Source organism: Kogia breviceps, chromosome 18 (assembly GCF_026419965.1).
Source record: "Kogia breviceps isolate mKogBre1 chromosome 18, mKogBre1 haplotype 1, whole genome shotgun sequence".
NCBI classification, from domain to species: Eukaryota; Metazoa; Chordata; class Mammalia; order Artiodactyla; family Physeteridae; genus Kogia; species Kogia breviceps.
This window is the reverse complement of record NC_081327.1, coordinates 25,713,291-25,855,602: the sequence shown is the minus strand read 5'-3', so window position 1 is coordinate 25,855,602 and position 142,312 is coordinate 25,713,291. Positions and strand designations below refer to the sequence as shown.

The window sequence follows — 142,312 nt, the reverse complement described above, 5'->3', positions numbered from 1 at the left end:
CCCCAGTTATTCACATAGCTCCCCCCTCGCCTCCTTCAAGGCTTTGCTCGGTGGTCACCATCTCAGAGAGGCCCTCCCTGACTAAGCTATATAAAACCACAATACCCCCAGCCCAATACCTCATCCCTTTTGCCTGCTTTATTAGTCTCCGTAGCACTTCTTACCACCTGACATACCTTGTATTTACTTATTGGACTGCTGTCCAACTTCTTTCTAGAAAACCAACCCCATGAGGGCAGGGAATTTTGTGTGCTTTTTTTTTCATTGCTCTATCCCCAGTGTCTCATGCAGGGCACTGATCTAGATTGCATGAATGAATAAAAGAATGCATTTACTCTGCATGGTTCCAGGAGGCAGAAGTGGAGCCAAGGGGTGGAATCTGCAAAAGCCACATATTTTGACTAAATGAAGCCGGAGCTGCAGGACACGGAACAGCGCTTCATAAGGAGTGAGCTTCCCGTCACTGAGCGTATGCAACAGAGGAATCCTGCACTGGGTGGGAGGTCAGTAGGCTAGATGGGGTCCCTTCCTGCCTCAGATCTCAGAGTGCCAATTGGCTAAGGGGATCTGAGTAACCAACCAACTTAGGGGCAGAGCGATTGGGACAGGAGAGTAGAAGCAACTAGAACGTCACTCTGGTCTTCACCAAGGGGTCAGGAGACGGGTGACATGGCAGGCTTCTCCCCTCTATGGAGCAAGGACCCCGTGGCCAGGGAACAGCCCATGGGGAGATGGAGCGCACCATAGGGAGGAGACTAAGAACTCCGAAAGAGAGAGAGAAGCAAGAGCAAACTCAGAACCAAGGGTCCAGCTGCGGGAGGCCTCCCTGGAGGGGATGGAGGGAGGCTTTTGAGTTTGCTGCAAAGCAAGTAGGACCAGATGGCTGTTCCTCAACATTAGGAACGAAGGAGAGGATGAACAGCACAAAGGATGTGATGCCGGCAGGCCCTGGTGTGGGCGGGTCTGGGCAGGGTTCGGATGCAGAATGGGCAGGGGTCTCCACACCCACCACGGGGGAGGAGGAGGAGGTAGGAGACCCCCATGAGAGTTACAAGGCCACAGGCAGGGTTAGAGATCATCCAGGCACTCTCATTTATACCCACCCATCCACAAGCAAGGTGAAAATGGGGAAACTGAGGGAGAGAGGAGGGGACTGAACAGAGAGTAGCTCCCACTCAGACCTGAAGCCTGGCCTCCTCATTCCCAGGCCGGCCCGGTGCCTCGAAACTTCATCCTGCATGTTCTGCCCCCACAAACCCCTCGATCCCCAAATCACGGTCTCTCTCCAGACCTCAGAGGCTCCTGGGGCAGAAGTTCTGCCCACTCTCCCAAACCCCCTCATTGTCTGTAGTCACAGCCCACCAGGAGGCTCCCCAACCTCGAAACATCCCCCTTTCCTTCTAGACCCCAGGACTCCTGAAGGGGAAACCGAGGCAGCCCCATCCTAAGGCTGGCAACCTGGACCGCTTGGAAGTCAGGTGTCCCAGTCCCGGGAGCGGGACCCTCGGCACCTGCCGCCCCCGCGCGGGGCTCAGGACCACTCACCCCCGGCGCCCCGATTCCTCACCGCAGCTTGAGTCTTGACTCCCCGGCTCAGCTCCAGCCTGGGCTGCGCGGGCGCTCGGCCCCGGCCCCGCCCCCGACGTGCCCCGCCCCCACTGCCCACCCTCTGCCTGGCAGCCCCGCCCCTCCCGAGAGAGCCAGCCGACCGTGGGCGGCGGAGCACCGCAGGGCAGAGGCAGGCTGGACGGCCGGTGCCGCGTGACCCGGGCCAAGTATGTCATCCTTCCTGAGCCACCTTTCAACCAGAGTGAATCGAAGAGCCTCTCAGGACAAGTCCCCCATCCAAAACACACACACACACACACACACACACACACGCGCGCGCACACGCGCGCACACACACACACACACACACACACACACGAGGTATCCTGTGAATTGAAAAGCTAGGAAAGTTGTTGGGGTCAGTATTACCCGACTCACGCTTTGAGGGTCAGGAAGTTCATAGTCATCTAAAGCCTAACTATTGTGAAGTCCCAGGAAGGAGTTCTCTGGAGTGTGATGGTTCCCTGTCAGGTAACAATGGACAGGGCATTTAAACTTCCTCTTTCTACATTTTTCTTTCCATTCTTCTAAGTTGAGGCAAGCCATCTCAGTTTAGTACTAATAGGGCTTGAACACCTCTCTAACACTGCCTAGTCTACTTGGCTCTGTGACATTATCTAACTAGAATTCACCAGCACTGTTTTGTTTACATTAGATTTATTTTATTTTATGATTTCTTATTCCTGGTGATTGCTGGTTTTTCATTGAAGGTATTAATATAAACATTCTTTTTAAAACACTTGTAATTGGAGGCTTCCCTGGTGGCACAGTGGTTAAGAATCCACCTGCCAATACAGGGGACACGGGTTCGAGCCCTGGTCCAGAAAGATCCCACAGGCTACGGAGCAACCAAGCCCATGCGCCACAACTACTGAGCCCGCTTGCTGCAACTACCGAAGCCCATGTGCCTAGACCCCATGCTCCGCAACAAGAGAAGCCACCGCAATGATAAGCCTGCATACCGCAACGAAGAGTAGCCCCCACTCGCCACAACTAGAGAGAGCCTGCGTGTAGCAGCGAAGACGCAACACAGCCAAAAATAAATAAATTAAATAAAAATAAATTAAATTTTAAAAATTCGTACTTCGAAAATTTTAAGTGTAAAGTCCATTCCAAGGAAAAAAGCTGACATTGACGTAGTGCTTTACAGATACTAACTCATTTAATCCTACCTACAGGATATTGACTATCTTTACCCTAATTTGTAGAGGAAGAAACTGAGGCACAGAAAAGTTACTTTATCCAAGTCATGACAGCAGAGCCGAGATTTGCCCCCCAGATGTCTGACATCAAAGTGCATGCTCAAACCACTACCCCCACACTGCCTCCAGGTAAATACCTGCACTGCTGGTGCACATTTGGTTGAGGCTGGGAAATGCTGTGTTAGAAGCACTGAATCTAACCCCAGGAAAATCATTCCAGGTGGTGTACAGATCCGTCTACAAGGATGTTCACCACCATCTTATCTATAACAGCAAAAAGCTGGAAGCCTCCTGAATGCCCAGTAATAGCAGATTACTTAAGAAAAATAACAGAGCAACTGAACCTGGAAATCTTACCCGATTCATCTTCTCTTAAACTCCACACCCAACCTGGAAACAAATTTGTCAACCAGATCACTGTCATTGCTCACCTAGCAAGAGCACCCAGCCATTCCCCATGATTCTAACTAGTCTCTCTTCAACCTCACACTGAGCAGCAGTCTCCATGCTGGTCCCCTGCTCCAAGCAGCCCACCCACCCACCAGTGTCCAAACCCTTCTACAACCAGGCCCGAATGACGCACCAGTGTCCTTATAGCTCTTGGTCCTCCGACCTCTGTGCTTTGCTCACTCTGGGCCTCAGTGGGAGGCAACAGGTTGAATAGCATAGACTTTGGACTCCAGCGAACTTGGATTTGAGTCCCAGATCTCTATACCTTTGGGCCAGTTATTTAACCTTGGCCTCAGTTTCCCTAACAGCTAAGCGGTGCTGACAATTCACTTAGAGCTTGTCGTGAGGAGTACAAATATAGAACTTGGCACAGAGTAAGCCCTAAACTCTGTATAATATGAATGTTATTTATTGAGTACTTACTATATGCCAGGCACTGTACTCTCATCCATCACATGATTTTCTTTACGGAATAGGTACAATTCTTTGTCCCCACTCTTTTGAGATGAAGAGACAGGTTCCAAGAGGTAAATAATTTTCCTAAGATGACTCAGCTACAGGATGGTGGAGCTGTTAATCAAGCCCACATCTTTCTTTCATTCCTTTTGTTGGGACTTACCTATCCTTCAATGCCCACCTCCCTCCAGGTAGCTTTCCACTGTCCCCACAAACTCTCCAGTCCTCTGAGCTACCAAGGAGCAGCCTGCCTGTGCTCTTGTTTGCCCTCAGCCTAAATGCTGTTCTGTTTCAGCTCATGTGTCCATCCTGTTTTCTCACCACACTGTGAGTCCTTGAGGGCTTGAGACATCCCTTAGCTATTGCTGGACCTCCACGTCTGGCCCAGTGCCTGGCCCAAGTTTGTTGAGTGACTTATTAAAAGCGAGACAATGCATGAGGGAAAGGCACAGCAGAGAAGGCAGCTTTTTACTGAGCTGTCTCAAACCTGGGGAACCCAATGTACCTGGGGCCTTTGGACAGCCTCTGGTCTTACCCATCCCTATCTCAAGACCAGACCCACATTTTGTCCCTTCCCCCCACCTCCAGCCCTAACCAACTCCAAGCTCATCAGTGAATCAGGCGGGTTTTGCTGAAGATCGGACACCCAACAAATCCAGCTGCCCTGATGGGTGGGCCTCCTCTTCTGCAGACCCCTTACTGTATCTCCTCTCTTCTTCCCCTCCCCCATATGATTTCTAGAATCACCTTTGGTTTCTCAAACCCTTCCCTTCTAGCCCCAAGCTTACAAATTCCACTTCAGCAGAATAGAATATTCCACCAGCTGAACTTACTGTTTTTGAAAAACAGTTTCTCAATCCTCCATCATTAGTTCACTCACAGCCAGCTCACATCACCCTTCTTTTCAGATTAGAAAAGGGCGACCCCTTTACCTGAGGGAACACAGGAGCCAGCTTGGAAAAGCAGAGTGAGGGCTGGACTTCAGCCCCACTCCTGCCCACTTGAGGCTCTCTGGGCAGGGCACAAACCTTCAAACTACGTGCAATGGCCCTAAACTCCCATGCAAACTCATCAAAGCCTTTACCTAAGCAAACAGATCTCCCAGGAACACAAGATGTCTGTGTCCTGCTGATCATTAAAGTGAGATTTTCTCCACATTTTAGCCATGAATTCTTACACAGATCAGAAGGACTGATAGAGCTTGTGTGAGGCCCAGGAAGGGCTGAAGTGCCTCCCCAGCCCGCAGCATAGAGATAGAAACCCACGCCCCAGTCCCAGCCCCCCGCCCCGGCCCACCCGTCGCTCTGCTATGTCTCAGTATAACCACGTCGGTGCCCCACAGCGCACTCTGTCTGTGACCCTAATTTTAAAACCCTGCAATATTAAGAACTTTTGAGATTTTGTTAAAAGCTAACGTTTGTATACCCAGCTATGGAAAAACAAGATTGACATGACCGGGTCTTGCATCCCCTACTTACGAACAAACACCTCCCCAGTTTGGGTTTTCTTTGCCAGACACGTGGAGGCGCTCCTGTGATCAATCAATTCTTACTGAATTTCTCAAAAGTGGTGTTTCGGTGTTGGGAGCCCCAAGCTTGTCAGACATCCAGAGCAGCAGTGCGTGGTAGTTTACAGTACTGTTATCTGCCCAGTGTGGAATGCTTTGGTGCTGGGAGGATCCTTAACTTAATCTCATGTCGCAGTTAAGGAAACTGACATTCAGAGAGGGCAGTGGCCTGCCCAGGTCGCACAGTGAGTCAGGGCTGATCTGGAGTCACAGACCGATCTCCACTTCTCTGTGTTCGCCCACTCATTCATTCATTCCCACAATTACCGAGCACCCACTAGGTGGCAGGCGCTGCGGTGGGTACTGGGGACAGCACGCTGCCACAGACCAAGTCCGCGTGATCAAGGCATTCCAGACAGGCACTAAACAGGTAAACAAATAAGCAGAACAATGATAGTTCTTGATGGGGGGTCACGGAGGGCTGCACAAAGTAGAGACAATCGAGCTGCACCCTGAGGGTGAGAAAGAAAAGAGCCTGTCGTGGAAGGAACTGAGAGCAGGACATTGACGGCTGAAGGAATTGCAGGGGCAAAGGCTGTGAAGCACATTTGAGGAACAGAAAGCAGTCCGGATGGCCGCTGTGTGGTAAGCGATGCTGGGAGGGGTGCAAATGAGGTTAAGAAGGGGGCAACCAGCAGATTACGGAGGCCTCAGCTGGGGGGGGCTGGGTTTACTCGGAATGCGGAGGAGGCCAATGAAGGGTCCAAGCAGGGTGAATTCTAGGGAAGACACCTAGACTCTGACATGCCAGCACTTCCCTTCCTGAGTTCCCAAGGCCCCTTGGTGTCCCCTTTGGCTTCAGTAGTGCAGTGGGGGGATGCGCATCCCTGTCCCCCCCCCCGACCATGACAGCAGGGCGCTGCCTGTCCTTGTAGACATATAGAGGTCCTCTGCCTCCTCGAGCCCTGTCCTGCAGAGGAAAGCCAACACCCGGCAGGTGGCCAAATGTGGCCTCTCCTGGTTACTCTGGTCCAGCTAGGTCCTTCCTACGTAGGCCAGACACTCCTGCGTGTCTGGGGGTTTCCAAAAAGCATCTCCCACCCTGAGAAGAGGAAGCAGTGGCTTCTACACACTCTTCCCCATGGTTGCTGGTTGGGGGTGAGAGGCACACAGGGCTGCAGAGAAGGGCTCAGAGTCTACACTGACATCTCGCAGGTTCCAGGCGCAGGACAGGACTCAGAGAGGAGGAGAGACGGAGTTCCAGTCTCCCTCTATACAAAGCCTGCATCTCCACGCCACACCAGGTGTTCTATGGGGCAGTGCAAGGTGGAGGTGAATGAGATACGGCCCCTGCACCCCAGGGGCTCACCAGCTAGCAGGCCAGAGGCCCGCTACTGATGCCCCTTCCCCTGAGCTAAACGGACCCTGACATGTGTGGATACTCTTTTTATAACAGTGATGGCACTGCAAAGCAGTGGGATTGGATGACCATTTCAATAAATAAGGTCAGTAGGTGAACGTGTGGGGAAAAAACATGGACCTCCTACCTCACACCATACACAAAAATCTACTTACTCTAAGGGCATTCTACTGCCGCTAGTAAGAAAGGCAAACTAGAAAGGTTTGTAGAATAACAAGAATTGCCCGCCCTTGTACAGTGCTTACTAGATACCAGCATCGTCCTAAGTGCTTTGAGCATCTTAACTCATCTTAAGCCTCACAGTGGCCTGTGAAGTTGTTGCAGGAAGAACGATAAAGGAGTAATGTCCATGGTCTTATGGTCTGACACCAGCTATGAAAGAAAAGATTGATACAGTTGAATGCTTTAAAGTTGGCAACTTCTATTTATCAAAAGACCCCATTATAAGAGAGTATAAATGCAAACCATAGGATGGGAAAGATATTATTGAGAATATATTGATATTATTGAGGTGAGGACGCAGAACTTCTAGAGCCTTCATACACTGCTGGTGGGATTGCAAAATGACACACCACTCAGGAAAAGTGTTTGGCATGATTGAGTACAGCTGAAGCTAGTCATACTCTGAGACCCAGTAATTTCGCTTCAGATAAATATGTGCGTTGGATGAAAGTGGAAGAATATTCCCAGCAGCACTGATCACGATGGCCCAAACTAGCAACAACCCAAATGTGCCTCAATAGACCAAAAAAAAAAGATAAGTACTGATATATTCAAATAATGTAGCCATACAGCAGTAAAAATGAAAAAGCTTTAGCTACACACAAAAAAATTGATGAATCTTATTCACATAAATGCTGAATGAAAGAAGCAAAGCACCAAAGCATACAAACAGTACGTGTGGCTCAATTTATATAAAACACAAAAATGAATAAAATGAAACTGTTGTTTTGGGGTCTGTTAGTAAGGGATAAATTACAAAGAGAAGCAAGGAATTAATCGCCATCAAAATCAGGACTGGGGAGGAGAGGAATCATAGCTCTAGGGAGAGATACATGGTAGACTTCTTGGCGGGGGGCGGGGGGAGCTGGAGAGGTTCTATTTTTTGTCTTGTTCCAGCCTCCTGCAGTCCAGGCCACACAATATGGTTGGCTACAAATCACGCAACTGCCCAGAGGTTTGGCTTCCCTGGTACTTGGTGTCCGGCATGTGGGATGCAGCTTCCGCCAGAAAAAGGCACTCTGAGTCTACCCGCCCCCAATCCGGCCCTGGCTTTGCATCCCCCCAGCTCTCTGCTCCAAGCCTCAGTTTCCCCATCTGTCCTTAGAGCAGGACGGCCCCCATCATGCCTAGCTCACTAGGGTAGGATAATGAACATTAAAGAGCTTTGGGAACTAATGTCCGAAATGTCAGAGATTGTCAAGGACCCTGAGGGTCAGACAGGCTGATGTGGGAACTGAGATCCAGGCCCGCCCTGCCCTGCCAAGTCCTGCCCAGCGGGGCAGCCTCAGACTGTCTGTTAATTGAGTTCACTACCATCTTTCATCAGCCAATGGGCTGGGGCAACCAGGAGCGGGTCACACAGCTTATTTCCTGTTTTCATACCGGAAACTTAGCTAAGTGGCAGCGACTGGCCTGCTCGCCCAGAGCTTGGAACAGAGAGCTGAAGGGGGCCATGTGACATCCCTCCTGGACCCCTGGACACGCACAGGACCAGAGACCTCAGGTCAGTGTCTGATCGCAAGCTCAGTGGGCCTCTGCCCACCTGTGGCCTGAGCCCCCTCCTCCTGTAACCATCCCTCGGTACCTCTTGGGGGCAGGGTGGTAGGGAGAAGGGCTGGTGACAGAGATGCAGGACTCCCCTCAGCGCATTGGGGTAGAGCAGAGAGCAGCTCCTCGACCCTCCATCTCCTCAATTCCTTTTGAAGTGCCAGATGCTTCTCCAACCTCTCTTGAGCCTGGGGAATAATCCACCAAACCTGTGTTTCTCAAAAAGTGGTGCCAGGGAACGCCTGTATCAGCACAGCCCTCAGGACTGGTGCAAAATGCAGAATCCAGGGCTCACCCCGGGACCTGCTAGATGGGACTCTCTGATGTTGGGAGCAGGAAATCTGCCCTTCGGCACCTCCACCCCTACCCCCGCCCCTGAGGAAGTTCTGCTGCATGCTCACATTTGGCAGTGCGCCCATCCAGTGTCCAGGACCTTCTGTCTCCTAGGTTGGACCAGGGCGCTTTACTCTGCTGGAGTTTCACCCCTGATGGAATGTCCCCTCCTGCCCCCTCAGAGAGGTAGCATGGGCTCTGAAGGGGACCCTGTGTGCCCATCAGAAGAAGGCTGGACATGGCAGGCATCCCTTAGAGGAAGAAGTGATGCTCAGGGCACCGGGGAAGGAGGGAACAAGGGTGACAGCTCCCGGAGCTGGATGGTGGAGGGGCTGGGCAGCTGCTGTCCGCTGGGCCAAGGACAGGCCCCCAAGCCAGGAGTACCAACACTTGTCATATTTTGTTGTAAAGCCTAGACATCTTTGCTCTGTGGGGTGTAGAGATGGGAGGGAGGGGCCCACAGAACACCATGTACAGCCGTCCCCAAAGAGCTTTTGGAGTCACAGGATTGTTTCCCCATCTCACAGATGTGGAAACTGAGGACTAGAGACACCATAGAGGCACCGGTGACAACTTTCTCCCTGCCACTTTCCAGTTTCAGCCGATCCCATAAAAGAAAACCTAAGGGAGCTGGCTCTGGCTGCTGAATTTTAGATTTATTCTAAGCTCTGGGTTCATGCTCAGCTTTCCCAGGTCTTTGCTGGAATACCCAGCCAAGGCCATCATTCCTGGGGTCTCATGGGGTCTCTGGGCAAACAGTGCCCTGCTTCTGACCTGGCACCAGCTGCCTGATCAAGACAGCAGAGCCGGAAGGGCTGGGACCACTGAGGCCAATTCTACTCGCCATCACCCATTTTACAGATGAGCCAACTGAAGCAGGTGCATAGGAGTGCCCACAGGAATCACTGAGCCCCCAGGAGTCCTGGCTACCCAAAGTCCGTGGGAGAAGAGTGTGTGGACCACTTGCTATCTTGCCTGGGCACCTACCAGAATATAGGGAACCTGTTCCTAGCCATCCATCATTTAGGAGAGGGCTGGCGGCCACACCTCTCAGGTGGGAAAACCGAGGACTGGAGATATTAAATAACTTGCCTACAGACCCACAGCTGGGCAGGACGGAAGGCCTGACTCCTCAAGGGGAGAAAGCTATAGCGTTCTCAAGCGAGTGCAGCCCTGGTCCAGCCATGCCCTGCTCTGTGCCTCGGTTTCCCATCTGTATAGGATGAGGCTGGACAGAGGGTCTCTGAGAGCCCCCCCACTGGACACCAGCACAGAGCCCCCTGGAGAATGCTCCAGGGTTCCTTTCACCTGACCCAGCAAGAACACGTTAAGAAGGAGGTCAGGTCACTTGCACCCTTCTTATTTTGAATTTCTGTGCCTAAATGGCACCCCAGCTACTCGCTCCATCTGAGCTGATGTGGTTTTTTTTTTTTTTTTTTTTTTTTTTTTGCGGTATGCGGGCCTCTCACTGCCGTGGCCTCTCCCCCTGCGGAGCGCAGGCTCCGGACGCGCAGGCTCAGCGGCCACGGCTCACGGGCCCAGCCGCTCCGCGGCACGTGGGATCCTCCCGGACCAGGGCACGAACCCGCGTCTCCTGCATCGGCAGGCGGACTCCCAACCACCGCGCCACCAGGGAAGCCCTGAGCTGATGTTTTAATTGGCCCTTTCTCTAATTTGGCTCAGACATTTTAACTTGCATTCCAACTTACATCTTAATTCAGCCATTTATTTCTCACATATTTCCTAGAGCATCTATCACGGGTCAGGTACTCCTAAAAGGGACCAATACGGTATCTGGTACGTGCACAGCCCTGACCTGGCGCTTCTCACGGTGTACCTGACTTAACACTCACCCCAACCTCGTGAAGGTTATTGTGCCCCTTTTGTAGGAAACTGAGGCTCAGAGAAGTTAGATAACTTCCAGGCACCAGCTCATCTTGTTCACTTACCTGGGTCACAGACAGAGTTCTGCATAAAATGAACCCCAGGACTCCTACTACCCGCTGTCCCCCGAGTACCAGGGAGAGGATTCTGAAGTCAGACCAGCCTGCGTGTGTGCCCTGCCCACCAGTTACCAGCTCTCGATCCTGGGCAGCTCAAAGTCTCAGTTCTTTTACCATAAAAGGGAGACGAGAAACTCCTACCACGCACAGATTCAGATGAAGTGAGAGAGTGGGTGTCGCGTGCAGGGCGCGCAGGCTGCACCCCACAGGCATTTGGCTTTGCTGGTTGGTCACGCTCACCAGTCACGTGACCTCCGGCTAAACCTCAGTTTCCTTATCTGTTATTGGAGCCACGATAGATTCTCGTGGGTGTCAAATCAGATAGTGAGTGTGACGAGCCTGCGTGTGTATATGAAGTGGGTCTAACAAGTTGCTAGTAAATGTTTGCTTAAAGATAAAGAGAGAGAAGAGGGAAGGATGCGTACCAGCCTCCTTGCTTTGGACACCGAGGTTTTATTTACACATGTAATATGAAATGAAATATTGGTTTTTCTGGACAAGGCAGCAGCTTTCTCTCAAGTAATCGTTACGCTACTACCTTTGCTTAAAGTCACCTCATTTAAAAGTCAGAGCAAGTCGATAATATAAGGATCCTGACTGTGAGAGAAGGTTCTGCTCAGCCCTGGAGAGATCAGTCCGGCAAAGGGCCAGGCCCAGGTTCAGCATCTGGCAGTTGGGCGGATGGCTAGGTGGGCAGTGGAGGGCTCCGCAGTGGAGACTCTGAGCACCCCAGGAGCCACCAGGAACGCCAACACAAGTGGGCACTCACTGTTCTCTCTTGTTTTCCTGGCAGCCTTGGAGCATGGCAAGTCCCAAGCATGCCAGAAGCCCCGGATGGACAAGACCCATATCCCAGTGCATGGCAGGGGCCAAGCCGAAAGCATCAGCCCCTGGCCCAGACCTCCCACTTCCAGGACCTGAAGAGCACTTAGGTGGGCTTGAGGCTTGGGGCTTGGTCGGGGGGATAGAGGTTTGAAGACTTTTGAAATACAAATGTGCAGACTTCAGTGGATGCCACGAGAAACAGGGCAGCTCACTTAACTTGTGTGATCCCAAAGTAGACACTGAGACAGGGATTTGGTGCCAGTGGTTTATCCAGGAGACAATGCCAGGAGGTATGGCAGGGGAGTGGGAAACCGAGGAAAGGAAGGGCAGGAAACCAGTACGGGATGTCGATGAAAAGATTACCACTGTGAGCAACTGGGGCTCAGTCCCAACGGGGGTTGTCTGGGAGGCCGTATGGAGCACACCTTAGAGCTGTGCCATCCCAGTGGCGAGGCGGCCAGGCTGCTATCCCCTGCTCCCATCCTCCATTGGCAGAGGTATGCTCCACAACATGTTGCAATGGCCCAAGAAAGCCCTCGGGGGGGGGAGTCCCAGGTGCTTCCGATAGAAGCCAGTGGAATGTTCCAAAACAGTCAATGCCAGTGAGGGGGCACGGCCGGGCACTGACAGTGTCTGCTATAGCGCCAGCTCCTGGAGCAAATGTCTGCCATATGCATGCAGCCCTTCAAGATGTGCTGGCTGACCGCCTGCTCTGTTCCTGGCGCTACGCAGGCACTGGGGAAGCAGGAACAATCAAACACCGTGCTGGCCTTCAAGTTTAGTAAGGAAACGGCTCTGTAGAAAATAATGTAAGATGCCCTGGAAGAGGCACGGGGACAAGGTGGGAGGCTCTTATTCTAACACCAAAGGGCAGTTGAAACGATATATGGGTTGGGTCTTGAAGGACGCATTGGAGAAGGGCTCCCGGGACACACATCCCTTGAAATCAAATGTTCAGTGGTTTGTACATTTGCGGGGAGGAAGGATTCTAATCTTTCCCAACATTCTCAGAATGGCCTAGGGCTCAAGTGAGGTTTAAGAAACACTGTTACTTTTTTTTTTCTTTTTTTCGGTACGCGGGCCTTTCTCTGTTGTGGCCTCTCCCGTTGTGGAGCACAGGCTCCGGACATGCAGGCTCAGCGACCACAGCTCATGGGCCTAGCCGCTCCGCGGAATGTGGGATCTTCCCGGACCGGGGCACAAACCCACGTCCCCTGCATCGGCAGGCAGACTCTCAACCACTGCGCCACCAGGGAAGCCCAAGAAACACTGTTACTTTTTGAGGCAGGGAAAGAGGATGGCATCTGAGGCCGAAGAAGTGCCATGCGCAAGAAAAAGCAGGGAGTGTGGGAAATGCGATGAGAGAGGAAGGGCCGGCCAAGCTGAACCTGGAGCCCAGCACCCTCAAAGCTCCCCCCATCATCCGCTGGTGTGCGCTCAGCCGACAGTAGGGAGGGTGGAAAGCAACCAGCCACATCCCTGCTCTTCAGGAGCGTGGGGTTTCACAACAGCCAGAAGTGGACGATCTACCACAAACACACTGCATTTCACAACCAAGAAGCCTCTTGGGGACGCTCGGCTGCTCCAGGTTGCCCCTGGCGAGATGGATTCGGCCTGGTTGGGTGTAGGGGTCTCACTGATGCCCGACTGGGCCTATCCAAGGTGGGATGGAGGAGAGGGATATTCACAGCGCTTCCAGATTCCCACGGCTCATCCCAGACAGACCCAGCCACCTCCCCAAGCCCTTGCCCCCAAAGCGCACTGACCTGTGTTAGTCCTTAAGCGCGCGGTCCTTCCAGATGCCCACGACAGCCAAAGCTCCAACTCCAGCATGACCACGCGGGAGCTGCAGGAGTACTGGCGGACCCAGAAACACTGCTGGAAGCACGTCAAGCTGCTCTTCGAGATCGCTTCTGCCCGCATCGAGGAGGGGAGAGTCTCCAAGTTTGTGGTAAGCAGAGACCAAAGAGTGACGGTGCGCCTTCACGGCCTCCTTCCCGGCCCTGGGCAAGGCTGGTGGCACCTCAGTCTCCCTGACCAGGAAATGGATTGACACACTTTAACTCACAGAGGTCTTCTGGCAAAAAATGGTCCAAAAGTGAGATTTCATGCTCAGCACCGTGAGGATTTGAGAGTCAAGGTGCCTAAGCCTAAGAAGCAAAGTGCCCAGTTTAATCCCATGTTACCCGGTATTATCTTCTGTGTCCCTTCTTCACTGTTTTTGATATCCTCAGATCATTTTTATTATGTACCTCATTTTTTTCTTTAAAGTGGATCACTTTTTAAAAACACTGAATAGATTTATTTCAAAGGGAAATACCTTAAATGGAAAACCAGTATCACACGGCATAAGAAAAGGTCATTATAAAAGTAAATACAAGGAAAGCTCAGGGCTGTTATTAAATTCTAGCTGGTTACCATGGCTGGTGGAAAGCTGGGCTTGGGGCTGTTTTCTTTGGAATGGAATTTCAGCCTCTCCTTGGGGGAGAGGTTAATGACTATGGAAGAGCCACACAGCCTTTCTTTGCCCCCCCCCACCATTCCCCAAATGGGAGCGGAGTAATAATAATAGCTGACCCTGAGTGCTGACTGCACGTCATGGTTTCAGTGCATTAATTCATTTAATCCTCACCCAGCGAGGCAGGCTACTATCCTCATTCTCTGGATGAGAAAACGGAGGCTCAGAGAGGTTAAAGTACCTACCTAAAACCACACAGCTAGACCGTGGTGGGCTGGAATTATAAGCCAGGCAGTCTGTGTCCTTAATCAGCATTCTCTTGAAAGAGAAGAGACAAGAATAGTTTTCTTACTTATAACATCACTGCCAGTATATCACCTGAAACCACCTGCCAGGAGTTCCACACCTGGAAAACACAGATCTTATTGATCCAAGCCTCCCAGTTCAGGAACCTGAGGCCCAGTTTTGACCACGTAAAACCAAGAACGCCCCAGGGCCCCCCGCACCGCAGGTTCCCGTGCGCCCTTTCTGCCCCAGGATGCCTGCACGTCGCTGTGTCTGTTATTTTCCGGTTGACTCTTGTCACGATTCGCTGTTACAGCTCAGCCAACGCTGATGGCAATTTAAAACAGAATTGCAGATAACCATCACCCATTTCCAGGGCGTGCTTTAAATGATGGTCATCATTATCTTATTTCCCGGGCTCTCTCTGTCAGTTCAAACCCTCCGTGAGGGTGTAGTCAAAGGCGCTCTCTCTTTGCACCGCAGATGTACCAAATCGTCGTCATCCAGACGGGGAGTTTCGACAGCAACAAAGCCATCCTGGAACGACGTTATTCAGACTTCGAGATGCTCCAGAAGAAACTCCTAAAGACCTTCCGGGAAGAGATCGAAGATGTCGTCTTCCCCAAAAAGCACCTGATGGGGAACTTCACCCCGGAGATGATCTCCGAGCGCAAGCTGGCCCTCAAAGAGTACCTAGGCCTGCTCTACGCCATCCGCTGCGTGCGTCGCTCGCGAGAGTTCATCGATTTCCTCACGCGGCCCGAGCTGAAGGAGGCCTTCGGCTGCCTGCGTGCGGGGCAGTACACCAAGGCCCTGGACATCCTGGTGCGCACGGTGCCGCTGCAGGAGAAGCTGACGTTGCACTGCCCCGCGATGGTGGTGCCGTCCCTGTGCGCCATGCTGGTGTGCCACCGCGACCTGGAGCGCCCCGCCGAGGCCTTCGCCGCCGGGGAGAGGGCTCTGCAGTGCCTGCAGGCCCGGGAGGGCCACCGTTACTACGCCCCGCTGCTGGACGCCATGGCCCGCCTGGCCTACGCGCTGGGCAAGGACTTTGTGTCCCTGCAGAAGAGACTGGAGGAGAACCAGCTCCGGAAGCCCAGCCCCCGGGGCTTCACCCTGAAGGAGCTTACGGTCCAAGAGTATCTGTACTGAGCCGCTCCCGGGGGAAGCTGGAGAACTGGGGATCACCGTGGCTTGTGGGCTTTGGGGGGTTGATTCGGAGCAGGAAGAGCCACTTTGGGCTCCAGCTTGTGGGATGACTTTGAACAAGCCCCTCCTCTCGTCCTCCGTTTCCCCATCTGTGTTGAGCAGAGATGCTTCCGGGCATTCTTGGATGCCTCGGCTTGTGTCCTGTGTCCCCCCGATGCCAGGCCCACTTCGTCTCAAAACCACAAACCCAGCTGCCAAAACACTGGAGAGTCGTATCAACCTTACTGGTGTTTCTGTAGGTAGCTGGAGGAGGAGTTTAAACTGCACATCACAGACAAAGCTGAATCCATTTCCTCACGGACATCTCTCTTTAGCTGCCCTGGGCCTTTCCTCTTTGTTCCTCCCCCCTCAACCTTGCTGGCAAATATTGCCACCTATTATCCTAAGTATTCTAGCTCCTCCCTGTTAGATGTAGGCCCAACTCAGCAAAACAAAAGGTCACCTACTGCTACTCAAGGCCAGCTTTGTCCCCAGGATGAGCCATATGTCATCCTTTGAAGGGTGAGAGGATCCTGGGCTAGAAGCAGCCATCACTGCCTGGGGCTGGTTTTCATCTGTAAGGCAACTGTCCCTTGAATGGCCTTTCTGGATTACGTAGACATAGCCCTGGCAGGAGGTGGGACCTCTGGGTAGAAGAGATTGAATGCTCGACACCTCCCCACCGGAAGGACAATGGATTGGGATGCCCTTAACCGAAGTCTGCTGTCAGGCCCCCAAGTGAAGTGGATTCTGGACCAATGACCTGGGTTCAGCACAGGGCGGGAGCTGATGGTACAGGCTGGTTTGGACCCCATATGCCTAACAGGCTACTAGTCCCTGAAGACCTGAACCATGTGGCTGAGGTTATTATCAGGGTGAGGCTGTAACTTGGGAACCTTAACCTGGGGCACCACACTGGCCTGAGCCAAGATCTAGCTCAGCAAAGAACAGTGGACAAGCATTCACTGAACTACACCGAACGTATTCAACAGCGACACCATGTGGCAGCACCTGGAGTGGCCCAGCCAGGCTCCTTCCTGGAGGTTCGACACAGACTGACGCCTTCAGAAAAAGAAAGTTTTCAAGTATCTCAGTTTATTCCAGGAGAAGGACACTTTAAGTGGGAGAGATTGGATTTCTTGGAAATCTGTTCATTTTCTTGGAAAAGTGTTAATTGGAAAAATGAAAAGGGCTGCGATTCTTTTGTAGTAGTAAAGAAGATCATATTGATTTTACAAGGTCTTCCATCAAATATAAAATGCTACTGTCAACGGTTAGATGCACCAAATATTCACTAAGAAAGAAAAAAAATGCCCAACCGGGGGAGTTTAGTAGGAGTTTCCAGCAGAAAGCTGGGAGAGCAAAGAGTTATCTCCCAATGTAACGGTCCACATAGAATAAATCTGCTTTGTAGAAAGGGACAGTGAGGAAAGGCATGAATCAACTTTGACGCTGAGTGGAGAGGGCAGACTCTAGAATTTGAACTGCAAACTGGTACTCACCCAGGTTTGGGGTCTAAACACACACAGTGTGGTCCAAAATCCTCAAGCTGAGACGTCATGGTAAAGAGGTTTCAGATGCAGGTGTTTCAGGTACCTTGCACCACAGATGCAAATTCTCTCTGAAGGAAGTCAACATAGATCCAGGCCAATAGAGAGGAAGATGCCATTTACTTCAGAGGTGCTAAAGTGTAGGGGGTGGAGGGTGACTGCGCATCTGAAAATCACATATATACGGTGTACATGTGTGTGGTGTCGAGACAGAGGACAGAACCTTATGCGAGGTAAAAGGGACCTAAGAAATCATATGGGGCAGTTTCCCATCAGTATCCTTAAAGAAGGGCTGGGTACCACAGAGTAAGGAAGAGGACTTACTCTGGCTTCTGAAAAGGGCCCACCCACAAAGCACATCTTCAGGCCTCCCACGTTGTCTCCTCCTGGTGATGCTAGATGCTGTCCTCCCAGTTCTTCTGATGGCCTGTGGGTCCACTGGTGTTTCTTCGGGCCACGCACACTGTGTCTTCATCCCCTCCAGGTGTCCGACAGCCTCTCCTCCTGACATCTCCCTTTGCTGCAGAAGTCTGAGACCCGCTCATTTCTTGGGCTCGTGAAACAAGTCCTTGAATTCCTCAACCCCCTCCTCCAGGAAGCTTTCCTTGTGGCCCGCTGTGACCCCTCCAGGGTACCCCGCTTCCCTGTTTGCCTGGACCCTCTCCCTCTCCACGGTATTGCTAAGTCTTTCTTTCCAGGGAACTCTGGGGTGGTGGCAGCTGGGATTGGACCCTTTTCTCCTGACTTCTCAAAAGTTGAGCTCACAGAACAGGTGAGGTGCACTTGCCCTTAATGCTCAGGGTGGAGCCCCAGACCAGAAGCGTCTGTGTCACCTGCAGCTTATGAGACAGGCAGAATTTCAGGCGCCACCCTAGACCTTCTGAACCAGAATCTGCATGTTAACAAGATTCCCTCACCCACCTTCTCCTTCCTGCCCCACGAAGGTGATTCCTCTGTACGCAGGTTAAAATTTGAGAAGCCCCATGTTGAATTGACTTGACGGTGGCCTTGAGGAAAATCATCCACAGAGCCTGGGCAGTCTGCCATCTGGGTTCCTCCCTGCGCCACCTCCTCCCAGCCCAGGCCCTCACCGGTACACATGCTCCAGCCCAGGGCCTGAGCAGCTCCTGGTGGGTGCACCGTGCCAGCCACACCCACACCCGGGGTTCTGCTCTGGGCACTTGGCCCCGGAGCCTGAGGGGGGCCCGTTCACATGAAGGTCTGCTCCAGCAGCCTCTGGCTCCTGCTGGATGTGACACAGAGCCAAATGTCTCCCTTTGGACGGGATTTGTCATTCTTATGAGACCCCATGCCTGGGATGCTGGCAGGTCTCTTACCCCCAAGCCAGGATGGGGAAACAGTTACTACCAGGGGCTCCCCAGCATTTTTGGAGCCCTACTGTGTGTCTAGGGCTTCTCTGATTACTGGCGGTCCAGCTCTGCCCAAGAGATATTCTTATCCCATTTAACAGACAAGGACACAGACACCCTGAGAGGTTAAGTGACTTACCCAAGGTCACACAGCCAACAACAGGTAAAGCAGGAAATTAAGTGCAGGCGTCTGTCACCCCCAGCCTGTGCTTTCCTCCCTGAGCCCCACATTGGAGGACTGGGAGAAGAAGGTTGCAGATACGTCCCTGGGGATATGTCCCTTCAAGGTAGTTTCACTCCTCTCTGTTTACAGGTGGGGAAATGGAGACCTGGAGAAGGGGCTCTCTCCAGGTCACATGGTAAGACAGGGGCAGCTCCAGGACTGGGGTATCCACATCAAAGTGATATGGTATCGCAGGCTGGGCAGACAGAATAATCCCGGGTTGGCCACTGGGGGTCATCCGGCTAGACCTGGGGGGCGCAGGATCAGTACTGAGGCCTGAGCCAGGGCAGCTAGCCTGCTAGCCAGGAGACTCTGTTCGGGGTGGGCTCCAGCCCCATTGCCTACATTCCCATAGCTCAGCAGTGGTCTCCTAGCTGTCACTCTGCTTTGGAGCAGCAAATCCAGCTCCAATTCCATGTGCTGGGGACAGGAAGCTCCCACCGTGTCCCCAGCCAGACCCTCCTGCGCTCCTCCAGAGCTTCCTGTCCTTCTGCAGCTGTCTTCCCAGAATCCTCCCTGGGGGGCCCAACAGCACTGACATCTGTTCTAGCACCCACTAGCCATCTTCCTTCTGGCAGTCTCCTTTTACTCATGTAAATATATTTGAAAAAGAAACTTCCTATTACAACCCTCCATGGAAAATCAGATTCACCTGCTATAATGAGAAGGTAGCTATAAAAATAAGCACAATGAAACCTCTTGCTGTTAGTACACCTCTGCGGCCTTTGTCTGAGACAGGCCTTGGGTCTGAGGCCACCAGATGTCCTCTGTTAAAAGAGACAGAGACAAGCCTTAGAGACCTGTTAGCACCACATTGAGACTGCTCTCTGATTTACTCAGAAGCAATGGAAAATACTGCAAAGGGAAGTAAGCTTCTGACCGCATGGCCTGGATCATCCAATGTTCTCTGTGCATTGTCTCAGACCTGTTGGGGCCTTTCGTCCTCTCCTTGGTCCCATGGCCCTGGTCCCCGTCCCATGCCCTGTATCAGCCCTGCTTGATCAGTCGTGGGCCTGGTTTCGGCTTTGGCTGACATCCTTGGTTTTCCTCACCCCACCTGGGAGGTGGCACCCAGGCTCCAGCTCTGGGCTTCACACCCTGACATCAGGTAAGACCCACAAATGGAGAGAGGGCTCTGGTTTGGTCAAAGCCAGAACCTGCAGCGTGTCCTCTACTTGGTGTCTCTGTGTCCCCTGGTAAGAGCCAAAAAAATGCCCCTCACTGGAAAAGGCCCCGCACGAGCCCCAGCAGCCCAGTCAGCAGAATAGGGCCCCTCACCAGCCTTACCCATATGCCACGTACATTCTCCTTGCTCAGTAAACAACGATCGATGATGTTCCTACTCTATGCCGGACCCTGTGAAGAGCTGGGGACACAGCGGTGAACAGGACAGATCGGGTCCCTGTCCTCATGGAGCTGAAACATCAGAAGGGAGACACTTGCAGAGCAAACTGAAGCTGGGACAGAATGGTCTCCCTCAGTCAGATGGTCAGGGAGGGCTTCTCGGAGGAGGAGGTGCTTAAGGGAGCCATAGGGGAGGCTGAGGAGGCAGCCACTGCAGCGTGGGGAGGGGAGAATTTTAAGCAGAGGGAAAGCGGAAGCACAGCTCTGAGGCAGGAACCTCCTCTGTCCCCAGGGAGCATCAGCCCAGGCCCGGGCCCAGGAAAGGGGCAGGTAGGCCCTGGACATCCCTTCCTCTGGCTGTGCCTGCTGAGAGGAAGGGTTCCAGGTGCTGACAGAAAGCCGCCTGGCAAGCCCATCTGTGCCATGGCCCGCCTCCAGTAACTGGCTCGTGGCAACGTGAATGAGCTGGGAGCTCGTGTTTAGGGCACTCGGATCCGCTGGGTTTACGAGTGACAGAAAGCCAGGGTAATCTGACAAAGAGAAATTTATTCTCTGAAAAGCCCAGGAATAGATTAGCTTCAAGTCAAGTTGGAGCCCCAAACTCAAACCGTGACCTCTACATCTGCTTTCTTTCTCACTTTCACTTTCTCTCTAAATTTCTCTTTCCTCGGCTTAGCCTTCTCTCTCGACAAGCACTCCTCCTGGTGACAAGATGGCTGTAGCAGCACCAGGCTCATATGCTCCTTCTCGGCAACCCCACAGGAGCCCCCTGCAGGGCTCCTGTGAAGCCCGGGTCTGTAGGATGTGTAGGAATCGCCCACCCACATGTCCTTTTCTGAGGAGCCCAGGCAGGGCAGACCACAATGAACTCCCCCGGCCTTCACCAGAAATCGGTCTCCACATATTGTTTTGTAATCTGCTTTTAAAATTTTTTTACTAGACCTAATTTGTTTTAGAGCAGCCTTAGTTTCCACAGCAAGATGCAGTTGGAAGGTACAGATAGTTCTCATACCCCCTGCCCCCGCACATGCATCTCCTTCCCACCAGAGTGGTGTCATTTGTTACAACTGATGAACCTACGGTGACATATCATTGGCACTCAGAGTCCATAGTTTACATTAGGATTCACCCTTGGTATTGTATATTCTATGAGTTTGGACAAATATATTCACCATTATAATATACTGAGTGTGATAAAGTATGATTAGAGAAGGATTAAATTTTTTTCTGTATACTATGAGCATTTTCAATATATAATATTATATATATAATATTAATTATATTAATATTTTATATTATATATTTTAATATATAATATTTTTCCATGCTATTTTTAATAACACTGATTTCTAACGTATGTGCCACCGCTATTTTAACTGTCTTGTAAGGTTCCAAATTTTCCTAACTACAGGCAGCACTGCAGCCAATGCCTTGATCCAGTGTCTTTTTCGTATTTGTGCTCTCTGAAGGCAATTTCTAGCAGTGGTATTTCTGAATCATAAACACTGTTAGTGACTTTGATAACATTAACTTCTCTCTCTCCTTAGACTCTGTACTAACCCACCCCTCCAGCAGCTAAGTGTGAAAGAGAGATGCCATTTCCCTGAACCTTCCATAACACTGGATGTTAGCATTTTTAAACTATTTTCAGTGTGATAATGAAAAGTGGTTTCCACGATTTAATGTGCACTTCCTCGTTTCTGGTGAGTATGAGCATTTTTCACAGGCTTCCTGGTCGTTTTTATGGTGCTGAAGTTGTAAAAAATGTTTCTTTTCCCCTTTCCATCAGTCACTCTGGAAGGAGGCGGGACCTGGGGAGGATCTATTCCGCAATTTTTTTAAAAAGATGGCCAGCAGATGGCGCTGCCGCATTGGCGGCACCGAAAGCTTCGCGGGCTGCGCTGGCGAAATGGCATTTAAACGAACAGGAGGGAAATTGAGCGTTTCTTTCAACAGAGAAAAACAAGACTGTGAAAAACCGTTGGAAGGGGTTTGAAATAATGCTGAAAAGAAAGAGCTTCGCTGGGAAAGCGCTGATGCTTCGCTGCCTCTTCACTGCACTTCCCAGCGCTCGTATTGTTTCGGGTACCCGGGCGACCCCCACTTGCGGTTCAGGACTTCACTTCTCGATTTCTGCTCCCTCATCCTCTTCCCCCAGCTCACACACCAGAGGGGCGGAAGGAAGCCTCCTTGCCGCCGCCCCTCCACCTCCTCGATCAGCAGGAGGCAGTGAAACAGAATGGGCCGCATGAAAATAGCAGCAGCGCGCAGAGCCTCCAGCAACAGGACCGCAGCCCCTGTGGCCCGACGTTTGGTCCGCTGGCTTCTGAGGGAGAGGGCAGGACTCAGCCTCCCTCCATAGGGGAGGAGGGTCCTTCTCCAATATCGGGGTGGCGACGTGGGCACCCACAAAAGCCCTGCCACGTGGCTTTCCAGGAGGGAGGCCTTGGGTGTCACACCTCTCCTCAGATCCCACTCCGATCTCTTGAGGACCCAGATGGTGCTGGGGGCTTCCCATCCATCTGCCTGCGGAACTGGAGGAGAGGGAGGGGCAGCATAACGTGACTTCTTTTTACCATTAAATACCTGGACCCCCGGTGTCGAGACTGTTGGTAAAGCGTGGGTTGAATGCGTTAAGTAAATGGAAGGAAGGAAGAGGGGAGAGAGTGAGAAGATAAAGAAAAGTCTACCATGCTTGCTAGAGTGTAAATTGGTACAACTCTGGGGAAAACCATCTGGCGCCATCTACTGAAGCTGGACCTAAACAGCTCTCTGAGGACCCACAATTCCACTCTTAGGAATATACCCCATAGATAGATAGGCACCATCTTCACCAAAAGATATGAGCTAGAATTTCAGAGCACGACTACTCCCCCCAAATATTCCCCAGCTAGAAACACCCCAAATCTCCATCAACAGTCGAACAGATAAGTAGATGGTGGTAGGTTCATATGTTGGAATAGTACACAGCCACAAAAACAAACTGCACTTACACACAAGGACGTGGATGAATGTCACAAACAAGACTGAGTGAATGAGGTCAGACACAAAGGAATATAGCCTGTGTGATTCCATTGAACGAAGTTCAAGAGGAGAAATGAAGTGATAGAGGTTAGGGATGCTTACTGAGATGGCAAAACTCCCAAAAGGAAAAAAAATAAAATAAAAGCAGAAAGGGTTGCTATGAAAGTTGAGAGAGTGGCTATTACTTCTGAGGGACAAAGGATCAGTTCACAGGAGGCAGCGGAGAGCATCTCGGCAGTATGAGAATTTCTATTCTTAGTCCTGGGCGATGGTTACAAGGGTGTTTGCTCTCTAATAACTTGTTAAGCTGTACCATTGCATTTATGCACTTTCTGAAAGAATGAATGGATGCAGCCAATATGAGATCAATATTTATTGTGCACCAAGTAATGCAGCACTCAAGGCTGGAATTTGAACCCAAGGCTTCTGCCCCTAGCCTGTGCTGCCTTGTAGCACTAAACCAATGGGGAGGGGGTGGGAGTCAGGGGATGTGATTACCTGAACTTCAAGCCTCAGACTAGTGAACGATGCAGACCAAGATACTTCACACCCACCCAGCAACTGCGGTGCTCGGACTCCAAATCCACACTTTCCTAAAACCTCAGGAACAAATCATGAAAGGTAGACATTCAGGAATAATCCTTACAGATGCCTCATTTAAATAAAGTGTGTGGTGAATTGCAGGGATGACCCCAGTTCTTTATCCCTCCCTGTCACCATGCCATTTTCCCTGTGACACTGCAGTTCCTCCACTACAGAGGCAGCGTCAATTTCCCTACTTCTTGAGTCCTGGTTGTTCTGGACACTTGCTTTGGCCTACATGATGTGGCAGAAGGGACAGTGTACCAGTTCCAAGCCTTGGCCTGAAGAGACCTTCTGTGTTTTGCTTGCACTCTTGAGCTTCTGCCATCAGCATGAGAAGAACATGCCCGTGGTCTCTTACCAGAGGATGAGAGACTCATAGAGAAGAACCAAGAGTAGCTGACAGAGAGCCGACTCCCAGACATGAGCGAGACCTCAGTCAAGATCAGCCACCTCTCAAACATGTGATTCGTGAACCCAAGTAATAAATTGTTTTAAGCTACTGAATTTTGGGGGCTGTTTGTTATGTAGAAATAGCTAACTGATACATTGTCTGTAGACAACTGTGGAGTCCAGGAACTTGTTGGAAGAGGTTCCAGAAAGGAGATGCCCAGGGTGGGGGGTGATCAATGCCAGTCTGCCCAACACTCCCGCCTTCACTGGATTCCCTTTGAGGCTCCAAGCAGCCTCCATGTCAACATTACCAGTGAGGCTACTGATGCCTGCCTACAGAGAATCTATCACACCAGGCCCTTGGTTCAGCACTTTACACACCTATCTCACATAACCCTTACAACAGCCCTATGAGGTAGGCACTATTACCATCCCCATTTGACAGATAAGGAGACTGAGGACAGAGGTTAGATGAGCAGCCCAAGGGCCCATGGCTTCTAAAAACTAGAGCTGGGATCTGACCTCAGAGCCTGTGTCATCCTGCCTGTCCATCCCAGCCAGCTCCCCCAGGAGCATCTTCCCCAACTGCAGGACGCCAAGCCCCTAGACTCTCAAAAGTAGGTCATCCTTCCCCCTGTTTGCCTTCTCTTCTCCCTCGGGGCCACCAGGTCCCCAGCACAAAGATTGTGCTGAGCAGAAATCCTGTCTTAGCAGAAGATGGTTCCTGTAGATAAACAAGAGGTGGGTTTACAGGAAACAATCAGTGGAAAGGATGCTTTGCAGCAACTTCTAAACAGGATGAAATGTGTTGGAACAGAGTTTGTCATTCTGATGGGGGATCTTTTAATATTGGGGTTGAAGGGAATTCCAGAGCTAATCCAGTCCAAGTTTCAGACATTTTTTTAAGCCACAGAGTCTTCTTCAAATGAAATTTGACATAGAAACTGAACACAGAAGAAAAAGACCAAAGCCAAGCTTTTCAGGTTGTGAGGTCTGGGAGCTCTACCTTAGGCCCATCGGTGGTACCCCTGGGGCTTCGTGGAGCACTATTTGAGAACCACTGTGGTGGCCCCATCGGGTCATTTTGCTGATGGGAAATGTCCTCAAGGTCACAGAGCACTAGAGTAGAAGAACCAAGACGAACTCAGATCTCCTGCCTCCCACCCGTGGGCTTGCTCTTCTGTTCCAAGTGTTCAGGAATAAAAACACTCATTCCAAAAGGAAGACATACACCTGATTTTTTTTAACACCCGTTTTTCAAAATGGTGCACTTGGCATCTCACCTTAGTCATTGGATAGAATCGCTCAGTCAACAAATTTCAGGAAAACTTTTTTTTCATAGCTTTATCATATTTAGATTGGGGTCCACTGGGACCCTGGACCGTTTTCCCTGGGATCACCTGCCTTGATTATTCTCCCCTCATCTTACCGCACAGCCCTTGTTTAGCCAGCTCCCTAGGGAGCAGCTACCCCTAGAGCAGCTTTTCCCTGCTGCTCTTCCAACCTCTTCTACTTTCTGGGCTGATGGTCAGGCTGCAGGTGTCTGCAGATGTGAGAAGATGCTGCAGAGCGTCCCCCAGATCCAGGAGGAGCCAGAGAGGCCAGGGAAGGAGCTGGGCATCGTGCATTGGGTGTCTCTGGGTTTTGCCTGCTTGGCTCCTTCTGGAAACAGCATCTAGTCATTCTCCTTTGGGAGCCACCCCTCCCCGATTCCCATCCATGTAGTTTGGGGGGGAGCATTGGCTGCCCCTGGGCCAGGTCCTCCCTTTATTGGGCCTCAGTTTTTCTGCTGGTAAGTTGTATTAGTTTCCTAGGGATTCTGTAAAAAAAATTACCACAAACTGGGTGCTTAAAACAGCGGAAATTAATTCTCTCACAGTTCTGGAGGCCAGAAGTCTGAAATCAAAGTGTCAGCAGGGCCAGGCTCCCTCTGAGGTTCTGGCGAAGAACCCGCTTCATGCCTCCCGGCTTCTGGTGGCTTCTGGCAACCCTTGCCATTCCTTGGTTTACGGGAACATCACTCCAGTCTTCACCTGCATCTTCACATGACCTTCCTCTGTATGTGTCTGTGTCCAAATTCCCCTTTACTTATAAGGACACCAGTCATTGGATTAGGGTTCCTCCCAATCCAGTATGGCCTCGTCTTAATTTGATCACATCCACAAAGACCCTATTTCCAAATAAGATCACATTCGCAGGTACCAGGTGTTACGAGATCCAACTCCTCCCCTCCTTTACACACCTGGCCCATCTGGCCCCAAACCACTTTCCTCGTCCCATTTCTGCCCTTCCCCCTCCACCGCGTGGGCCCCCTTGAACCTCAGAAACACCAACGTCTTTCCTATATCGGGCCTTGGCTCCTGCTGACCTACCAGCTTGGGGCGCTCTTCTCACGGCTCTTCAGGAGACCCTCCCTGGTGACCCACTGCTCTTTTGCCTCCTCCCATTTATCTCTTTAACAGCTCACACCTCCAGGAAAAATCCTCTTGGGGTCTGCTCATTGCCCCTCTCCCCCTTGAGTATGAGTCCCTTGGGGGCCCAGGTCACCAGGCCCCGGCCCTTGGTACCTAGAAGAGTGTCTGGCTGAGCCAGCACCATGGGCGTGGGACCTCTGCAGTCCCATGGGACCCCACGCCTACAAGGGCCACACGCTTGATTTCATGTTCTGCCGTCACGGACCTGAAAATCTTAATACCTTTTGAAAAAAAGGTCCCACATTTTCATTTTGCACCGGCCTGGTAAATTACGCAACCTGTTCTGGTGTCCGGCAGAGAGAAAGCACTCAATAAATAATTATCGAATGATGTCACAGCACCCCTTGCGGGGAGGCAGACCCTATGCCCTGCAGATCTCCTTCTGGGAGGCTGGGCCAGGACCCTTAAGCAGAGAAGCAGGAAGGGGGAGACTGCTGGGCTGGGCGAGGTAAGAAGTGGAGAAGGAGGCAAGGACAACCTGAATCCCTTGCCTCTGTCCCTGGGTCCCTGAAGACACCTCAGAAATAGCAGCAGCAGAGCCCTGGGGCCAGGAGGGGCTGTAGGGCTGCGGAGCTGGGCGGGGGGGGAAGGGAGAGACAGGCTGCAGGAAATTTCCCCCTGTCCCCCAATCAAGAACTAACACAATGGACTCACTCACTCTGCGGGGCACACCTGGACGGCCAGGTACACAGTTGGAGCACTGGGAGGGCCCTCTGGCTCATCCAGACCAGTCTCTCCCAGCGTGGAGGTGCGGCCAGCCCAGTGACCCCATCCTTTAAACCACCTGCACCCCAGAGTCAGATGTCAATCCCCTTCCACTTCCTCTAGTTATGGCCAGGAGAAAGCCCCCCCCGACACTTCTCCAACTCTTGCCCATCTCTGCTTTGAACAAAGAGGTGGCTGCTCTCCTCTTGTTGCTTCCGGTGGACAAGAGTGTCTGGCTAGAACTTAATGATGTTGTTTTTCACTGTATTTATTTTTATGGTTATTTTTTTTATTATGGACCTGATACTGTCTCATTGTTTCCCCCATTTATGTTGGTGACATAAACGTTCCTTATTAAATAAAATGCATTTAAGTTAGGAAAAGGGAATCTTTGTGAATAATGGCCAGGTGATGGTGGATATGGCAGAAAGTGGCATATTTGGCAAATGCCATATGGCAGCGGGTCCTGAGAAAAAGAAGGAGGGAGTTCTGAATTCTGGTCCAGGCCCTGATACAGAATGGACATGGAGGCTCAGACTGGGGGCAGGACGTGTCTGGAGTCCCACGCAGGGCTAGTGGTGAGGCCAGTTCTCTGGACTCCCTGCCCAGTGCTCCCCTCCAGCTGACCAGTCAGCCTTAAAGGTCTGTGATTCATGATGAATCAAAGGCTGGGATGCTGCTTTCCTCCCAGAAACTCCCTTCCACCAAGTCCCCTGGGGACCCGCCCCCCCATCCCCGCAACCTCAGGGTTCCTGGCCCATTTAATAACCCAACCTCTGGGCAAATACTCCTTAACAATCCTCAGACAAGCAAGACTGGAAATCACGTTTCTACTTTGAAAACTGCCACGGACTGCCTTTCCCACCTCATGCTCAGCAAATCTTCACAGGCGGTGTTTTAAATACTCTTTCTCCTTTTGCTGTGATCAAAGGACTTGCTTGTTCCCCTGATAGGTGACAAAAGATGTCAGAGAGACAAATGAGACAATGCGGTGGCCGCCCCCTTCCTTTCTCCTGGGGGAACAAGGCTCGCAGGGCGTCTGGGGCTGGGTGGCCTTTAGGATTTGGGGGGGTGAGTGCAGAGAGAAGGGTAGAGGCTACAGGCAGGGATGGAGGAGGGGACCTCGGGCAGGCTGATAATTTGGCTCCACCCAACCTCGGTTGGGTGGGCCTCCCAGCATGCATTTCCCCTTCTCCTGGGCAGAGCATCCCAATTTTGCTGTAGGATAACTACCCTTCCTCCACCCTCAACTGTTTCAGGAGGTGTTGGCTCCAGCCTCAGCCATGGGCTGTGTGCGTGACTTAGACCTTGTATTCTCCTGGCCCTGGCAATTGGTATTGTGGTGGGCGTATCAGCCAATCAGAACTGTTCAGAAGCCATCTTGGGGCTCCAATTGGATTGACTACTGGTAGAGAGGACAGCTCTTCCGGCTGGACTTGGTGGGGTAGGGATGTAAGCCTGGAGCTGCTAGGAAGTTTGCCCAAGAGGGACTGAGGAAATGGAGCCCCCAAGTGGAGGGAGAAGTGGACAGACACTGAGTCCTGGTGATCTTAAGCTCCTGGATCAAACTGTACCTGAATACGAAGGCAGTAAACTCCATTTTTGCTTAAGTTGTTGACGTTTTTCTTTCATTCTGACGACAGATGGCCATTTCATGATCATCTTTTATCATCTGAATCTGTGTCTTCAAGCACCTCACTCCCTACAGTGAGGATACAAATCCTTATGCCCAAGGATATAAATGCAGTTTCTTCCGTTCCCTACATTTCCAGACACAATTTCAGCCCCTTCCAGGCTCATGACACACCAACATTGGAAGACTTTCTGTTGGCGGGCACAAGTCCAGATGTGGAAACTGAGACTCGCTCAAGTAGGATACCACATGGAGAGTTCCTGGGATGGGTCACACTTCAGGCGTTGTCTCTGCCTGGGTATCTTCCCACCCAAGAGACAGCCCAGAGAAATGGATCAAAGCCCAGAGACTCCTGCAATGCACGCTCCTTGAACATGACAGTCCCATTTTCCAGGTTCAGGGACTGAGGCAACCAGGACCAGGAACACCTGACACTTCTACTCTCATCTCTTCATCATGACACCCACTCAGCACTTAACCCTCCACCTTGCAGCTAGGAGAGAGGGAGAATAAGTGCTGACGTTGATTGTGCCCCTGGATTCAGCCATGCCCGAAGGCCCTAGATCTACCTCTTGGATCTTCCAAAGGCCAATAAATCCTTTTTAGGCTAAACCAGGTTAAGTTGGGATTTGGTCACTCGTAACCAAGAGTCCTGATTATATAGCTGCCTTCAAATCTTTGAGGGGCTGTGTGTCATGGGACCAAGGGAACAGCTATATCCAGCCAGCCCCAGAGGTCAGGAGGAAGACCTGTCACGGGAAGCTCACCTTTCATGGGCCTCCCTAGTTATCTAGGTGGGGTAGAGCCCCTGGAAGCAGTGGGAGGGAAGCCTGACAGTGTGGGGACATGAAGGAGACCAGGATGCATAGGAAACCACAAATGCCAGGGCAAGGTGCCCCCGAGAGAGGGGCTGGTCTTCCAAGAACTGGGGCCATAGATGCCCCAGACCAATGGTTCTCAAGGTGTGGTCTCCGGAGCAGCAGCATTATCATCACCTGGGAATAACAAATGCAAATTCTCAGGCCCCGCCTCAGTCCTACTAAATCCGAAACTGGGTCTGAGGCCAGCAATCTGTGCTTTAAAAAGACTTCCAGGTCATTCTCATGCTGAACAAAGCTTGAGCACCACTGGTTTAGACATTTCAATAAATTAAATGGGCTCAGTGAAGAGAGCAAATTATTCACTATTGAGAAAAGATGCGGGGAGCCCAGAGCCCAGCTATTGAGTTTTCCAGTTCACAAGCGTCTTGGGGACACTTAGCAGTTATAGATGCCAGTACAGTGGCCCCATGCCTCTCCTACAGGCTTGCACCAAGCAAGGTGGCAAGGCAAGGGATGGCCACCACCTCCAAATCCCTCCAAGCCCATTTGCCTCAGCCTCCCCCTGGGGACCCTCCTCCACTGAAGAAACCCCGTGAAGCATCCTGCCAGGCCCAGCATATGGAGAGGAGGGCACGGCCCAGAGAGTGTGAGCACTGGGCCATGGTTGACCAGATGACTGACCCGCAGCCAGACCATCTAGGAACAGATGCCAGCCAGATCCCTGACCACAGCCCTCCCTCTGTCCCCAACTCCTTTTCTGTAACTCCACCTCATATCAGTTAGGATAAGGCTGGGTTATCCTGGCAGTAACACACTAACCTGACCTCTCAGTGGCTTTGTACATCGCCTATTACTTTCATCCTCTTGCAAAGTCCAGAGCAAGTCAGGTGACCTTCAAGGATAGTTTTCTTCCTGCAACGTCATCTTAGCAAACCAGACTGCTTTGCTCTTGCAGCTCTGCCATCTCAATACAAGGCTCTAGGGAGGCAGGGAGGACTGGGGGGATGGGCACAAGCTCTTAAATCCTTCCACCCGGGTCACTTCCACTGGCAGTCCATCAACCAGGACCAGCCTGTGACCCCAGGTAGTTGCGAGGGGGCTGGGACAAACGGGAGAACCTCTCAGACACCCCCAGCTGTGGTCCACTCTACCACCCCCCCTGGAATCACTCATTCCTTCACCAAACACCTATTGAGGAATGACTTGGAACCTGCCCCGTGCACAGCATGGGGTCCACCACCATGAATGAGACAGACTTGGTCCCAGTCCTTAAGGAGCTCACGGGGGATGGGGTGGGAAGATCAAGCAGACCCCCATCGAAGTTTCCCAGGACCCCATTTCTGTGCCCCCTTTGTTACAGCATCACCCTCCTTCCTGACGTTAGTCAGCTTTCATCCCTTGACTGAGCCTCAGTTTTCTCATCTGTATAATGGGGATAATAAGAGAGTAACAGAAGTCATCCAATTACAATGAGAAAAGTAAGGCACAGACTGGGGAAGCCTCACAGCCCCGGGTGGTGGAGCCGGGATTCAGACACCATCAGTCTGATTCCATGGTTCAAGCCTCTTCAGTGGCTCTGGTCTCTTCAGACCTCCCTGGGTGAATGGCTCCTGCAGAGTTTCCCTCAACCTTTTAAACTTTCTCTAAGGAGGGGATGTGACAGCCCAGCCTCCTGGCCAAAGCCAAGGTTGGCCATGCCTGGCCTCGAGCCATCTTGGTTCCCCAAAGGTAACTTGAGGCAACCCAGCCTGACCTCCGAGGCATCCCTGAAACCGGCTGCTGGCTGAGGTCACTCCAGAAGGGCCATAGCAGCTCTCCCACCCACCGGGCCACGGACAAGGTCAGCTCCAAGCCCCTCACCCCCACTGCTCTTTCTCCAGACTTAGATGCGATTGAAAAGCTTACCACGGGACCAGCAGGGCCACCACTGCCACCATTAGAAACCCGATCTCCAGTTGCTGATTAAAACCAGGAGGGGGTTTTAATCAGCCGGGGCCATATGCTATTTAACTGAAGATGAAAGTACAAATGATAAGCATCATCTCGGAAAGGATGTCGTTAAAGGAAGAGCGGAACAGCAAGTGGCATCTTTTATCATTACAGCAGCCCCTCGCAAAGCTCTCGTTAGGGGCTTTGAGGACCATCTGGGCCCTATCTTCATTATGCAGCGCTTACAGTGTCATTGTGTTTGACAACGGCTCCCGAGCCCACACCACACTAAACTTCTAAATATACAATTAATGCCCATTAATTATAGTTTTCAAACCAGCAAAATGATCCTTCATTAACTTAATCGCCTCTTCTATTTCATCAGGAAATTGTATTCCCTCTTCTCATAATCCCCACATCTGAAGCCACCCGTTGGTGGTGGCACATGACGCTTGGCCGACTGTTTTATGGGACAGCCTGCCTGCCTGTCCCTGGCCATCTCGACCCCCCCGGGCCCGCCCTCCACCATGAGACGGGAAGCTACCGTGGGCCTCCAGAGCATTCCTACAGGTTGTCGGAGCAGGCGTTGGGGTCCAGAGGATGGTGGTGGAAGTGAGGCTGGGGTGGCTGCCACCCCCCGGCACCTGGTCAAGCTGGACCCCAGGTCAGATCGAACCAGATTTAAATCAGCGTATGTGGGGTGGAGGGGTGGGGGGGCGATATGGAGAGGAAACTGGGGTCACCACCTTCTGAACCACCGTGTGCTGTCCTCGTCCTCACTGCCGGCAGCCGTGGAGCCCCCCCTTCCCGGTCACACTAGCCAGCCACTTATGGTATTATTAACCCCATTGCATGAGTGGGAAAACTAAGGCTCACAGAGGGGAAATGATTTCCTCAAGACTGCAGAGCAAGTCGGCAGCCAGGCTGGGACTCAGACTCAGGTTGTCTAACCCCCCACGAGTGGCCTCACCCTATTTGCAGGCATGATAGCTGGCACTCCTGTCCAGCAGATTTCCCTCCCCCTCACCCCCTTAGCGTGGAGGGTGCTCTCCTGCCCCATTGCCTTTGGCTTGGCCCTGTGACCTGCTTTGGCCAACGGGATGGGAGCAGATGTGATGCCCACCACAGCCCCTGCATCTTGGATGGTCAGGAGATGCTCAGGGGAAAAAGGGGAGGCGGGAGGGCAAGGAAGAGAGAGAGAGAGAATATCACAGAACACAAGCTTTGCAGCCTGATTGGGTCAAATGCCCCAGAGAAATTGTATAACCTCATAGCCTTACCTTTTCCATCTGTAAAACGGACATGATAGACAACCTACCTTATACAGTGAGGATTAAATGGGCAGTGCTTTACCTCCAGTGGGATTTGGATACCATGGCACCTCAGAGAGCCTAGAGGAAGTGGCTTCTTCCTCACCCCAACTCCGTGGGTCCCCGAGCCCGTCTAGATTCTGTTAAAGCCCTATTACAGTGTTCTATAAATTTAAAGCATCTCTACAGTTCCTTCCCTCTGCTCCAACTTTGTTTCCACAGTCTGCTGCTTTTAAGCCCTATCACCGCATCTCATGTATGCCTTAGTTTACAGACAAGCAGTTGTGATGTGGGGGGAGCATGGATGGCTGAGGAGGGGCACATGCCTCAGCCTTGGGGGTCAAGGGGGGCTTGCTAGAGGAGGCAGGTCTCGAAGGGGGAGTGGGGCGGATGCACCACAGACCCAAGGCCACCTACAACTTCAGCTGCAACTCTGAGGGACAACCCAGCAAGCACAGACTCCCATTGCCCCGGCAGGCTTGCCTCCCTGCAAATTCCTGGGGCCCCCTCCAGTCCCCCAGGAGTCTGCTTGCAAGCACGCAGCCTGGAAGTGAGGAGGCATCACCCCGAGACACAGTCTGGGACCAGTGAACACATGCTCCCGTCTTTCGTCCTGCAGGTAGACATGCCGGGAGCGCTCCATACACCTCCCAGAGGTCCACCACCTCCACAGTACAGTTTTGAGGTAGGATGGTGAGTTCCTTCAGGGGCATGTAGCTGGAACTCCTTGTCAACAGCCTAGAGATGGTCATCAAGGCCATGGCAGTGAATGAGATCCCAGAAAGTGAGTCCATGGAGAAGACAAGGAGGCCCAAACTGAGACTGAAGCAACGCCACTATTTTTAAAACTTTTTATTTTGAAATACTTACAGATGCTGCAAAGATAGTACAGAGAGGTCCCATGTACCCAGTTTCAATGCTGCAATTTTTAAAGGAGGATTAGGCAAAGCCGACTGCTAAAAGCAGCTCAGAGAGGCTGGAGAAAATCCAAAAGGGCTTGATGTCAGGGAAGCAATTTCACTTAGGATTCAGTTTGATTACAAGGGAGAGTGGTTTAAACAAGTGAGAAGTTGATTTCTTCCTCATTTAATAGTCTAAATGTAGATTCCAGGTCTGGAATAAAAGCCCTGTTCCTCTAAACCCTTAAGGACACAGGCTTCTCCTGTGCCACTCCACCCTCTCTGGGGTGTTGCTCCTGTCCTCATGGTCCGAAATGGTGGCTAGAATTATAGTCATCTCACCTGCTTCCCAGGCAGCAGAATGGAGGAAGGAATGGAGAATAAAAGAGATGATAGGAATAAACAAGCCAGCTCTTAAGGCAGATTTCCAGGAGCTGCCACATGAAACTGACTAGAATTTAGTCACAAAATTTAGTGACAAAATAGTCTGAAAACTGTCATCTTTATTCTTGAATTCAAAACCAGAGATCCTGGGCGCTTTCCTTTTTCCAGAGTTGGCTTTTGTCAGATGGATGGGGCAGAAAGACAGAGGTGATGGAGTTGAGGGTATTGGACAGAGAGTGGTGGAAATGCAGACCACGGGCTATGGGAGAGGAAGCAGGAAGTGAAGATGAGGGAGTGAAAGGGAGCTAGTGTGTTGGGAAGAACCAAGAGGCACTGTAAGAAGGACAGGAGTGAGGACAGAGGGAGGTAGCAGTTTCTGTGGCTTCCAGGGTGGGGTACTTCTGGGTCCACAGTGGGACTCAGGAGTGGGTAGCTTAAGACAAGAAAAAGAGGAGGTTGTTTCCGGGAGTCGGTTGGTTTACAAAATTTAGAGATTGGATCTAGGTGAGTGCTGAAATCCCCTAAGATGCTGGCTGCATGTCAGGTAAAGGCAGATGCCGAGCTCCCTTAGAGAAGACCCGGGCACCTTCAACACCACCCCTCCACGTCTTTAACATTCTCAGGGTCATCATGACATGGCCCCAAACCTTGAACGTTTGCCCATGGATTCCCAGGAAAATGTTCAAACCCCTCACCTTGTCCTTTGAGGCCCTCCATGATCACCCGGCACCGATGAAGATGCTGTCAGCAACAGAAACCCCAAGGAACAGACAATGCCAGTGCCTGGCCCTGAGTCCCCTGCGTGAAGCATTTCTGTGTCTGCTAATCTACTTCCCAACTGCCAGCGCCTGTGACGTTTTGTGGAAGGCTCTGTCTGGCCACCGGAGCTCCCCCTGGCTGTGGTGGGAGCAGCCCTCAACTAATGACTCGTGGGAATGGGTGGATAAATACCCCAGCTTCCTGGCTCGGAGGGAAGGGAATTCTGATGGGCGTTTCACGTGGGTTCCCAGCAGAATCAAGCTTTAGTTATCTTTCCTGCCCTGTCTCCTTGCTCACTCCCCTACCAGCACTTCCCAGGATTGCCTCAAAATAAACAACTTGCTCTCAAATCCTCACCTCACGATCTCCTGAGAAGAGCCAGACAACTGGAGTGCAGATGCTGAGTAGCCACCAGTTACTGTACAAGTGGTGGCCCAATGACATCCTCTCGGGCCCGGGTTCTCCCCGTGCCTGCTCTGCTCATTGGCCAGAACAGGGTCACGTGACCTCTCCTGAACCCATCACCGGCAAAGGGGATGATGGCTTTACCAAGACTGGCCGAGACCGACAGTACGATTAATAGAAAGGCCTCCTACTTCTGTGAATTTGTTGAAGAAGAAGGAGGAGGAGGAAGGGGAAGAGGAGGAATGGGAGGGGGGCAGTAGAGAGAGAAGAGAAGAAGATCAGAAAAGAGAAGAAAAAGAACTCAAATGTATAATGCCAAAAGAACAACTTTACAAGCTCAAAAATTCATATTTGGTTATGTTCTAATGATTAGAACCAAAATGTAGTTTAAATAAAGAAGACTGGCTTAGACTAATCACCGAGGGGCAGAAAGGATATTGGGGTCAATCACAAGGACCAAAGCACGCCCCCATCTTCCCTTCCAGTCTGAGTCTTCCACCGTAGACGTGAAGTACTGAAAAGATGGAGCTGGTTGACTCGTAATGCCATTCATTCACTGATTCGTTCATTCAACCAGCGTATATTATTTACTATGTCCCTGCCCTCAAGGAGCGCACAGGCTGCTTGCTGGGGGCAGAGGTGTGGAGACAAGAAAGGCACAGAGGGCTGAGTGTGATGGGGGCTGGGTGGCCGAGGCAAAACCCAGGGGTCCCCTGATTCAGCTGCTTCGCCATCTAGAATCCCACCCCCCCACACACACCCCCACAGCCCCAACATGCCTGCCTCCTCCAGGAAGCCTTTCCTGACTTCCCCAGGCCCCCAGGCGCTACCCTGCCCCGAAGCGCCCTTGGACTTGGGATGGATCAGGTCCTGGGCTGACACTGCCTTGGATGGCTCTGAAGTTCCCTTGTGTCCGTTTGTCTCGTCTTCCCCTTTAAGAGTGAGGACTCCTGGAGGGAGGGGTCGTGTGTCGCCTGGGCCAACCCACAGCCTAGGCCAGCCTACCTGGTCCCCGTCTCAGCCCCCATACCTGCCTCGTGGCCTCCTCCTCCTTGCCCTATCTTTCCCATCAATTTCTTTTTTCATAAAAATCAATTTCTGTCCCGTTTTTGCCATCTACATAAAAGACTGTGGCATCAATTAGCCTGCGTTCTCTCTCTCTCTCTCGGTCTCTTTTTTTGCTTCCTCGTCTTTTTTGGAAACCTCTTTGTAGGGAAAATCTCATATTTCAGCAATTTGCATTATCCACACACTCAGCTTTGAAGTTCTAAGTTATGGTAAGAAAAGGACCCACTTATCTGCCCATAAAAAATGTTCAAAGCTTATAAATTCCCTGAAACAGATGTACATTATCATTGGATTTGCCTTTCTTTTTGCTAGAGCATGCCTAATAGAGTTTCGGCCGCCCCCTGGCCCCCTTCCCCCGCCCCTGTTAGCATCTTGTCTCCACAGAAGCCTGCTCCCCACTGGGCCAGACCGACTTCAAAGGTCCCAGGCTGTCTGTTAGAAGCAAAGCACAAAGTGGGAACATAGGGGCCTTTTAAATCCCCCATGTTTAAGTCAATATCATGCCTCCCTTCTTTCCCCTCTCCTGGCAGAGGGACATAAGTCAGCCATTCCTTTTCTGCCTTCACAAGCGCCAATTCAGCAATTTGAGGCCTCTGTCTCTCTCCGTCTTTGCCCTCCTGTGCTTCCCAACTTTACTTTTTGTTGCTCCTCACACTTACAACATTGTTCAACAGCAGGGAAGGTATTGCTGAACCCGGGTATAGACAAAAAAGTGGATCCCTAGCACTTTTATGGGTGAGAATGTCATAAGCAACTTGTATGCACCAGGCTGGCCTGTGTCCTAGGATGAGGGCTTCTTCTCCAAGCTACTGTTTCCGGTTCCTTCTCCACTAAGCAGCCAGATGGTCATATTCTGTGCCCACCTTCCAACCTATTGTCGACCCTCCTACTTCTTGATGTTTCTTCACGGTCATGAGCAAACTCTCCACCGTGGCGCCCCAGACCCGGCCCACCCTGGGCTTCCCTCTTGTCTGTGCTCAGCCTCTCTGGCCTCCATCCATGTGTCCAGTGGCCTACCCTCTCTTGCACCTCAGGGCCTTTGTACAAGCTGTTTCCTCTAGCTTTCACCAGACTAATTCCTCCTCATTGTTGAGGTCTCCACCTAAACGTGGCTTCCTGGAGAGGCCCTCTCCAAGCCCCAATCTCAATCAGGCCCCCTCTTTTATTCCCTCACATGTCTCCCCAAAAGCTATCACAGTTGATAACAATATACTTTTGGTGTGACAGCTGTCTCCTGAGGAGACTGAAGGCTCTGAAGGGAGGGAGAAAGGAGGCCTGTTTTATTTCGTGCCGAGCATGGTCTTGACACGTAGCAGTTGATCCGTAAGTAACTGAGAGTATGAATGGATAGGGGAATCTGGTGATGAACTTGAGACAGGTGTGGCCACCTGGGCCTGAGAAGGACCTCTCTGAGTGGTGAGTACCAAGTTTGGGTCACCCTTGGCTCTGATCAGGCTTGATTTTGACTGCTGCTGTCACCACAGGGGTGGTCTGACCCCAGACTGACTTGCAGTCACCGAACTGCAAAGCAAGACTGAGTGGGGTACTCAAAGGCCAGATCCTTTCTCCACAACAGAAGAAGGAAGGAGGGAGGGAGGGAGGCGGGAGGAAGGAAGAAAAAGGTCATATGGACCACACTAGAATATTCTGGCATTCTGGCTAGGAATTTCTGAACAAATCACAATCAGATGCTGCTTTTTGAGACCAGAGCCAGAGGAAATGGAATCGGGTGACCTCTGTTAAGATGGCCAAGTACACTCTCCATCAGGAGAGGATCTGGCCTGGGGACAGAGCCACTCAAAGTCACCTGAGACCCATGTCCCTGGTCTGTGCTGGGAGCCCACTGGCTAAGCCCAGAGGTGCTGTCCCTCAGCTCTGCCCCACCCAGAGCATCCCTGGCACATCTCTGGGTTTCAGTCTGTCCAAAGGCTGCTACCCCTTCCTGGAGTCTGAATCAGCATGTCAAGGAGCCCGAGGAGGACCCTGTGAGAGGGTGTCCCCTGCCTGGTTGTCCTTATGAATCCAATCAACAGAGATGTGCTGAGTGCCCAGAGCCGGCCATATGCTAGATCTGGCTTGGGACCGGGTGGGCAGGCCAGGAACGTGCTATCGTTCAGGAGCTCAGCAGATATTTAACAAGCACCTATCTTTGCTGGGCCTTTGGGATTACAAGATAATCTTTGGTGAACAAGATAGTACTTTAGTGGAAACAGATGTTAACCAAATAATCAGAGGCACAAACAAGCTTATACAGTCGATCCTGATTACTCACAGACTATCTGTGAATTCGCCTACTCACTAAAATGTATTCATGACCTCAAAATCAATACCCATGGCGCTTTCATGGTCATTCGTGGTCACGCGCAGAGCACCGAAATCTTTGAGCCACTAGTCATGTGCGTTCTCAGCCGACATCAGACAAGGCAACACTCTGCCTTTCCGTTTCAGCTCTCATACTATAAACATGTTCTTTCCGTGGCCTGTTCAGCACTGCGCTTTTTGCATTTTTTGTGCTTTGTGTTAGCCATGACTGAAGGGCTGTCTAGTGTTCCTACAAGCAAGAAGGCTATGGTGTGCCTTACGGAGAAAATATGAATATGTGTGCTAGACAAGCTTCATTCAGGCATGGGTTCCTGTGGCTGATGGCCTTGAGTTCAATGTTAACCAACCAACATTGTAGAATAAACCAGGTGTCTTTAAACAAAGACACAAAACAAAGTTGATGGAAACGTGACCAGAGGCTCGCAGGAACCTAACCCTATATTTCCCCTAAGACCTGGCTAAATCAGTGTTGTCAATAACTTTATGGAGAGTCAGTACCATGAGTAACGAGGCTCTGCTGTAATTACAAACGAGATCAGCACTGTGAATGAAGGGGACCGGCGGGGCGCCCTGAGAGCATGGACACCGTTTGGCTGCAGCTGGGGCCTCGAGCCAGGCCAGCAGCCCTATCTCCCAGACCTTCCTTGCACTCACATGTCCCTGGACTTGACTGGGGTGATGGCAGAGGAGGGGTAGGACTGGTCTTTGCTCGTCTTTGTCAGTGCCCACAGGTTTCTGGCAAGGGAGGGTTGAGTGACTAACAGCTTGTCCCCAGGGACAGGTGTCACACTGTGTTTAACGCATGAACGGTAACCTTGCTAAGTCATTTAGCTGGACTGTAACTCGCTTACAGTTTCCTGTAACTGTTTCCTCCTTCGTTTCCTCACCAGGCTATTCTAAGGATGTCAGCAAATGCAGACTGAACGTACAATGAGGGCTCCGTGAGTGATAGATACGGCGATTTCGATTTCTCTGCAGTCCTAGGGCTCAGGGCCTGGTCCAAGGGGCTGGGCCAGATTCCTGGAGGACAAGGAGAGGCCCAGATGCAGCGCAGCCAAGGACTGTTCCTGGGGCTCCCCCCCCACCCAGGGGAAGGGGCTGCTGGGCACAGCTTTTAGGTTGCTAGTTCCACCACTCACTGCCCCATCCTTTTAGGGCACAGAGCTACCACCCCAAGGCCCAGCTCATCAGAGCCAAGGGCAATCTCATTATGCAAATTCGGGATTTAAGGCCCAGAGTGGGCTGGGGCTTGACCAAGTTCACACTGCAGGTTGGGTCTGGAAGGAATGGAGTGAACTCATCAAACGTGGACGGGAAAAGCAACAAGGCAGGTGGGGAGGTGGCGCGCTGCAGCTGCTGTTCCACAGGGGCTCTGCACCCTTCATCAGCCAGGACTCTGCCTCCTTCCCCACAAGCCCGGTGGGGCCAGAGTCTCATAACAGTAGCAGCCACGTCCTGAAGGCCTGCCCTGCCTGGCTCTGAGCTGAACGCTTCAGGCCCAAGAGATCATTTAATCTGACCCTCACAACAGCCTAACAGTGAGCAGGATACTCTGATGAGTCCCATGTCACAGAGAAGGAAACGGAGGCACAGAGAGGCCGGGTCATTTGTCCAAGGTGGCACAGCTAGGAAGTAGCAGGACCAGGACTCACTTCAGGTCCGCCTGATTCCAGTGTCCATGCTCTCAACCATGGGCAAGTTCTGCCCTTCTGAGCCGAGGCCCCCAGCCTGCGTTCTGCGGTCTGGCTACCGGATCCGGTCACTTCCTCAAACTCCGTCCACCAAACCAAAGCAGGCCTGAGTAGGGGCTCGGCAGGGCGCCTGTAGGCTTACGAACCAAGCACTGGTCTACAGCGCAGCAAAGCAGCACGGCTAGGGGGTTGCACGGAGCCTCCCTTCCCCAAGGCTGGCTTTGACCAGCCGCACAAGTACCTCCCCAGGGAGCAAGGGCCTCAAAGCAAGGCAGGAAGACTGGGAAGGGCCCACTGGCATTTTCCCTAAAGAGCCGAGGGAGGAAGGACGGCACGTGATCTCCACACCAGGGCTCACTGCGGACCCGCCCTCGTTGGAGCACAGGCCTTGAGTCCCGCTAAATCCTTCTCTTTGGTGCCTGTAGCTTTAGGAGGGGAGGGTGGTAGATTATTGAGGGCCCAGGAGGCAGGGCAGCTAGGAAAAGAACTGGGCTCACCCCCGGAGGACTGTTACTGAAGTCTCCACCCTGTCCTCTGGCATGGTCACGGCCACTTGCCCCAACATCGTGAGGCTTTTTGGAGGTTTCCGGGAGTTGGGACAGGGGCCTGGGGAACTCTCTGTCTCGCTCACACCTCGGTGCACATACTTCCTAAGGCCGGGCCACTGCGGTCCCACCCTACCTGTGACAAGGCCCTGGGTGTCTCACACTGTGCTCTATGGACCCAGCTGCAACATCATTTCCTGGGGTGAGAGTGTGTTCAAAGCACCCACCCCTGCTCCCACCCCCAGGCCCATGGAATCTCAGTCTCTGGGGGTGGGCCTGAGTCTCGGCATTGAACATGCTCCCTGGGAGATTCTTATGGGCCCTGAAGTTAGGTATCGCCCTCAAAGGAGCCCTCTGAGGTCATCTGGGTTCTCAGCCTGGCCACACGGGAGCTTGGAACATCTTGGTGCCCAGGCCAGGGAATCAGCACCATCAGAGGTGGCACCCGGGCACCGGTATTTTAAAAATCTCCCCGGGTGATTCTGAAGCACTCGTAGGATGAGAATTACTGGCTGTGCTGCACATTCCATCCTGCCCGCCCCCAGCTCCCACCCACGGGCCGTCCGATGCCAAAGTCAAGTCTGGAGGGTCTCGGTCGAGGTGGAGATCCTCCCGTCTCTGTCAGGCTCACGGACTGGATGCACCACAATTCTACTTTATGGAGAGAACGTGGAAGGGAGAGGAAACCCCTTGCGGGGGCAGGGAGGCGCTCGGTGGGAGACGGGGAGTCTAGGCCAGCCGCTGCTACTTCCTCCCCTTCTGAGGTCATCTTCTGCTGCTAGGAGACGGACCTCACTACCATCCCCCCTTCTCATGCTAAAGGAAGATGTTGGGTGCAGAAAGCCCTTGGCAGGGACATGCATTAACCGGTAAAATTATTCAAGGGTGTGAGCCCCCGAGAAGAGGGGTCAGGTTCAGAGGTCTGCTGGTTTGGGAGAAGGTGACAAGACCAAGAGCCAGATCAGAGCCCCCAAATAAGAGGCATGACTGTAGGAAGTGATGAAGCCTTAATGATTGGAGAAGGGTGCCCTTGTACAGCATTTAGGAGTCAATACACAGCTTTTAGGGGCTATAAGGCATTTAGCTGAACCGCCTGTACTGGTTCTACAAAACACAGCCACGCACATGTAGGGAGCAGGGGTGAGGCTGGGGCTACACCCACGGGCCTTGGGGAGCAAAGGCAGGGGCTGGGAGGGCGGATTCTGGGGCTGGCTGGACCAGGGACGAGGCCACCTTGGGGTCTTTTGGGCCTGCAGTCTCCTGTAGGTGCTGGTGAAGCCCCTACCTTCAGTGAGGATGTGAGGACGGTAGGGGTGGGAGGCCACAGCCCGCTGACACCGAGCACAGCTCCAGGGCCCCCTTTCATTCCCGGGAGCGCTGACAGGTCTCACAGAAGCTGGGTTATTAGGGCAGGCGGTCTTCCCCTCCTCCTGTCACCCGTAAGGTTAACTTCTTTCTGGCCCAGTAATGATTTGACATCTAAACACTGAGAATAAAGTGGGGCGGGTGGGGGAGAGTAAAAGAAACTGCTCCCAGCTGTTTCCTTTGCCAAAAAGTGTAATTGGCATGGCTGGGTGTGAAGCACACGGGCCCCCCGGGCTCCCCGATCCCCAGCGCACCCTGGGTGATGAGAGCCTCGGCCCAGCTGGCTGCCTTAACCAGACGTCCACAGTGCCAGTGACAGATCAGCAGAACTGGGCATCCTAGCGACCAGCCAGTGCTTTGTGCAAGCGTGCGTGAGGCCGGCAGAGCTGCAAGTGAGGGGGCCCCGGTGCTCAGAGCTCCGGTCCTGGGGAAGCAGGAGCAGCTCCTGCGCAGTGGGTGTCAGATTTGCACACAAGACAAAACTCACCCCCACCAGCCTGCAGGAAAACGTGCTCAAAACCTCACCAAGAAGCATGGTTGACCGTTCGTTCGTTCGTTCGTTCCATCCTTCCCCGTTTCCCCCCTCTCTCCTTCCTTCTCTTCCTTTTCTCTCTTCTTCTTTCAACTTCCCATTACCTGGTACAACTTCTTTGAGAGCTCATTTACAACCGATCAACATTGAAATCGCACATGCTCTTGAACTCAGCTGTTCCGCACTGGCAGTCTGTTACCAGTGCTCTGGCTTGTGGGCACTGAGACAAGCCAGGCACAAGGATGTGCCATGGCACGGACGAGACCCACCTGCCTGCAGGAGGGGGTGGGCAAGCCCGCGACAGCACCTTGGACCAAGAGAGGGTTGAGCAGTTGTTAGAGAGGAGGGGGCAGAGCTCTGTGATGGATGCGGGGAGCTCTTCAAATACATTAGGTCACAGAGAAAAAGGGTTTACATATGAACACGGTGCTACTCCTTGGGTAAAAATAAAAGGGTGTGGTGGGAAGAGGATTAAGCAGTCACTGCAGTGTTTTCTTTCTTAAAAGCAGATCTGAAATAAATACTGCAAAGTGTCAGCATTTGTAAAATCCGGGTGGTGAGTTTTACGGTTACATGGTTTTCTGTTTCAAACTTTGAAATATTTTTTGAAATAAAATTGGGGGTGGGGGAGAGGTGAATAAGCAGAGCATGCAGCATTTTTAGGGGAGTGAAAATACTCTGAACGATATTATAGTTATGGATACACATCATTGTACATGTGTCCAAACCCATTGAATGTATGACAGCAAGTGTGAGCCCCAAGGTAAAGTGTGGACTTTGGGTGATTATGATGTGTTGATATAGGTCCTTGCTTGGTAAAAAAAAATGTACTATCTGTTGAGTGATGCTGACCATGGGGTAGGCAATGCATGCAGCGGTCAGAGGGTATATGGGAAATCTCAGGACCTTCCCCTCAATTCTGCTGTAAATCTAAACCTGCTCTGAAAAAAATAAAGTCTTTTAAAAAAATGAACAGAATTTAAATGGGGAGATATCTCATTTAAATGTATTTATTCTTATAAAAAAAATGGCAGTGACACTTTCATAGTGCTCCTGTGGGCCAGGCACCGTTTTAACTCACTGAATTCTCACAACAGCCCTGTGGGTATAGGTCTCTTCTGACCTCCCTTATAAAGGGGAAGCTGAGGCTTGAGAAGTACACAGAGCTACTAAGGGAAGGAGTCGGGATGTGAACAAGGCAGCTGGGCACCAACATCTGTGCTCACACCACCACGCCACATCCAAAAGGCCCCGGGAAGCTGGGCTTAGGGAAGTCAGAGGGATGTGTACTTCTTCCTGTACACCTTTGTGTACTATTTGAATATTCTACATGTGCACATTACTACTTTTTAAAGTTAGGTAAATTCCAGGTACCAAGAAATAACAGAACCCTGACAGGTGTGGGGCTGGGAGAGACGGCAGGGACCTCCTCTCAGAGGCTGAGGAAACGCTCTCAGCCCACCAGGCCACAGAGAGGCTCCCTGCGTGGACCCAATGCCTGGCTTGTCTCCATGGTTGCAGCAATTCTGGGCCTGGGGCGCCATCTGCTCTGGTCTGCTCAGCACCCTTCCTCTTCCTTCTTCTGGCACAGGCCCCGCCCCCTCTCCGCAGGCTGGATGTGTGACTCCAGGGGAGTCACAGTGATTGGTCCAGGGATGGGTACCGGATCCAAGCCCGGCCAATTAGAATCCTTCCCTGGGCTTGCCCTAGTGGAAACCCCTTTTCCATCTGGTTGTGCGGCCCAAAGTGGCAGCGGTCTCCACACCACAGCAAAGCATGGCATGTCGGGGGAGAAGGAGAAATCCAAAAAGGGAGCCATAAGAACCAGTGAGTCTCAGCTTCATTCACATCCTGTCCTCTCAAAGCCAGCTCCCTCCCCGCTTTCCCTGGGTTGGTTACATCCCTGTCAGTTTGAGTTGGTTCCTGACTGACAGAAGCCCATAGCCCTAAAGAAGGGAAGCCACAATCCGCCAGTTCAGGGATCCCGAGAAAGACTAGAATCCCACTTCTGCCACCTGCCGTGTGGTCTCAAGAGAGTTACTCAACCTCCCCGAGCCTCTGGTGCCCCCTGAGCTTCCACTGGCTGCCTCGGGGTTGTCATAAGGATTAACTGCACCAATCCAGTCCCAGGCACACCAGTAACTAATACAATTAATACAGTGACAATGACTCGGCACACTGTCTTCAAAAATAACTCCTTACCAACCACGGTAAACCAACACCAGAGGCTCTGGAAAAGGGGGCGCCAGCTGGGAGACCAAGTAGCAGAAAGGCAGACAGCCAGAGCCACTTTTTCTTCCTGTGTCCCTCCAGATTCACCCTCCACTCTCCTCTTCCCCGGCAGAATGCCTGTGTGACCCCCATCAACAGCTCCCTCGCTCTCTGGCCCCTGGTGGCTTCAGCCGCCGGTGCCTCAGCAGGATACAGGCGGGCAGGAGAGTGAGGTCAGGAGGTCATTTCCCTGTAGGGTCCTCACAGGCTGGCTGCATCCTTCCAGTGAAGGTCACGGCTCCTTCAGGTGCCCCCACCCCTCTGTGTCTGCTGAGGATGGCTCTCTCCCACGCCCTCCACTCCAGGGGTAGGAGTGGCACCACGGTGCCAGCGCGGGATCTTTTACTCTTGCAGGAGGCTTTGCCCACACTATGTAAATATTCCCTTTATTAAGCTCACCCCATTACCCAATTAGAGCGTGTGTGTCATCAGTGTCAGCAGTTTTTCACGGGGTGTCCTTTTCCAGGCCTCCCTGGGTCTCAATCAAACAAAATTCTGCTCTACAGAGGACACTGCTCCAGGGTCCAACTCTGGCCACTAGCCCCGTTTCCCTCCACGCTTCTGTACGCCAACAGTCCTCTCCAAAATCTGCCAGATCCCAAACCTCGAGAAAGGATCCCTGATGAGAGGCAAGTGGCCATTGGCATCTAATGAACAGCGCCCCAACAGGAGGCACACGGGGTCACGTCTGGGCTCTGGATGTGTCTTGAGAGGCAAAGCACGGACTTCTGCACACCAGAAAAGGTACCTGAGAGTGTATATTTATAGAAAGATACATAGACATGGACAGATGGCATCTATCTACAGATACAGAGAGCTCTGTCAGAGAACCACGTAGGTACGTATATATTTGCCAATGGTAGGCCACCAGGTTTCCACATCTTCGGTCACAACCAACAACACACAACTGCCCGATCTTGGAAAACCACACTTGTTTGTGTGGTTGGTTCCCTCTCTGGAGGTTTCCAAAATGAGAAGGCTGGTTTCAGGGGCAGTCTTTAAATATGGGTGTGTATCTTTCTAAAGAAGAGAGGAGGAGGAGAGAAAAAAGGGAGATGTATTTTCATGTTGCGCACGACAGAAAAGATGGGACCGGTTTGGGGCAGGGGTATGATCCCACTGGAAAGGTGTGAAAGATAACTCCAGAAAGGACAGCTAAGCTTTCTAGGTTGGGACATAAAAACACAACAGCTGGGAAGGTCGCGCAGCCCGCTGAAATCCCTTGTAGCACATTACAATCAGTTAAGGGCAAAATAAAATCAGAGTCATACTAAGAGGTAGCAGCTGTTTATCTTCTCGGAGATTTCAAGGGTCTCTGGAAGCCGGGCCAGGGAAGGGTGTTCTCCTGGAAGAGACTGGGATGGGGCAGAGCTCTGGCCGAGGGCTTGCCCGGGGCTGGGAAGCGTGTGGAATGGCCTGCGTGGACACCGCAGCTCCGGAGCCCCAGGGAGCCTCTGCCACTACAGGCCACTTCCAAACCCAGAGTCATTTCTTGGGTAAGTTATGCAGTCCCCACGACATATAAATAAAAGTTTAGTTCTGTGTTTCCATATATCTTCTACATGGAGGCTAGCTGAATATTAGTGGAGTAACAATAATTATTAATAAACAATAATCGTCATAATAACAATAATTAATAGAATAATAATGCCTTGGGGGCGGGGGTCCTCCATATGGTGGGGCAGGGCGGGGGCGGGGCTCTAGGTCTGGTAGAAGTGGTGGTAATGGTGGTGGTGTTCGTGGTGGTGGTGATGCTCGTGTCTCTGGACCGCCTGGCCGGCCTGGCTCTCGTACACCACCACCGCAGGCAGCTCCCTGACGTGGTCCCGCCCCACGACGGTGCCGCCCACGCCTAGGGGCGCCTGCAGGCCCCGGCACCCCTGATGGCTCTCCTTGGCACGGTGTTTATGCTTCTTATGCCCGAGGGGCGCCAGAGTGGGGAGGAGGGCCGGGCTGGCGGCCAGGTGGGCGGACGGGGACACCGCAGGGACAGCAGGTCCCATGGGGGGTTTGCTTCTTGCCCCTCTGGCCACGTGGCCCACACCCACACTCTTGCCCTGGGCCTTGGGGGACCTCACAAAGTGCTTGCTCCCGTCCTGGGTACCACCCCGGAGCCGCTGCTGGACCTCCGAGACCTTGGTGAATGGGGCGTCAAGAAAGTGGAAGGAGCCGGGGTCCACGCCTGGGGGCTTTCGGTGTGGGACGTGGATGGCTTCTGGCTCGTGGGAGCGAGATCGAGCGGGGTTGGAGGTGCGGGGTGGCAGTTCTGACTTCTGGGCCACTGACGGGGACCCTAGGAACCAATTCAACAAATGTTTAATGAGCACCTACTGTGTGCTGGCGTCACACGGTGCCCTGGAAACCACTTGGCCCCCAGTTCTCCCAGGCTGATAGAGGCAGCTGGTCCTTATCAGAGCTCCCCACGATGCCCCGCCCACTGACTGCTGCTTCCTCTGCCTTGGAGGAAACTTTTCTGGAATGGAACTTTGCCATCGGCTAAGTGGGAAAAACTGTTTCTGTGTTAGGTCTTTAAAAATAATTAATTCTCCTTCTGAGAGCTTGGAAAGAGAGGAGACAGGGACATTGTTAAAACTATCTAAGGTCACTGGAGCACAAAGGAAATCTACAAGCATGTTCCTTAACTTATAGAGGTAAGATGTCAAGGGCTGATAAAGACAGAGCACTGTTTTGCTTACCGAAGCCCAGGGTCCTCACTGGAAGAGAGGGGTGGGTCGGGGTGCAGCACCAAACTGTTGTTTTCATCGAATTATAAGCCCTCGGATACTACTTGATTTTGTTCAACTTTGTGCATGTTTTACTTTAATGGTTTAAATCTTTTGAATGCCATCTCCTCCAAGAAGACTCTATACTCTGTCCAGTCAAAGCTAGGCCTTCCCCCAGCCCAAGGGGGCCAGCGAACACCCATTCACCCACCAGCCCACCTGCCCGCCCCGCCATGCCGTGCCCTGGCCGCCCTCACCGGTGAAGGAGCTCCCTTACCAGGCCCAAACTGGGACGTGTAGTTTTCTATCCCAGCGAGATCTAAGTAGTGGTTTCTCCTCTCAATGTTCTCATCCACGCAATGGTGGTAGCAGCCAGACTGCTCCAGACGGCTGTCACCCTGGAACCTATCGGGGAAGGCAAGCGAGAGGGTGGGCCCTGGCCTCGCAGTGGGAGTGGTCCCACGAGCTCCTGGGAAGCCACCAGGACAAACCCTTCTGGACCCTCTGTTAATTTCTTTCTGGGTCTTGGGAGCAGGGGATGGAGGGAGTGACCACGTCAGCACTCTGTCCCTCCTTTTCCTCCCCTGCCTGGCCTCCCTGGGCCTTCCGGGAGGACTGGATAGGGACTATGCTTTGAACAGGCCCAAAGCAAAGGAGAAGGTAACTGGTCAAAACTTAAGGATGGGGCTTCCCTGGTGGTGCAGTGGTTGCCGATGCAGGGGACGTGGGTTTGTGCCCCGGTCTGGGAGGATCCCACATGCCGCGGAGCGGCTGGGCCCGTGAGCCATGGTTGCTGAGCCTGCGCGTCCGGAACCTGTGCTCCGCAACGGGAGAGGCCACAATGGTGAGAGGCCCGCATACCGCAAAAAACAAAACAAAACGTAAGGATGCTCCAGAACCAGGCTTCAAACCATGTGTTCCTAACGTCTACCTGGCTCCCCACGGGGTGGGGAGAACAGAAGCCCCCAAGCCATTGGAGTTGAGGCTGGAAGACTCCATAACGGGCCCAAAGCTCAGAATGGGCCTTCCCAGTGTGGTGTAAGGTGGGGAGGGGCGGGCGGGGGAGGGAGGTGACCTTTCTCCCACTGCGGGATTCTGGACTCCGTGCCCCTCCCCTTCAAGGGCCTCTGTGATCTGCCCACACTAGCTTGCCAGTTCCCCCAGGGCAGCCCCCCACATCTGTAGCCAGCCTGGGCACCCCCAATTCCTAGCCCTCTCCCCACACCATGCTGTGTCCCTGCTGGGACCACCTTCTCTCTTTCCCCTATACCAGTGCTTCTCCAATCCCAGTCATTACCCCTCCATGTTCACAGTAGATACTGTCCCACATTACTGTTACTTTATATTACTGTTTACTCAGCACTTTTCTTTACCCAGTCTCTCTCCTTTCTTCCCTCCCTCTCTTCACTTCCTTCCTGGTAGTTAAATAACAACAGGTGAAAGATAATTGCAGCTTTACAACCCCTTATCCACAATTCTGAAATCCAAAACACCTGAAAACAAAGATGTTCCATAACCCATTTGGCAGCCAACCTTGCTCTAAACAGATGTGAAGGTAGCTATAGTCTTTCTCTCACTTAGCATGAATATTTATATGTGTCCCTGCAGAAATATCTAAGTGCTAAATCCTGGGGTGCTGTGCAGATCCCAGATAGAAATACACTGGGAGCACCTTTCTAAAACTCAACAAATGCCAAATTCCAAAACAAATCTGGCCCGATGCATTTTGGATGAAGCAACGTGGACCTACATTTAGCTCTTTTGGACAACTGAGTTTGATTTGTGAACCTGCCCTCTGAAATCACTGCCCACCCCCCTACGCCCTGCCCCTGAGGAGAATGTAGGCTGCAGCCTCCTGCCTGGGATCCCTTAGAGGCAGGTACACAGCTGGTGCTCAATCCGTGCTCAGAGGCACTGGGCCGGCTCTGCCCGCGCTCGCCCTACCTCAGGAGGGCTCGCTGCTTCTTCTCCCAGCTTCGCAGCTCCTCGGCGGGCTTGGTCTCCGCTCTGGGCCTGGTGCTCTGCAGGTCTGAGTCCCCCCAGAGAAACAGTCCGGTGAGCAGCCAGTTCCCGCACCCGTCGGCCCCCCGGCCCTGCCCAGGCTGCCTCGCACACAGCTCTTGAAACTGGCCCACAGCAGCTTCGCAATGGCTCTGCGGGAAGGGTTCTCCCAGCCAGGACTAAATAAATAGAGGGGTCTCGCAGCTACCTGGCCTGCCTGATGCCTCCCCCAGACTCACCTCCACCCCAGACTCCTTAGCTGCCTTCGAGGCCCCGCCCACCTACACTCCCCATCACAGAAGCCTTTACTGCGGCTGCTTGCCACGCCCAGGCCCACCTCCAGGGCTTTGCTTATGCAGGGCCTTCCATCTGGAATTCCTTCCCTATCCAACCTTCAAGGACCCGCTCAAATCCCACCTGTCCACAGAGCAGCTGGCAGGAAAGGCCCCAGGACTCCCTCCCACTCCTCCCAGGTGGGGCTCTGACCCTCCCCGAGAGCTGCGAGTGGACCGACTCCCGTGGCCAGCGCGGCCCTCCAGCCCTCACCGGGGTGATGGAGCAGCATGCTCTTCTTGCTCTGGCTCCCATCGGGGGCCACGGTGAGCTTCACCCGCAGCGTCTTGCTGGACGTCGGGGAGTGGTTGACGGAGGAATCGACCACCTCGTAGATGGTGTGCAGCAGGCTGGTGATGTCCTGGATGGCCAGGGAAGCAGAGACCCACATTTAAAACCCGTGCATTTAAAACAAAGGAATCGGAGGGCCTCCGGAATCTGAAAGGCCGAAACCTCCCTGGTTCCTCCAAAGCCCAACCTCAGGCAAACTCTAGGATGTCAGAGGTTCACGGGGAGGGGAAGCAAGAGGGAGGGAGAGGGCTTCCCTGGTGGCGCAGTGGTTGGGAGTCCGCCTGCCGATGCAGGGGACGCGGGTTCGTGCCCCGGTCCGGGAGGATCCCACGTGCCGCGGAGCGGCTGGGCCCGTGAGCCATGGCCGCTGAGCCTGCGCGTCCGGAGCCTGTGCTCCGCAACGGGAGAGGCCACCGCAGTGAGAGGCCCGCGTACCGCAAAAAAAAAAGAAAAAAAAGAGTGAGGGAGAGGGAGAGTGAATGACCTGAATGCACAGGAAGGGCCGTGGGCAGTGGGGTTCAGTGACACCGGGGACTTCGGAGGGACTGTGTGGAAGCTGCTTCAGAATACTCTCAGCCCAGAGGGAAGCCTCCTGCACTGCTGGTGGGAATGTAAACTGATACAGACACTATGGAGAACAGTATGGAGGTTCCTTAAAAAACTAAAAATAGAACTACCATATGACCCAGCAATCCCACTACTGGGCATATACCCAGAGAAAACCATAATTCAAAAAGAGTCATGAACCACAATGTTCATTACAGCACTATTTACAATAGCCAGGACATGGAAGCAACCTAAGTATCCACTGACAGATGAATGGATAAAGAAGATGTGGCACATATATACAATGGAATATTACTCAGCCATAAAAAGAAATGAAATTGAGTTATTTGTAGTGAGGAGGATGGACCTAGAGTCTGTCATACAGAGTGAAGTAAGTCAGAAAGAGAAAAACAAATACTGTATGCTAACACATATATAAGGAATCTAAAAAAAAAAAAAAAGGTTCTGATGAACCTTAGGGCAGGACAGGAATAAAGACGCAGACATAGAGAACAGACTTGAGGACACGGGGAGGGGGAAGGGTAAGCTGGGATGAAGTGAGAGAGTGGCATGGACATATATACACTACCAAAAGTAAAATAGATAGCTAGTGGGAAGCAGTCGCATAGCACAGAGAGATCAGCTCTGTGCTTTGTGACCACCTAGCCCCCTAGGTGGGGGGCTATTCAGCACACAGGTGGGATAAGGAGGGTGGGAGGGAGACGTAAGAGGGAGGGGATATGGGGATATATGTATGCATATACCTGTTTCACTTTGTTATACAGCAGAAACTAACACAACACTGTAAAGCAATTATACTCCAATAAAGATGTTAAAAAAAAATACTATCATCCCTCATGGGTAGAGAATTGCCCCAGGGATGCTACATCCCCCAGACTTCCAGGCTGTATTGAAAAGCCTAAGCCATCTCCCAGGCACCAGAGAAAGCTCTTATGCTGGCACTGACAGGTAAACTTGGAGGAGGGCCTCGGATACTGTGGGCGTCAACAGCATCTACTTCTGGTCTGATGAGCACCTCCTGCATGAAAAATGGAGAAGTGGATGCGTCCACAAAGATAAACTATTTTGTGAGCACTTGACCAAGTCTCATCTTCTCTCTGGGCTTCAGTTACCCCCTTAACCAGAACAGCGCTCTCCAATCCTGATTGGGTGACGGAGGAGGAAGCAGGTTCCCCTCACTAGGTGTCCCTTTGCTCCGGGCATCTGCTAAGGTCCTTGGTCTGAGGGGAGTCTTCCTGCTTTGAATGACGTTGGAAACCTCTGGAAAAGGTATTTGCCCTCTACAGGTCAGGCTCACAGATGGTCGGTTATCTGCCCAGAGACTCTTCATGAACACAGACTCAGCCCCCTTTTGCCCCCTCACCCATAAGCCCTTAGGCAGAGGTGACACCAAGCACTGCCACGGCCATGCAGGTAGGTGGATGGATGACCAGGAGTGCTGGGGCCAACTGGGGTACTGTTCCCACCCACAGGAGGTGGCAGCCACCCAGCTCAGCTGACTTGTAATGTGACAGTGCAGGCTGAGGGTCATTCCAGAGAAGCCAGAAACCCAGAATCTCTTGTTAAATCTTCAGAATCTTTGACACTGGCAACTAATTAATTTTTTTCAGCTCATTCCCCTCTGCCCCCAGCCACAGGCAGCCCCCATTTTATTTCTGTCTCTATGAATTTGACTACCTCTAGGAACCTCATAGATAACCTCTAGGAATCATACAGCATTTGTCTTTTTGTAACTGGCTTCTTTCACATAGCATAATGCCCTCAAGTTTCATCCATGTTGTAGCATGTGTCAGAATTTCCTTCCTTTTTAACGCTAAATAATATTCCATTGTATGGCTATGTCACATATCCAAAAAAATGGATATTTTGCCTATCCATTCATCCATCAGTGGACACTTGGGTTGCTTCCACCTTTTGGCTATTGTGAATAATGCTGCTATGAACATGGCTGTCTAAGTATCTCTGAAAGAATCTGCTTTGACTTCCTTGGGGTATACTCCCAGAAGTGGAATTTCTGGGTCAGATGGTAATTCTATATTTAATTTTTTGAGGAACCTCCGTACTATTTTCCATAGTGGTTGAACAAATTTATAATCCCATCAATAGGGCACAAGGCTTCTGCTTTCTCCACATCCTCACCAGCACTCGTTATTTTTTTGTCCTTTTGATTACAGCCATTCTGACAGTGTAAGGTACTATCTCATTGTGGTTTTGATCTGCATTTCCCTGATGATTAGTGATGTTGAACATCTTTTCATGTGCTTACTGCCTATCTGTCTATCTTCTTTGGAGAAATATCTAGTTAGTCTTTGCCCAGTTTTTAATCGAGCTGTTTGTTTTGTTGTTGAGTTGTAGGAGCTCTTTATATATTCTAGACATTAATCCCTTCTCAGACACATGATTTGCAGATATTTTCTCCTATTCCATTGGTTGCCTTTCACTCTGCTGATTGTGTCCATTGATGCACAGAAGTTTGTAATTTTGATGTAGTCCAATTCATCTATTTTTGCTTTTGTTGCCTGTGCTGGGCCAGAACATCTGAGGGCTAGCCTGGGATGGCGGGGCTGCCAGTTTGAGACCTGGGCTCCAGCTACTCACTTGCTGGCTCCCTGGGGGTCCCAGCTCTTCTGGCAAGGCCCACGGAGGACCCCTCTTCCCCCTTCTCTTTCCCTTGAGCTGCTCTGCACCACCATGATTGCCCACTCTTTCTCATCATCTTAGGAAGCCTGTGAAGGAGGTGTCATTATTTTACAGGTGAGGAAAGTGAGGTCCACCAACGTCATCACCTAAGCATCATATACCAGGCCTGGGGCCCTGGTGTGTGATCCCCGAGGGTTCCAGCTGACTCAGGGTCTAGGAACATGTGTGCTTTGTCTAGCCCAGCTGGAAAATCAGCCCTGTTGACTGCACAGGGTCCAGAACGGAGAGGAGTAGGTGCCTGTTAAATAAGTGAACCCCTGAAGGATGAACAGGTTCTTTCTTCAGAGTTGGGAAGCTGTAGGCTGTGGTTGCAGGGAGACGGGAGCCCGTCTGCCCCAGCACACAGGAACATGCATGCTGATGGCCAGAGGGTGTGGAGAGGAGCTGTATTTATAGCCAGATTTGAGGAGTGGCTTTGGGGCTAAAAATAGACCAGGGGAAACACCAGGCTGGGTCTTCCCTGGACTGGAAGCCAACCTCCTTACTGCTGGGCAGGAGAAAGAAACCAGTGAGGGCTCTCCCCAGGGGCCGAGCTGGGGCACCCTCCTTGGAAAGCCTCACTTCCTTACTATTCATCTTGTTAGCAAGGGGTAAAGGAAAGCAGAACGAAGAATCAGAAAGCAGTGTCTGCCTGCAAGGTTTCTGTAAGGTCTCCGAGGTGGGGGCAAACCCTTTTACGGTCAGCTCCTGAGGCTCCCTCGGCCTCTTCTGAGCTAGGAAGGAAGAGGACGGCTACCAGAGGCTGAGTCGTCTGGGCCACCGCACGTGTTAGAAGAGGGGAGAGGCCACCACACCTCTGAGAAGCCCAGCCTGGCTGCCCACTATTGCCACCCCAATTGAGTTCTGTTACGCAGGCTTCAAGCCTGTAATGTGTTCCCCTGTGAAGAGAATGACTCCATTCCCTAACAGGCAGGGGCAGGGGGTTGGGAAACAGGGGCTCCTCGCTCTGGAAAAACAATAACCCCCAACAAAAAGCATCACAGCTGGAGGGCACTTGGGGGTCTCACTTAACCATCCCCCATCTCCCCAGGGTCCCAAACCAGGAAGGGTCTCTGCTGCTTCCCAAACACCCAGGTCCCTCTGGGGGCTTTGCCTCCCTAGAATCCATTCTCTCTTCCCCTAATAACAGCACCTTGATTTTATTTGGTGAGCCAAATCCATCCCCCCTCCCATTTTCAGTCTATGTGACTCACGGGTCAAATAACTTTCCCCTGACTCCAGAATGGACCCATAGTTGGCCATTAAACGCATCACAAACTTATGGCAAAAATGACTGGTTCAGGAGCAGACATGTGACTCAATCAAAGCCAGTCAGATTCGGTTCTGGAACTCCAGTTGACATTCTGAATTTGGGAGGGTTGCAAACAGCATGGGATATAGACTGAAACTATCAGCCGTTATCTCGCTACTGCCAAGGGGAGAGCCGGCCTGATAATAAAGGAACACAGAGGAAAGAGAACCGTGAAGAACAGCTAGTCCTGAAGACATTGAGCCTCTGGATCCAGCCATGCCTGAAGTCCGTACCCGTGGACTGAAGTTTCAGTTACATGAGCCAATATATTCCTTTTTTTTTTTTTTTCTTACTGTAGTTTGTGCTGGGATTCTGTCACTGATGCCCCAAAGAGTCCTGAATGATTAAAATTCACTCGCAGCTTCTTCCTCCGACCTGTTCTAACACCCCTGAAACCACAGCCTGAGGAAGAGGTGGGCTTTTTTCACCCAGGTCTCCCCTCTGGCAGCTTTTCCTGCACTATCTGCAGAGAAGAAAATACTGAGCCCTGAACCGGGACAGGGAGATAAGAGAGCAAAGCTTCAATTCTCCCTGGGAACACCCTGAGGGCCTCACGTGCTGGGAGAGAGGTGGGCGTGGAGCCAGCTATGCTCATCTCAGACCTCTCTCTATGCAGATCTGTTACAGGTAGCTCACCTGAACACCAGGGCCTCCTGGGAAGGGAGAGGACGTCGGAGCGAAACAGGACAGAAAAGGCAATAAGGAGGCAGAAGGGATGATACCAAGACCCAGGCAAAAGAGAGGCAGCAACAGTCAGCAATAATTCAGATCAGATCACTCGCCAGCTTAAACCAGCCCTCCCCTGGCTTCCCTTAACACCTGGAATCAAAGTCAGGATGCTGGCTGGAGCCTGCGAAGCCCTGCATGAGCTGTCCTGCCGGCTCCCGGCTGCAGCCCTGTGTGTCTGGATAAGCAGCCACCGCACCAGTCCCCTCTCGTTCCTTAAATGCCCTGAGCGCTCTCACTCTCCCCGGCCCAGGGCTCTGCCGAGCTCAGCGCCCACGTCACCTCCTCCAAGAGGCTTCCCTGCACACTCCGGCCCATCTCGCTCATACCGCTCTGTTTATTTCCGTCACTGAACACGTCACAGCTTACGATGATCCTGTGACTGTTCGGGCTCTGCTTCCCTCAGCTGACTGTCGGAGCTACACGGCTAGAAACTGCATCTGTGCTGTTGCCCACTGCACACCCAGCACACAGGAGATGCACACAGCAGGTGCGCCATATGCAGACTCAGGTATGTAGAGGGGGCGCGAGGAACCGAGGGAGGAAAGAGATGTGGGGGAGATTTGAGGGCAGAGAGAGACACAGGCGTGTAGGCGGAGGGGAGGGGGAGGAGGAACGGGCTTATGAACAGAGCCGCTGGCCGGGCCCTTGGGGCTACTCATTCCTGCATCAGTGGGGGTAGGCACTGCCCGGCCTCTGTCTGCCCAGCCCACCCCAGCTCCTGGGCAGACTGGCCGAGGTGGGAAGTGGCCTGGGGTGATCTCAGAGCTCCAGGACCAGAGAGAGAAGGAGGCAGGACAGGACTCTGTTGGGGCCCAGGGTCCTCCTCTAGGGCGGCCTGGGCCCAGCGCCTGCCTCTTGCCCCTTCTGCAGCAGGAATGGTGCCTCGGTCAAGAGCAGCCCGGCAGCCCTTCCTCTCCCCATTCACAGGTCTCGTGAAGCTCCCAGCAGCCTCGCTCCTGCCCTCCCCACCTACCCTTAGGAGAAGGGGAAGGGGCAGCAGTGGCGGGCTCGTGATGAACGGGCCTGCGCCCAAGGGCGTGGCCTGGCTGGAGGCCAGGCAGGTGCACTCACCTCACGGGTGACCTTGCCATTGTTGTCAAAGTCATACAGGGTGAAGGTCCACTCCTGCCGGCTGTCCTCCTCCACAGACACGTCACACTGCAGCTCCTGGACACAAACAGACAACAGACGAACGTGGTTGATCACCCGTAGGCCACGTCATGGGGCTGCCACCTCCCCCTGTCCTCCCCACACTCTGTGTGAAGAAGAGCGTGAGACTACTGAGCCCACGTGCCACAACTACTGAAGCCCGCGCACCTAGAGCCCGTGCTCCGCAACAAGAGAAGCCACCGCAGTGAGAAGCCCACGCACCGCAATGAAGAGTAGCCCCCGTTCGCCGCAACTAGAGAAAGCCCGCGCGCAGCAACGAAGACCCAACGCGGCCAAAAGGGTTTTTTTAATAATAAATTTATTAAATAAATAAATAAATTTCATTTTTAAAAAAGAAGAGCGTGATCTGGGGAGAGGTGCCTGCCGGGTGCAGACAGTCTCTGGGTCTTCAAAGGCCAAGGAAACACAAGGGGAGGCTCTGGGAGGAGGCTCTGTGGCCTCAGGAAGGATGCACTTGGCCCCAGGGCTAGACGCTACTGGAAGACGCAGGGGTGACTCAGGGAGCCGTGACGGGACACCCAGGGTGGCCGGCCACCTGACCTGGAAGGTAGGACAGGAGGGGCATTAAGAGTTAAAGAGTCTGCCCCAGGTGCCAGCCCGGGCTTGGCCCTCGGCAGCTGCGTGACCTTGGACATGGCCCTGCTCTTCTCTGTGCCTCAGTTTCCCCTCACATAAATTATGGAAAATGATGGTATCGACCTCCAAAGGTTGTTGGGAGCATTAAGTGCCCTGTCCCACGTCCCCTCGGCCCCCTCCACATTCCCCTGTAGCTGCGGTGGGCAGTCCCTGACCTCCCACCTCAGGCGCCCGGCTTTCCTGTCCAAAGGCAGCCCCAAGGAGTCAAGGATCTAATGCCCAGCGACAACCTGAACAAGGGAGGGGCCAGGCCGGGGGACACACATGAGCGCATCCGGAGTGGCTCTCCGAGGGGCCCCAGTGGACAGAGCCCAGCTGCCCATGATCTGCCCATCAACCCCCCGTCACGGGCGCCCCTGCTTCCCTGCTGCTCCCTGGGATCACCTCCCAAGTCCTGTCTCAGGGTCTGCTTTAGGAGAACTGGAAACTAGTGCATATGCCTCCTGGCACAGAGAAAAGCCTAATTAATGGTGGTAGCTGCTATTGTGTTTGCTGGAATGATTAATATAGCGATGACGTCATCATCATCACTTGCACAACCCGAGGTGTCCAACCACAGGGACTCGGAGCCGGGAAGCGGGAGCTCCGTCCCTGGTGGCACATAGGCGGGGGCCGGCGGAACCCCAGACAAAGAGATCCAGAAAGGATGGCCGTCTGGGGAAAGAGAATCCACAAACAGCCTTTAAGATCCACAGTTCTATGAAAACAAGCAACGACACCCCAAGACCATCCTGTTCCATGTCTTGCCTCGGCCCACCTCTCCTGCCTGAGGACAGGCTCAGCCCCCAGAGAGCGGAGGTGCCTGGCCTCCCAAGGCTGGTGGGAGTGAGCCCCAGCACAGCATCCCTGCCCCCGGCTTCCACAGCTCAGAGCCGGCTCCCTCCAGCAGTTCTTGGGCGGCCCACGCTGAGTTCAAAGTCGGCCCTCGGTTGTGACATGCCTGTCTGATACCTGCCAAGCGCCCACTCTGCTGTCTGAGGCACCGCGTCCTGCAGCACAGCAATCGGCCCACACACATGCCTGTACACGGGTGCGTGCATGCGAGCACACACGGACACATATACGTATGCATATACACTCCCACACGTACATACACATACTCACACACACATACATATACACGTGCATACACACACCTTCATACACACATACAGGCACCTATGCGTGCACACGCGTGCACACACACACACACACACACACACAGTGTTTACCTGCTTCCCTCTCCCAGCCCCTCCACTTGGCTCCAAAGACAGCTCGGGTTAGAAGCTCAGAAACACGGGTTAAGTAACTACCCCCACCTCCTGTGACCTCTGTCACGTGCACCTTCTTGTCCCCCCAGCCCCGGACCTCTCAGGTGAGTCTTCCTCTGGGACCATGGATGAGTCACAGGCAACAGCCGGTCCCACTCCAGAAGCAGACCCACTTGGGCTTCCTGGGAAGACGTCTGGGTCTGGGCCTCCCCTCTGCTGCTGGGCTTGGCATTGGCTTTGCCAAGCACCCCCAGAAGACCTGCAGGGACCCGGGGTCTGGGAGCTCAGGAGGAAGCTTAGCACCCACAGCTCCTCAACTAGATACCGCCTGACCCTCAGCTCCTGCATTCAGGGCCCTTGGCGACCTGTCTTACCCAGGCTCCTGCGTCATCCCCCCTGACTCCCTGCACAATTCAGCTCGCTAGTCCCACACAGCCCGCTGGCACTGCCAGGCCTCCAGGACTCTGCTCCGGCTCTTCCCTCCACCAGAAGTGTCCTCCTGAGCCCAAAGGCTACCCCCATGCGTCACCTCTCCCAACTCCTGCTCCTCTGCCCAGAGGCTCAGCATGGACACTTGCCCTCCCCAACCTCTGCCTGCGGCCACGACTCCCTGGACTGCTAAAATGCCCATCACCCCGCAGCCCTCCGGCCTCACTTAGGGGACCCCCCTGTCCCCCTCCATGCTCCCAGATCCCCATCACGTCACCAACTGTGCAGTTACTGGGCCCGGGTCACTCATCTGTCCCCCTTGCCATGCTGTGCTCCATGAGGGCAGGAACTGTGTCCAGTTCACTGCCGGGTTCCCTGGTACCCACAGTTGTCAATCAACACTGGTTGGAAGGAGGACAGAAAGTACTCATTCTGAATTGAACACCCTTTTAAGCACTTGAGATGTCTTAACTCAGCATGCTTGCGACATCCCAGTAAGATAGATATCGCCATTTCACAGGGGGGCGGGCGGAGGGGGGCAAGCGAGGCAGCAGCAGAGCTGGGAACTGTCCCCCATCTGCTGGCCCCAGAGCTACGCCCTAGTGATCTCATGAAGGAAACGGAGGAGGAAGGGGGGAGGGTAAAAGGAGGGCGGGGAGAAGCCGGTAAGCTCCCTGAGGGCAGGTCTAGGTCGTGCTCTCAGTGCCTGGCCCTGTGCTTGGTACACAGAAGGAGCTTAATATTCCATTCTGGGCGGGCATGTTCCCTTTGGTGTTGACCACCTGAGTCCCAGACAGAGTCAGGGACCTGCCCCCGGTCTCCCGGTCATCCACCCCACCCGAGAGTCCCCACATGCTCCCCAGAACAGCCTTGGGAGCTAGAAGCAAAGATTTCTTTCACCAGTGAGGAACCTGAGGTCCAGAGAAGAGGGTGGTCACCCAGGCAGTAACAGCAGCACCAGGGCCGGGGTGCCGTCTCCCCCCGTTCACTCTCCTGTCCTTCCCCCAGGCCACCAGGCCACAGCCCAGGGGCATCCTCTGGCCACCACCCCATGGTGAGAGGGGCCCCAAGCTGAGAGGGGAGGGCAGAGGTGAGTCCCCAGGGCCTGAGCTGAGCTGGGGCAGCCCCACAGATGTAGCAGGAGAAACCTCTCCCAGAGGGTGGCTATTCACCCAGGAGGGGAGGGGCCTTCACATCTGGATGGGCCTCAGCTTCCCTCCTCGAAAAGCAGCACCGAGAAGAGAAAACCCTTCCATCCAGGGCCCAGCACCAGGAAAGGAAACTTACTTCGAATTTCAGCTGCTTCTTGGAGCCCGGGCAGGATTCGCCTGTCTTCTCCATCCTCTTCTCATCTCCACTGGCCAGCCCGTCCGTCTTCTCGGGAGGCAGGGCCACTGCAGGGAGAGGCGAGGGGGAAAGCGTGAGGAGGTGGGTTCCGAGCCTCCCAAGCCCAGGTGCCGGGCTGCGGGGCCCCCAGCTCCCTGTGGCTTTGTCCCGAGGACGTCCTCACCGTGGCGCAGGGCCCTTTCTGCCCTGCCGGTTTGCTGGAGTCCATCTGCTGTGTCCTCTGGCCCCATTAATGCCCAGGGCTGTCCCAGGGGAGACCCTCTTCCCAGGGTGCCTCTCTGCCCGCTGCGCAGGTCACCCCAGTGGGCCCCTCAGGCCTCTGTTCTCTGCAGCCCAGATAAGCAGCCTGAGGCCACCCGGGGCAGCGCTGGGCCAAAGGGCGAGTGAATGAAGGCAGAGAGGTGCTTTTGGAGCCCCCAGGGGGAGCTCTGGACCACAGCCACTTTCTGCAGTCTCTGCCTTCCAGGAGGACATTGTGGTGTCCTCAAAGATGCCACCTGCCTGGGCACACTGCATGCTACCTGCATGTGGCACACTGGTGGGTGGTCAGGAAGAGGGATAGACATGAGGAGTGACAGAAATGGAGTCCACTGGGGTAGGTGAAGGGCATATACACGAGCACACACGCACGCACAGACACGCAGACACGCACACCATGGTGTCTTCGGGAGCCAGCTCGCCCTGGGCCTTTCATTCTGCCTCTTCTCACCTAGAGGGCCCTCCCTCTGCCAAAGGTATTAAGCAGAGGGTTCTATGGTCCTTGTGCGTCCTCCCAGGAGCAGTGGGAAGGTGGGCACGAAAGCCCGGGGCCTGTGGACACCATTTTCCCGTGAATACCCCCAAGAGGTGCCAGGAGAACAGTGCAGGGGAGCAGCCATCATCTCTGAGCTAGGACCCAGCCCATGAGGTTCCTTCAAATCTTGAAAGTCCCACAAGACCCCTTCAGCCCCTTCTGTCTCTGCCTGATAAAGGGGACTCAAGTCTGCTCAAAAATGTGCTTTCCAAAACAGCCTCACAGCTCCTCTCTTTAGATTTCCCTCATCTGCCCTGGGGCAGTGATTCTGTTGTCCTGTTTTACAGGGGAACAAATGGAGCCTGGCTCCCACTTGAGGAACTGTCCTCTTATGCCTGACTCAGGGTGGCCCAGGAGGGCCATGTAAGGAGCTGAGATGACTGGGCAGTGGCCCCAACCATGGGTGGACTTTCTTGGGAAGTCAGGAGCCTGGAGAAATGCAGCCACCAGGCCAGGAAACTAGGTGCGGAGGGCGGGGGGGGGTGGTGGGTTGCCTCCCCCCACCCCTGTCCTCACACTGCACTCACACACCCTTGCATACCAGGATCCAGAAGTTCCCCAGCTCTCCCGCTTCACTTCTGCCCTGTGTGGGCCCTGCAGTTATCCAAAGCACTTCCCGTGGGGCCCCGCACGGCATTGCTGGCCTCCGTGCATAAAGATGAGGCAGTGACCTCACACGGCGCTGACTACACCGTCCAGCGACTCACTGGGTCCTCACAGCAACCCTGTGAGGCAGTTACTACTATCAGCTCCACTTTCCAGATGGGAAAACTGAGGCACAGAGAGGTGAAGTGCTTTGCTACTAAGTGACTGGGCTGGGATTTGAACCCAAGCGACCTGGCTCATGATCTCGACCACTCCATGCCATTCCTGGCTTGGTTCAGGAGACTTGCTGCCAGCCCAGGGAGAGTTTAGTCTCTGCTTGGGTTCTGATCCTCCTGGCACTGTGTGTGGCCCTGGGCAGGTCACGTTACTTCTCTAGACATCTCAGTTTCCCCAGCTGTAAAAGGGGGATGATAACAGTCCCCTCCCCGGAGGATTCCTGTGTGGATTCAAGGAGCTAGGACTGAAAGGGCTAAGACCCAGCCAGGGCCAGCACACGGGGTCCAGCCATTAGCAGTAATAGTCTGGGGAATGATGTCCCAACACATTTAATCTTTTAGGAATCATGAAGTGGGCAGCTAAGTTTTTTAAAACCTGAGGCTTTTGGCTACAAACAGACACAAAGCGTCATATCAGCCTGGGTGGGAAGCAGGACAGGGAGGAAGGAGATAAAGATAAGGATGCTCCAGTCACAGACCAGACAGGCGGGGACAGGAAGGCCATGGCGGCCAGTGACTGACCCGGCTCCATCACAGCTCCCCTCTTGGCTGGGTCTGGGGGCTGAGGCAGCCACTGCCAGGTGTCCCTGTCCTTCTCTTCACACCCAGTGGGATGCAGGGAGCCCCCAGCTCTGCATGTCCCCGCAGCAAGGCAACAACTCTCTAGAGCTGTCAGGGGCTCTGGCTAGAGATCCCGTCTCAGTCACAGACACTGGCTCCTCCCTGGTCGTTTCACAGAACGAGGCCAATGAGAATAAACCTAAAAGATCTGGCTCCTCCGGGGTGGGGACACTTGGCACCCTCATGATTGGGGTGGTTGTAAGGGGAAGGTCGCTGGTGCTGACCTCTCCTGGGGTAGTGGGTGAAGCCAAGTCTAGCCCTCCCTGCTCCTCCAAAGCAAACACCTCCAGGGCCAGGAGGTGTCCCGCTCTGGTGTGACGCCGAGCCCCAGGGAAGTCAGGTGGGAGACTGGCCAGTGACCCAAGGACAGCCAAGCATACAGCCTGCGCCATCCTGACCCCTCCATCTCAAAATCTATCAGTGCACTGCTGGGCCAGAGCTGCCACCATCATGGGAAGAAGAAAAAGGAAAAGAAGAAAGAAAAACAAAGGCCAGCTCCATCTTCAAAGCTGCTGCCTCCCTCTGCTGAGGTCCTGGCTGGAGATGCAAGCCGGTCAGGCTTATCGAAACCAAACTTCACGTTCAAAGGGAAGTTATCAGAAAACCACCTTCAGGTTCAATGTTGCCTTTCAAGTTCCACTTGATAAAAACCCAAAGAAACGAAACCTCTGTCCCTGCTCTCTCCTTCTCCAGACCACCCCTCCCCCTGATACCCAAACAGCCCGGTCCTTCCTCAGGTCCTCCCCTCCTGCCTTCCTTTCTCCTCTCCCAGGGAGGAGGGGTACATCCCCCTCCATCCCTTATCCTCATCGTATGTCTTCTCCAAAGACCGGGGCTTTGTCCTTTCTTCACCAGGGGGTCCGACCCCTCATCACACCCTAGCTCAGAAAACCACCTGGACGCCCCCACCCGGGGCCCCTTCTCAGCATGGGGACAGGTACAGGCGGGTAGTAGGACTGGGGGCATCTGCTCTGGGGCCTGGGGGCCAAGAACAGTCAGCTCCCCTTTGTCCCCACCAAAGAAAGTCTTTCTCCCTTTCACTCTCCCCTGCCCAGTGGCCAGAAGAGGTGGCAGATAACCAATCAGAAAGCCATGCAGGGCTTCCCTGGTGGCGCAGTGGTTGAGAGTCCGCCTGCCGATGCAGGGGACGCGGGTTCGTGCCCCAGTCCGGGAAGATTCCACATGCCGCGGAGCGGCTGGGCCCGTGAGCCATGGCCGCTGCGCCTGCGCCTCCGGAGCCTGTGCTCCGCAACGGGAGAGGCCACAGCAGTGAGAGGCCCGCGTACCGCCAAAAAAAAAAAAAAAAAAAAAAAAAAAAAAAAAAAAAGCCATGCAGACCCCAATGCCAGAGGACTGGGCTGGGATTCAGGGGCCCTGCTTCTCCATCCACATAATGCACTGAAACCAAACAACGAAAAATCACCACCTGCCCCAGCCACCCCTGTGCAAAACAAATCTCCCTCCCTCCATGCATCTGTCCTCGGGCGCATGGGCAGATGGGAGAAGGGTCAATGGGGCTCGCCACAGGCTGCCTGGGTCCAATCAACTGGAGATATTTTTGTCAAGATGGGTTTTAGCACCAGAGTCCAAGTGCATTCCTTGTCTCTTACTCCTGTTCAGCCCAGCATTTTTTTTTTTTTCTCCCCAGAGGTGATCTTTTGCCGGGCATAGTTTCAGGGGGACTCTGATCACTCTTCAATTGCAACCGTAACAACACTGCTAATTTGAAAGCAGAAAGGAAAGCCGTGGAAGGGGTAGGAGAAAAAGGAAGGGAAGGGACAGAGAAAGGAGGAAGCAAAGCCTTTCACTTGCCTATGAAGTACCCTAGAGCAGGGGTTGGCAAACTGTAGCCCGAGAGGCAAGCCAACCCACCGCCTGTTTTTGTAAATAAAGTTTTACTGGGACACAGACACTCACATCCATTGTCTATGGTGAAGCAGAGTTGAGTAGCTGCAACGGAGACTCTAATGCCCACAAAGCCTAACACATGTACTTTCCCAGCGCTTTACAGTAAAGCATGTGGACTGTGCCTTAGGTAAATGCAGCTCTGCACACCTACGAGGATACATCCTTGATAGGCAGGGTGCAGGCTTCACCTGCTGCTCACCTGCTTGACTGGAAATCCTTGTGCAGTCCACAACCTGCCCAACCATACACAGTAGCCATGGAAGAAAGAAAACGTCAACTCTGCTTTCTTAAAACCAGGTCTCAGCTCAAACAAGTCTGGGGCAGCGTGTGGAGCTCCTTCTCTTTGGGAGCCGTTCCCTATTCCTCCTCTCACCACGGCCTCGGCCACGAGGAGCCAGCCGGCCGTCTGTGTTTACCAGATGATAGCTCTGTCCCACATTAGCTCCCAACCTGGCATCTCTCCACCCCTAGCAACTGCCAGATTAAATGCATTACTTGACCATCTTCACCCGGCTCCCTTTGATGTTCCCTTCTCAAGCTTCAAAATACCTTTTGGAGGGAGATCAGACAGCATTAAACAGAATTACTAATTAATTAAGCAAAGTTAAATTTTAAACACTGTTTGTTGTGTTAGCCAAAAGCCTGAACAGAACAGACTTTTTTCCTCCGCTGAGATCAAAGACAGTCTCTTCCCTCTCCCTTCCCCCAGTTTAAAAAAAAGGGGATGGGGTTGGGGAGGAAGAGAGAGAGAAAGAGGAGAGTGCTTGAGCACCGCGGAGAGTAGGAAATGCCGGAATGGGCCCAACTCTGATCATGGGTCCCCGACACCCACCCAGGTACCTAATGGGAGACATCTGAGGCTTATTTGGGACCTCACGCTGGGAGAGCCACGGTCACTTTCTCGGGACTGTTTAGCAGTGACCCAGGGAGCAGGATGGCATAGCCCACCCAGCCTGAGCTGTTGACAGCTGGTGCCGCCCAAGCATGAGAAGAAGAAGGGCAGTGAAATGAAACAGATCCAGCCTCCTGAGGCCCCACCCTCCTGAGCAGGAGGAGCGCCCCAGGGCTCTTCCCCTCCTGGCCTTGGGGTCAGGGTCATTTGGGGTCACTGGGAGACAGGCTCTGAGAAGCCAGCTGTGCACGGTACAACTCTAGCGGGTGCTGTTCCCATGCCGGACATCCTAGATTTGTGTATTGCTCGTGACAGTTTTCGGACAGATGGCAGAGAGATGTCTGGAGGAGGGGCCCCTTTTTCCAATTTGTACAAATGCATTTGTTGCTAGCAGAGGGCTGTCTAAACCCATTCAGTCTGCAGTCCTATCTGGGATCTCCTGATGGCTTCACGGGAGCCGGTCACCTCCACGCAGCCGGAATGCAAGTTTCTCGAGAGACCTGGCTCTGCTAGCTGCTGCCTCCTGGGCCGTCCACAGTGCCTAGCACGTACCGTACGTGCACAGAGCAGATATTCCATCCCAGCGAGGTCCACTGCACCAAACCCCACAGGTGGACGGAAGGCGGGCTGCATAACAAACACCACGAACTGGCCTGGGAAAGGGGGTGGTTTAAAAGGAGTAGGTGTATTCCTGAATCCCAGACGTCGGCTAAAATCCAAACACTGGATGATATCAGCAAATGCCAGCTTATTTTAACACAATCCAGAAAGGCCTGGTTGATATTAAACTCTGGCAGAAGAGACAAATTTGAAACATGTATGATTCAATCAGCCCCACCAAAGACCAGAAATTACTAATGCTGAAATGCCAGGTGCACACCTCTCTTAGCCTGGTTGCCTGGCAAGTTCTTCTCAGTTGATACAATGTAAGTAAGATTTAACACAAGCCAGAGCTTCCTGGCTGGAGTTTGGACCCTGGCCTTAATGTAGCCACAGGCCTTTCTCAATTGTCCACGTCCAGATTATCTGCCACAAATATTTTAGGCTCAGGGTGGCTTGCCAGGATGTTTCTGACTCCCCAACCCTCCAAAAGCAGCTGTTAGAGGGAATGCAGATGAATTTTAATATTAGCCTATGCCAAATATAATTAGGAGGGTAAATCTGCTGCCAGTAAAAAGAGAAAGATATCATATGTGCATTCCAGGCCAAATGGTTTCTTGCATTATCTGCATGAGGCTCTCCTCGGGGAATGAGGGTCTAGAGATATACAAATCTATTTGTCCCTGCACACAGCAGCGGGCTGTAAGTGGAAGCTGGTAAAGTTAGTGGGTGCACACATTATTCCATTAAGTCCTCTTAATAGCACCGTGCAGGGTGTGTTACCGTTTGCATTTTACAAGAGGAAACTAGGTGTAAAAAGCAAACTTGGGGCTTCCCTGGTGGCGCAGTGGTTGAGAGTCCGCCTGCCGATGCAGGGGATACGGGCTCGTGCCCCGGTCCGGGAAGATCCCACATGCCGCGGAGCGGCTGGGCCCGTGAGCCATGGCCGCTGAGCCTGCGCGTCCGGATCTTGTGCTCCGCAACGGGAGAGGCCACAACAGGGAGAGGCCCGCGTAGTGCAAAAAAAAAAAAAAAGCAAACTTGATCGAGCCATTTCCCTGCTGCTGTCTCTCAGCCCCATCTCTCCACAGAGCTGCTTTTCCCCACCAAGAGCACTCTTTCTGTCTCTCCAACTCCTGCTCATCCTTCAGGTCTTCACTGTAAATGTCCCTACCTCTGAGAAGAAATGCCCTCATGCCCTCAGGGGCTGGGTTAGATTTCCCTGCTCAATGATTCCCGATTATACTGTTATTATCATTATTCATCTGACTGAATACTCCCGCTACTGCTCCAACATATAGTACAGTGCCTGTCACCCTACATAGAAGTGTCTCATCATCATTATCATCAAAAGCAAACAACAGGGGCTTCCCTAGCGGCACAGGGGTTGAGAATCTGCCTGCCAATGCAGGGGACACGGGTTCGAGCCCTGGTCTGGGAAGATCCCACATGCCGCGGAGCAACTGGGCCCGTGATCCACAACTACTGAGCCCGCGCGTCTGGAGCCTGTGCTCCGCAACAAGAGAGGCCGTGACAGTGAGAGGCCCGTGCACCGCGATGAAGAGTGGCCCCCGCTCGCCGCAACTGGAGAAAGCCCTCGCACGGAAACGAAGACCCAACACAGCCATAAATAAATAAATAAATAAATAAATTTATTCTTTTAATACAAGACAAAGCAAACAACAGAAAGCAGCACAATCAGTATCTGAGCACAGACGGTGCAGGAACAGACCTAAAATCCCAGCTTCCTGCCTCCCCTGCCACTGTTCTCTCCATTCTGTCACACAGCAATAGTTAACACCTGTTCCTGCCCGTCCCGCAACCATCCTCCCCTTCTGATAATAGCATCTGGGTTTTCTCTAGGGGGCCACCCCTCCCCCATCTCAATCCACGCGGTTTGCCAGGGGCTGACCCCCCTCCAAGCTTCCAGGAGGCGCCCAGCACCCAGACCCGACCAGCTTATTTCATCCTGATGGCCCTGTGACTTAGCTCAGTGGCAAAGGACAGTTCCTCGTGAAGCTAACGAAGCTAAAGCTTCTGGGCCTCTCGCTTGCACGGGCCTCTTCCAAGTTGGAATGTGTTGACATTGGTCGTTTGGCTGCTTTTGTGGCACTTTCAAAATTAGATATTTTATCCTCAGTCGCACTGTCTCTTCCCATTCTGACTTCCCACACGTCCCCTTGTGTCACATGGTATTGGAGTGAACAGCAGCATTTCTGGAATCAAGCTAAGGGGAGGGTGAGTTGGGGATATATTTATTTAGGTTGAGTGGGAAATATATTGTAAATAGTCATATATAAACACATATATTTGTATATAACTGGTCCATAGTTATGAAAGAGAAGCATGTCTTCTTTTTCTTAAAGAAGACCCCACCAAACTGGATAAGCTTGGGTCCCACAAAATCTATACCTACCTTATCCAGTAAAGTAAGAATCAAACTTTGGCAAGAAATAATGGACGTGAGAGCTCTCTTTCAGCTGCGACGGCTCAGCTTGTAGGATGTGAGCGCCCAGAGCAGGGCAGTCATCTTGGCCACCTTAGCGGGAGAGACTAACAGAGGGCAGAGAGAGGATATGAACTATGTGTGTGTGTGTGTGTGTGTGTGTGTGTGTGTGTGTGTGTGTGTGTGTGTGTGTGTGTGTGTGTTGACGACATGGTTTGAGCTCCTGGATCCAACCAGCCCTTCTTAGGCAAGATCTACCCCAGAGTTTTTCAATTTCATGAGCCAGATCTTAAGCGAGTTTGGGTTTCATATCCAAAAGAACCCAAAGAATCCTGACCTAACTATCCATCACTTGGAGCCCTTGCTTTTCAGGAAAAACAAAACCAACAACAACATATAATTGACCCAGTGCAATACTCTCGAAGCTGCTTTCTGGCAGTTTCCACCAGCAGGTGTCTACCCCTTCCTGGGTTTTTTTCTCCTCACTCCTGCTTCCCCAGGTTACATTTTTTCTGTAAGTAGATTTTATTTAAGGGCCAGTTGTGACTGAGGGGAAAGAAGAAAGGGGAAAAAAAAAAAAAAAAAACCCTTCCCAACAAATAGCATTCTGGCCTTTTTTTCTCATCAGAGCATAAGGTTGATGGCCACTCTGCTTTGAGGTTTGAATAGGATTGAGACGAAACATCTGTTGGGGGAAGGAGGGGGAAAACGCCGGGAGAAGGAGAGGGAAAGGGAAAAAAGCCTTCTTTGGGCTAAAAATATCATGTCCCTTCCACTCTCCCCCATCCCCGCCCAAGTTAAAACATGTGATGAAATTCAACTTTTAAAATCTAACCCCGAGCTACTTGCAACTATGAAAGCCTCCTCGGTATCTGACACCAGTCAGAATTTCCACTGTTCAAGCTGAGCTTTTATGAAGAACAGACTTGAGAGAAACTGCTGTCACGGCTGAAGCCCGGGCTTCTGGGGGGACTGCACTGGAGTGGAGTCTGGGCGACTGACACTCACCGGCAGGACAGGCTCTGAACTGAGGGAGAGAAGCCAGCGGGGTGTGGCCTGCCTGCCCCCTCTGTCTGGGGGTCCTTGCTGCTCTGCAGTGAACTCCCCTTCCTCCCAGACTTAGGCGAACCACCGGCCAGCCCCACCGATTGACAAGCCTCACCCAGGACTCCCATGGAGCTATCTGTGGCCACTTCCTGAGAAGTCTTCACTCTCTCCCTCTGTCTCTCTGTCTCTCTGTCTCTCTCTCTCTCTTTTCCCCAAATGATCCCTGAACTCTAGACTCGGTGTCCAACGGTCTACTCAGCACCCCCAACTGCATGTCAAACAGGCATCTTGAAACTGACATATCCAAAAACAAAAGCCTTGACTGTCACCTGCCAAAACCTCCACCACAGAAGTGCCAGCACCATTTCCTTAGCTCCTTGAGCCAAAACTCTAAGGTGTGCCCGGGATCCCTTTCTTTCCCTCCCCACCGACCGCCCACCTCCTGTCTCCCAGGCCTCACCCCTCTCCCCCAGACCCATCCACTCCTCTCCAGCCCCTCAGCCCCAGGCTAGGCCAAGGCCATCACCTCTCCCCTGCACTATCGCAATCACCTCCTGTTTTCATTGCTTCCTTCCTTCCTCGGAATGACCCATCCTTCCCAGGAGCCACAATTAACTGGTGAAAATGGAAGTCAGAATCTGGCACTCTCCTACCTCAAACTTTCCGACAGTTTCTCTCCAAAAGCAGCGTGAAACCCAAGCCCATGGCCCCATGCTCATCCCCCTGGTCTCCTGCTGCCACATGGGCCTCTGCTCTGTGCTCCCCTACACCCCACGTTCCTCCCATCTGGGGTTCGGCTCACCCTTCACATCCTCCTGTGGCGGCTCGTTCCTGGTACCTGCATCTCCGCTGAAATGTCACCTCCTCAGAGAGGCCTGTCACACTCCACCCTTCCCTGGGTGTCACCTCTTCACAGAGCGCCACTCCCAGAACCTTGTGTGCTCACTCCCTGGCTTATTTATCCACTACCCTGCCTCCCCCATGCTGACACCCTGACAGCAAGGTCCACCGACCTCGTGGGTGGCTTGAACCCAGAGCCCGGCAGGGCCCCACACCTGCAGCAGGTACTCAGTAAATACTTGCTGAGTGAGGAAGAGACTGTCCTCAGTCTGCTGTGTGACCTTGGACAGGTCACATCCCCTCTCTGGGCCTCAGATTTCTTCCTGCAAAGGAAGGGGACTAACGGCCTCCCAAGGGCTCCTGTGCTCTGTGAATGGTTGACATCTCATACCTGGGAGCCTGGATGGACTGGAGGGGGGCACATGGGGCCTGCCTGGGGGCCTGACTCCTGTGACTTCATGGGGTTGGCTTCATTCTTCCTGTGAGCACAGTCAGTCCTCCACGGACAATTTTTCAACTTTACAATGGTGCAAAACTGATACACAATCAGTAGAAACTGTACTCCGAATTTCAAACCTGGATCTTTTCCCGCGCCGGCGGTACGCGCGGTACGACACCCCTTGTGACGCTGGACGGCAGCAGCGGGTCCCAGCTCCCAGTCGGCCACACGATCGCGACGGTCAGCAATCTATACACTTACAACCATCCTGTACCCAGACAGCCATTCTGTTTTTCACTTCCAGTACAGCATTCAATAAAGGACAGGAGCTATTCAAGACTTGATTATAAATAGGTTTTGTGTTCGATGATTTGGCCCGAGTGTAGGCTAATGTAAAGTGGGCAGGGCTAAGCTATGGTGTTTGGTAGGTTAGCTGTACGCAATGCATTTTCGACTAACGATATTTTCAACTTACAATGGGTTTATTGGAGCGTAACCCCATCATAAGTCAAGGAAGATCTGTATTTATTGAGCAGTTATGGCATGCCAGGCTATGCTGCGCACTGAGAGTGACAGGAGACACTCAGAGAGTCTAATAGGATTAAAGAGGCTTTGAAAATAGGCCTTCTTTGATCTGGACGAGTAAATAATTACAAACACCAGTTGGCTCCTCCTCAAGAAAGAGGGACCCATGAGACAGGAGTCAGGACAGCTAAGCTCACAGACACGGGCATACTCTGAACCAGGGCTGTTCTCGGGGCTTATATAACCTGGCCATCTGCACAGGAACTCTGAGGAAGGGATACTATGACTGCCCCCAACAAGAAACTGAAGCACAGAGAAGTTAAGCGACTCTCCCAAGGTCACACAGTGAGTGGTGGCAAAGCCAGGCTGGATCTGGGGTCTGACTTCAGAATAAAGGGAGAAGGGCGCCTCTCATGCACTCCAATGGGGTTGCAGGAAGACCAAGTTCAACCCATGCAGACTGGGACAGGCCCTGAACTCACAGCGGGGCTGCTCGGCCGCCCGGCTCTCACTCCCAACACCACTACTCTGCTCGGCAGGACCAGGGCCAGGGAAGCAGAGACCCCACGGACTCTGCCAGGCGAAACCCGGCTTGGGCCAAATGGAGGCCTGCCTGGCAGCAGCCCTGGGAGCCTGGAGGGAGGGCCTGGCCCCAGTGGGAAGGGCCGTCTGACTCAGGGGCTTTTGGTCCTTCATGAAGGCAGGACTGGGTTCTGTGGAGTCAACTTTCTATGGAAGATGCCAGACCGGTTGCACTCTGCCCGCTGTCACCTCCAAGCAAAGAGGTCAAAAGACAAGAAACAGCCACGATACTGAGGCTCAGAGGGCAGAGGCTGAGGGTGAGAGAGGCGGGCAGGTGAGGACAGCACGAGGTGGGAGACAGCGGGGACCTGGAGAGACGGGGTCTGCGACCATTTACAGGTCTCTCCCTCCTGACGGGCACAGTACTTCAGTCTTTGCTGGGTTGGGAGGACCCCCCCAGACACAGTGCTTCCCGGAGGCCTGACACCAATGTCCACCTCGGGCCACAAGCTACAGGCTGCCACCACCTGTCGTCCTGCCCGGCTGGGGAGGTGGGGACGTAGGGTGGGCACTGAAATGAAGTGTGGGATGACCCTCCCCAGTCCTCAGCGCCCTGCTGGGTCAGCAGAGGAAGGTGCCTCAGGCCAGACCGCCACCACCCCCCCCAGCCCCCAAGCCGCGGGTCCCGCCCTCCACACCCGGCCAGCTCTGGAGCGCGGGACTTTTCATGCTTACTTTGTTCTCTGCACAGTTCAAAAGGAGCTCACAGCCCCAGCCCTAGCTCCAAGCCCAGCCTTAATCTCTCATCCAGCGAGCTCCCAGCTGGCCAGTTAAGGCAGTTAAGACGCTGGATTAGGGCCGGCTTTACATAACAACGCAGGAGCTAAAGCCATCCTCTCCTGGGATGGCTAAAAGACTTCTTTTTATCTTCACGCCTCAGATGGCCTTTTTTTCCCTTAACAGCCCTCCAGCCAGCCAAGAGGCAATGAACTTGGCCGACAGGAAGACAAAGAAGAGATTCAGGATTCAGCTTGCTCTCCCTTGGCCCGAGGCACAGACAGATGCCCGCAGCCCCAGCTCCAGGCCAGGTGGACGCTTCTCCGTGGCCAGACTCGGCAGAGCTACTCTCACCAGGCCTAGCCGAGGGGTGGCCTGCCGTCCACAGCCATGTCCTTCATCCTGGGGGGGGAGGGGGCACCTCGGACCTGGCGCCAACGGTGGCCGGAGAACCACAGATGGTCACTGGGGCCGGCATTCCCTCCAAGGAGTCTCAGGGGCCACACAGGCATGCCCAGAGCCGTCCCACCCTACTGCTTTATTTACTTATCATTTTCACTTTTTAATTCTGCTATTAGTCTTTCATTGCAAAGGAATATATGATCACATTCTTCTCGTAAAACTTAAAACATGAATTACAGTTAATACTACAATCCTCCGACCATGCTTTCCAATTTTAGTCTCTTCCTCCCCTGTCCAGAAGGAACTACTGTTTCTGTCCGTCTAGACCTCTAGCTACACAATAGTATACATACATATGTGGTATACATTCACATACACAAGGAAATACAGAGTATTGTCTGGTACCCTTTTTTACATAAAAGATAACATACTGAATGTAACACACCGCATCTCTCCGCAACCTGGTCTGTCTTACCTTTTGTGCTTCTGTGTAAGCTTTTGTTTGAAGAAAAGGGCTGGAAACTTGACCACCAGCAACCTGATCTAACCCCTCAGTTGGGAAACTGAGTCAGGCTAGTGGCTCCCAAACCCTCCCCCCGTCAGTGGTGGCACTGATGATGTGCCTGGACACCATGAGTGACCGGCAAGGTGCCCAGGCTGCCCTCAAAGCTCGACCTGCAGCTGGTGGGCCGTAGGGACAGACCAAGGGCCCCCAATCTCCACACTTCTCCCCCGACAGGAGCTGGGACCCTCTGGCACCTCCTATTTATCCCCCATCCATCAATCCATGTTTGTAAGTACCACCCCACAGCAGCTGATCCTCCCTACAAGGTGTCCACGTCCTCTGAGCAGCCACAGAGTCCACGTCCCCACGCATCATGTTACAGAGGGCAAAGGGGCCCCAAGATGGAGGGGCCTGGCCAAGAGCCACAGCAAGTCACTGCAGGATCTGGCAGGGGAGCCAGGTCTATGGGCTCCTAGGCCACGTGCTCTTCCTACTTCGTTACAACAGGGCTCACGCTCTGCACGGAGAGATCAAACAAAGCAGAGAGAGGTGGATTCTGTGGGCAGGCCATTTCATGTCTGCAGGGAAAGATGCCGCATGTGAAATCAATTACATGATTTCAGACTGAGCCTCAATGTCCAGAGAAGTGCCTCATTTGGGGTAGTGACCAGGGACCCAATAAATGATGAATAGATAGACAGATGGTGAGACAGATGGATGGTAACTGGAGGATGGTTAAATGGGTTAAGGAATGAGTGATGGATGATGAAGAGATGGGCAGAGGATGGATTATGGGTGACTAGGTGACAGATAAAGGCTGGCCAGCTGATGGATGGGTGACAAAAGAGTATGTAGATGAATGAATAGGCAGTGATGGCTGGGTGATAGGGGGAGCAACAAATGAATGGATGAGTGCTGGATGGGGTGGGTCATGGATTATTGGGTGGGTGATGAGTGAGTGATGGGTAGCTGAATGGATAGATAGATGAGTGGACAGGTGGGTGCTTGGATAGATAGTGAATAGGTGGTGGACGGAATAGATGGAAGGATGAATGAACAAGAGGATGAACTTGCCAAGTTACCAGGTGAATGAGCAGATGAATAGAAAATGGAATGAGTGCTGAAGCCCATGTAATCAATGTCTGGGGTCACCTCAGCCTCCAGACCCTACATCCTGCAGACCTTTACCTGACTTCCCAGGTCTACTCTAGGTACCAAGCCCCAGCATCTTTCCATGGAGCTGAGGATAATAGCTGAGGTTCGGGGGAGCCCAGGGAACAATGAGAATAAAAGCCACTGAATCCCTGGGTGTAGCCACCAGATCCACAGGCAAAAGTGCTAAAGGGAAACACCCCAGAGCCTGGACAGAGCTGTCTGTCCCCCTCCTATTCAGGACCTGCTCGAATTTGAGCAAAGTCTGAGAGATATCTGGGTCTCCAGCCAGCCTCCCACTCCCGGGCTACTGAATGAATCTCTCAAAATAGCGCTTCTCAAAGTACAATGAGCATACAAGTTATCTGGGGAGCCTATTACAGGACAGACTGGATTCAGTAGCCTGGGTGGAGCCAGGGATTCTACATTTATCACAGCTCTCAGGCCCCACATGGCCACAGTCCGCAGGTCTGGCCCAGGCTCCACTCCAGAACCTCCAGGCACAGTCTCCTCTCCTCTCAAGGCCCTACAAGCCCTCCAAGGCCTAGATTCCCCCCAGAGACCCCTGGGCACCCAGCTCTCCTAACAGCTGCCTGTCCTGGTCCCAGCAGAGAGGGCTTTACCGTCATAAGGCTGCCCCAGTTCGGTGATGCTCTCCTCTGATTCAGAGTGAAAAAGGGAAACACTAGCCCTTTCAGCAAACGCTTTCCGATCCCATCCGGTCCTTTCACCATCTCAGGGAATCAAGCAGGAAAAGGCCCTCGTTCCCATTCCACAGACATGGAAACTTGGGCTCCGAAAGGGTACATGGCTTCCCAAAGTCAAATCAGCATGCCAGTGGCTGGCCGGCCCTCTACTCGAGTGTCCTAATTCTTTCTACAATGCAGTGTTTCTCCTTGAAGAAAGAAAGGAGTGAGAGCTACAGAGAGCAGGGAGGGGCTGGGGGTGTTCGTGTGTGGGCACATACGGTGCTCCAGGTGAGTGACACAAACAGAGAACCACAAGGGCTACTTCATGCAGTGCTTACTACATACCTAACTCTGCTTGAGGGGCCTTATGAGCGGTCACTATGATCACCCCCAACGGGGAAGCTGAGGTCAAACAACCTGTTCAACACCCCACGGCTAACACGGAGCAGGGCCAGGATGTGAGCCTGGGTGGTCTGAATCCACTCCCGGAGTGGACCTCTGAGATGCTACACTTCCCTCTTGCTTCTCACTCCACCCACTCCCAGCCCACCCCCACCGACAGTTAGAGTCCTGCCCTCCTCCACCTGGTCTGCAGGTTTTCTGGAGGGTACTTGGGGCATGAGGTAGACCAGATGGCCCTTCCCCACCTCACTGCCTTTGGGAAGAAAGCAATGGACTCCAATACCTTCTAGACGGAAGTCTTCCTCTTCCTCCTCGCTGAGCGTTTCTCTGAAAACTTCGCCCACAAGCTCCTATAGGAAGAAAAAGCAGGGATATTAAAGGAGTATTGGGGTCAGGTAGGAACCTGTCATCATTACAGTCAAGGTGGCATTGTGAACGTGTGTGTGGCTGGTCGCAAAGAAGCAGGGACCCTGTTCTGATTGGAATTTAGGTCAACTATGTAGATCCTGTCACACCTGAAAAGTTAATCACTGCACTACTTTTTAGGAACTAAGTTATTCTCAGCTTATAGCTCGCCACAAAACATTACACAGGACCACACTTCTCCCCCGGAAAGAGAGTTCCACCCTCCACCCTGGAAGAAAACAAAGATGAGATCAGAAAACGTCCCTCCTCTATCCCTCTAAGCCAACTTGATGGACCCGGGACCATAGCCACCCCTGTGGGTCCCAAGAAGAGACGTCAGTTTGGATCCTTCCTCTACCAGAGGGTCCCAGGTGGGCTGTCTTGGTGGGTTTATAAAGAGGACCTGGTGTGCTATAGAGCGGGCTCCCTTAACACAAACCCAAATTCTTCAGCACGATATCTAGAAAGCTATAGGCTTGCCTTCAATTGACCTTCAGTCACACCTCCTGCATCTCCCCCAACACACACACCTTCCAGCTACTGGCCTGCACACGCCTTGCCTTGGTCCCCAAACATAAGTTACAAATGTCCGGTATCTCATCCCATGTAGCAGAGCTGCTCCCAATCAGTGGTGAGGCAGCCACTCAGGTGTTGTCAGGCTGGCAAGGGAAGTTTGTTTGGTCCACAGGCTGGGAGGCTGGGAAATTTCTGGGATGGCAATAAAGATCCCATCTATCTGACCCCACCCCAGTAGGACAACTCTAGGTACAGAGGAGAACAGACTAGCACTTGTCAAACCGTCACTTTACTAGTGATAAAAAAAAGATTGTTTTAAACAAAGGTAAACGAGACCCCTTACTGCAGGACTTACTATGGTAACGGATGCCGTGGATATCTAAGTAGTAGCTTATGCTGCATCGCTCAAACCTATTTAGACCATGAAGTTTTTGTTTTTCAAAAGCATCACATGGGATTTGTGTTCTGAGAAACCCACATTGGGAAATGCTCCTCTTTGGGGGAGGAGAGATGAGGCTGCGCGCGGGGGTGTCACACTGCTTTATCTTTTTTAATGCCCACAGGATGCTATGGCAGTGCTTCTTGAACCACAAAAAGGCAAGCAATGAAAAAGCCCAAACTCAGCAGCTCTCACCAACTTCTCCTTTTGAAAAAAAAAAAGAAAAAAAGTATAAAGAAAAAACACCCTCTTCTTGAAAAATCAGAAGAAAAAAAAATCATGCACTGGAGATGCTTGAAAGGAAAACCAGAGCTCGCCTTGATTAACAAAAGAAAAACAATGCTTTGTATAGCTGATCTTATCATTTGGACACAGCTGGAGATAAGTCTCTTGCATGCATGTTTTTTAAAGATGAACAGCTAACGTTTTATAGATTAGAGATGGTTTTCTCTGTTCTCTTCCTTCTTTCAAATCGTTCTGGGGCATTACACACTCTTTCTTAGAGGTTGTTCAAATGTGGTCATTCAGACTCCTGGTGTCCCATGGACTTCAAAACCAGGCTACTTTATTCCTTGAGTCAGGATGTCTTCTCTCTCCTCCTCTGCCAATTATTATAATCACCGAACACTTCCTGGGCTTGTAAACCGGCTGTTTGTGTTAACAGAGCTGGAGTTGACAGGGGAATTGGGAGACTGTGACAGGAAAGGGCCGCACTCGGCTGGCATCATTAGACGGCTGGAATGCCCCAGCAGCCAATTAAAGGCGATCTTTCATGCCAGAGGAAGACGGATGCCGCTTCCCTGGAAAGACTGGCAGGCAGCACTTCCTCACAGGAGCGGGCGACCGTCTTCAAGGGAAACGACACACCTGATTGTGCTGGGGCCTTGTGGAGGCTGGGAGCCGGCGCTGACCTCTGTGCCACCCTGACCACTCCTGGCAAGGCCAACAGAACCCGTGAGATGGAAACTTTGGGGCACCTGCATCTTTTTACTGGCACACTCAGAGGAGTTTAAAGACTCCAAATGTCACCATCAGCAAAGCAGCCGTCTGGAAGCCCTATAACGATGCCTCGCGGTGTGTATAACGCACCCGCAGTCATCACTCTGATGACGGCTTCAACGCTCTCTGAGAAGAACTGTCTGCTGAGAGGACCCAGCCCTCTGACATATTAAAGACATGTCTCTGCATATTAAAGCAGAGTTCTGGCAAGTTCTGGGGTCGGTCTCTTCCCGCTAAACCTTACCCTGCTCTGTATAACAGATCGAAGGCTCCTCAGCACTGTGGTCCGCTGACACACAGTGCAGTGCAGGTGCCCACCTCTGGCAAAAATTCATTTCCTCCACTGGCCGCGACAGCCCGGGGCCTGAGGAGTGCCATGTCTGTGGTCCTCAAGCTTTGAATCACTGCACCAGAGGCAACGTAAAATGTCGAGCCAGACACAGGATCACATCCTGGCTCCATGGCCGCCCTCGCCCTGGATGTGGCGCCAGCCACTGCCTTCTGCGAACCTCAGTCTACTTACCTGTAAAATGGGCACGGTGATAAACCACAACAATAAGAAGACAGCTGACGCTTATTGTGCATTTCCTATGTGCCGGGCACTTTATATTATCTCCCTTTATCATCATAGCGGCCCTGCTTTTTCCATCTCTCAAGGAACAGATGCTCAAAAAAATGATTTGCAAATTGTAAAGAGAGAGGTATAATTGCTATTGTTTTTTTCTACAAAGAAAGTGCCCCAACCCTCGAGGAATGAGACAGGAAAATGATGCCAATGACAGTCACATCACCAAGCACTCATGACGTATGAGGCACCGACCAACTGGAATCTTCACCATAACCTCCGGAGAACAGGGCTCCCAATAGCCCTGGCTTTAAATGAGGAGGAGCCTCCAAGAGGCCAGGCGACTGGCTCTGGATCATCAGCAGAGCCAAGACTTGAGCCACCTCCTTCCGGTGCCTGGCCTGAGCTTGTACAGTGGAATCGGGGCTCCTGTGGGCATGGGGACAGAGGTGGCCAAGAGTCCTGGCACTTGCCAGGGACCAAGAATCATGCTTAAAGAAGTGCAAGAAAACAGCCCAGCCAGCAGCTCCAGTGGGTCAGGGGCCAAATACTCCCATCTGTCCTCAAAAGCCCCACGGCTCCTCCCCACTAGATTTGGGACAGGGCCAAGAGTCAGCCGGGAGCCCTGCATGCAAGGTTTGGGGCCAGGCCCTCAGGACCATCCTGCAGGAAGGCACTTATACCCCTCGACAGCCACGAGCCCCAGTGGGAACCCCAGCACGGAGGGTGCAGGGCGTGGAACTGGCGTTGCTCAGACCTTGGTTCAAATTCCAGCTCTGCATCACACAAGCCGGTCATCTGGGGGAAGGAGCTTTATCTCCAGGGTGCCTCAGTCTCCCCAGCTGTGCACAGGGATGAGAGAAGTCACACTGTCTCAGGGTGGGTGTGAAGATGGAGCAAGCCATTGCACGGAAAGTACTTAGCATTACAGCTGATACCACGATGGGGGCTCGACAGACAGTATTTACTGTTTATTACTCCAACTCTTATTGTCAAATGACTCTACCAGAACATTGCTGGGCAAAGCTCACCAGACCCAAAGTGCCCCTGCAGACACCGAGAAACACACTCTTCTCCTGCCTGGTGCACATTTCTAGTGCTTTGCATTAAATCCCCAGGTCAGTCCTTTGAGGTAGAACCACTATTATCCCCACTTTACAGATGACAAGACTGAGGCACATAGAGGTTAAGTGACTTGCCCAAGGTCACACAGCTAGTAAGTGTCAGAGCCAGGATTGAAGGCAGGCTGCCTGTCTCCAAAACCCTTACCCTTCACTACTGCCCTACAGGAAGCCCACACGCGGGGCATGGTACGCAGTGATCTCCCTTACTGTTCCCTTTGTCCACTCAGCCATCACTCTGGCCCCCTGGTGCCAGGCCCCCTCTGCTCTGGCCTCCAGGACAGTCAGACTCAGCCTCTGCTCCAAGTTCTCATCAAAGACTTTCCTGGATCCCCAGACCTCCTGCCCCGCCCAGCCTGGTGCCAGGCTGCCTCCTGCCTAGAGGCCGGGCTTGGTGGCCTCTCAGGCCACAGGATCCGGACCTGCCTCCCTCCCAGTGCCAGCACTGCCCCTCCTCTGCCCCACACTGGGCCCCAGGAAGAGAGGGCAGCTCCTCCGGGCACCGAGAGTGCAGCCAGCACCAGCCCAGAGCCCAGAACTGCAGGCACAATGCCTTATAAGGCCTCCGGAGACAGGAACCCACATCAAAACAGGGCCCTGGGGAGCGGGCTGGAGTTCGGTTGGGGTTTTTCCTCTTTGTCTTTGAGACTTCATACCCCTGAGCTTAATATCTCTCCCCATCGCCTGCCCCAGCAGCTCTTTGTCAATCTTTCTCTTCTCTAAGAGCTAACAGATGTTGGTGCCACGGGGTTTCAAAGGAAACTCTTGGTGCCCACAGGACACGGCACAACTTATAGATTCCAAGAATGCACCGGGCTGGGACATGCCGGGGGAAAAGAAGGGCGGGAGGCAGGATCCAGCCACCCTGTAACCCTTAGATCCAAGCAGTCTGCCCTGGACCCGATCCAGGAAATTCCTGGCGATCTCCCTCTTCCCAGAACACTGCACAGAGGCAGCGTTCCTGGGGAAGCGGTGCTGCTGTGGGCAGGCCCCTCGGAGAGCAAGCTCTGGCCGGCCAGGGCAGGGATGCTCCATTCCCAAAACCCAGCCAGACCTGGGAGGCAGGCGCCTGCCTGCCCGCCCTTGGGAGCTGAGTGATAGCAGATGCTTTACTTAACCCCTCTGGGCCCCATTTTGCTCCTCTGTAAAACGGGGATTTCGATGTTGAAGAGAACTGTGTAAGAAAATGCAGACAAAATACCTAGGACAGTGTGTGATGCAAAGTGGGGAGCACAAGCATGAACTTCTCTCCTCCTTCTATAGCACCCTCCTCCTGCCACGTGCTCGGAAGAGTCTCCTATTTTATCTTTGCCAGACCCTAATACCCAGTGATTCCATGCCTCAGTGCCCACCCTGGGACAACCCTCACGCGTGCGCACCAGGGAGGCATGTTCAAGTTCAGTGATGTTGAGGGCAACATGGTTCCTATTAACCCACAGTCAGAAACACGCTGAACACCCATCGAAGGAAAGTATGCTAGATCTACACAGTGCAAAACCATGTAGTGGCTCAAAAGAGCCAGGCAGACCTGTACCCACTGACACACAGAGCCCACGCCACGTGGAAGACACACAGGGTATGATGCTATTTGCAAACCCAAGAAAACACCAAACACACACGCATGTACCATGAGATCACCCACATCCCAATATCCCATGGTACCCAACATCCATGGCTACCCCCAAGCAGGGGAAGGAGATGAGATGGAGGGAAATTTAGGAGTCACAAACTTCAACTTTATCAGAATTGTTCTAATTTTTAAGATAAGTATATTCATGTGTCACCTGCGTCATTAAAATCTACTTTAACAAAACCGCACACAATAACCCACTTGACAAAAAGGGGGACAGAGGATCAGCCAAGGGATTAAGTGGCTGGTCCGAGGTCACTTAAGGAGAGGAAGTGGCAGGTCTGGGTTAGGGTCCCCCAGGCCCCGGGCTCCTTGTCTTGAGAATGGGGCAGCAGGCCACAATGACGCTTGTGGTCCACTCGAGCACAGACCTTCTGGGGCTCCAGCCCCCTCCCCCAGCAGGGGGCCGGCTCCTTCTCTTGGACTACATTCAGGAATCAAGAGTGAGAGGAAAACCAGGGCTGTCCACTTTCTGGGCTTCAATGTCCCCAGCTCCAACATATGCCTCTAACTTGTGGACCTTTTATACTTCTGCCGCTGAGAGCTTTCTCTGGCCTCCCAAGTCTGCTCTACCCACAAGGGTGGGGGGAAGGGATAGAGGGTGCTGGCAGCAGCATTAGGGGGAGGGCTTCTGGGGGCCCTGGCTCCAGTGGCAGGGGCTGGGGATTCCCTCCTCCCCAGGGATGGAAGGGAAACAGACTCATTCTTCCTGGACCTGATATCAGCAGAACCCAGATCTCAAGGGGCAGCTTCCAAAGAGAAATGGTACCTCCCCTCAAATGAGCAAAATGGGGCAGAGCCCTCAGCCACTCCCCCGAGGACACTGCAGGTCACCCGTGGGCGCTACAGGCCCAGCACCTGTCCCCCAGCATCCGCTAAGCCAAGTGGAGTCATCCCCGGGATCCTTCTCAAGGGAGCTGGCGGGAAAGACGTCTTCTCTGGTGCCAAGGCTGCATCTAATCTCCTCTCCAGCTGCGGCAGAAGGCCCACCCCAGGAGAGAGCTCCCACAGGGACAGAGAGAGGCCAAGGCTGGGAGAGGGCACTCGCTCACGGCCTCAGGTCCAGCCTTCTGTGACAAGTAGGCTCCCCAAGGGCAGGGATCCGGGTCTGTTTTGCTCTAGGACAGTGCCTGATGCATAGTAGACAATAAATATCTATTGGATGAATCCTGAGTCAGGACCACCCTCACCGGCCTTTCTTGGGGAAGGACAGTTACAGAAGCCACTAAATTGCCCTCTTTGTTCAGACCAATTCAGGTTACACACAGCCGGAAGCTCCGACCCCCAAAACCCCCAGCGCGAAGCCACAGTCTCCTAAAACCCAAGCCCAAGATTCCCAGCCAAACTTGGAAGCCAGAGGGAGGAAGCTGCCACCGCCTGCTTTGCTGCAGCCCCTCCACGAGTGTCCCCAAGCCCAGCGCCACTGTGCGAGCCCAGCGAGCTGGGTGGAGGAGGGGAAGGTGGGCCCGCAGAGCTGGCCGGCGTGTTTGGCCTGGGAGGACCAGGACTGCAGGACTCCAGGGATGTGTGGCAGTAATTAAAATTCCTCAGATTTCTCCCTGGCTGCCTATAATCTGCTCGAGGTGTAATCCCTGGGTCCACATCCCAGGGACTCCAGCCTGAGCTTGCTTGCTTCCTGGACTTGAAGGACCGCTTCTCAGGAAGGTGGACAGTGAACAGGGAGTGGGACGGCAGGGTGGACTTCTGACCCTTGGTGCCAGACTCTGGAGCCACCACATCCCCTTCCTCTGAGCCCCAGGTCCTAGACCCTACAGGGTACAAATAGTCTCCAAAGATGGGTTTGTCCCGTCCTGGAGACACGGCCGGCCCCAGGCAGCAAAGAGCCAGCAAAGTCCACTCCCTGGGCTGTCACCCCAGCGAGCTGTCAGCATCCATAAGCCATCGTCCCAACTTCCCCCGGAACTGGGTCCCACTTGGGCTACCACGAGTACTTTACACATTTCTTTAAATTGGCTCTCTCTCTCTTTTGAAAAAAACTAGCCTTGCCGTAAGCAAGAAGATCAATAAAATCGTGGGTGTGATGTCCCAGTTAGAGTTGGGGTTTTAAAAAATATAATGCAGGGCTTCCCTGGTGGCGCAGTGATTGAGAATCCGCCTGCCGATGCAGGAGACACGGGTTCGTGCCCCGGTCCGGGAAGATCCCACATGCCGCGGAGCGGCTGGGCCCGTGAGCCATGGCCGCTGAGCCTGCGCGTCCAGAGCCAGTGCTCCGCAACGGGAGAGGCCACAACAGTGAGAGGCCCGCATACCGCAAAAAAAAATTTTTTTTTAATATATATATATATCATGCATATGAAACAAATACAGGACCATTTGAAATACAAGATGTCCACCACTGACCTCAAGTGCCATCCCCCCAGCAGAATGTGGAACGTGCTCCAGGAACCACAAGGTTTAAGGAGCCCAAAGCTGAAGTGTCTGCCCACCTCCACTCTGAGCGATCAGGCTCTTTCTGACAGGTGGGAAGAGGGGAGGCAGCGGGCAGGCGAGGCAAGCAGCTGGTGAGGTTGGATGAAAGAAGGTTCTCACGGCCCAACAGATGCTCCTCCCCCACCTCCCCCCCAACCACAGGCCCTCCTTCTGGAGCTCATGCTTTTGGAATGTGATTTCTGGACATGGAGAAAATGGCTGATGCCAGCAGAAAATGGCAAAGTTTAGCATGACCCAGAACGCGCCCTAACCTCCAGCCCCCGGGATTTCAGAGCTCTTCGGAGGAGATGACCCAACGCAAGGCAGATTGTCCAGGCTGGGCGGAGAATGGGGCTTGCTGCTGCGTGACTGGAATTTTCCAGCAAGTCAGTGTTCAAAGGAGTTTCTACAATGGAAACCAGGATCCAATGGGCTTGTCGGGGCGTGGGAGTAACTGAGGTCACGAATATAAAGGACTCAGTGATGATCATAACCAGCGTTTCTTTGGTTAGGGCCCGGCATGCACCAGTGCTCTGCTCAGCACGTTAGGTGAGCTGCTAAACGCTCCGAACAGCCCTACGAGCTGGGTGCCGTTGCCGCCCGACTTCAGCCACGAGGAAACTGAGGCTTAGAGAGGCTAAGTGACTCGCTGGACGGTCGGATTTGGACCCTGGCTCCTCTGCTGTGTACTGAGTGACTCTGTACAAATGAGTTCACCTGCCCGTGCCTCAGTTTCCCCATCTGAACATGGAAATGACGCCCCCCCCCCCCCACCGCCTGGCGGGGCAGCTGCAGAGGGGAAATGCGAGCACTGATGGAGGCGTGCAGCACACGCCAGGCAGTCAGCCTGTCGTCAGCACAGCTGTTCCTTCTCTCTCTGGGCCCCCTCTTTCACTCTCTGCCCTCCCATCCTCTTCCCCCTCCGCTGTCTTCGGGACGCCGTACAGCTGATCAAAGCCGGACCCAGCAGGGCCTCAATCACCCTACGAGGCCTCAAGCAGCATCCTCGGCAGGCTGCCTGCACTCAGCACCTCTCAGAGTCTCTGCCTCCTGCCTGGCCACTGGCCAGCCGTGCCACCGCCAGCTGACCCTGCCACGCGACTGCTCCGCCATGCCACTGGTCATCACACCGCTGGCCTGCCGTGCCCCGCAGCCGAGTGCTGATAACGGGAGAGGCCAAAGGGGCCGGGGTGCGCCTCTGATGGAGCAGCTGGGCCTGCCTCTGCCAGCAGCTCCTGGCCTCGGGACAGGCCCCAGGTCTGCTGCCAGGGTCCAGCGCGTGTGCCCTGCCGAGCAGGGTGGCCGTGGGCCAGGCTGCTTACGACAGACGGCGCTGTCGTCTGTTGAGCAGAAAACGTGGCCTCCCCAGACCACGGGCCACTCGTTGTGGGGAAAGGTTGTGTGCCCTTGCCTGGGGCCAAGGCCAGCCCAGTCGGGGGCCCCATGCGGCCAGGGGACCCAGGGAAGTGTGGTATTTCTCTCAGCCTTGAGAGTGAGACGCTTAGGCTCTTGCTTCTGCTAATTTAAATAAATAGATGGAATAAGATCCTCTTGTTTCGAATAGCCAGAGTCCTCGTCATTTTCACGAGAGAACCAGAGAACAAGGGTTTGGGCCAGACTCTGGGACCGTCCTGCTACACACACACAGGCACACGCGTGCACACACACACACACACACGCAGCCCACCCCATCTGGTCCTGAAGTTCTTGCAGGAGTCATCTTCCTGCCCCTCTGATCCTAGTTGACACCAGGCCTGCCTTCCTCTCTCCTGGTCCCTCACCACTCTCCCACACCCCAGCTTTGACGACCTCTCACCATCACTCTCACCGGCTGGACCGCCTGCCTCAGGGCCTCCAAACCTTGCCTATGCTCTTTCCTCTGCAGGGAGAGCCCTCTCCCCTTGACTGCCGGGTGAAGTCTTACCCCTGCCCCGCTCTGGTGTGACTGCTGCTTCCCAACATCCCCGCTCCACCGAACTGGGGCAGAATCAAGGGTCACCCCTCTGGACTCCCAGAGGACTCAGTTCATTCAGGATCTTAGTTGACGATGTGTCGCCCAATCTGTGCCTCAGTGTCCACATCTGTAAAATGGGCCTGTGACCCAGGAGTGCCCTGAGGGTCACACAAGAGGTCGCGGTGAAAGAACAGAAGAGTTAAAGACACTGGGAGTGAGGGGTCCCAGGGTCCATAGCGCTGTCAGGTGGGTGGGCAGGTGAGGAACAGCCTAGAGTCTGATCCCATTGTCTTTATAAAGAAAAGAGGCATATTCTCTGGAATGTTTCCAGAAGGACACACAATAGTAGTGGCTACTCCAGGGGAGCTGAGGAGCTGTCCCTCCAGCTGTCCAGCTTTCTAGACTGTTTGGATTTTGTATTGTCTCTCTTCTTTCTCTTTCTTAAACCGAGAACAGGCAATGTTTTTTTGCTGTTGCTCTTGTTTTGGGGTTTTTTCCCTTTTTTTGGCCACACTACACGGCTTGCGGAATCTTAGTTCCCTGACCAGGGATCAAACCCGTGCCCACTACGGAGGAAGCACAGAGTCCTAACCACTGAACCGCCGGGGAATTCCCTACATGTGACGTTTTTCTATTAGAAAGAAATTAAATTTTGAAATTAAACTTGATCCATGAAGAAGAATGACGCGGCTCCCCTGCCTACCTGACAGCTCCATCAAGCCGCTGGGCCGGCATCTCAGACCTCACGTGTCCCAGCCCTGCTCCCGATTTCTTCCCTGTGTCCGACTGGGGCAGCTTCCTCCTTCCTGTTGCTCAGGCCAGAAACCCGGGAGTCAACCTGCCACGTCTCTTCCAACCCTTCTGTTCAATCCACCATACATCCTGTTGGCTCTGCCTTCAAAAGGTACCCAGGTCCTCACCTCCTCCACATCCACCCTGTGCTCCAGGCCATGCAGAGAGGCCGTCCTCCCTCGCCAGGATGATGACGATCATTTTCTATTCTCTGCACCCACCTCCCACCCCATTCTCCAAGTCCTCCTAATGCCCCGCAAAGCCCCACCTAATCTGTCGCATCACCTCCTTACCCTCATCTGTTACTTCTCCTGTCACTCTGCCCCAGCCACCCAGGCCCCCTTGCTGTTGCTCAGACATGCTTGGCACTACCCCAGGGCCTTTGTACGTGCTGTTCCTTCTGCCTGGAATTCTTTTGCCAAATATCCCCTCCTCCCACCCCTCCTTCACGTTTTCATCATCATCACCTCACCACCTGGGTGAGGTCTTCCAAATCCTAGTTATTTATTTATTTGTTTGGTTGGTTTTGGCTGCATTGGGTCTTTGTTGCTGCACGTGGGCTTTCTCTAATTGTGGCGAGCAGGGGCCACCCTTCATTGCAGTGTGCGGGCTTCTCATTGCCGTGGCTTCTCTTTGTTGCAGAGCACTGGCTCTAGGCACACGGGCTTCAATAGTTGTGGCACGCAGGCTCAGTAGCTGTGGCGCACGGGCTTAATTGCTCCGCCGCATGAGGGATCTTCCTGGACCAGGTCTCGAACCCGTGTCCCCTGCATTGGCAGGCGGATTCTTAACCACTGCACCACCAGGGAAGTCCCAGACCCTCCTATTTAAAATAGCAGCGCCCCCTCCACCCCCTCACCCTCTTTCCTGCCTCGGTTTCCTCTGGGGCACTTACCACCATCTGACACACACATCAGTGCCCGACAGAGGAGGCACGTAACGAATACGTGTGGACGACTAAACGCAGCTCTATATTTACGGACTCAGAAAGACACTCCCCGCATTTTCTTGAAAGAGAAAAGCGGTTGCCAAAGAGTAGAGAGAATCCGACTGCATCTGCTAAAATTATCTGCATGTGTTTCCATGCAATGTAGTCAGAGAGACCCATCCCGAGAGACCGGCACCAGAACGTTCCCAGAGGTTTGTTCCTGGGCGCCAGATTCAAGGTCGTCAGTTGTTTGCCATCAACGTGCATGAGGACTTCTACGATCAGAAGTAATAGCAAGGCGTTTGGAAGAAAGCGCATGAAAGCAAACAAAAATGGGCCCACAAGCCGTTTCTAGAAGGACTGGCACACGGAAGTGTGCCAGCAGCGTCCTGGCCCCAGCAGATGGTGAGGTTTGCAACTCTCCAGCGAACTGGGTGGCTTCCTGGTCTTAGCTGGGAGGGAAGGTGGAGGCACTGGCTTCTCTGCACCCCAGACCCCACTGTTCCCTCCCCAAGCCACACCATGCTCACCGACCATGAGGAGACCATTGCCAGAAAACCACCACTTCCCACCGCCTTAGGCTGCGCACGCATAGGAAGCCGAGGGGCTGGCAAGACCCCCTCTTTGTGGTCATGTAATGCAGACAAGGCCTTGATTCCAGAAATGGCGTGAGGCCAGCTGAGCATGTCACACTGGGCTGTCACTGGGAGTGGGGGAGGGTGGCAGCTCCCTCCCCCCAACCCAACCACTGCACACCAAATTCTGCTGTTTCCATTCTCAGGCAAGGAAGGGAGGGAGGGAGGGAAGGAGGGAGGGGAAAATGTAGGTTTGGGGGATCAGGAAGGCAGCCCCTGATGGTCTGGTCAGCAACCCACGTCTAGGACTACTGTCGCTACAGAGTGGTCCTCTGGGAAGTCCATGGAGGTCTGGAAGATGCTGTGTGGCCAGCATCCAAGGTCTGAGGATGCTTTTGGGTCTGGGGGCAAGAAAGCATCCAAGGCAGTGACTTCATCCATCACACCTGTACCTTGTTCCTCTGCAGCCTTTGGGTCATCTGACTCACCCAACAACCCTGGGAGGTCAGTAAGGGACCTATCACCCCCTTTTACAGATGAGGAGACTGAGGTTCTGAGAGAGGAGGTGAAAACGTGAGCAGTTGGGAGGTACAGGACCTCCTGTACCTCCCAAGGCTCTCGGGACAGGACACCTGGTGTGTGCCTGTGTGTAGAGGGAGAGAAGCCTGCAAAACACGCACACACAGCCCCCTGGACCACAGGTGTTGGAGCCAGACTGGAACCCTCATTCAGAAAGGTCCAAACCCCTCTAAGAATGTCCCCCCAGAAAAACTCCATACAGATAAAATTGCACATTGAAACTTTTTGTGAACTTTAGCTTAGGGACTCTCAGAGTACAGATGGAGAAACTGAGGCCTCAACAAGTGACAAGATTTGCCCAGAGTCACAAAGCTGCAGAGTGGCAGAGCCATGATCAGATCCAGAGCATCCAAAGCCAGCAGCAAAAGAGGCAGCAAAAGATCAGGCCCCAGAGGGGCCAGAATTAAAGACCAGAGCCCCTCAACTCCACCGGAGGCCTGGGAGTGGGCATTGCCGTGAGCCGGGTTCCGTGGCCCATGTAGTTTGGGGAAGATCCTGGGATCTGCTGGGGAACTTCTCAAGCCTTTATAGACTATTTGTATTAGAAACCCCCTCAAGGTGTCCACCACATGCGGGATTTCGCCAACTCCTCTAGATCCTTTGATGTAGGCTCACCTCTCAGTCTCTTTTCCCCCCCAACCCTCTCCTCCAGTGTGCAGTCCCTGCCATCAGCCCACACCTGGGAGGTTTCTTCAGAGAACAGCCCTAGGGCTTTGTCTGTGGGGTCAAAGAACCCCAAACCCCACAGCCCACCCCCACCAGGTAGCCCTGTGCCAGTGACCACCTGAAGCAGAATGAAAGCCCAGCTTCCACACCTCCAGTGGGGACTGACTCTGAGCCACAGTTTATAGTCCAGAGCTCCCCACAGGGTCAGGCTAAAACCAAGACTTTGCCTGCAATTGCCCCTTGCTTGCCTTCTTCCCCTTCTCTGCCCTGTCTCCTCCCCCCACCCCCCATACTGGCCCGTCCTGGGAGAGACAGAGAACAGACCTCCATGAATCACTGGCACACAATCCTCGTCTCAGGCTCTGCCTCTGTGGTACCTGTGGACCTAAGCCATCTCTCCACTGAACTACCTGGGTAGTTGGAGGAATCCTGACACATTTGGTGAATTCACACAGAGAAGACAGGCCCGTTAGTCTCGGACAAAGGCATCGCCCTATGGCCAGGCCAGCAAGGTCAAGTACCAGGGGCCCTAATGTCAGGGTTCAGGCTTGAGTGGTAGGCAGGTGAGGACAGACATTTTTTCCCACCCACCACCCACCCCACCCCCACTTCAAGAAAGCCTCCCCTTCTTTGATGCCTAATTCAAGTACAGGAAGCCCTCTCTGAGCACCTCACCCCCCCCAGGACTTCTCTTGCTGACTACTCGCAGCTCTCAGGGCGGCCTTCACAGACGGTGCCTTCAGGGGGAGTCCAAGGCTGAAGAAAAGCTCTTCGTCCTTTTCATCACCTCTGCACTGGGCACCTGTGACTTGAACCACCTCTCCACCTCCCCTCAGCATCCACTCCTCTTCCTTCTGGAAACACTCTGATTTTCCTTGGAGAGGCATGCCTCCATAGGCTCGCCAGATTTCACAAATAAAAACACATGACACTCAGTGAAACTCGAATCTCAGATTCAATAATTGTTTCGTATAAGTATGTACCATGTAGTATTGGGGATATACTTATATTTTTTTAAATGTGTTATTTATCTGAAATTCAAATTGAACTGGGCACCCTGTATGTTATCTGGAAACCCTACCCCTCCACCATTTTCATCCAAGAGGTGTGGACAGGGCTGATTTCTCCCCCTAACCCAACAAGGATGGACACATGTCCCAGGCCTGACCAATGAGAACTCTGCACATCCCTGGCCACATGGATTGGCCAAGGCTGGGCACATGACCCAAGAAGCCCAGAGAGATGTTCCGGGATTGCCCAGAACATCTGCTCTCTTTCTGGTGACATTAATGAGATGTGAGGTTAGGGATCTGACACTGAGGAAAACATTTTACCTCCTCACAGGGAAAGTCTGTCTAAGAAAAAAGCCATCACAGAGGAAAAGAGAACCAGAAGGTGAAACAAAAGAAAACATGTCCTGACAACGCTGTCTGAGCACCTGGATCAAACTATGCCTGAAGCTAGTGCTTCCCCTAGACTTACAGTTACATGAGCCGCTAAATTTCCCCTTTTTTGCTTAAGCCAGTTTGAGCTTGTTTTCTGTCATGAATGAGTCCTGCCTCAATTCAGCCTCCTCTCACCCTACCCACCCCTGGCACAATGCTGGGCACAGAGCCCATGTTCAGAGAGTATTTCAGTTGCATATGTCTGTAACGTTACACCTTACTGTGCAATGTCGTGTGGGATTATGGGAAAGCCTGGGCTTTCAAGTCAGGCAGGCTCACTTCCCATCCCAGCTCTGTCCCACCCTCATTCCAGGACCTTGCACAAATAACTCAAGTCTCGTGAGCCTCAGTTTCCTCATCTGTAAAGCAAAGATACTAGTACCTACACCTGCCACGCCCATATAATTTCACTGCCCAAACCAGGACACTTTTGACAGTGAAAGGGGGCAATTTTAAGAACCAGGCCAGGACAATAGGAGTGGTTGGAACTGTCTTGGGTAAAGAGGCCAGGGGTAGCCTGACCTACAGCTGACCTTACCCACCTCTACCTGACCCACGGTCAATGGTTTCCGTCCTGTCCACCCTCCTCTCTGCCCAGGACACTCCCCCCACTCTCTCCTTCTAGCTACTTCTGCCTCATCTTTAACGTCCCCTCTTTGGAGAAGCCACCCTAAGGCCTCCAGACTCAGTATGGTCCCCCACTCTGTGTCCCCCGGCTGCCTGTGACACCCTCGTTGTCCTTAGTGGTCTGTATGACTACTACTTGTGGATGGCCAGTCTCCCCTCGCGGCTAAACCCATCAAGGACAGGGACTGTACATTTCTTCCTCATTACTGAAGGCCCTACAGACCTGGCACAGTGCCTGGAACACATAAAACGACAGCCAAAAAAGTAAACAGCTAACCCTCCTTTTCCTCCTCTCTGCAGATCCTGTATTTTCTCCGCGTTGATAAAACCGTCCTGGGTGAGATGTCAAGCAGGGCCAAATGGGACTAGGATCACAGAGTAGGGAGGGTGTGGGGCAGGGGCACGGCCTGCCCCCAGCCGGCCGGGACATGCTAATAATGATCTCAGAGCCAGTGACTCTGGGGACAGCAGTCCCAGGAGGCCCCACCCAGCTCGGCAGCCCGTAGGCGGTGGCGGCGGCAGCTCACTGGCCCTGCGACAGCTTTCACTGATCTGGGGCCAGCGTGGACTGGACCTAGGCCGGTTGCCTATTCCAGAAATCCAGCCCTGGCTCCTGTTCAAAACACAGGCCCGGCGTCTCCCCGCAGCCACGGCCAGCTCTGTCCTCGGCAGCGGCAGCCAAGTCACTGCCCAGAATGCAAACTGGGCAGGTGCAAAGGGCCTCTCTGACCAGAGACCAAGGCCGTGACATCCCACACACAGCCCGGACTGTTCCACTCATGAGCAGACAGCGTCCCCTTGGGTTGCTCAGCCCCTTCCCACACAGCAATCCTGACCTACCCCGGGGCAGCCTCCTCACTGGATTTCTTGGTTCGGCCAGGCTCCCAGCCTGAGGTCAGCTACCTGGAGAACACTGCCACACTAGCTTCTTGACTCACACCCCGTTCAGATAGCACACCACTGCTTTATTTTCACAGGCTCCCTCTCCCTGCTCTCCAGCCCTCAATGGCTCCCTATTCCTGACCAACTCAAATCCTGCTGTAGTCTTGCCCTACCTTCCCAGTCCTGCTCACTGGGAGACAAGTGGTTATGGGTGTGAGGGGATACTAGCCCGGGAGCTGCACATTCTGCCTCAGTTTCCCCATTTGTACAAAGGGGGCTCCAACAGCCCATGATTCCATGGGCTCACGATTGGGCCCATCCAGCCAGGCCCTGACCTCCGTCCTTCCTCTGCTCTTCAGGCCACCACGAAGGGCTACTGTCCACTTGCAAAGCCACTGGTCAGCTCTCAGGACCGCCTCTCTCAGGAGCAAAAGTGCCTTTAGGAGAAGGAAGGAGATCTGTGGGATCTGAATGCTTCCCTCAATCAGCTTCTGGATCAGCCCGGCACGTAGCTCCCCCAGCCCCACATATCCTGCCCCAGGAGCGAGAAATGGACAGCTCACAGACTGAGAAACAGCAAACACATGAAACACCCAAGGCAGGACCCCAGCAGCTCAGCCTACGTGCACCTCAAAAAATAATACTTATCAAGGTTAATCTCACAATAGGTTGAGTCCTAATGGCCACGAGCTCGGACGGTGCCACAGGTACCAGCAGCATCGCTGAGTGGGGTGGGACCCAGATTCTGGCCCAGTCTTCCCCAGGTTTGGGTCTTGGCTCTGTCACCTACCAGCTGTGTGATGCTGGGCAAGTTGTTACCTTCTCTGTGCCTCCGTTATCACCTTTGAATTATAGGGAAATAATAATACCTACCTCACGCAGTCGTTGTGGTGATTAAATTCAGTATATTTGTAAAGTACTTAAAACCATGCCTGGCTCATCAGAAGCTCTTATATAAAGGTTTGTTCAATAAATAAAACCAAAGATTAGAATAAAATACATAAAGAGGTACTCATCATAGAAAAGAAGGATGATTCCCCTCCCCACCAAAAAGGATGACTGTGAATATCTTTAGCATTGGTTGGCTTTGACATATAGGAAGGTATAAATGTGCATGGATAATTTTGCTTCTTCCATTGGGCATATGCCAGTCTTACATGAGGTATTGATATGTTCTTGTATTATCTGTACAAGCACAAAAGGATCGATATGGGGAAATGAGGTTGGGCCCAACGGTCCTGGAAAAGGTTGGGCCTCTTCCAGAAACAGGAAGGCTAGACTGGCAGGAGAGGTTACTTATAATGCCAGGGTCAAAAGAGGGATCCCACGTGAGCCATCTGCGCAATCCCTTTACAGGAGAGCAGGGATGGCCCAGACTGCAGCCACCGTCTCCCAGATGAACCCTCAAGGTAGCTCCACGAATTACAGGATGGTGCTAGCAAGGCAGAGCCCTGCCTTCATAGCCCCCCTCACTGGGCTGATATTCCACAAGGCTAGGCGAGGGGCCTGCAAGCCCCAGTCGCAAGGGGCTTCTACCACACAGCACTACTGGGCACACTGGACTGCAGAAACCAAAATCAAACAAAACCCCAGGAGTTTCTTATAGACAGCACATAGTTTCTTTGTTTTTGTTTGTTTAATCCATTCAGCTACTCTGTGCCTTTCAACTGAGGAGTTTAATCCATTTACATTTAAAGTAACTATCAAAAGCGAAGGATTCACTATTGCCATTTTGTTCCCTGTTTTCTGTTAGTCTTACAGTTCTTTTGCCCATCTTTTCCCCTCTTACTGTCCTCTTTCCCGTTCTGTTGAATTTTTGTGTGAATTTTCATATTGTTATGCTTGTACTCCTTTGTCTTTTTCTTTTGTGTAGCTCCTCTGGGTATTTTCTTTGTGGTTACCAGAGGGCTTACATAAACTATCTCAGTTATAACAGTCTATTTTAAGTTGCTGAAAACTCAAGCATACAAAAACTCAACACTTCCCCACCACCACCACCACACTTAACATTGTGGTTGTCACAATTTATATCTATTTATATTGTGTATCTATTAATATTTTTTCTAGTGATAAGTATTTTTAATACTTTGTCTTATAACTTCTGTACTGGAATTTAAAGTGACTTACCCACGGTCATTACAGTATTCTGTATTTGGCTATGTATTTATCTTTCCCAACGAGTTTTATACTTTCTTATGCTACGGTGTCACTGTTGAAGGACTCTTTTTAGCATTTCTTATAAGGCAAGTCTACTGGCCTCCCTCAGCTACTGTTTGTCTGGGAAGGACTTTATCTCTCCATCATTTCCAATGAACTGTTTTGCTGGATATAGCATTCTTGGTTGACAGGGTTTTTTTTCCTTCAGCACTTTAAATATATCAAGATCTCAAAGATACATTAGCAAACCCATGTTCATGGCAGGATTATTCACAGTAGTCAAGATGCAGAAACAACCTAAATTTCCTTCAGTAGATGACTGGATAAAGAAAATGTAGTATATACATACAACTGAATATTATTCAACCTTTAAAAAGAAGGAAGTTCTGCAATATGCAACAACACAGATGAGCCGCACATATGAACATTATGCTAAGTGAAATGTCAGTCACAGAAGGACAAATACTGCATGCTTCCACTTATGTGAGGTACTTAAAATAGGCAAATTCATAGAATCAAAGAGTGGAATGGTATTGCCAGGGGCTGGGGCAGGGGGAAAGGGGGAGCTGCTAATCAATGGCCATAGGTTTCGGTAAAGCAAGATGAATAAGCTCTAGAGATTTGCTGTACAACACTGTACCTACAGTCAACAGAAATGTATGATTGGACACTTGAAAATGTGTTAAGAGGGTAGATCTCATGTTAAGTGTTCTTACCACAGTAAAATAAAACTTTAAAAATTTGTCTAAGGTATAAATAAATAAACCCCTTAAAAAGCCCTATTAAGCCACAGGTAAAGTTTAACATGTAAAAAGGAAGTCAGTAAAGTTAACTGTTTGGTATACCTGGGTGACTGGCTCAAGGAGACTCATTCCCATATTCTCTCTACTTTGTGTATTGAAATTTTCTGTAATGAACGCTTTTTGAGAGGTTGGGAGGAAGGGCAGCTTAGCCTGAAGACTAAGAGCATGGCTTTGAATCCTCTTGGGAGAAGAAGCCAGGCCCAAGGCTCACCAGGCAACAGTGAGTCAACAACCAAGGTCCTGTGATGCTGGGTTCTGAGAAGATGCTAGATTTTTTTTAGGCACAGTGAGATCACAGCAAAACAGGAGGGGCTAGATGTTGTGTTGCACTGACTGTGAGCCAGCCACCATCCTAGGAGCTGCACACTGACTAACTCATGTAACCATCACAACAACCGTGAGGTAGACATTGCTACTTCCCCCTTTCTACTGGTGAGGAAACTGAGGCCTGAAGTGGTTAAGAAACTTGAGCAAGTGGCTAAGAAGTGTCAGCCCAGGCCACGTGGTGCACGAGGCTGTGCTCTAACCACCATACTGAACTGCTGTTCCATGTCAGCCCAGAGCAGATCGTGGTCCAGCAAGGTCAGATATAGAAACAACAATGGGTTAAAGCTGTGGCATCACCATAGCTTTGGAACAGATTTCATTTTAAGTGCAGAGAAAATTTGGTAACTATGATATCCACCATTAGGGTATCTGATCTGTCATTCTACTGTCTGCTCTCAGCCCCACTTGTTTATGGGAATTCAACTTGAAATTAGCATTTAAATCTTTAAGAAAAATTGGCTCTTCACTTAGACATGTAAGTTGAATGAACTGAGCAGTAAAAGTATGCATGGGCGTAGGTGCCGCCTCTCCATGCACACAAGTCATGGGGACATTAGGGAATCCCATCAGCACCAGGGTGCTGCCCCATCACCCACACCGGGCCTGCTTCACTCACTACCCGCTTGAGTTGGCCACCCCTGCCCTGAGGAAATCTGCTCTATTGGACCCTCTGGGACTCCCTCTACTGATTTAGCTTTGGGCTTAGTCACGTGACACATCCCAGGAGCAGAAGAATGTCCAGAAGCAAGTCATGTCTCTCAGAGATCCTCAGGTTCTTTCAGATCCATCAAGATACATGCAAACTGCAGGACAATTTTTCCATAAATCACTAGTTCAGATTCAGAAGCCAGAGGACTAAAGCTATCTTGATATTCAAGATAATACTTTTTCCCCCCTACATAATACAATGTTAGGTTGCATTAATAGAAGTATTACCTTTGGATCATTGGAGGTGATGATTCTACTATCACTAGAATAGGATAGGCCCTGCCTGGAAAATGAAATTTCATATGTGAAGAAATGGGTACACTAGTCTTGCTAGTCAAAGGGTGGCCTGAGGACCAGCAGTCTCCACATAGTTTGGGAAGTTGTTAGACATGCAGAGTGTCAGGCCCCACCTCACCTACTAAATCAGAATCTGCATTTTTTTTCATGAACCTTATGCAATTCATATGCACCTTCAAGTTCAGGAAGCCCTAGTCTAATGATAACCAGAAAGATGACTGCATAGTTAGAGCTGGTATTTATTTACTTAGCAGGTACCAAGCCCCGTTTTAAGTATTTTACAATATTAACTCAAGTAATCCTCACAAGCATCTGACGAAGGAACTATCACAATCCCCATTTTATAAATAACGAAACTAAGATTCAGAGAGGCTAAGTAACCTACCCCAGAGCACACAGCTTCAGAGTGATAGAGCTGACAGCACAATGGTGAAGAGGTGGAAACTCAAGCTGACCTGCAGGAGAGGGTGGGAGAGTCTGGCTTCTTCCCTTCAGTAGAGGGAGAAGGTCAATTCTGGGTGACTCTTAAAGGCAAAGCAGAACTCATGGCAGAAAGGACTCAAACATTCTATCCCTCTAGGAACTGGAGCCATCCAACAAAGAAAGAGGCCACTTGAGGTGGTGAGCTCCCCATCACAGGGGGGGCATTCAAGCAGAGGCTGGGTGGCCTTCTGTCCAAAGAGTACTAGAGAGGATTCCTACTTCATGAAGGAGTCAAGTTTGTTGGCTTGGACTTTCCTCTTTAATCCCAAGGCCAGGAAGATGTTTCCTAAATTTGCTGGAGGACTGGAAGGTGAGAATGCCCTCCTTCCCCACCAACAGCTGGCTGTGGATAATGATCCATGGGAACCTAGGAAGTCTCTGTGGCCTTAGGAGTCCAAACAGATGATGGGACCTATCGTTACCCCTCTGGCCCAAGCACCTTCCTCATCCTGGATCCCAGACATGTGGCACGGGTTGTCCTCAGAGAGCAGGTAGAGCTAACTGACCCCTGGCTGGGGATGGCAGGGGGCGTGGGGAGACACCCTACCCCTACTCTGAAGCAAGGTGATACCTCTGTTGCTCAGTGATTCGAGCTTTCACCCTGGGAAAGAAGCCCCCATTCCCTCACCCACGGGCCAGGGCTATAGGTAAGCAGACCCCACTCGCTGGCATCTTCAAGTAACTGCAGTTTGGACTTGGCTCACAGAACATGGTGAAAATGTTAAACCCTGATGGGAACTTGTCTTCTAAAAATGTCAGACCATGGAAATCTTTCAGAGGGACACAGCCCTGGCCTGGAGGCAGCACGGCCGAGGCTCAGAGCCTGACTGCTGGAGCTGAAGTCACAGCTCCCCGTGTGAATGGACCACTCTGGGCCTCAGATTCTTGTCTGGAAGATGAGGATAGTAACAGCATCTATCACATGAAACACACTTAGAACAGTGCCAGGCACACAGTAAGCACGGCGCTGAAACACAAACACAAAAACGTGGACCAAAACATCCTTGTAATACAAAGGAAGGGTGAGCTTTACTGGGTATGTTCATGAAATAGTGCACTCAGTGAAATGACGAACAAAAACACTTGGGATGTCAGGGCACACAGAAGCCTCTGCGTAACCGGTGGCTGTTATCACTGCAGATCCTGCTGCTGTCATTTTTATTACTATTACCAGATTCGAAGGAGAGAAGAGAGAAAAATCGACACAGATCACAGTGTCCAGTCCAGGGGGCTGGGTTACAGAGAGGAAGGATGGGAGACCCTGACAGCTGAGGAGGGTAGCGCGGGGAGGAGGGGAAGGCCCTGCCTGGGTAAGAGCTGAGTGGTTGGATCTTGGAGGCAGTGAGGCCTCCACAGAGCCAGCTCCTCAGGCCTTAGAAGTCAGGCCAGCTTTCAGTTCCCGGCATTCCGGCCCTAAGTCCCCAGTCAGGCCCACTGCCCAGGGCACTCAGATTCTTCCAGGGCCCGGGATGTGCTTCCAAAGCAGCCTCATCTCAGACTTAGGCCCAGAACTCTCTGGCCAGCAGGGACCTCATCTCCACGAGGCTGACATAGCCCAGCTGCTAGGGCGCCTTCTCCTGCACTCCCACCAAGGTCCCGCCAGCTGCTGAGCGGACGAACTGGAACCGCCAGCGTCCCCAGGCCCCGCTTCGGCCACATGTTTGGTACAAACGCCAGCGAGGGGCTTTGGCCACCCCTCCTGAGCCCTCAGTGCCTTTACAGTGGCAGACACCCTGTGGTCAAAATCGGTATCTAAAGACAGGTATCCGCACCCTGGAACAAAATCCCACGAAAGGCCAAGTTTTAAGGACAAAGAAACAAAGAAGAACGCTCTCCGTTATCCAGAGCAGGAGCCTGAATCTACCACTGTCTGTGATTCTTCAAGGAAGCCAAAGAAAATGCCACCACCTCGTCCCACCGCAGGTCCATTCATCAGCCAGCCCGTGTGAACCCAGGCCCACGTCTGGGAGCTCAGTCTGGGTGTCTGGGACTTGTTACCATCTACAGATGACAATCCAGAGCCCTCAGGGATACAGGTGCTGCAGGATGGGGGCTAGGGTGTCACAAGGCCCCTGCCATCCACAGTCAGGGACAGATGGGTTCAGCGGGGGCCACCCTAGGTGGAACAGAACACTCATTCATTCATGGAGGTCAAAGATGAGAAACCAGCCAGCCCCAGTCGCTACCAATTACAATGTGCCTGTGACCTAGGGTTACCTCTAAGTTGCCCGATCGTTATGATAATCGCTGACATTCACTAAGTGCTTACTGTGTGTGCCAGGCATTGTGCTACATGCTTTCTACTTACCTTCTTTTGAAACCCTTGCGACATCCCTTCTGTTATTATGCCCATTGTATAGATGAAAAAACTGAGACACAGGCTGAATAATGACGTAAGTTACACATACATTTAGAAAGTGGCAACTCCAGGGCCTGTAGGTAGGGAGAAGACCCCTCGGCCCAGGTGTGGCAGGCTGATTGCATTAATGGCCTGATTTGTTCACAGCCCCCTGCATGCACCCCCTCTGGCAGTGTCCTCCACGCTGACTCTAAGTTTAGCCATGTGACTTGCTCTGGCCAAGCGGACTGTAGCAAACATGATGTAAGCAAAGACTTGATTAGGCCCTTGGGGTTTCCACTGCCTTTCTTAGATGCCGGTCACTGTAATGAGAAATGTCTGGGCTTGCCTGCTGGAGAAAGGTGACGTGCATGTGAAGGAGAGTCAAGTTGTCCCAAACAGTTCTTTTCGAGACCAGGCAGCTGCCAGTCAACCGGCCAACTGCCCTCAGAAGCACAAGTAAGCCCAATCCTGATCAGCCCAGCCCAGCCCAGATCAATAAAACTGCTCCAACCAATCCATAGATGTGTGAGGAATAACTAACGGTTGCTTTACATCACTAAGTCTTAGGGCGATTTGTTACACAGCGATAGCTCACTATATATATATATACACACACATATATATATATACGTATATATATATATACACACACACATATATATACATGTATGTGTATATATGTATATATATGCACACATATATATTCTCTCTTACTGCCTATTCTCTTTGACAAAAGGAAAAAACCTCCTGAGATTAACAAAGTGAATAGTGATGCTACTGTGAATGAGAAACCCATTGAAATCAAGGGGCTGATGCTAAATGAGGGACTGTCAATGAGTTTCTGTTTTTAGATGAGTCTAGAACTCTGGACAACACCCATGAAGGGATCAGGCCACATCTGCAGCCGTGACCCTCATCACTCCATCACACCTGTGCACCATGTCCCCTAGGTGGAACCATTTATTGCCCCGCCCCTGCTCTCTTCCACACTCAAGAGGCAACAATGCTCTAGCACGTGCCAGGGGGACACATCAGCTTTCTCCCATGCAAGCTGATGTTAAGCTACAACTCTCTTGGTTCTCTGTTGTGTAACAAACTGCCGAAAACGTAGTAGCTTAAAACTGCCAGTTCCTTATCTCTCATGATGCTCTAGGTTGACAGCCCTCAGCCAGGAGGCTCTGCTGATCCTATCTACGTCTCTCACGTGGCTGCTGGCAGATGGAGTCTGCGGCTGCCATCACTGGGAGATCACCTGGGCTGGAGCACGTAAAAGGGTCCAGTCCGTGAGTCCGTGTCTGGCCCCTTGGCAGGCATGGCTGCAGGGCCAGGCTCAGCTGAGACACTGGGAGAGCCAGCCTTCTCTCTTGCTCCACTCGGCCTCTGAGCCTCACTCTCTCTGTGTGACCTCTGCATGTGGTTTCTCCAGCCAGGCTGCTGAACTTCTCCACAGGGCAGCCTGGAGCTCTCTAAAGCACAAGAGCAGGGCTTCCCTGGTGGCGCAGTGGCTGGGAGTCCTCCTGCCGATGCAGGGGACACGGGTTCGTGCCCCGGTCCTGGGCCCGTGAGCCATGGCCGCTGGGCCTGTGCGTCCGGAGCCTGTGCTCTGCAGCGGGAGAGGCCACAACAGTGAGAGGCCCGCATACCACAAATAAATAAATATATAAATAAAGCACAAGAGCAGAAGCTGCCAGGCCTTCTTAGGTGTTCCTTCCAGTGCCTTCTACAGAGTAAAGCAGTTACAGGGCCTATGTAGATCCAAGGTAGGAGAATAAACTGTCGGGGCGTGGGGGGTGGGTGACAAAGAAGTTGCAGCCACTTTCATCCATCACAACCTCCTACCTCCTACACGTGGCCCACTCAACCCAACACCCAGGTCAGCAGCAGTCCACATCCTGAAGTGCAGCGGTCACACATCTTATACCTTCATCCACACTAGGCAGCAGGCCTGGGATGGGTCTGCAGCATATACACGGAATAAGCAAATGGGCATTCCCACCAGAACCATAGGCAGGTCTGGAAAGAACACCAAGGCAAAGGCAGCGGGCTTTGGACCCCAGAATCCCTGCTGGGTCACCGGAGGCCCCTGAGGTCCTGTCCAGAATGAAAGAGTGAGATGATCTGGGAACGGGGCTGTTCCCATCCCTGCCTACACACAGGGACATCTGGAAGGTGTGAGGCCACCACGTTCTTTGCAAAGACCTCAGTCTGGAAATGGGTACCTGCAAGACCTAGCCTCCCCCGAGCCCTGGGACAGAAAAGAATCTCATCTTGGCAAGAGCTCTAGGCAGAGGCCTGAGGGACTGCCGTAGGGAGGGCCGCCCCGGGAGAGTCCTTAATCGTTTAACTAAAATCACATTTGAGGCATAATTAGCAGACAGCTCCAAATTCATGATCTGAGGCCCATCGGCCCAAACGGACTAATTAGTTGAGACATCCCTGGGCGGGCAACGCACTCTGGCCTTCTCGGAAACATCCCAGGGAACCCAGCAGATCAAGGCTGGCATCTGGTCCACGAGCTGCCTTACTATGGCTGGGCAAAGAGACAAATGCATTACTGGGCAAGAAATACACCTTACAGCATGCATAGCTCAGGGAGGTCAACCAGGCAATCTCCCTACCCCCACGATTCCACCCTCCCCAGAATGCACTCCTCCAGCCCTGTAGGCTCACAGAGACCAAGAGCTTTTGCAAAATTGCCCAACATCACCGTGGATCAGATAAACAAGTCACCAGCTCTGTGGAAGCCCACAAAGCACACAGAGCCACAGACCCACCACAGAGAGCGGGCCCTGGCTGTTCAGCCAGCTTGCTCAATCCAAGTTGCTTCTGAGCAAATGGCTGGGGACGCACATAGCAAGGAGGACTCGAAATCTCAGCGGGGAGCTTGGGAAACTGGTCCCCAAATTGAAGGAACACTGAGTTATACTAAAACCCCATATTCCAGATTCACAATGCACCTTAGCACAACAAAGGCTCTGAAAAGTCCTGCAGTAAAGAAACTTGTTTAATTGGTTGTTGTAGCGATTGTTTCCCAAACCTATTTTAGCACAGGATCTTTTTACCCCCAGAAATCCTGGTGGGATACTGGATTTGGGAAATACTGTCCTACAGGAAGCATAGGGCATCGGCATAGGGCAGATGTCTTAGCCACAATCCTATAGGAATTCAGTTATCCAAATAAGTGAAGTGGGCCAGGTTTAATATTTGCCTGGGAGACATACAGAAACTTTCATCTCCATGAAAAGGTGAAATATGTTCTCTCTCATTTTTCTTAAAACAAAGAACCATCTTGGTTCATCTTTTCCTCCCATCTCTGAGAGAAATGTGTTTTCTATGAGAGAAATAGAAACATTTATTGAAAAGAAACATATCTCTACAGGAAAACATATGCAAGAGCAGCGACAAAGGGCAAGAGAGAGAGAAACAGGATTGGTGGGCGCTACTGGGCTCTGGCGTGCGCCCCCCAGAGCCCCGGCCACTCTTGGCTCCAGCTGATGTTGCCAGGCTAAGAAGTTGATGCTAGTGTCACCACATCACAATGTTGTACACTTGTAACTTATGTAATACTGTCCATCAACTATACCTCCATTTTTAAAAAGTGAAAAAAATAACAAGAAGTCAGAAATCTGGACTTCTAAGTGAAATCTCCCAGTTTTAGATGTTGGTTCTATTTTTTTTTTTTAATTGAGTGGGTCAAATACAACATTCCTCGGGGCTAGATCTGGGCCACCAATTTGCAATCTCTGCCAAAAGGAAGAGAGTACAATGTTCATTAACCTGGTGCTATCACCTGTTTCCCAAGCTTCTCTGGCTAAGGCACCCTTGGGAAGCAGAGCTGGAGGGTTTGAGCGTCCTTGTCGTCTTGGGTGCTGTCCCTTGCGTTCACACAGCACACGTGTACTGCATTCCCTATGTGTACCTGCTCTTATGCCAGATGCAGTGAAGGCCTCCCAAAGATGTGGCCTTTGCCTTTGCGAAGGCTCCACCCCAAGCCCTGGGCCCTCTCCTCTGCCTGGGCTCACCCTGACACATGCGGCAAGGGTGAGCTGTGAGCCCAGCACACAGTGGGAACCCAGAGTGGCCGGGCCATCAAGAGGATCCTTCGTGACATCATAACCCTAAGGTCCCTTCCAGAAATGGGATCCATTCTCAAACCAAACATAAAAACAAAAAGCCCACCTGGAAATACTTAACAAAGGAAGGGGCTTCCCCGGTGGCGCAGTGGTTGAGAGTCCGTCTGCCGATGCAGGGGACACGGGTTCGTGCCCCGGTCAGGGAAGATCCCACATGCCGCGGAGCGGCTGGGCCCGTGAGCCATGGCCGCTGAGCCTGCGCGTCCGGAGCCTGTGCTCCGCAACGGGAGAGGCCACAACGGTGAGAGGCCCGCGTACCGCAAAAAAAAAAAAAAAAAAAAAAAAAAAAAAAGAAGAAGAATGACTTATGAAAACTTATTTTGGAAAAAGACAATAGCTATTTTCCGAGTGTATTCAGCCCACCCACCCAGTGACCTGCTGGAAGGGTATTCCCACCATCTCCATCGACAAGTGAGGACCATGGGGTGAAGAGATGCAATGACAGGTCCAAGGTCAAGCAGCTGGGAGAGGTAGAGCTGGGCTTTGATCTAAGCCCCTGTTCCTTCCATCAAGCCCTCCTGTATTTCACACCTTCTCCCACAAATCACTTTGTGCACCTCCCACCACACTTGGTACCTCCTAAAGGGGACGCTGAGGCCGTGCCTCATGCAGCCTCACTGTGCTCAGGGGGGCCCTCAACGGTCACTGCTGGGAGTCGTGTCAACTCACAGTCTCTCGGGCCAAATTCTGGGGTCTCCTGAGCCTACCTGGGAGGCTCACATCCAAACCTAGCTCTCGCAACAATCTTATGAGTCACTAGTCATCAATATTTAAACCAGGCATTATTATCACTGGGGTGGGGGGGGTCTGCACCTTCTCTGCAGCCTGGGGGAAGGAAGGAGGGGTGAGTGGCCAGCTGTCTTCATGTGATCTGACGTGGGGGGTAGGGAAAGCTTCTCCTCTCAGCAGTTCCGGGGCATGCTTAGCAGTACACACATCTGCCAGCCACCAAGCAACCATTTATCCAGGGCCGGAGCAGGGCCCTGGGGGGAGTGAGGGCAAATTATCACATAGTTCCAACTTTGAACAAAAGGCAGGAATAAGTCCAGAAGCTAGTGACCCATCTCAGGAACTCAGAATTGTCTAGAAGCCCAGAGGTGGGTTTGGTGGGAACTCTGCAGCCAAGTGGAGCCCACATGCCCCCTACAGCAGGATGGCACTATGGAGGCCAGATCATTCTTTGCTGTGGGACCATCCTGCTCACTGTAGGAGGTCTAGCGGTACCCCTGGCCTCTACGTACCAGATGCCAGTAGCAACACCCACCCAGGCTGTGACAGTCAGGAACGCCTCCACACCCTGCCAAATGCCCGCGATCCCATTGAGAAATGCTGCTCTAAATTAGGCTGTGACCAGTGGTGGCCAGGCCAAAATCTAAGCCTCGTGCTTTCAGATCTTCCATCTTCTCATACCTGGATCCTTACGTGAAATGTCCCAGTGTTTAAATTTTGGCAACTAACAAATTAAAAAGAATCTGCTTATGCTGTGAGAGACAAAAAACATGTGTGCAGGTCACCGGCCGAGCCTCTGCTAAGTCTAGAAGGACAGCCAGAAAGGACATAACCCACTTCCCAACACTGGAGGCCCTGAGCTCCCGACAAGCCAAGCTCAGACCCCACGGCCTGGAAGAGCCCTCCTCCTCCTCCAAAGGTGGAGACGGACAAGGAATCGAGTTATTTCCGGGGGAATAATGTCACCACCTCACCCGCTTTGCAAACACCCTCTCCCAGGAACACAGACTGACAAACCATCCCCTGGAGAACAGTTTCCCTTTACAGAAAAACTGCGAGAATTTCCTCACTCACGTCCCTACCCCGACTTAGCCCCCTCTCCCCAAAACACAATGACGCTCCTGCCGATGTTTCTAGAGCCCAGGCCCTGTGTGGTTCTGGTCTATGAAGCAGATACTTGTGAACCACCCACCTATAACGACAAACAGCCTCTGGGCACTGGTGAATCTTTTAGTGCCAACATTCCCCCAGAGGACTGGGCTCTGTAGCCCCTAGTTAAAGAACTTGTTCTAAGCAAGTTTCCTTTACTTCGAGTGAAAATCTGGGTTACTAGGGGGAGGGAAGTGGAGAATCTAATAAATCTTAGAATATACTTTTTGGCTAAAAGAAAAAAAAAAAAAAAACCCCTACTTACTGGTGTCATGAAACAACTTTCCAGCTCTCTCTGAAGAGAGCGGGTTCAGAAGTTACTATTGTATTCAAGCTGTATTAAATCAAGCTGTGAGCAGCGCCGGGGTTATGCTTTTAAAGAATGCCCTGAGCCAATTCTGATGTTTAAAGGGAAAAGGAAAAGTTTCCAAGGCTTCCATAAATTCCGACGAGAGGAAGTTTCAAACTTGGGTGTTCACAGTCCGTGGCCCCCACGTGGAAACAGCTTGGTTTCATGTATTTGGTTTTCCTGTTCAAACTTGAGGGTCTTTTAACTTTTTATTTTTACAGGGCTCCAAAGAAAAGGGAGAGGGAGCCATTAGCTCCCTGAGTGCCAAAGAAAACCCCGGAGCCTCCCTCAGAGGGCCTCTGCCTGAGGCGGCTGCAAGGCAGGGGTGTGGGGAGGGGACCCCCTGGTCCTGGCACACCCCCGCCGGCTCCTCCTGCCCGCTGGAGGCCAGGCCTGCGGGGCCAGCTGCTAATTAACTCCAACAAGATCAATGCAGGCCAGAGCGTGTGAGTGGAGACCAGGCAGGACAGTCATTTGGCCATGGCTGGGCTTCGGCCGCCGGCAGCAGAGGAACAAAATGGAGTCTTTCCAAAAACAAGAGGAGGCCCAGCCAAGAGCCGAGGAATCCTAATTTTAGTCCCTGGAGGGAGACGGCTGTGTCCGCTCAGCCAGAGCACCAGTGAGGCCCAGCATCCCTCAGAAATGTCAACCAAACCAAACAGGCCCTCCCTGGACACCTCAGCCCCAAGCCCTGACTTCAAGAGGCTCACCCTCAGCCGGGAGGGCTGACTCACACATGCCAGTTTCCAATCCCCAGCCCCACTCTCCAAGCGCTGCCTGCCCAGGAGGTGGTCAAGGTCAGTGTAGGATACCCACTTGACAGGCAGGAACACTGAGTCCCAAGAGTGGCAGTGGTGAGGCAGAATGAACACGTGCAGTCCTGGGGCTGCCCTGGATCCAATACAGAGTCCCAGCGCGCTGTACCTATGTCACCTGGAAGAAGGCACCTTGTCACTCAGAGCCTCAGTTTTACCATCTGTAAAATGGGAATGAGAATGCTTCCCTCAAAAAGTTGTGATAAGGCACAAATAAAATGTGGAGAGGTATCTGTACACACATACACATGTATGTATATATGTGTTAAAAAGTGACTGCTGGGCCGCACCCCAGATATAGAGGATGTCTATATAGATAGAGAAAACAGATATAGAAGACAGCTGTCCTTCCCATGGCCAGATACCCCTCCCCCATCTGGGGTAACAGCACCCTGACACGCCTTGGGCTGCTGCCTCCTCTCTCTCAATCCCTGTGGCTGTGGGCCTGACCGGTTTCCAGAAGAGTTCTCAGGCACCTACTGAATCAGAATTGCCAGGGGTTGAACCCAGAAGCTACTTATTTGTTTAATTTCCCCAGATGCACAAGAGGCAGTCTTAGGAACAGCTGCCAGAAAAACCCAAGAGGGCCCAGGGGCTGTGCTCATAGAGGGTGTTAATCTCCCCAGGAAGCCGCACATCTGCAAAGGGTCTCAGATTCCAAAGGGCTGTCAGGATGGGACCCTCTCCCAGACCTGAGCCAAGATGAGAGTCCCCGAGGGGAGCTCCTGCGGGGCAGAGACCAGGCAGAGTTCTGATCTGATCCAAGAAAGTACTCGCTGACTCTTCCCTCCATGATCCGCCTTCACCCTGAAGAGCAGATCAAGGGGAGGATGGATGTCCAGAGTCTCCAAAATGAGCCTTCTCTTGTCCCCTTAACCTTTGACCAAAGCCCCTAGGCCTGAGAGGGGAAACTGGGGACGTCCACCCTGCCACAGGGCAATTTCAGCGTAAGGAGGTCTCCATAGCAACCCTCCAGCTGGAGAAACTGAGTTACCTGGTGACCAGACAGGGTGCAGGGGGGCAGTGGCGGGACAGGGATAGGGTGGTACTGAAGGATAGGGCTGGGGCTTTTCCAGAAAGGAGGGAAATAACAAACATTTGTCCAGAGGGGAAAAAAAGTCCCAGAAAGACTTTTCCTTCTTCTATCTCCTTCTCCCTCATAAGAAATCTTGAAGGGAATAGTTAGTAGTTATAATAAGAGCAGCTTTACTAAGCACCATCTATGCCAGACCACGGGGGTTCACGACCTTGCTGAATTCGTACACCAACCACAAGAGGGAGGGTGAACCGGTAGTCCCATTTTACAGGTGAGGAAACTGAGGATTAGGAAAGATTAGGAAAGTTGCCTAAGGTCACACCACTAGTAGGTAACAGGTCCCAGATTCAAACTCATGCAATTCCAGAGCCCACTCTCCTACCCTCTTCTGCATGGGCACGTCAGCACCCCTTCTAACCTCCACATCCTCTGGGCTCAGCAGAGACTGGCTTCGGATCCAGCTCTGCCTGACTCAGAGGCACACTTGGGCCCCAACACCATGCTGCCGCTAAGCTGGTTAAGAGGAACTGAGGGGGTGGTGAGCACCCATTTTTAGGGATGGGCTAGCTGTGCACAGAGGATTTCTTTGTTTCCACGGTCCCACTGCAGACCCCCTGAGCCCCTGCCCTGCTAGAGCACTAAGGAAGGGGGTGGGGCACATGACCCTGCAACACCCAACCTCCAGCCCCCAGATAACATGTAGGGTGGAAAAGAAGCACTGGTTAATTGACAAAAGTGGTCCACCTGTTGGCTATTCAGTTGAGGGAGGGGAGGAAGAGTTGGGAATGACCTCCAGGTTCTGACCTGAACAACAGGTGAACAGAAGGCCAGTCACTGGGCCAGGGAGGTCCCTAGGACCTTCACAGTTTCCCTAGGAAGATGAAGAGGGTAGTTTCAGACAGCTTATGTCTGGACGTGTGAGTGACATTGAGAGGAGGTACCAAGCAGTGGTACCCAGATCTCCAGTCCACCTGAAACTCGCAAGGCCCCCGCGCAACCCCCAAAGCCGCCATGTACATACAGCCTGGGTCCACCCAGCCGTGCAGCCAGCTGGTCACCCTCATCCTACCTGCCTTGCTGACCGGCCTCCCTCCATCACCTCCTCCCACAGAAGGCAGAGCCTCAGCAACTGTGTCTCTCAAATCATGATCTCAGAAGACGGAACTTGGTTTAGTTATTGGAAGGCTGCCATCTGCAGTCCCCAAGCCAGGGCCCGTGTCACTGACAATTTCCAAGGCCTTGAAAGGGACCTTTAATCCAATTGTCTGTGTCAGGCAGTCAATGGGCAGCCCCTCCTTCCCCGTCCACCTTCCTTCCAGCTCTCCCTTTGAAGGCAGCCCCAGGGAGGAGTTGCCCAGCAAAGCCGTGGCCCAGCCCTGACAGCTGCACGCCCGCACAGCCAGAAGGTCTGCCGGGAGCCCCGAGAAGACCACCGGTGACCAACCCTCGGTGTGAAATCCCTCAGTGCCTGGCACGGTGCTGGTACGGTTGGGAGTAGGGGGAACACATCATTCAAATACTCTGCAGCCATGTTCCTCGCTCAGCATGCACAGATGTTACAGTCCCCCCAGCAGCAACACATTTTCCAGATGGAAAAACCGAGGCTAACAAAACATTACGGTCACTCTAAGTTCTGGAAGTGGAAGTCCTACTGCGTTCTGCCTCCAGAGGGCTCGCTTACTACATATCAATATGAACCACGGTAATAAATGCCCTATTGATTGCCTTCTCTGTGTGTGTCAGGTCCCAAGTGTTTCACAGGCATTCTCAATCTATGCAACAGCTCTGTGGGGTACGTATCATTTCTCGTCCCATTTTATGGATGAGGAAACAGAGGCACAGGGAGGTTAAGGAACTTGCTCAAGGTCGCACAGCTAGTAAGTGGCAAAGCCAGCAACTGCATCAGGTCTGGCTGTCTCTGGAGCACTTCTCATTCTTTATTATCTGCCCCTACCCCCATATTGAGCCTATTTACACTTTTTTTTCCTAATCACCCCAACATGAAATTTGGGTATACCATAGGTATACTGTTTATTTATGTGTATGTGTGTGTGTGTGTGTGTATAGATATATAGATATATAGATACACACACACACACACACACACACACACACATATTGGGGGCAATATCATCACCATTGAAAATGGACTAGAATCTAGACCAGTGCTGCGCAATAGGAATAGAATACAAGCCATATGTGTAATTTTAAATTTCCTAGTAGCCACATTAAAAAAAAGAGAGAAAGAACCAGGTGAAATTAATTTTAATAATGTTATTTAAGCCAAAATATCAAAAATCTTGCCATTTCAAATATCATCATTCTTTGTTATCGATGTAAAAATTATTAAGGAGAAATTTACATTCTCTGTTTTAACATGAAGGCTTTGAACTCTGCTGGGTATTTACAACCAAGCCCGGCCCAATTTCAAGGGCTCAACAGCCATGAGGCTAGAGGCCACATAGTGGACAGTGACCCCCCCATGCCCTAACCACTCAGCTAAAGCAATATTGTTTATCTTCCCCAAAGCCTTGAAAATGATTGCTCTGAGGGACTTTCTCAACCAAGGAACCCTTTGGAGAGTCACCACCACTCCTAACCAGTGGGTCATACTTACTGCGTTCTTAGGCCTACTATGAACAAGACACCAGGCTAAGATGCTCTCAAGGAGATGTGAAGGTGACTAAGAACTGGCACTTGCCCTCGAGCAGCATATAATTTAAGAGGGGGAGCGAAATAGTCACCAAGCCCTACTACACACCAGGCCCTGAGGCTTCCCACGCATTATCTTTTCATCCTTCCATGCATCCTGGGGGGGGGGGGCAGGGTTCGATATAACCATCCCATTTTATTGATGAGGAAACAGATTGAGAGAACATGGATCTTGTCCAGGGCCCTCCTATCTGACTTGGCCAACCTAGGGCAGAACACAGGAGGTATCAGCAAAACGATGGAAAGGCTTTTAGCAACGAGAAGGGCAGCCTTGAGGGAAGGCTTTGCGGGGGGCTATGAATGAATGATGGAGGCTACATGAGAAGGAAGAAGGAAGCCAGGTTCTGAGGATAAAGAAGGGGCATGTGCATTTGCAAGGAATGAAGAAACAACGCATGGATTCCTGGCAGAAGGCACAGCACAAGAGGACCCCTAAGAGGCAGGAATTCTGGGCGCTGAGATGCCTTAGCAAGTAGCCCCAAGTAGCCCACGTGTCGGGCATTGTATGAGAAGAGGCCAAGTTCAATCTTCGAGTCGTGGAAAAGCACCCATTGCCCAACTCATGGGCCGTGATGCCAGAGGAATCCCACCTCTCAAAATATTTACCAGAAGGCTCTGGGCACCAGACTCCATTCTATAAACTTGGGTACCATTCCAAAGCTGAAACGATAGATCTCCTGGAGAACAAGATAAACTCTCCCTCACATTCTAAATAACGACAGGGAGGTGAGGAAGAGAACAAAATAAATCAACCCTCTCCAACTGCCCAACTTAAAAGGGATTATGCTCAGAAGCAAGAAGAGGGCAAGGATGCCGTCTCCTTATCAGACATATGGCTGCTCCAGACACAAACACAACTCTTGGCAGGCATCCTTCTTCCACATCGTGGCGGGGGGTGGAGGGTGGGGGTGGGGAACAAAGTCTTAATCCTCAAAGGTCAAACCCATCCTCCTTGAATACAATCAAGCCCATATTGTTTTCCCCTAATTTCCAGGAGAAAACGGTCCCTTCCATGAGCTGAAGTACAGACTAGAGCTCAAGGAATGAGGCTCATAAATCTCCACTTTGCTGGAGGGACCCAGATTTCCAATCCCCCACCACAGTATCCACCCGGAAGTCACATGTGGGACCAGGAAATATGCCCACTGCACTCCAAGGCACCAGCAAAGGATGAGCTGCAGGATGAGCTGGTTCCCGAATGTGGAGGAGGAAGGCCCATCCCCCTCCCCCTGACAGCCACCACCGGGTATCACAGATGGAGTAAATGAGAAAGCGCTTGACATAGATGATCTCATTTAGTGCTCACACAAGCCCACGTGGTGGATAACTTCGTTATCCCCAATATACATATGGAAATGGAGGCTCAGAGGGGTGAGGACCCAGAGTCACGCAGCCGCTGGTAAATGGCCCAGCCAGCTGACCCCAGGCTTGCTCTCCCGCTGGGGGGCTCCCACAGTGGCGTACAACCCTGTTTCTTCCTTTCTCTGCCATGCACTCCCAGGTCAAAGCCCAGTTCTGATCACCTCCCTTCCCTGCTCTATAGCTTGGGCTCCCTTATGCCTGTACAATGAGCCCCAAATCCCCAGGGAGGCACACCCAGCAGTCCCCCGGGCACCCACACCATCTCATGTCACCCACTCCCGTCTCCAGAAATGCAGCCCGGCCTCTCAAACAGCCCGTCCAAGAAGCGGGCTTCCTAGCATAATATTTTCCTCCCACAGAACGTGAGAATAAAGGGCTCTTTGCTTGTCTCCTGAAATAACTGGCTCTCACCAGAAAGCAATCTTCTGCCCAGTAAAAATATTTCTGTAAAACTTGGTAACTCTATCTGTGGTTCCTTTTCTGAAAGTCAAAAATCTTGGAGAGTGAAACATGGCAGGGACAGACTTTATGACAAGCTCATGAAGTCACGTCTACCCAGACATTCCCTCCTTAACACTGTGATTAATTTGCTGTTAACCACAGGGACTTTGTGTCTTAATACTCTCAAAGCACCAGTTTGCATTTCTACAGAACAATACCCACCACCCGAGACCTGGTGTCCAGCCAGGCGGGCAGAGGAGCCACTGGCTGGGGCTCAGGGGCCGGAAAGGACTCTGCTGAGATCAGGGAACTCCTGCAGGCAGGCGTCATGCACAGGTGAGCTGTCACCTGTGGCCTGTCCATGGCCATGCAGGAGGCACAGTTTATAAAATAAGTGAGGGCTGTCCTAAGATCAGGATGAAAAAGTGCTCACAACTAACCCAAACTAACCCCAAGACGCCTGGATAAGTCGCTGAAACCTCCTTGGCCTTAGTTTGCCCACCTGGAAATGACAAACAATCACTCCAGGGAACTCTTGAGTGAACAAAGATGTTCTCTCTGAACTTCTTCATCCATCAAACAGCAACCAAGCCCCTTCCAGAGACTGGCATGGGCCCCAGAGAGATGGCGTGGGTTCACTGGGAATCTTCCAGAACATATCAGCAGCTCCAGAGGCCTTATCGGACTACTGAGTATGTTTACTGAGTGCTTACTGCATGCTAAGCCTTAAACCACAAAATAAGTTATTTCACTAAATCCTTGAAATGACTCCAAGAGATGGATACTTTTATCCTTCATTTTACAGGTAAAAAGATTAAAGCCCACAGTGAATACAGTTCAGTACAAACCCAGATCTGAAGACCAGGTCCAAAGCTCTGTGCCCCCTGGAGTAGATAAGACCCATATAGGAAAAAAAAAAAAAAGTTAAATAATGAGGTTTTTAAAATATCTATACAAACTGAGGCAGAGGTTCTTAACCTGGGGGCCCTGAAATTGGGGGTAAAGGTGTAAGAGCACTTATTTGAGGAGAAAGACACCATCCAATACAGCAGATTCCCAAAAGGGTCCTATTACCTACCCCCCAAGGGTTAAGAATCACCTATGATCATAATGGAGAGGCTAGGGTCTTGAAAGGAAAGCTGTGACCCATGTGGGCTGCACGGAGGAGGCAGCAAGTCACCCAGGCTCTTCCAGGATCCAATGGCAAGGAGTGGTTCTCCCCGGACAGTCAGCTAATTGTCAGACTGCCTTGTTCCCACCCACGCTTGCCAGCTGCTGACTGGAGCTGCGGTCGGTGAGTCTTCTACAATACACAGATGTTGGTTCTGTCCGCCCAGTGTGCATTCTGCAGCCTTTTCCTCACAGGTGGTTTTTCTTTAGGGAACCACTCCCAGCCCTTGAGGTTTGGGGGAGCTGATCCCAGCCCCGACTCGAGGGTAGCCACATGACCCAGAACCGGTTTGGTTCTGGGATGAACATGTGACTCAAATCAAAACAATGGGAGCCAGACTAAGCTTTGGCTGAAACTGTCTCTTTTAATTGGAGATGGAAGCCCAGACCGCTGGGAGCCGAACTGCCTCTACCTGGCGGGAGTCTGCCCAAGAATGAAGCCGACCCAAAGGAAGCCAAGAAGAGTTGGAGCTGGGACCCAGCTGTCCCTGAATTCAATTCACCCTCCCAACTTCCCCGTTACACAGGCCAATAATGTGCTTCTGCACGAAACAGCTGAGATGGGCTTAAAAACCAAAGGATTCTGACTCATCCACACAGAGAGAGGTCGCACTTACTTAACCACAAACCCCCCTGAAGCTGCTGCCCTCCTGGATTTTGAAGACCCTGGCCTGCGGGAGAAACTCTGGCTTTGCCAGAAAAGAAGTAGAACCATGCCTGGAGCTCACATCGGGTGCGCAGTGTGTGTGCTGGGGCAGCAGGGGTGTGTGCAGAAGCACAGCTACAGAAATGCACCACGTTGATCTAATAGTCTACTTTAGACTATAGGCACAAGCCCATAAACAACCTAGATGCCCAACAACAGGGAATCAGTGCAATGAAGTATGGTCCATCCCTACAGTGGAAGGCCTTGAGAGCCATGAAGAGCAATAAGATTGAAGGGCAATTAGATTATATGCACTGATATGGAATGATTTCCAAGATATACTGTTAAGTTAAAAAGGCAAGGTGCAGAACGAGATTATAACATGCAACTTAGGTTAAAAGAAAATAAAGTCTCTATCATTTTTATGCATCCCCACCTTAAATGAATTTTTCAATTAACCTACAAATACCAATGCTTCCCAGTCTTATTGGCCAAGAGGACTGCTTACTGTCTGTGCAGGGATAAGGGTCCACACTCACAGAGCATGGCTAGAAGCACCTCCAGGAACCAGAAAAAGCAGATGCCTTGGGAGAGGGGTGCTGGGAGGCCAATGGTATTGGCAGAGGTGGGAAGAAGGTTTCCTTTTTATTACATAGCCTTTAGTAAGTACTGTTTTGAATTTTTTTCCTTTTGTTTTTCAGCGTGTGCATGATTTCATTTACCAAAAGAAAACTGGCGAGGCCCCTTTCTGAAAGGCGGGGGAGATGCAAGCGGAGGCTCTCTTCAAAGGTCAAAAGGAGGTGGAATTTGGAGGGACAGGACCTCCAGAGGCTATGTGCCCGCTGGCCAAGATGCTAGGCCTCCCTGAGCCTCATCCACCAGGCGAATGTTCCTTGAGCACCCACCACGTGCCAAGCAGTGCAAAAGGCCCTGAGGACGCAGCAGTGAGACACACAGAGCCTGCCCCATAGACTCTGCAGTCTGGTCTCAGTTTCCCCATAGTATTAATACTGACCCTGGCCAGGTTTCTGCAAATAGCAAATGCCTGACAAATCAGTGTAAGGCTTTGCCATCCCTAAAACTCGAGATGAATGTTGCCTCTGACTCCTGGGGAAAAGCTGGTCCCACTCAGTGCTGAGCCCCAGACCCATGAACGGGTTCTGCCTCAGACCAGAGCCAAGGGGACAAGTCCTCACCCACGAACCCCAGAAGCAGATGCCAAGCAGGCCCTCCAAGGTTGAGAAGGCTAAGAAGGCCCCAATTTATGACACCAGGAGAAGGTGCACCAATCCACCTACCCGGGAGACCCACCATCCTTCCCATCACTGACCGCAGCAGTGGCCAGCCTGGGCCTCCTCCCTCCAAGCTCAAGGGAAGCTGTGGCTCCCAGGAGCAGGGTCTGGAGAGGCCCCAGGGAGGGTTTCACCAGTGCCTCCTGGGGGCAGAGCTCGCCTTCCACCATCACCTGCTGCAAATAGCCCCTTCCACCCGCCTCGGGATGGGGGTTAGCCTGATGCACTGCAGTGCTGCATCTCCTCCACTGGTCCAGAGCTGTGCTATCCAGGCAGAAGGCACCAGGCCCACGTGGCTATTTAAATTTACATTTAAATTAACTCAAATACAATATACTTAAAATTCAACTCCTCGGTCCCAGTAGCTACATTCAAAGCACTCAATGGTTCCCATATTGGACAGTGCAGACATAGAGCATTTCCATCATCACAGAAAGTTCTATCACCAGGCTAGAGATCCCTTTAACATCTCCCTCCTTCCAGTTATAAAAGGAGGGGCCTGGCCGATCTTGAAAAAGAGGCCAGGTATCAATCACTGTCAGCAAAGTTCTAAATCCCCTTATAGGGGGTAAGGATCCACAGCCATAGGGAACTGCACAGGAGACAGAATCACTGACTGAGAGCGTGTCATGAGTCAGGAATTGTGCCGGCTTCTCCACTGGGCCACACACTCGATCCCCACCCTTCTACAGATGGGGAGCACCATCTCTCCCTCCGCCCTAACCCCTCCAGCTCCCTCCCACCACCACCTTTCCTACAGGGTCCAGTCGCCCAACACAGAGAAGCTCTGATTCAGAGGGCTTGCGGAGGGAGGGGCCCCTAGGTCTCAGCATTTTAAACAGCACTCGGAACTTCAGAGGTAGGTGGTCCTCGGGCCGTACCCTGAGTCCATCCTAGCCCCACGTCCCCTTCCAGCTACCAGCTTCTCTCTCCACCCCTTCCAGAAAAGCTTGTCCCGAGAGATATAGCTGATTCACTTTGTTATACAGCAGCAACTAACACAACAATGTAAAGCAATTCTACTCCAATAAAGATGTTAAAAAGTATAAAAATAAAAATGAAATGTATTGGCTCTGAAAAATACAAAAGTTGTACATGCTCATTGAGAAAAAAGTCCAACAATGTAGAAAAATGTAACGTGAAAAGTGAAATTCCTTCTCTCCTCACCGCCTCCCACCACTTCACTCCTCAGGGAAACAGACTTTGACAGTGTATTATTCCAGATCGTTCCATGTGCACCTGCAAATATATAGAGACATAGGCCTGAACAGACCTTTGTATAGTGCAGAAAACAGGGCCACATTATACTGATGTTTTGCTCTTGCTTTGCTCATTCAACAGCATCTCAGGGCCTCCTTCCTATCCGCCTGTGGCCCTCACTCAACCTGGTTTTACCAGTTGCAGAGAGATCCATGGAATGGCTACACCACTCTTTATTAGCCTGTCGCCTGGTGATGAATATTTGAGTTGTTACAAATTTTCCTTCTTCCAAATAATGTAGCCATGGATGTTCTTACAAGTATGTGCATCTGCTCCCGTGTTAAGTGTTCCCCAGTCCCTTCAGGACCCATGCCAGTCTCACCTCAGCTGCCATTCTACCACGACAGCTCCTGTCAAACTGGGCTGTGACCACCAGGACCCTAAATCCAATGGACACCTTTCAGTCCTTTTCCTTACGCAGTCTCTCAGCTGCTTCTCTCCGGGAGACCACATCCTCTCTGCTACACTACTTGGATGGCCCCCAATCAATCACACCTCCCAGTATGTATGCCCCTGTGTAATCCCTTCCCCTAAACCTGGGCTGGACCTGTGACTTGCTTTAACAAAGAGAATGTGGCACTGCCAATTCCAGGCCTAAACCTAAAGAACCTGGCAGTTTTCACTTTTGCACTCTTGGGAAGCCAGCCACCGTGTAAGAAGTCTGATTACCCTGAGATTGCCATACTACAAGGAAGCCCAAGCTAACCAGTGGTGAGGACATCTGGAAGAGAACTGAGGCCCCAGACATAGAAGTCAAGTGGATCTGTGGCAGGTGGCCCCTCACTGTTTGAGCCAACCCAACTATGCACATGGAGCTAGAGATAAGTTGCCCCTGCCAAGCCCTGCTCAAATTGCATAATCTTAATCAGATCATAAAATATCAAGTCAGTGAGTTTTGGAATAATTTGTCACACAGCAAAAGATAACCTAGGCATCCACCTTTTCTTTACTATATTCTGAGAGGAGGAAGCAAAGGCCAGGAGAGATCACAATAGATACCTAATAGCTAAGCTGCAGCCACCCCCAGGCTCAGGATTCCCAAAACAATGTTCTGTCCAGAAAGATTTAGTTGCCAGAGTGCAGCTGCTGCTTGTCATGTTCAGAGGCTGGTTTCTAAGGTGAGAGGACATGGGGGTCCCCAAGAGCCCTCTTCATGCCCTAAGCAAATGGAGTTGATGAACAAGACAGAAACCATGGCAATCCTGGGAGAATCTGTTCTGGCCAAAATGTCAACAAACCAAAAAGCTCTGAAGCCAAGAAAGAAAACTTTGGCACAGAGAGGTTAGGGAACTTAACCAAGGTCACACAGCTAGTGAGAAGCAGAGCTAGATCCTGAAACCAGGTATTCAGACTCAGCGTCTAGACCAGTGACCAAACACCAGTGTTTTCTAACACTTTGATAGTGACCCACAATAAGAATTATGTTTTATAATGGGCCTCTGTATATATGGGTTTGGGTATAGATGTGCGTTTAGATATACACATATCTATCTATAAATAGGTCTATCTATTTATCAGTATGGATACCCATGTCTATAGGTCCATATCTACCAGTCATCTATACACATGGCTATCTACACCTATAAACTAAACAGAAAGTTACACAAAGCAATATTTACTATTACTATAAAGGATATTCTCTTATATTTTTATTTTTGTCTATTTCATATTTTTTAATGCTGGTCACTACATGGATATCACAAGCCATGAATGGGGTCATAACATACAGTTTAAGGAAAAAAAAAACTCACCTATAATGATTTAAGATAGCTCTAAAATCAGTCTGATCGGAATTTGAATCTTGCTAGAGCAAGATTCCACTTCCAAGTCAAGTGACTTTGGGCAAGACGGTAGATTTCTTTAAAGCCTCAGTTTCCAGGACTTCCCTGGTGGCACAGTAGTTAAGAATCCGTCTGCCAATGCAGGGCACATGGGTTCAATCCCTGGTCTGGGAAGATCCCACATGCTGCAGAGCAACTAAGCCCATGTGCCACAACTACTGAGCCTGTGCTCTAGAGCCCACAAGCCATTAACTACTGAGCCCGCGAGCCACAACTAATAAAGTCTACGCGCCTAGAGCCCGTGCTCTACAACGAGGAGCCACTGCAATGAGAAGCCCGCGCACTGCAATGAAGAGTAGTCCCTGCTCACCACAACTAGAGAAAGCCCGTGCACCACAACGAAGACCCAACGCAGCCAAAACTAAATATATAAATAAATATTTTTTTAGAAGCTCAGTTTCCCCAGCAATAAAATGGGGATAATAATAGTACCTGCCTCATAATGGTGTTGTGAGAACTGAGTGGTTAGGGACAGCTCTTGGCCCAGGGCCTGACATACAGCAGATGCTTAATGCTGCACCTATGGTTCAGCACAGGGCTCAGCATACGTAGACACTTAATAGTCACACTGAGGCTGCCACCACAGAACACTGAGAAAGGAGGCACATACCCAAGACTGACCGGGGCAGTGGGCTCCTTGGGATTTCCAGGGCAGGGGAGCAAGATAAGTGCTCCCACCATGCACTGAAAAGGCAACCTCGTTCCTGGTTCGTAGTAGTTTTCTGACATCATCTTTTTGCTTTTGAAATCTATCTAGATCCCTAGGGGAAAGAAGGGTAAAACAAGGTCAAGGTCAAAAACTGCCCTGTAACAAGGTTACCTCTGGAAGCCAGGCCTGGAGTGGCCTCAGTCCCCCAAGGGAGCACCCCCAAACTACACAGTGGAGCCGCCGTCAGCCAAAGCCTCCGTGAGAGGGGCCCACCAGCCTGCGCAGACTTCTGCAGTTAGAGATACAGCCTGGGCCTGAGCCCATTGGGGAGGTTCGGGTCTTCCCCAGCCTCACCTGTAGCCTGAGGGTGGCCAGGCCCATCCTGCTGACACGGACTTTTATGCTCTGCCCTACCCTCTCCAGGGCCCCAGCTCTGTACTCAAGCTCAAGGCCATGGGCTTGGGCAGCACGTGGCAGACCAGCCAATCAGCTCTCGGCTGACAGTTCTTCATGGGACCAGGAGGTTCTCCCCAACCTCCCACCCAGCCAGAAAGGAGAGAAGCTGGAGTGATCGGACATCGATAAAAATAAAACTGTGGAAGATTTGCAGCAGGTGGACAAAGAACCAAAACAGGTTGCAACATATAGCATCCCATCCCGCAACCCCCAAGAGCTACCCACCCCCAGTGCTGGACCGCGTATTTCTGCCTGCACGTCTCAGAGGCTGGATTCTGTCCTAAGCCAGACACCCAGAAGTGGGTTGAAGACTCTCTACTTGCCTGTCGTGCCTCCTGGCCTTTGCACTTCCCAAACCCTCTGAGATGTTTTTACTAAACCTTTCATCACCTGGCTATGTACCCTTTGGGTCTCAACAACTTTACTCCCCAGTCCAAAGTAGACCCCTCCTCATTCTCTCTCACCACGCCCTGTTCTTTCCCTTCATCACATTGAGCGCACATCTGGGTGAGCCTCAGCTAACCACACGAGAAAGCTGCAAGAGGAAGGGTGACGTCTGCTTTATTCTCCCTGATTTGCCAGCATGAACTCATTTCAATCCTCAAACAACTCCGTGAGGTAGGAACCATGGCTACCCATTCCACCAGATGTGAAAGCTGAGGGTCAACAATAAGCTGTCACATGGCCCAGGGCCACTCGGCTGGGGAGAGGTGCAGCTGGAACTTGGACCCAGGAAGTCTGATTCTGAAAGCTCTAAACACACTCCTGACACCTACTACGTGCACACTCTGGGCCTCAGTATAAAGTGGCCCAAACCACATCTATACTGTACTTACCCCACCTGCCCTCCCATCCTGTTCCCCGGCAACGGAAACATACTATCCATGACTCCCCAGCACCCAGCCTTGGCTTGGTCTGTAGTACCCTCTGCCTTGAAGGCAGCCTGAATCCGCACTCCCTTGGCTGGGCTCAGGACTTAACTTGCTGAGCTCGTCTCCTCATCTGTACACAGGGGAATAATACATGTAAAGAATGCATGTAAAGCATTAGGTACTTTTAATATTCCCTTGTATGTACTATTATCACTAACATATTCATACCCCACCAAAATCTTGCAGGTCTAAATCAACAATCACAAGCCAGGCCAAATACAGCTATCTGGGTCCACCCAAAAAAAGTGTTTTTGAAAAAGTTTATGTAGTTGATGATAATTTTTTGAATTAGAAAAATTTCACATAAAAATCCAGATGGCTGGATTCTCTTAACGATCAGAAGATGTGGCGATACCAGGGCCACATTCCCACATGACAGCAGTTGGCTGGGGCTGAGGGACGCTGTTCTCTTGCCTCAGGACATGTGCTCCCCAGGGCACCCTAGTCCCCCCACCTCCCATGTGTCTCCCTCCCAGCCTGCTGCGTTCATGAATATGACTTCTCTGGCCTTTAGATTCTGACCCCTGGTCCCAGTCTTACCGTCCTTAGAGCCATACTGACATGCCCCCTCCTTCAAAAACACCTCCCCGAATCTCCATAACCCTGTATCTCTTCCTGGTCTTACAACTGTAAGAGCGAACTTGTATTGAGCACTTACGGTGTGTGCCTGGCATTACAACCGTTTTACAATTTGAGTCCTCACAACTGCCCTATGATGCAGGTACTATTATCATCCCTGCTTTACAGATGAGGAAACACAAGCAGAGTTGATTATTCTATTGCCTTCCCCACCCTCTCTGTACTGCCCTGTGCCTCCAGGAAGCTGACCCTGTGGACCAATTCACTGGAGCTTTCTGGCCTCTGGCTTCTGAATTCAGCCAATGCGAGGCCCTGGCAGGAAACGGGAGGATGTGAGGAGATGGGAGTTAGGGCATTTCTTCTCCACTCCCTCACTACTTCTGTACCATGTCTCTGACTGTGGTTAATCCTCCATCTTTAAAGCTTCTGCCTGGTCTCCACCCATCGTCAGCTGTGGTTCCTACGGGGATCCAATCCAAAATATCCAACATTTCCTCCCCTGGCCCTTTCTGCCCTAGGGGTGGTAACACCTTCCCACTGTTGCCAGAGACCATCAGTCCCTGGGTACCTCAACGCCCCATAAAGTATCCCTGAACCCTGCCCATACCTCTGGAAGTTAGTTTCATTTAAACTCTCTGGAGTGCATCTGTTTCCCACTAGACCTCTGGCTGACAGAGGTTCGACACTATGCCCAAGGTCACACAGTTAGAAAATGGTGCAGCGGGATCTGAACCTAAGACATCGGGCTCCAAAGTTCTCGCTCTTTAAGCACCACCCTACACCGCCTGATGTCCTAATCTACTTCTCCTGGTCCTTCACCTGCTTCTGGACTCCTCAAGAGTCCCCTGGGTGACACTCGAGAACCAAGCACTGTGCCTGGACCATTGCAGACCTTCCAGAATCTCTCACTGAGCCCACAGAATACAGTCACTTGATTCCTCTTTATCCTCCAAAGTATTTTTACAAGGGAGAGCCCATCCCCACATTCCTTCTCCCTCCAGATCACAAGGCTCACCTCTTTCCTGCTGGCGCCTCACACAGGACCTTCACACACTTGTCTCCCCTCTGGACAAAGACCACACTCCATAACATGGCTGAGAAGGCCCCCAGGCCCAGGCTGTGACCTCTCTTCAGCCAACTGAACTTCAACCAGCATCTCAAATGAACCACCCTCTTCTCTACAGGGCTTTCTCACATGTGGCCGGTCGGTCTGGCAAACACTCAAGGCTGTTACATGTCCTCTCCCCTTGCCTTGCTCACCACCACCCCTCCTCCCATGCACATTTGGGCTTAAATCACAGCTCCTCTGAGACTACCTCTGACCCTGGACCAGTTAGTACTTGCTGCTCTAGAGCCCCCAGAGCGTCCTCTAACATTTCCTGAACATTGTCTTCATTATTCAAGAGGTACCTTCCCAAACCATAAGCCAATCAAACACGAATATCAAGGCAAAGTAAAATACTAGCAAATCAAATACAGCAACATTTTAAAGCAGCAGTCTATCATGGCAAAGAGGGATTTAATTTAGGAGTGCAAAGAAAGTTGAACACTAGGGAATCTAGTTATGTAAATCATGCATACAAATCATACATTATATTAGCAAAGAATCACCAGCTCCATCAACACCCCAACAGCATTTGATAAAATTCAATCATTATTCCTGGTTTTAAAAATCCTAGCAATCCAGGAGATGAAGAAAGCTTTCTTAACTAGATAAACAATGAACATCATACTTAATAGTTATTAATCAGTTGAGGAGATTCTAACCAATGCAATAAGATAAGAAAAATAGATGAGAGGCAAAGATGAAAGTTTAGTTCCACTAAACTCCAAGTTCTACGAGGCAGGAACTATGTTCTATTCCTCATAGTTTCTACAACATCCTACCCATGCTCAAATGGCTGTAGAATGAACAGCCACCCAGATTAGGTCTGATTCCTATTAAATCTTCTCAAAGCACCCAGCACTTCTCCTTTGAGGCATAAATCACAGCTTAGGTTGTGTAATTTGTTTTTAAAAATACTTATCTTTTCCTATGAGAGTGTAAGGTCCATGAAAACCAGGACCATGCTCTACTGACAGAGCAAATGTATACCTGGCCTAAAGTGAGTACTCAATTTCTATTGCACAGATGCATGAATGACTTGAATAGAATGCATTTAATACATAGTTTCTAAATTATAATAAATGATTTTATCCTACTTCTCAGCCAGAAGATCCGAGGCCCAGAGAAGGGCGGGGATCCTTCAGTTGATGCCACACCACTGTGAAGCCCACCCACTACCCTGGGATCCTCCGAAAGGCGTCAGCCACACACAAACCACAGCCCACACGGCTCAACAAGTAAGGAAAGTGAAGCCCAGAGCAATTCCTCGGAGCCCTCTAAACAAACACACATCCAGGACGCACCCCGGAGGGCAGAGCCGTCTGGTGAGAGCTCCTGTGTGCCGCCCTTCTGGGGCTAAGGATGACTTCAGTGGAGGGACCTGAGGCTTCCCTCGCAAAGCCCCATGACGGGTACCCACATGGATAAAGAGCCTCCTCTGCTTTCCCGGGAAGTTATCAAAGAATTACTTATGTCTCTGGAAATGCTTGTTTGGAAAAGGTTCTCCAGCCCACCTGGGCTTGGCAGGAGCAGCAGCATCACCAGGCCTGCCCTCTGGAGAGGGATCAGGCTTTCCCTCCAGCTCCTGAAGGGACTCGGCCATTTTTCATGCACAGAGTCTGAAGCCAGCCATAAAGAAGCAGGCAGCTTCCCAGGATAAACGGAGCACGGTGACATCAAAGACTGCCTTCCAGATTAAACAACTGAGGCCTTCAGCTCTCTCTGGAGTTTCTTCCAGGATATTCTGGGCTTCTGCCTCAGTTCTCCCTCGGATGGAATGGCAGATATTTTGTTTGTGAGAGTCTGAATTTTTTCCTTCCTCTGGGAGGGGGTGGGGAAGGGAGGGGGGAGAGAGAGCGAGAGGAAGAGAAAGAATGTCTGTGAGAGACAAGAGCCACAAAAAGAACATGCGTGAGCGGAAAAGAGAGCGGTAAGTCGGGGAGGCAGCCGGAAGTGCCTGCTTTGGAATCCAACAAGCGACCTAAAAATTCCAAAGTTGTGAACCTACAGCCAGTGAGTGCGGCTGTGAGAACCCCCCGAGCAAGGAGGACTGAGGGGTCCCTGACTCCCCAGTGCCTGCAGATCTCTTCGTGGGCCCCTGCCTCTTGCCCAGAGAGTCAGGCTGCATGCCCCTTCCTCAGACACATCTGGTAAACTGAGGCAGGAGACCCTCCTCCCTCAAGCACATGTTCACAGCAGTTCTGGGGCAGGATGGGCTCTCTCTGGGATTGGCTTGTCACTGTCTCTTGCCCCCTGGTTCTTGGGGTGCCTCCCTCAGGCTGCCACATCCCACCACGGCTGGGCTTCTGACACTCCTCCCCCGCAGGGCAGAAGGGGCTGCCCCTCCACCCAAACAGCTGGAGTAATGCCCCCAAGTCCCTGTGCATGATGCTGCATATGAATCAGCTCTACAGAGCACGCTGGTGGCTGCCCGCCTGGCTCCGCCCCACCCACCTGTCCAGGGGGGAAGGTAGCTCACGCGTGCCAAGAGCCACTAACATGGGGGGCTTTGCAGAAAGAATGAGCACCAGAGAGAGTGCCAGACCCCACAGGCTGCACAGCCACTTGCAGCCCACAGTCCCTTCTCAAGGGCCCAACCCAAGCACCACGCGTTGTCCATGGACACTAGCGAGCAAGGGGTCTCCCCCACCTCTCACCGCACAAACCCATCCCTTTTTCCCACACTTTCTTCCTCACTGCCTCAGCTTCTCATGAGTGTTACTGTCTGCCAGGGTCCCTGTGGCCACACTTATTCTTTGTCTCCTTTATTAGACTGGAAGCTACAGGAGGACAGGCACCACAGCTCTGTGATTTGCCACTGTAGCCTCAATGCCCGGCACAGGTAGGGAATCCATAATTAATAACAATTCATTATTGATCATAATTAATTAATAGCTGAGTGTCTGAAAGAAAAGGCCTAATTCCACTCTTCCCTTTATTCCTACTTCCAACTCCACCTGGCTGGGGAAGAGAACCTGGGGGAGGAAGAGGCAGGGATGGTGACTTAATCTCTCTCCATTCATTCATTCATTCATTCATTCATTCATTCATTCAGCAAATATATCATGAGAGCCCACCATGTGCCCCAGGGCTGCCACAAGGAAGACGGACTCCTCAGAAAGTGGTTCTTCCACTGCTGACAGCTCAGCCTTGCTGCTTTAAGCCCTCAAAGGGACAGTCTGGCCCCTGAGCCCAGGGGCCCAAGCTTCCTGTTATGAGGAGGAATTCACTCTGTCTGTCTATCACCCACCTTCTCTCCTCACTTCTGACACTCCCACTGGGTGAGGGGATGGAACATTCCCCAAGGCTAGGAGCTTGTGGGACATGCCGAGGATGTCTCCTGGTTTAGCTTCCCCCTGAGTTTTGTGACAGTTTGTACAAGATATGAATGCAGAGGGTCTGTTCCTGAGTTCGAGGGACACGACACACACACAGCCTGACTCGAGGAACCAGTGTCCTTCTCAAAGAAGAAAAGTTTCGAAGGGAGGATACGGCACTCCTCGAAACCTCTACCAGAGACCCCATCACAGAGATGCATTAGAGTACCCAGAATGACACCCTTGCCCACCTCCCACCTTCCTGAGGGATCCAGACCTACGAGAAACTAGAAGCCCCACCTGGCACTCTGCCCAGCTCCAGCTTGCCCCAGCTCTCCTTCCCATTCCCCAGGGGTCCAGAAAGCTGCCAGGTGGGGCTATGAAGCTGGCCTGGGTGCCAGGGGCAGAGGGCACCCTCCGTGGAGAACTCAAAGAAGCCAGTGAGTGGAGGTCCAAACGCCTCTCACTAGCCTCAAAGCAAATCATCTTTTAATTCTGAAACACCAAATATTTAATTTATGCTTTACCTCAAATGTCAAGTCCACCTCCCAGCACATAGCTTTGAAACCACGTAAGGAGGCCTAACACTTTCCATATGGTGAAGACATGGGGCCTTTTAATTGTGCCAACTGGTATCATTCAAGGGTAATTCCCCTGGAATCCGGCACTCAGGCAGCAGCTGGGCCAGCCTCCAATCTCATCACCCAGCTCCATACATCCCCACGGGCTCCAACAGGGCCTGCACCCTCCCAATCTTGCCCAAACATCAAAATGCACTAGGTGTCCCCTAATCAAATTACTAAACCGCCTGGCAGCCACCTTTGATCCAGAGGCAGACTCGCCTGCACCGAAGCTCTCAGCCTGTTCCTTCAGGCGGCTCTGCCATAAAAGAACAAAAGGACCAAACTGGGGGGTGGGGGAGGGGATGGTCTTAAATCCAGTTGTACACATTCATATATGCACACGTGTGCACAGGCTGCAGGAGCGTACACAGACACGCAGGTTCTGCTTCTCTGAGTGTTCTCCTATCAACATCTCTGCATCCATTACGCTACTCCATCCATCTACTAAACTTCTTAATTTCACCCATTATATTTTCCAGAGCCAACACTTCCGGTTGGTTTTCTTTTGTAACTGCCTGTTGCTGCTTCATGTTTCTAATATCGTCCTTTATCTCTGAGATTATTATGCTTATTTTAATTTCTAATTGTTTAGCACACTGCTGTCTGGCATACAAATTGTTCACGTGTCAGTCATCTTCTGCAGTACTTGTACAGCTCACATTTCTCATTATTTTTCTCCTCCAAGCTCATATTCCCTTGAAGTTCAGCATGTACCCACTGAAAGGGCAGAAGCCCTATAGCCCGTGTCCCTCCAAGTGAGGCTACAGAGTATGGGGGAGGGGGAGCCTCTGGTTTCATAATATGGGCCCCCATCTCCACCTCTCCCAGGGCCTCAGGAACCTGCCAGTACCTTTCTCCCCACGTTCTACTTTCAGGGAAGAGTTATCTGCCAGAACCCTGCCAGGGGTGAGCAGGTTATTATACCCATTTTGCAGATGAGCTAAGTAAGGTAGACAAAGGTAAAATGGCTTATACAAGGTGACAAGCTATTGTGGCCGAGACGGACCTCATTTCGTTTTGTATTTGGAAGGGCAGGCATGGGTTAATTGCCGGCGAGGTCACCCTCTCATATCCCAGGATCTTGCATGAAACTCAGACCCAACTTAAACATTTACTAAGCTACTCAGGCTCCCTCAGAGAGGAAGAGGGCAAGCAGGGGCCCCTCATGCTTCCGCCTGCCCCACAACCTGCCTCATCCCAAAGTACTCGGCAGCCGGCCAGGGTGCCACCGCTCAGGAATGAATAAGTGCGACCCCCTCCAGGCAAACGTTCTGGTGTGGAACTTTACCACACATGGCTTCCACTGTCCTAGAAAGTACTGCAGAATGGGAGAAAACCAGAGTCCACACCGGCCGGCTGGCAACTTTATAGGGTTATGAGGAGGATTAAGATAATGTAAGCAAAGTGCTTGACACACACAGGCACTTAATAAATAGTAGCTATTGTTGCAGTAAAAATGCTGGTTGGATGAGCTACGAACGTGTTTCCCGCCACTTTGGTGAAAGGCCGGGTGACCGAGTGGACACAGAGGCCAACCCCAGGACGGGTCTGGGGCTGGTGAGGGGACCTCTGCCAGCCCTTGGAACTCAGCACACTTTGGAGCCCACGCCCTCCTACATCCTGACGAGATACTGGAAGAGCCTGGAACCACCCTCTCTGTGCCACTGGAAATCACAGAAATTAAACAGACAGAGGGTTGCCTACCGCTATCCTGTTCAGTATCTCAACATTTCCCAAATTTGGGGCATATTCCGTTCTCACTCACAATTTTGAACAGTTGTACTTAATATTTTTCTCAGAATTGACTTGAAACGATCTCTTTCCACTTAACTTCCTCCTAAGCAATAATATCTGCGAATTCAAGAGTTTTAGGTCCCAGTTATTTAATTTTTCTGGTAAAAAAAAATGTAACTATTAAGATAAGAAATATTCCTCCAGGTACCACTTGAAATCACCTCACAGGCCTCCACAGTGCAGCCCCACACCCTGGGCTCTTCCCTGGGCCATCCCCACCTCTGCAGGCTCAGGAGCGAGGCCAGCGGTGGTGGGAACCCAGGCATCCAGGTCCCAGTCACGAAGCACAACTCTCAAGGCAGCAGAGATTCCCTCCCCTTAATATCTTGGATGGCAGGTCCCACGCTCCACCACCCAACATATGTCATGCTGATGGGCTCTGTGTCTCACATCTTCAAAAGTGCTTTGAACAAACACTAATGACCCCTCAGCATTTCTCTGAGAGAGGGGGCTGGGAAAGGAGGGGGCAAGCACCATCCCATGCTGTCCTCAGCTGGGGGAAGAAACCAGGCAACAAAATTCCGTGACTTTACCAAAGCCACAGTCTTAAGCTGGGGCCCCCTCCCTACCCTCCCTCATTTCCCCCAATGGCAACTTTTACTGGCTCACATTCCTCTTGCTGGGAACACTACTATTTAATTAAAAACGACAGACTTTTGTTTTCCTCTCCTTCCTTCCTCCTCCCTCCCATCCTCCAGGACTGGATGCCAAGGAGACCTACCAAAAACATGCGGGTAACATTTGTTATGGCTTTGAAGATAAAAGTCAATTGAAGTAAGCCCTCGCTGTATTTCAAGTTTCCCCTAAAGCATGGAGCAAGCTGCCTGGCAGTTTAGGAAAGAAAAAAAATAGCGGGGGGGGACTGCAAATAAATGTCATTCTGCAGGAATACTTTGTAAAAATAAACAGGCTGAAAAAACCCAAAACTTGATTAATGGAAATCCACTCAGTTGGCCTCTGTCTTCAGCTGCAAATGCATTTGTTCATACGGCTAAATCGGATCATTTTCATTGGGCTTTAAATAAATAAGGAGATCAAAAACTAGAAATGGTGGGGAAAGAAAGGGAAGTTTGTAGTTCTGTTTTTAAAGGGCCCCAACTGCAGTGCCCCCGCCCACCAAGTTTTGGCCTTTCCCAGGGGACAGCAGCTCCAATTCTAACCCAGCCAACGGATGAAGAGAAATGGAGAAGAGAAGGCCCCCAGCTCAGCAGTGGCAGTGGAGGAGGAGATGGGAGCTTCTTCCAGATGCAGGGGTTATTTCATACGTGCACAAGAGTCGACTTTATCCACAGGCTCATCTCCTCCAACTGGCTGCACCCAGTCCAGGTCCCACCACCAAATATACACACACACACACACACACACACATCTGAAAAGTCCACTGGCCCCTCCCCAGCCCATGGACAAGACCAAAGAACTAACCAGACCTGAGACTCAGTCTGTTCTCCTCTAAGTTAAAAAAAAAAAAAAAAATTAAATGTCACATCAAAAAGTTGATTCATCCTTTGATCCTCGGCTTGCTCGAGTTCCACGCAGACCATCTGAAAGCCCTGTGCAGAGTTCTGGAGCCCATAGGACATCTGTGAACACCAGTGCCAGGCCAGGAGCTGAGGCTGGACTCACTCACTCCCCTGTCACATCTACTGCTCCCCTAGGAATAACTCCAACCTCAGGGGCCCACCGGAGGAAGGCTAGGGGTAGGCCCAGGCTACAGCAGAATGAGGCCCTCTCTCTCTTTGTGGGCCAAGCCAAGGGGTCTCCCAGATCTCAGTCTCCCCGCCCCCCCCCCACAAGTTCTGCCCGCCACCAGATCACAGCCGGCTCTACTGGGGCTGCAGGGCAGATGGTACTGATGAATGTCACACACTTGGAACGCATTCGGAGGCCGGCACAGTCCTGCCTTCCACCCAGACCCCCCCAGATGCCTTCCCTCTTCCCTAGCCCCGACTCTAAATCCACCTTTGAATGCTGGCCACAGAAACAAGGTAGAAGTCAAGAGCAGGCCCCCAGATCCCCCCAGCGCAGACAAGCTTCCCCATCAACTGGACCTGCACCACCACATCACCTAGGACATTTCCCCCCAGGCAGCCCTCTGCCCCCAACTGAACAGGAGACTGCCACCTGTGTCACCAATAAGGTTACCCAAGGCAGGCGGTGTAACAGGGTCATATTGGTGGGGCAGGGGCAGCTGAGAAGGCATCTCTGGACTTAGAAGTTGTGCCAAGAGGGTGCTAAAAGTTGGGGGGTGAGGGGAAGGTATGGAGACGCATCCCTGAGGTTGAAAGGGACGTAGGTGGGGATCGTACCCGCGTTCCTCTGCCAACGGTGCCAGCCGCCCGCAGCTGTCGGGATCCGGAGCTGCCACCCGGGCAGCGCTGCCTCCCGATCCACTCCTCAATGCCTTTCCGAGCCCAGGCGGCGCTCGCAGCGAAGCTGTCACCTGAGGCGGGGACGACACGAAGCCCCTGAGTCTGGCCCCTAGACTGAAAGTTACCCGAGAGAGAGGAGAGAAAGAGTGGGCGAGGCAGAGGCAGCAGGGACCCGGAGGGTGTTGGGAGCCGCGCACAATCCGAGAGAAGGACGCAGGTAATCAGGAGAAGGGAGTTCAGCGAAGCCCCAAGAGCAGGGATCCAGAACGGAGCCAAGGGGGAAGCAGGACCCCAGGAAGACGTGTCTGGGGATCAGAAGAGCGAGCGCCAGAGGCCACAGGACTGAGGAGGGGAGGGATGAAACACGGGGTGAGGGGAAGAGGGGAACTGAGAGTCCGGAGAGGGGGCGCAGGAGCCAAGATCTCGGGAGAGGGGGCTGAGGGCCAGAAAGAGAGGGCGCAGGCTCTTGGAGAAGGGGCTTACGAGCCTGAAAAGGGGGTGCAGTGAGTGCGAGGTCGGGGTACCGCAATAGGAGGGGCTGAGAGTCAGAAGAGAGAGCACAGGATAGCGGGGAGGGGGTAGGATGGACTGAGGAGAGGACACAAAGTCTGCTCCAAGGAGAGGGTTTGTGGGACTGGTGACTGGAGTAGCGGGTGGGGGTGGCTGGTAATAAGATCCGCGGGCTAGGCCATTCCGCCGCCGTCCGCGGTGCTTCCCAGTCTATCCCCCCCGGTCCGTGCCCCGCGCGCCCCTACCTTCCGGGCTCTCCCTGCGCTTGCACACGGCGGCTGCAGGCACATCGCGCGCGGCGGCGGCGGGAGCCGGAAAGAAAGGAGAGGCAGAGAGTTAGCAATCGCGGGGGCGAGGGCGGCGAGGACCAGGGGGCCGGCACGCGGGCGGGGACACTGACCCGGCTTGGAGTGAAGTTTCCCCATGCTGGGGGCGCTGCGGGAGGGGGCGTCCCTAAGCCATGCGCCCGGCCCGCGGGCCCTGCGGCTCGCCGCGCCGCGCCTCGCTCTCCTCCTCCTGGAGCAGCCCCGAAGCCGAGCGGATCCTGAAGGGTCGCCGCGAAACGATCCTGCCGCCGTCGCCGCGGCCGGACTGACGCCCGGGCGCGCCGAACCCCCAGCCCGCCGCCGCAGCCTGCGCCTCCCCGCGCGCCCATTGGCCGTGCGCGGCGCATCAAAGGCGAGGCGGGCCGCGGAGGGAGAAGGCTGGGGGCGGGGCCGGCGGGCTGGGGGCGGGGCGTGGAGAGCCGCTGCAGGGCTGGACACAGCGCCCCCCTCCAGGCTGCGGTCTCTGACCCGGGCCGGGGGTTGGGGACCCGGGACTGGGAACCGGGCGTGGGGGGGTGATGGGAGGCGGAGGAGCTCTGGCCAGGAGGAGTATTGGAACAGACACCCTCTTGGGTCCTGCCCGCTCTACAATAACCGCTCCTCTGGCTCACGGGGCTGTGCGTTCCCTCCGCTCTATTTTTCCTGGCAGCGGACAGGAGGACTCAGGGACTCCACTTTACAGGTGATGAAACTGAGGTCGGAGAAGAGACGCTGCTTGGAGCGCCCGCAGCGTTGCCCCTTCCGTTGCACGATCGGACTTTTGCAGAAAGTGTTCGTTTATTACCCGCCCCGTGCCCGCCCCCCTTCTCCTCCGACTCTCTACGTTTTGATTTGGTTGTGCAGGAAAAGCCCCCACTGCGCCTCCGGCCAGCTGTGGACCCAGCCAACTCCCGGCGGCTACAAGTGTCCGAAAGCCACGAGTTGCCAGCCAAACGCTGTCCCCGCATCCCGGGGCCCGTGGGTGCCCGCCGGGGGTCGGGGCGCGCTGCCAGCTGTGCAGCCCGGAAGGGGGTAACCGCTGGGTCTTTGATCTTCCTTGGTTTCCGCTCCCCGCTGCAGTTCGCCAGACCAAGGGCTTGTTTGTTTTGTCTGGGGAGGTCTCTGCGGAGGGGAGGGAGACATCAAGGGGTTCCACTCCACCTTTGTGGTTCTCAGAGAGAACGCCTGCTCTTCTAGGGACGCTGTGGGCCTGTTAAGTTCGTCCTGGTACTCGGTAGCCTAGGCGTGGGAAAAGAAAACTCTGTGCTAGGACTGAATTCTCTGTGTGAGCCTCAGTTTTACGGTCTGTAAAATGGAGGCTCAATTCTGCCCTTCTTGACAACTCCTTAGAGGGGCACTGCCGAAAAGGAAGATAATGTGAGCAACATATGTAATTTCCAAATTTCCTAGTAGCCACATTTTTTTTAAAAAGTAAAAAAGAAACATTAAACTTATTTTAATATATTTTCTTTAACTTGATATATCAAAAATGCTTTAATTTCAACTTATAATGAGATATTGTACATTCTTTGTTTTGCACTGTTTAAAATCTGGTGTGTATTTTACATTTAGAGCACATCTCAACACAGACGAGCCACATTGCAAGTGACCAATAGCTATGGGTGATTGGTGGCTACTGTATTGGACATCATCATAACTCTGGAGCATCTACGTGTCTCCAAAGGATATTGGGAACTGCGTGGCCCTTCAGAGTCATAAATCCCTTCACCCAACAGTGTCTTACTTCCATTCTCCAAACTTGCTTTCTACACACCCATTTGTGTGGAAATGAAGGCTAATCTTATAAGCAGGTACATTAACGCTCATAGCAGGCTGGTTTCATGTGAGGAGTGCTGGGACCCCCCAAAACATTATTATTGTCCATTTTATATTGCAGTTCTCTATTCAGTACCTACTGTGTGTCGGCCATTGTCCTAAGTCATGTGTAACTCTTACAGCCACTGTTTGATGCAGGCTTGTACTTATTCTACAAAGGAGGGAACTACTAGGTTCAGAGAGGTGAAGTCACGTGCCCAAGGTCACACAGCTAGGCAATGACTTGGTTAGGAACTGAACCCAAGCCTCTTGATTCCATTGCCCATGTAGTTTTTACTACAGCAGGCTGTCCCAACACTGTCCAAACTTAGCATTCCACCATCAGAGAGAGACTCACTCATCTGCAAACAAATACTGATTCAGTGCCAGCTGTGTGCCAAACACTGTTTTAGGCACTTAAGATATATCCGTGAACAAAACAAACAATCCCCCGTCTCATGGATCTTGCACTCTGCTGGGAGGAAGACAGAGAAGAAACAATAAACATAACTGAACGGGCAAACAGTATGGTAAGTTAGAAGGCATCACCAGCTATAGCAGTGGTTCTCAACTGTGGGCAGTTTTGCACTTTGGGGGACATTTGACAATGTCTGAAGGCATCTAGCAAGTAGAGGCTAGGGTGGCTGCTAAACATCCTACAATGCACAGGACAGCCCCCCAAAACAAAGAGTGATCCAGCCCCAAGTGTCAATGGTGCCAAAGTGAGAACCCCTGAGCTGCAGGAAAATGGAAAAGCAGAGCAGGATGCTATAGGGATCAGAAGTAGGAGGGAGGTGGGGGACTCTGTGTGTCTGAGTTCCAGTAGGAGCTTTCCTGCAGACCCCTCCAAAGGAAATGGAATTCGGTTGGGGGGGTGCTCTCTGTCTCTCTCACCCCCGCCCCCCGCCAGCGCCAGGGTGCATCTAAATCAAAGCAAAACTCTGAGTGGTCTTTCTCACAGTGCTCAGAAAGTTGGTTACTTCCTTAAACCGGTCATGGCTTTCTTCTTGCATGAGAAAAAAGTATCCCCTCTTCCCCTTGGGAATTTCTTTTTACAGTTCAAAAAGAGATAAAAGCAAGAACTAAAACTCTGCAGTTACCATTTTAAGTCTTGGGGGAAGTAAATCCCAAATGTCCAGCCCAGACGCAAAGGCCCCCCTCCACCTTCAGCCTGGCCCTTCCCAGCCCAGCAGGCGCCTGGGACTTCGCTGCTATTGGAATTGTGACACGCCCACCCCCACCAACCTGGCCCTTGGGGGAGACACAGGAGAGGTGGGCCTGGTGGTAAAACCTCAGGCTTCCCGGAGCTCTGAGGAGGGGCTCCCCAGGGGCCACCAGCCCACTGTCCACCTGGGGTGGCTCTTCGGCCTTTGCCAGTTTCCTGCCGCAAAACTCACTGCCTTTTTATGTGTTTTAATAATTTATCTGGCCCACTTCTTGGGCTGTATACTTACAGTGACACATCTTTTTCTTTGAAGATTTCCCATCCTGTAGGGGAGGAGAATGGAGAAGGAAGGCAAGGAAGAGATAAGAGAGAGATTATAACAGAAACGGGTTTCATGGGGCTTGAGATTTAGCAAGGCTGGTTTAGGTGAAATCTGTTAGACGTGGAGTTGGGAAGTTTAAAAGAAAAAAAAATCACCCTGGTTGGCTGCCCCACGCTTGTCCCCAAGATAAACCATCTGCTCTGGCCCTCTTCAAATGCCACTTCCTAGAGGAAGCCCTCCTTGACATTCCCATCTGAAGAACTCTGACCACTCTTGAAAGAGCCAAGGTCCCCTCCCCTCTCTCTCCACTTGGCACTCCTTATTTTTTAAGGATGAAGCTAAATTTCCCTCCTAGAGTTTGGGCTCCTTGAGGTGGGGTCTTGTCTGACTCACATCTCTAGATGGCAGTACCCAGCATTGCCCATAGGAGGTGCTCTATATGAAACCAGAGGAACCGGCCCAGTCCCATCTCTAGCCTGTGACGCGTTGTGATCAGTAAGAGGGTGGGACGGCTTCCAAGAATATGATCTGTGGTAGACTGAAGAAATAATGAATGCCCCAATTTTGCTGGTTCCCCCTAGGTCCCGGGCGTTGCTTCATTCCACAGGTCCCTGGTGAGTCTTGGCATTGCTAAGTGCCAAACCTCGTTTGGGTGAGAAGAGGTGAGTGAAACTATCCTGCATGAAAAAGTCACAGGAACTTTCAAGATGGCAACCAGGAAAGGGAAGGAAAGAGTGGCAAGGGAAAGAGTATGAGAAGAGAGTGACGAATATAAGTGCCTAAGAAGGGGCAATCCAGTGAGGTAGGGGCAGCCAGTTCATTTCCAGGACAGTCTAAAAGGTGATTGGGGGCTTCCCTGGTGGCGCAGTGGTTGAGAGTCCGCCTGCCGATGCAGGAGACACGGGTTCGTGCCCTGGTCCGGGAAGATCCCACGTGCCGCGGAGCGGCTGGGCCCGTGAGCCATGACCGCTGAGCCTGCGCGTCCGGAGCCTGTGCTCCACAACGGGAGAGGCCACAACAGTGAGAGGCCCGCATACCGCAAAAAAAAAATAATAATAATAAAATAAAAGGTGATTGGCAGTTGTCACTTGCTCTGCTTTGTCCTGTAATCGCCCTTCATCCCTCCAAATCTTGGCAAAATCCTAACCACGTCTTTGGGGTAGTGGCAGAGGACAGAACGAAGGAACCAGAAAGACAGCCCAACATAGATCCTTCGTAGGGCAGCAGGTCACAGACAGTCTTCCGAGTGGAGATGTTCATCAGGAGGAAAAGATGGGAGCAAGAAGCAGTCAGGAGGAACGCCAGCCCCAGCATCAGTCCTTGGAGATGAGGTGGCGGGAGGCTGGGCTTCCCCCAGGACAAGGGGTAGGGTCCTCAAGCCACTCTGTTCAGGTGTTAGAGGAAATGCTCCCCAAAGACAGCTACTTGAGCCTAAATGAATTGAAGTTTTGTGCCACCGACACGTCCCAGGTCAAGGGTGTCTCAGCAAGTGCAGAATGCAGGCTTCCCAGGTGACCTCTGAGGAGGGAGACAGCCAGCCAACCTTATCCTGCCCCTGCTCCCCTCCAGTCCCTGCCTCTCTGCACCTCTGCAGGCTCCTCTGAGAAGCCCTTGCAGTCACAGCACCACTCTGTCTACTTCCCAACTTCTTTCACAAAAGGGAGAAAGAAACTCCCATCTTTTTAAGGCTTTGTTTTTCAGTTACCATCTGGGCCTAATCACCCAGATGCACACAGTCTTCACATCCACAAAATAGAAGGAAGCGTCCAGCACTATTCACTGTTTGCTGAAATGGGTTCCAGTGAACACCAGAATTGTGAGATGCTCTTATTGTGTGAAAGAAAGGGCTCCGTAGGAAACTTTGGGCAGCCCTGGCCTAGCAAAGGGAGACAGGTTCTTTTTCTGCAGGACTTGTCAGAACCTTCAGTGAGTAGCGAAGCTTTGTGATTCTCCAAGAGGAGGGCATCCTAAGGAGTGTTTTTCAAACTCACTGGACCGGGGAATCCTTTATAAGAGGTGCAAATGAAAACAGATGTTCATGGAACGTGCTTTGGAAAATGCTGGACTAGGTGGCTTCTAAATTTCCTTCTAATCTGAAATTCTAAGTACTAAATCCAGGGACCTAGCCTAGGAGGGTGACAGGAAGGAAAGTTCACTGGGGACAAAGCCAGCGCAGGGAGGCTCCCTGAAGGAGTACACCCACGTGTTTATGATGTTCATTTAACATGTCTCAGAATGCATACATCCACCTCCAGGCCTCTGAGCAATCAGACACCTCCCATGCATGAGGCTCCATGTGGGGCTTCTTAAGGCCAAAGCTCAAGGCAAAAAGGAAAAGCATCACTGTTACAAAGCTCATGGTCAGTTTGCCTGCCTCACCTGCTTTCCCTTCAAGCTTAGCCTCCCCTCCCGCCTCCTCCTCCTCGGTCCCCACCACCACCACCTTCTCCCTCCATCCCACAGAGCACAGCTTCAGGGCGGCCCTGCTGCCATGTTGGTACCACATGACCTCTTCATTCCCTGGCCACAGCTGATTGGATGCCTGACCCATGAGCCTGACCAATCAGGATCTTTTTGCAGAATTTGAAGAGCAAGGCCCAGGGCCTGGGGTCTATTTGCCGGTGGTCTCTGAAGCTGAAGGGCTCCATAATCCCAGAGGCTGGAGCAGCTGCTTGGGAGTCCATGTGGGCTGATGAACAAGCAGAAAGAAGCAGGCGTAGGAGCAGTCAGAGACAGGCAGAGACAGTAAACCAGGTGGAGAGAGATGCACAGACACACAGACTGTCTTGGTCCCTGATACTACCTGTTCCCAGCTCCTAGCCTTGTAAGTTCTGCCTGTATGTTCTCTTCTGATCTTGGGTCCCTGAGAGACCCTTGGTCCCTCTGTTTTAGGCTGGGGTCAAGGAACCAAGATGAAGGTTCCCTGGAATTTAATATGCATATGAATCCCCTGGGATCGTGTTAAAATGCAGTCTGGGGTGGGACCTGAGAATCTGCATTTCTAACAACCTCCCAGATTCGACTGATGCTCCTGGTCTGTAGACTGCATTCGAGGCTCTAGAAAGTGAAGGCTTCTCTGCAGCTACTAGGGTTATAGAACTTGCTTCTTCATTGAGTAAGTAGCAGTACTGGGCAGGAGAAGGAGAGACAGATGTCAGGGAGGAGGGACCTGAGAAATAAAGGTGTTCTCTTTTATTCATTAAGTCATTCAACAAAGATTTGTTGAGGGCCTAATTTATACTAGGCTGTTATGTTAACAAAACAGACAAAAATAAGTTAGTGAAATATACGGTGTGTCTATGGGAAAAATCACGTAAGAAAGAGGGAAATGAAACACCAGGGGAGGGGTTGCAATTTTAGGTAGAGGGGTCAGAGGGTAGCCTCCAAGCAAAAATGTGAAGATGAGGAAAGGAACCATAAGGACGCCAGGGGAAAGCAGGTCCAGGAAGGGGGAGCAGCAAGTGCAAAGGTCCTGAGGTGGGGACATGCCAGGAGTATTTTGGGAACAAGGAGGCCAGTGGCTCTGAAGCAGAGAAAGTGGGAGGGAGGGGAAGATGAGGTTGGGAGGTGACAAGGGTAGATCATAAGAACCCTGTGGGCCTTGGCAAGGGCTTCAGCTTTACTGGAGGGAGATAGGCGCCATTAGAGGATCGTGACCGCGAGTGAAGGGGCTGCTGGGTTGAGAGCAGAGTGTGGATGCGGGGCTGGTGGCAGGAGACCAGGCAGAAGCAAGGAGACCAGCCAAGAGGAGATGGCAGCAGCCCTGGCAAGACACGATGGTGGCTTAGACCAGGGTGATGGCAGTGGAGGAGGTGAGAGGTCGGAGGCTGAGTGCATTTGGAAGTTAGTGGCGACAAGTAGCTAATACACTGGCATGGGGTGGGAGACAAAGAGCAGAATTAAGGAAGTTGCCAAAATCATTGGCCTGAGCCACTGGGAGAAAGAAGCTGCCATTAACTGAGATGATGAAGCCTGCGCGGGGAGCTGTCTGCAGAGCAGGGAAGCTCAGGGCTCAGTTGGAAGACGTTATTTTGAGAGGCTTTTTGGGTATTCGAGCAGCCAGGTCAAGTAGGCAGTTGGATCCATGCGCCTGGAGTTCAGAAGCTGCAGGCCGGAGAGCTACACCTGGGTGTCCTAAACCTCGGCAGGGAATTTAAAGCCTGACACTGGATGAGATCCGGTGAGGAGAATGAGTGCAGACAGAGAACAGAAGAGGGCCAAGGATAGAGCAAATTTAGGCACTGGCAAGTATCCGTCCATCTCCTCGGAATCTCGGTGGCTCCGCGACTTCTTGACCCCCATCCAGTTTACATGGGCTGCCCTCCTAGAGAACCCCCTGCTCAGTAAATCCTTCTCACACCTGCTCACCCCACCCCTGAAGCCCTAACCCATCCCCCCCACCCTACCCCCACCCTCCCGCTCCCCAGAGCAGGCAGGATTCCTGGCTCAGCATCTCAAGTCTCAAAGCAGTTCTTTGTTCAAACCAGCCCTAGAGATAAACGAGACAATGTGCGTGAAGCGCTCCGGGCGTCCAGCTCAGGAGCGGTGGATGCCAGCTGTCTCTGATGAAGAGCTTAGAGCAGAGCACCATGCCCTCCGCAAGTTAGCCATGCCTACGCCTGCCTCACACCACCGCGGGCCTGGCCCACAGTAGGGGCTTTAGAAATGTTCACCCTAGGCAGGAATGACTGAGCAAACGAGCAAACTGGCCCGTCTGACCAGGAGTGACACTGTCTCCCACGGCATCTCCCGGAGTTCTCCAAAACCCCCTCCCACGTCACTTTTGTTTCTTCTGACTCGGTGCCCAAGAGAAGGTCGCTGCCTCCCTATTGCTCCAAGCAGCTTTTACCCGCATCACACCAACCCCCAGCCAAGGCAGGAAGGCAGACGGAGGTGCTCAGACACCCCGCCACCGTCATCCCATCTCTCTGAAACCACTGGGATGAGTGTTTTCTTCTCCACAGAACGGAGAATTCTCCATTTGCATCTTCCAACAGAGAGCTGGGGTACATCCTCCACCTGGCGCCTCTTTTAACATCATTGTCTGCAGACTTCTCTGGGTGACAAGTATCTTTGTACTGAGCCCCCCTCTTCGGCCCCTCCCTCTCTCCCTGGGTTCTGATTCTTTCTCACAGGCTTCCGTCTGCACAAAGGGACCATTGAGAGGCAGGCCATGGGACGCCGCCTTTGATCTAGGGTTCTAATAACGTGTGTATGTTTGTGTCCCAAAACAATGCAGCAGCCTCGCTGGATGGATGGAGCGGGGGGAGGGGGGGGAGCAGAGAAAGTCAGCAGGATGGTTACAGTGGAGGCTTGGCTGTGAGCATCAGCACATTGGCTGCACATTTGGAGAGAACCTCTGCTGAGTCTGTCTGGTGAGGTACACTTGTTATGCGGACAAAAGCCCTGGCACGGCCATGATTTGCCAAACCCAGACCTGAGAGGTCACCGGGACTGCCCAGGAGCTCCACAGAGCTAGCGGCCACGGGTTCACCAGGGGAAGGTCAGGAAACACAAAGGAAGGGTTTGGACAGGTAGAGCTGGTGGCATCTGCCTAGTCTAAAGGGACAGCTGCAGCTCAATGCCAGCCCAAGGGCCCATAGTTGCTGGATCTTTTGATTTTTCAGGAGTAGCTGCAAATCCAGGTTTCTAGATGAAATCTCCAAACTTTAAAATATTGGCAGCTAACTTAAAAAATTTTAAGTCATAGTGTAGGCCAAATGAAACATGTGTTCCTCCTAGGATCCAGCCCCTGGGAACCAGTTTCACCCTCTGCTTAGGTAAATTCATCCAGAGAAAATGTGCATTGGAGACAGGCAAGGTGGGGGGAAGGCAATAATTCAGACCAGGCCCAGGCTCTCTCCAAAAGGGGAAAAGAGGGGAGATGATGGCAGAGTGGTGCCTCCTTCCCCACTGTCCCCCAAACACCCTCTCTGCTGTCAGCATTATTCCTCCAATCTCTCATCAAATGGGTACCAAGTCCCTCCAGTGTGCCAGACTGGGCTGGGTACAGGGGATACAGGAACGAATCAGAAAGGACTCATAAGTCCAGGCAAGCAGACAGAAGTATGGCAAGCTAGGCTGTGCTGAGGGCTCACTATTGCCAGGCTCTGTGTGAAGGGTTGTATGCATTTTGTTACCTCACAGAATCCTTACAACCCCCTGGGGAGGAGGGACCTATAATTACCATCCCTGCTTTATAGATGAGGAAATGAGCTCAAGAAGAATAACAGAACTTCTCAACAAAGTGACAGAGACTAGGTTCCCCACTGCCTGCCAGCTGAGCCCTTGCCTGTGGCCACTACTATACACTGACCTGCAAGATGGATCACCCAGGTTTATGCCACATAACTCCTGGTGTTGTGCAGTGTGTAACCTGTGCAACTGTACATGCCAACCCTGTGGTAGAACAGACAAATTACAACAAATTAAGTGTTCATTAAAGTATATATAAAGCCCAAGAATGCTGAGGCTGGGCCCTCCCCTGAGAACCTCTTCCCAGCACAAATCTTGCTCCTGGAGAAGAAAAAATTTCTTCCTTTGCCCAGACTTTCCACCTTCCATGGGTACCTGAAAGAAGCAAAGCAGAACATTAGCACTTCCTGGCTCCAATATTTGCCCTCAGTTTTCTCATCTGTAAATGGAGATTATAGCTAGGAAGTAATTCTAACATCCCTGAAACAACTGGAGAGGGATTCTAGGCTAAACAAGGTAGCTCTGTCTCCTTCACCTGCCAGATGGGTAATCTTGACCTGCTACTTAGCCTTACTTCCTCCACCTATAAAATGGCAGACAGCACCCGGCTCAGGGTGGGCTCTCAGTAAGCATCAGCCATCGTTAATGTTGCCTAACTGTTGTCATCATCATCATCTCTGTGACCTTCCACCACTGGGACCATGCTCCGGAGGGGCCATGCCCCCCTCCTGCATAAAAGTATCTCATGTTTCCCACTCCCATCAGGCATTAGACCAACTCTTTCCAAGAACTCACTGGGCTGCACAGCACAGCAGACCTTTCACGTTTGCAACATAGGAGCTCCCAGACAGGGTGAAGTGGGATTGGGCCCACCGTGTCAGCTGCCCTCCATCCTGGGGTGCTCTTCCCCTGAGCAGGGGGGCTGGGGCAAGGGCTGAGGCTCCTCCATCCATTGCCTTGGATTTCTCCAGGGAGGATGCTGGGGGAGGAGGGCTGGTCAAAACCCATTATCCAAGGTTGGCAGTTCAGGCCACTGGCCTCAGAAAGAAAAGGAGAGAGGAAGGAAAGCCTGAAAATTGGGCCCAGAAACCCCTCACCCTCTGCTCCCTGCTCCTCCCCTAAACCCTTAACCTCCCTCTTTGTAGGAAGATGCTCTCCAGGGCCCAAATGGTTCAGGGAACATGCAGAGGACTAGTAAACCTTTAAAAAGCTCCTCGGCCTAACTAAAATCCTGGAGAATGGGAGGTAAACAACAATAAAATATCTTGAAAGAGATTTGAACAGAGGAGAGCTGTAGTCCTCAAACCCAGTGCCCCCTTTATACAAGTCAACATTTTAATACACATGCAATATTCTGAATAACTCTAACTTCAGAAGAAAATCATTCAGATTTCAAAAAATTTTAAATGCCAAGAAAAATGCCAGCTTTTCTGTTCTTAAAAATTAGCAATATAGGGCTTCCCTGGTGGTGCAGTGGTTGAGAGTCCGCCTGACGATGCAGGGGACACGGGTTCGTTCCCCGGTCCGGGAAGATCCCACATACCGTGGAGCGGCTGGGCCCGTGAGCCATGGCCGCTGAGCCTGCGCGTCCGGAGCCTGTGCTCCGCAACGGGAGAGGCC

The 142,312-nt window shown here is 52.2% G+C and overlaps 2 protein-coding genes and 1 long non-coding RNA gene across 4 annotated transcripts; 2 read left to right on the top strand and 1 right to left on the bottom strand.

The window, feature by feature from the left end:
• The first annotated feature begins 8,239 nt into the window (after positions 1–8,239).
• On the top strand, positions 8,240–16,780 carry SNX20 (sorting nexin 20). 2 transcript variants are annotated; one of them, XM_059044976.2, is made up of 4 exons: positions 8,240–8,369; positions 11,543–11,681; positions 13,374–13,525; positions 14,801–16,780. In XM_059044976.2, the coding sequence occupies exons 2-4, from the start codon at positions 11,552–11,554 to the stop codon at positions 15,467–15,469; spliced, it is 951 nt and encodes a 316-aa protein (XP_058900959.1). In that variant the 5' UTR covers positions 8,240–8,369; positions 11,543–11,551; the 3' UTR covers positions 15,470–16,780. The 2 variants fall into 2 exon arrangements, with proteins under 2 accessions (XP_058900959.1, XP_066874503.1); XM_067018402.1 differs by having other exon boundaries at positions 8,279–8,369; positions 12,694–13,525; positions 14,801–16,774.
• Positions 16,781–46,721: 29,941 nt separating this feature from the next.
• Positions 46,722–131,468, bottom strand: NKD1 (NKD inhibitor of WNT signaling pathway 1). The gene is made up of 10 exons (XM_059045182.2): positions 131,291–131,468; positions 131,136–131,168; positions 130,318–130,451; positions 76,236–76,302; positions 60,512–60,618; positions 56,811–56,906; positions 50,375–50,522; positions 49,772–49,856; positions 48,105–48,232; positions 46,722–47,397 (listed from the first exon to the last, which is right to left on the bottom strand). The coding sequence occupies exons 1-10, from the start codon at positions 131,313–131,315 to the stop codon at positions 46,805–46,807; spliced, it is 1,416 nt and encodes a 471-aa protein (XP_058901165.1). The 5' UTR covers positions 131,316–131,468; the 3' UTR covers positions 46,722–46,804.
• On the top strand, positions 56,133–57,227 carry LOC136792994 (uncharacterized). Its single transcript, XR_010837660.1, has 2 exons — positions 56,133–56,247; positions 56,842–57,227. It is a non-coding gene; the product is annotated as an uncharacterized lncRNA (long non-coding RNA).
• Positions 131,469–142,312: the final 10,844 nt, after the last annotated feature.

Bases quoted from the DNA above. Each gene is read 5' to 3' on its own strand.
- SNX20 (XM_059044976.2), top strand. From the start codon at position 11,552: ATGGCAAGTCCCAAGCATGCCAGAAGCCCCGGATGGACAAGACCCATA. The intron at 11,682-13,373 runs GTGGGCTTGAGG...CGGTCCTTCCAG, and splicing joins AGGACCTGAAGAGCACTTAG to ATGCCCACGACAGCCAAAGC. The intron at 13,526-14,800 runs GTAAGCAGAGAC...TTTGCACCGCAG, and splicing joins GGAGAGTCTCCAAGTTTGTG to ATGTACCAAATCGTCGTCAT.
- NKD1 (XM_059045182.2), bottom strand. From the start codon at position 131,315: ATGGGGAAACTTCACTCCAAGCCGG. The intron at 60,619-76,235 runs GTATTGGAGTCC...CTCTCCCTGCAG, and splicing joins GGAAGACTTCCGTCTAGAAG to TGGCCCTGCCTCCCGAGAAG. The intron at 47,398-48,104 runs GTAAGGGAGCTC...ATTGGTTCCTAG, and splicing joins CACGTCCCAGTTTGGGCCTG to GGTCCCCGTCAGTGGCCCAG.